The sequence below is a fragment of the Arachis hypogaea genome, chromosome 20, assembly GCF_003086295.3.
Source record: "Arachis hypogaea cultivar Tifrunner chromosome 20, arahy.Tifrunner.gnm2.J5K5, whole genome shotgun sequence".
Taxonomy (NCBI): Eukaryota; Viridiplantae; Streptophyta; class Magnoliopsida; order Fabales; family Fabaceae; genus Arachis; species Arachis hypogaea.
In genome coordinates this window covers 6,239,475-6,364,635 of record NC_092055.1, presented here as the reverse complement: position 1 = coordinate 6,364,635, position 125,161 = coordinate 6,239,475, and the positions used below count along the sequence as shown (strand labels likewise).

At 36.3% G+C, this 125,161-nt stretch overlaps 11 protein-coding genes and 1 long non-coding RNA gene across 16 annotated transcripts; 6 read left to right on the top strand and 6 right to left on the bottom strand.

The window, feature by feature from the left end:
- Positions 1-43,026: 43,026 nt before the first annotated feature.
- LOC112783340 (pathogenesis-related protein 1-like) lies at positions 43,027-43,527 on the top strand. Its single transcript, XM_025826265.2, has one exon. The coding sequence runs from the start codon at positions 43,027-43,029 to the stop codon at positions 43,525-43,527; it is 501 nt and encodes a 166-aa protein (XP_025682050.1).
- A 4,287-nt stretch (positions 43,528-47,814) lies between these two features.
- On the top strand, positions 47,815-51,665 carry LOC112783339 (neryl diphosphate diphosphatase, chloroplastic). 2 transcript variants are annotated; one of them, XM_025826263.3, is made up of 7 exons: positions 47,815-48,052; positions 48,142-48,418; positions 49,295-49,673; positions 49,864-50,082; positions 50,444-50,582; positions 50,769-51,017; positions 51,125-51,665. In XM_025826263.3, exons 1-7 carry the CDS (start codon positions 48,050-48,052, stop codon positions 51,410-51,412), a joined length of 1,554 nt encoding a protein of 517 aa, XP_025682048.1. In that variant the 5' UTR covers positions 47,815-48,049; the 3' UTR covers positions 51,413-51,665. The 2 variants fall into 2 exon arrangements, with proteins under 2 accessions (XP_025682048.1, XP_025682049.1); XM_025826264.3 differs by having other exon boundaries at positions 47,923-48,052; positions 48,142-48,400.
- Positions 51,666-55,278: 3,613 nt separating this feature from the next.
- On the top strand, positions 55,279-58,280 carry LOC112783096 (neryl diphosphate diphosphatase, chloroplastic). Of its 2 annotated transcripts, none has more exons than XM_025825864.3 (7): positions 55,279-55,452; positions 55,546-55,804; positions 56,091-56,469; positions 56,574-56,792; positions 56,891-57,029; positions 57,267-57,515; positions 57,780-58,280. In XM_025825864.3, exons 1-7 carry the CDS (start codon positions 55,450-55,452, stop codon positions 58,074-58,076), a joined length of 1,545 nt encoding a protein of 514 aa, XP_025681649.1. In that variant the 5' UTR covers positions 55,279-55,449; the 3' UTR covers positions 58,077-58,280. The 2 variants fall into 2 exon arrangements, with proteins under 2 accessions (XP_025681649.1, XP_025681648.1); XM_025825863.3 differs by having other exon boundaries at positions 55,546-55,822.
- LOC140183326 (uncharacterized) lies at positions 57,632-58,680 on the bottom strand. 2 transcript variants are annotated; one of them, XR_011879325.1, is made up of 3 exons: positions 58,360-58,680; positions 58,093-58,167; positions 57,632-58,025 (listed from the first exon to the last, which is right to left on the bottom strand). It is a non-coding gene; the product is annotated as an uncharacterized lncRNA (long non-coding RNA). The 2 variants fall into 2 exon arrangements; XR_011879324.1 differs by lacking the exon at positions 58,360-58,680 and having other exon boundaries at positions 58,093-58,226.
- A 10,160-nt stretch (positions 58,681-68,840) lies between these two features.
- LOC112783093 (neryl diphosphate diphosphatase, chloroplastic) lies at positions 68,841-73,370 on the top strand. The gene is made up of 7 exons (XM_025825861.2): positions 68,841-69,058; positions 69,155-69,434; positions 71,276-71,654; positions 71,802-72,020; positions 72,119-72,257; positions 72,475-72,723; positions 72,997-73,370. Exons 1-7 carry the CDS (start codon positions 68,993-68,995, stop codon positions 73,306-73,308), a joined length of 1,644 nt encoding a protein of 547 aa, XP_025681646.1. The 5' UTR covers positions 68,841-68,992; the 3' UTR covers positions 73,309-73,370.
- A 166-nt stretch (positions 73,371-73,536) lies between these two features.
- LOC112783095 (uncharacterized) lies at positions 73,537-74,938 on the bottom strand. The gene is made up of 2 exons (XM_029296556.1): positions 73,769-74,938; positions 73,537-73,665 (listed from the first exon to the last, which is right to left on the bottom strand). Exons 1-2 carry the CDS (start codon positions 74,936-74,938, stop codon positions 73,537-73,539), a joined length of 1,299 nt encoding a protein of 432 aa, XP_029152389.1.
- Positions 74,939-76,974: 2,036 nt separating this feature from the next.
- On the bottom strand, positions 76,975-78,842 carry LOC112783373 (uncharacterized). Its single transcript, XM_025826305.3, has one exon. The coding sequence runs from the start codon at positions 78,363-78,365 to the stop codon at positions 77,181-77,183; it is 1,185 nt and encodes a 394-aa protein (XP_025682090.1). The 5' UTR covers positions 78,366-78,842; the 3' UTR covers positions 76,975-77,180.
- Positions 78,843-79,939: 1,097 nt separating this feature from the next.
- Positions 79,940-81,254, bottom strand: LOC112783374 (uncharacterized). The gene is made up of 2 exons (XM_025826306.2): positions 80,466-81,254; positions 79,940-80,346 (listed from the first exon to the last, which is right to left on the bottom strand). Exons 1-2 carry the CDS (start codon positions 80,917-80,919, stop codon positions 80,291-80,293), a joined length of 510 nt encoding a protein of 169 aa, XP_025682091.1. The 5' UTR covers positions 80,920-81,254; the 3' UTR covers positions 79,940-80,290.
- Positions 81,255-82,244: 990 nt separating this feature from the next.
- LOC112786877 (uncharacterized) lies at positions 82,245-84,495 on the bottom strand. Its single transcript, XM_025830247.2, has one exon. The coding sequence runs from the start codon at positions 83,482-83,484 to the stop codon at positions 82,417-82,419; it is 1,068 nt and encodes a 355-aa protein (XP_025686032.1). The 5' UTR covers positions 83,485-84,495; the 3' UTR covers positions 82,245-82,416.
- Positions 84,496-84,686: 191 nt separating this feature from the next.
- LOC112786878 (multiple organellar RNA editing factor 9, chloroplastic) lies at positions 84,687-86,664 on the bottom strand. Of its 2 annotated transcripts, none has more exons than XM_025830249.3 (5): positions 86,231-86,664; positions 85,743-85,840; positions 85,573-85,638; positions 85,287-85,463; positions 84,687-85,066 (listed from the first exon to the last, which is right to left on the bottom strand). In XM_025830249.3, exons 1-4 carry the CDS (start codon positions 86,566-86,568, stop codon positions 85,288-85,290), a joined length of 678 nt encoding a protein of 225 aa, XP_025686034.1. In that variant the 5' UTR covers positions 86,569-86,664; the 3' UTR covers positions 84,687-85,066; position 85,287. The 2 variants fall into 2 exon arrangements, with proteins under 2 accessions (XP_025686034.1, XP_025686035.1); XM_025830250.3 differs by having other exon boundaries at positions 84,687-84,926; positions 86,231-86,655.
- A 20,001-nt stretch (positions 86,665-106,665) lies between these two features.
- LOC140182916 (uncharacterized) lies at positions 106,666-107,055 on the top strand. The gene has a single exon (XM_072230888.1). The coding sequence runs from the start codon at positions 106,666-106,668 to the stop codon at positions 107,053-107,055; it is 390 nt and encodes a 129-aa protein (XP_072086989.1).
- A 5,979-nt stretch (positions 107,056-113,034) lies between these two features.
- Positions 113,035-115,841, top strand: LOC112784800 (transcription factor bHLH112). The gene is made up of 7 exons (XM_025828128.3): positions 113,035-113,611; positions 113,763-114,267; positions 114,412-114,528; positions 114,630-114,695; positions 114,858-114,923; positions 115,053-115,103; positions 115,247-115,841. The coding sequence occupies exons 1-7, from the start codon at positions 113,256-113,258 to the stop codon at positions 115,418-115,420; spliced, it is 1,335 nt and encodes a 444-aa protein (XP_025683913.1). The 5' UTR covers positions 113,035-113,255; the 3' UTR covers positions 115,421-115,841.
- Positions 115,842-125,161: the final 9,320 nt, after the last annotated feature.

Below are 125,161 nucleotides of genomic sequence, written 5' to 3'. Positions count from 1 at the left end.
ATTGACTCAGCAAGTCAATATGATTTCTCAGAGTCTGAATGGAATGCAAGCTACATCCAACAGTACTCAAGAGGCTTCTTATGAAGAAGAAGCTTATGATCCTGAGAACCCTGCAATAGCAGAGGTAAATTACATGGGTGAACCATATGGAAACACCTATAATCCCTCCTGGAGAAATCATCCAAATCTCTCATGGAAGGATCAAAAGCCTCAACAAGGCTTTAATAATGGTAGAAGATACAGGTTTAACAATAGTAAACCTTTTCCATCATCCACTCAGCAACAGACAGAGAACTCTGAACAAAATACATCTAATTTAGCAAACTTAGTCTCTGATCTATCTAAGGCCACTGTAAGTTTCATGAATGAAACAAGGTCTTCCATTAGAAATTTGGAAGCACAAGTGGGCCAGCTGAGTAAAAGGATCACTAAAATCCTTCCTAGTACCCTCCCAAGCAATACAGAAGAAAATCCAAAAGGAGAGTGCAAGGCCATTGAACTAATCACCATGGCCGAACCTGTAATGGAAGGAGAGGACGTGAATCCCAAGGAGGAAGACCTCCTGGGACGTCCAGTGACCAGTAAGGAGTTTTCCTCTGAGGAACCAAAGGAATCTGAGACTCATCTAGAGACCATAGAGATTCCATTGAATCTCCTTATGCCATTCATGAGCTCTGATGAGTATTCCTCTTCTGAAGAGAATGGGGATGTTACTGAAGAGCAAGCTGCCAAGTTTCTTGGTGCAATCATGAAGCTGAATGCCAAATTATTTGGTAATGAGACTTGGGAAGATGAACCTCCCTTGTTCACCAATGAGCTGAGTGATCTGGATCAACTGACATTGCCTCAGAAGAAACAGAATCCTGGAAAGTTCTTAATATCTTGTACCATAGGCACCATGATCTTTAAGGCTCTGTGTGACCTTGGTTCAGGGATAAACCTCATGCCCCTCTCTGTAATAGAGAAACTGGGAATCTATGGGGTGCAAGTTGCTAAAATCTCATTAGAGATGGCAGACAATTCAAGAAAACAGGCTTATGGACAAGTAGAGGACGTGTTAGTAAAGGTTGAAGGCCTTTACATCCCTACTGATTTCATAGTCTTGGATACTGGAAAGGAAGAGGATGAATCCATCATCCTAGGAAGACCTTTCCTAGCCACAGCAAGAGCTGTGATTGATGTGGACAGAGGAGAATTGATCCTTCAAATAAATGAGGACAACCTTGTGTTTACAACTCAAGGATCTCTCTCTACATCCATGGAGAGGAAGCATAAAAAGCTACTCTCAAAGCAGAGTCAACCAAAGCCCCCACAGCCAAACTCTAAGTTTGGTGTTGGGAGGCCACAACCAAATTCTAAGTTTGGTGTTGAACTCCCATATCCAAACTCTAAGTTTGGTGTTGGGGAGTTTCAGCAATGCTCTGAACATCCGTGAGGCTCCATGAGAGCCCACTGTCAAGCTACTGACATTAAAGAAGCGCTTGTTGGGAGGCAACCCAATTTTTATTTATCTAACTATATTTTTCTTAGTTATATGTCTTTATAGGTTCATGATCATGTGGAGTCACAAAATAAATATAAATATTGAAAACGGAATCAAAAACAGCGGAAGAAAAATCACACCCTGGAGGAAGCACCTGTCTGGCGTTCAACGCCAGAACAGAGCATGGTTCTGGCGCTGAACGCCCAAAATGGGCAGTATCTGGGCACTGAACGCCCAAAATGGGCAGCATCTGGGCGCTGAACGCCAGAATTGCACCCTGGAGAAAAGCTGGCGCTGAACGCCCAGAACAAGCATGGTTCTGGCGTTCAACGCCAGAAATGGGCAACAAATGGGCGTTGAACGCCCAAAATGGGCACCAACCTGGCGCTGAACGCCCAGAGTTGTGTGCAAGGGCATTTTGCATGCCTAATTTGGTGCAAGGTTGTAAATCCTTGAACACCTCAGAATCTGTGGACCCCACAGGATCCCCACCTACTTCCACTCACTCTCTTCTTTCTTCTCAATCATCCTCTATTCCCAATAAATACTCTTCCCTATCAACCCTTCACCACTCACATCCACTCTCTTCTCTCTTCTCACATCCACCCACTCTTCCCCATAAACCTACCTAATAAACTCCACCTACCTTCAAAATTCAAATCAATTTCCCACCCAAACCCACCCATATGGTCGCACCTTAACCCCCCTCCCTTCCCTATATAAAGCCTTCCATTCTTCTTCATTTTCACACAACACAACCCTCTCTTTCCCTTCTTGGCCGAAACACACCTCCCCCCTCTTTTCCATATTTTCTTTTTCTTCTTCATCTAATTCTTTCTTTTCTTGCTCGAGGGCGAGCAATATTCTAAGTTTGGTGTGGTAAAAGCATAAGCTTTTTGTTTTTCCATTACCATTGATGGCACCTAAGGCCAGAGAAACCTCAAGAAAGAGGAAAGGGAAGACAATTGCTTCCACCTCTGAGCCATGGGAGATGGAAAGATTCATCTCACAAGCCCATCACTAAGAAAAGAATGGAGCAAACAAGAGAGCACTTTCATGGATCTCAACAGGCACATGAAGAAGCTCATCATCAAGAAATTCCTGAGATACCTCAAGGGATGCACCTTCCTACACAGAATTTTCGGGAGCAAATCAACACCTCCCTAGGATAATTAAGTTCCAACATGGGACAACTAAGGGTGGAACATCAAGAGCACTCCATCATCCTTCATGAAATCAGAGAAGATCAAAAAGCAATGAGGAAGGAGCAACAAAGACAAGGAAGAGACATAGAAGAGCTCAAGGACATCATTGGTTCCTCAAGAAGGAAATGCCACCATCACTAAGGTGGACTTATTCCTTGTTCTTACATTCTCTGTTTTTTCGTTTTCTATGTTAAGTGCTTATCTGTGTTTGTGTCTTCATTACATGATCATTAGTAGTTAGTAACTTTGTCTTAAAGTTATGAATGTCCTATGAATCCATCACCTCTCTTAAATGAAAAATGTTTTAATTCAAAAGAACAAGAAGTACATGAGTTTCGAATTTATCCTTGAACTTAGCTTAATTATATTGATGTGGTGACAATGCTTCTTGTTTTCTGAATGAATGCTTGAACAGTGCATATGTCTTTTGAAGTTGTTGTTTAAGAATGTTAAATATGTTGGCTCTTGAAAGAATGATGACTAGGAGACATGTTATTTGATAATCTGAAAAATCATAAAAATGATTCTTGAAGCAAGAAGAAGCAGCAAAGAACAAAGCTTGCAGAAAAAAAAATAGGCGAAAAAAAAAATAAAAATAAAAAGCAAGCAGAAAAAGCCAAAAGCTCTTAAAACCAAGAGGCAAGAGCAAAAAGCCAATAAACCTTAAAACCAAAAGGCAAGGGCAAATAAAAAGGATCCCAAGGCTTTGAGCATCAGTGGATAGGAGGGCCTAAAGGAATAAAATCCTGGTCTAAGCGGCTAAACCAAGCTGTCCCTAACCATGTGCTTGTGGCGTGTAGGTGTCAAGTGAGAACTTGAGACTGAGTGGTTAAAGTCAAGGTCCAAAGCAAAAAGAAGAGTGTGCTTAAGAACCATGGACACCTCTAACTGGGGGCTTTAGCAAAGCTGAGCCACAATCTAAAAAGGTTCGCCCAATTATGTGTCTGTGGCATTTATGTATCCGGTGGTAATACTGGAAAACAAAGTGCTTAGGGCCACGGCCAAGACTCATAAAATAGCTGTGTTCAAGAATCATCATACTGAACTAGGAGAATCAATAACACTATCTGAACTCTGAGTTCCTATAGATGCCAATCATTCTGAACCTCAATGGATAAAGTGAGATGCCAAAACTATTCACGAGGCAAAAAGCTATAAGTCCCGCTCATTTGATTGGAGCTATGTTTCATTGATAGTTTGGGATTTATAGTATATTCTCTTCTTTTTATCCTATTTGATTTTTAGTTGCTTGGGGACAAGCAACAATTTAAGTTTGGTGTTGTGATGAGCGGATAATTTATACGCTTTTTGGCATTGTTTTTAGTATGTTTCTAGTAGGATCTAGTTACTTTTAGGGATGTTTTCATTAGTTTTTATGTTAAATTCACATTTCTGGACTTTACTATGAGTTTGTGTGTTTTTCTGTGATTTCAGGTATTTTCTGGCTGAAATTGAGGGACTTGAGCAAAAATCAGATTCAGAGGTTGAAGAAGGACCGTTGATGCTGTTGGATTCTGACCTCCCTGCACTCAACATGAATCTTCTGGAGCTACAGAACTCAAAATGGCACGCTTCCAATTGCGTTAGAAAGTAGACATCCAGGGCTTTCCAGAAATATATAATAGTCCATACTTTACCCGAGTTTAAATGACGCAAACTGGCGTTCAACGCCAGTTTCCTGCCCAATTCTGGCGTCCAGCGCCAGAAACAAGCTGCAAAGTGGAGTTCAACGCCCAAACTGGCACAAAAGCTGGTGTTCAACTCCAAGAAGGACCTCTACACGTGCAACACTCAAGCTCAGCCCAAGCACACACCAAGTGGGCCCCGAAAGTGGATTTATGCATCAATTACTTACTTCTGTAAACCCTAGTGACTAGTTTATTATAAATAGGACTTTTTACTATTGTATTAGCAATCTTTGGATTATATTTTGATCTATTGATCATGTTTGGGGGCTGGCCATTCGGCCATGCCTGGACCTTCATTACTTATGTATTTTCAACGGTAGAGTTTCTACACTCCATAGATTAAGGTGTGGGGCTCTGCTGTTCCTCAAAGATTAATGCAAAGTACTACTGTTTTCTATTCAATTCAACTTGTTCCGCTTCTAAGATATTCATTCGCACTTCAACCTGAATGTGATGAATGTGACAATCATCATCATTCCCTATGAACGCTTGCCTGACAACCACCTCTGTTCTACCTTAGATTGAATGAGTGTCTCTTAGATCTCTTAATCGGAATCTTCGTGGTGTAAGCTAGAATGATGGCGGCATTCAAGAGAATCCGGAAAGTCTAAACCTTGTCTATGGTATTCCGAGTAGGATTCAATGATTGAATGACTGTGACGAGCTTCAAACTCGCGAGTGCTGGGCATAGTGACAGACGCAAAAGGAGGGTGAATCCTATTCCAGCATGATCGGGAACCTCAGATGATTAGCCGTGCCGTGACAGGGCATCTTGGACCATTTTCACAAGAGGAGGGGATGTAGCCACTGACAACGGTGATGCCCTTGCATAAAGCCAGCCATGGAAAAGAGTAAGACTGATTGGATGAAGACAGCAGGAAAGCAGAGGTTCAGAGGAACGAGTGCATCTCCATACGCTTATCTGAAATTCTCACCAATGATTTACATAAGTATTTCTATCCTTCTTTTATTACTACATTTCGAAAACTCCATAACTGTTTTATATCCGCCTGACTGAGATTTACAAGGTGACCATAGCTTGCTTCATACCAACAATCTCCGTGGGATCGACCCTTACTCACGTAAGGTATTACTTGGACGACCCAGTGCACTTGCTGGTCAGTTATGCGAAGTTGTGAAGATATGTTTAGACCATGGTTCTGTGCATCCGTTTTTGGTGCCATTGCCAGGGAATCAATTTCGAACAACAATTCACAACCTGAGTAACAATTTCGCATACCAAAGGGTCCGAACTAAACTACCAAAAAATAGAAAAATTCGCCTATGCTTACATACTAACATCTCGACGACTTCGCCCATATTTCCAAGCCCACATCATCAGAGTTCGGACCAACCAGCCCATAAAAGGTATCTTAAAGAAAACAGACTTAGCAGGAAGAATCTTGCAATGAGCAGTCGAGTTGTCCGAATTCGACCTTCAATATGAAGCTCGGACAGCCATCAAATCACAGTATCTGGCTGACTTCATTGCTGAGTTTACGGACACCCCGGAAATCCCTACAGAATGGAATCTCTACGTAGACGGTTCCTCAAACAAAATCGGAAGTGGCACAGGCGTGATAATAGAACGCGATCAGGGAACCCAAATCAAATTGTCCCTCAAATTCAGGTTCCCTGCTTCAAACAACCAGGCCGAATATGAGGCACTACTAGCTGGTTTGAAGTTGGCTAGGGAGGTTGGAGCTCAAAAGCTTATCATCTTCAGCGACTCACAAGTAGTCACCTCACAAATAGCAGGGAGCTACCAAGCCAAGGATCCCACCATGAAAAAGTACTTGGACAAAACCAGAGAACTGCTCAGACAACTCGGGGAATACGAGGTCCGCCACATACCTCAGGAACAGAATGCTTGAGCTGATACACTCTCAAAAATAGCCAGCACCAAACCAGGGGGCAACAATAGAAGCCTCATCCAGGAAATGCTACAGAACCCGTCAATATCGGAAGAAGAAAAGGTCCTAGCCATAACAGGTTTGGATCAAGGATGGATGACTCCCATAATTAACTACCTCAAAACAGAAACACTCCCTACAGATAAGAAGGAGGCAAAGAGGTTAAAACAGGAGGCACAATACTACACCATCATAAACAATACTCTATATAAGAGAGGGATCTCAATACCACTATTAAAATATGTGCCGACTTCCAACACAAAGGAAGTTTTAGAAGAAGTACACAGTGGCATCTGTGGCAACCACCTCGGAGCACAAGCTCTCACCAAAAAAGTACTCCGGGCCAAATTTTATTGGCCGACTTTACAAAAAGAAGCAACAGAATTCGTAAAGACATGTCCACCATGTCAGAAACATGCCAACTTTCACATCGCCCCACCAGAGGAGCTTATCAGCATAACCTCACCCTGGCCATTCGCAAAATGGGGACTCGATCTTCTCGGTCATTTCCCTCAAATATCCGGACAAGTCAAATTCCTCATCGTGGGAGTAGACTATTTCACAAAATGGATTGAGGCGGAACCCCTAGCTAATGCCACTGCTCAAAGAAGTAAAAAATTCCTATATAGAAACATTGTCACAAGGTTTGGGGTTCCATGCTCTATCACCACAGACAATGGCACTCAATTTACAGATGCAGGCTTCAGAAAATTGGTGGCCAATCTGAACATAAAACACCAATTCACATCCGTAGAACACCCCCAGGCCATGGACAAGCAGAAGCTGCTAACAAAGTCATATTAGCCGGGTTAAAACGGAGATTACAGGACGCAAAGGGAGCCTGGGCTGAAGAGCTCCCACAAGTCCTATGGGCATATCGGACAACTCCACACTCCACCACAAAGGAATCACCTTTCCGATTAACTTACGGAATAGAGGCAATGATCCCAGTGGAGGTCGAAGAAGAATCGCCCAGAGTAATCCACTACAGTGAAGAAGCCAACTCCCAACTTCAAAGGGAAGAACTTGACCTACTTCTAGAAATTCGAGAAAGAGCTCGGATCAGGGAAGAGGCATTAAAACGTCGAATGGCTTCAAGATACAATCAAAAGGTAGTGCCGCGAGGTTTTGCCGAGAACGACCTCATCCTAATCCGAAATGACATCGGAACAACTCGACCAGGAGAAGGAAAGCTAGCAGCAAACTGGAAGGGACCCTACCGAGTCATAGAAGTACTCGAAAGAGGCTACTACAAGCTATCCGAACTCGAAGGGCGAGAGCTCCCAAGGTCATGGCACGCCTGCAACTTAAGGAGGTACTACAGTTAGGAGATTCCCTACAAATCCTTTATCAAGACGCATTAATCTGAAACACAAAATTTCATCGCCCGATTATAAAGCTACAGATCGGCAAAAGTGAAAACCAAATTCGCTGCCTGATCATGACAAAGACCAACAAAGATGAAAATCGAATTCATCAAAGGTCGACCAAGCGAGGACCAAACCCAATTTCTACAAAATCAGCAAAGATGAAAAGCGACAAAACAGATTAAATGCAAGAAGTTATCAAAAGTGATCCATAAGAAAGGACCTGACGATGTCTTAATAAAAATGGATTGCTAGAAATAACTTAAAGACGGACCGACATAAAGAAGTCAGACCAGTCGACTATAACAAAAGTTATAAAAAGTAAATCCCTAAGAAAGAGGCCTGGCTAGCCCTGAAAAAGAGGATTACTAAAAATAACTTAGAAGGGACCGACATGATGAAGTCGTCCCAACAAAATCACACAAGTTATAAAAAGTAATCCATAGAAGAGACCTAACAAAGGTCCAAATAATATGGATTACTAGAAATAACTTAGAAGGGACCGACATGATGAAGTCGTCCCAACAAAATCACACAAGTTATAAAAAGTAATCCATAGAAGAGACCTAACAAAGGTCCAAATAATAAAGAATACTAGAAATAACTTAGAAGAGACCAGCATGATGAAGTCGGCCCGACCAAGATACCAAAAGTTATAAATAAGTAATCCACAAGTCGGCTCGACAAAGCTATAGAAAGTTATAAATAAAATAATCCATATAAAGAGACCTGACAAGGCCCAAACAAAATGAAAAAATAGTCATAAGCATAAAAGAAGGGACGTTCCCCCTGGGTCAGAGCAGGAAAGCAAACCCTTTCATCAGAATCAAGTGCTACCAATTCATAGTTCTTTTCCTGATCTCTATCCCTACAGATTCGGTGATGTTTTCTAAGCTCCGCACAGAACTCAACATTTACCACGGAGACACACATCTACACAAGGGAGTCCAGCCAGTCGAACATACCCTCAGGAACGTTAGAAGACGTCTCAACAATATTTTTGTGAGAAGACATGGCCAACTAGTCCTACAGTAAAAAAAAAATAAAATGGATTACTAACCAAAGAAGCTCGGGCGAAATCAAAATAGCTCGAACAAACATGACTCAGAGCAATACAAACAGTAAAAGGAAAACCCCAAGACACACACCAATGTCCAGGGGCATCCTTTGGAGGCAGGGATAGAATAAGGACTCAGAAAAGAGTCTACAAGGCTACACCCCAACAAAACTCTCAGCGAAGAAAAATAATCCCCTTCCAAACAAGCAACGACATGAGAAGAAAATCAAAATAAGCCACCAGAAAATCGTTATCTTCTACAAAGTTTATCAGAAAACTACCAACATGGCGAAAGTCATCAAAGGAGCAATCTTTTTGAGAAAGCAAACAGATTCGTAAGCCTCAGTAACAACATGCAGTTCATATCAAAGAACACAAACTAGAAAGCAATAAAATGGCACACAGAAACCCTAAATGCAGAAGGACCATTTCGAAATCAAAAGACACTCCCAGAGCAGTAACTAGCAGATGCACGACGATACAAAAAGGTTCAAACTTTCCAACATAAATTCAAGCAAGATCAAAACTTTACCAAGAATAGAACAATACAAGCACAATGGAAGAACGACGAAAGAAGTAAAAGAAAGATGAACCAACCTGAAAGAGGAGGAAGCGCCGAAAAAGTTGAAGATGAAGAGGCAAAAATCCGAAAATGCCTTTCGATCAAAGGAAGCTCCAGTAATCACCAATGACGCCACAAAGGGAAGCGTGGAAAAAGGCTCAGGCAAAAACAGAAGAACGAATGAAAAAGGGTAGAGTTACAGTGAGCAAAAGAGAAGAAGAAACGGAAGCCAAATCTTTGAGAAAACCAAAATTCAAAATGAAGAAAGGGGAAAAAACAGCAAAGAGAAGAATTAATGGGTTATTAAACCCTTGCACGTTCCCAAGGCAAAGAGACTCGCGTTTCAAAAGAATAAAGAAACTCCTGTTTCAAAAAATTAAAAGAGAGAAAAAATGCTCCATATTCAAAGGGAAACTCTACAAAGAAGAAGTCGACAATGCTCAAGCTCGGCTTCACCAGAGAAGGATTGAAGTCCTAAAACTAAGGACTCGACCCCAAAAGGAAGACCGTACTCGAGCAGGGGCACTGTTCGCACCCTGGGTCGAGATGTCTGACCCGGGATAATCGACGACAAAGCGACCGACCTGTTCAAAACTGGAATCCCCGGTCTCTTCTCAAAGTTGTCGGCCAAATCGACAGTAGAGGCCCAAAACAGGCCCAAATAAAGGAATGCGACCCAAATCCAAAGGCAACCCAGACCTAGAAGGATAAGGGTGGTTCCCTTAAAGATAAAGATGACTTCACTCAAAGATAAGATAAGATAACTATCTTATCTCCAGAAAGATCACTCTACAAACATTATAAATACATTGTAGCACCCAGGTATAACTCATACTCTGATTCTACTAAAAACCTGCTTAATACCCTTGCTAACTTAAGCATCGGAGTTCCTTGCAGGTACCAGCACCCTCCGGTGACCAAGGATCAGCAGCATTGCCAGTCCAACAAGTCGGACGCGACAGCTCCGGCCACCGCCCGCACGTCAGAATGTCAGACACGTCATCTCCGACCAGCACAGAAGATCTCATCCGAGATCGACCTATAGTTTCAGGTAACCCTCGGAACAGCTTCAGCTTTGTCTTGATTCATTTCATGGAATAGAATCTGAGAAGCATATTCTACTCTAAAGTGGTCCACCTCGTCCTGAAGTTTAAAAGAATTTTCTTTTTAATCAACTATGATAATTTAGTAAGGTAATATAGAGTTATATAGTTTTTAAACACAATTACCTGGGTCCAGTTGTCCCACTCATACTTCCCCCTTTTAACGTTTTCGGGCTAAATTATCTCAAGCCACTTCATTATATAAATAGCACAGTCATAGCTGAAAAACAAGAAATAAAATATCAAATTACATCTAGGAAAGTTTAATTTTCAGATTAAAAGATTTATACCTTGTCTTTTGGCCTGAGATGTTAGTGTATGGTGTATGAATTTTGTGATCGTCTTTCTTCAGAGGTGCCCCCAAGCATATACTCTCATTCTTGAAATTACATGTCCCTTAAAACACAAAACAAATCAGTAATATATGAATAAATTTAATAAAGGAATATAAACAAATGAGCACAAACCTACACCTTATACTGAACAGAAGTACACCCAAATATTCAAATATAGAACACAGAACCAACTTACAGCGAATATATTTATGTTCTTTCTTTCATCGGCTGGACAAGTCATGTGATATGGGTCGAGTACAAAAGATTTTTTTCCTTGTATCAGCCACCCATAACCACCAATGTTGTGAATGGCAAATAGGTGCAAAAATCTGAAGTATGTCCAGATTGAACAGTGTTTTAGTTTATTTGGCACATAAGTAATGAATGGTAATAAGAAGTTTTAGAAATAAAAAACTTACATAACGATGCGATGCTAATTTTTTGAGGTCCAAGAAGGGTATAAATATTGGGTAGTCTTCCACCCTGAATGGCTTATTGGTTTTAGGCTGTAAGAATACCCCTTTTGAATGATTTGCAATGGCCATGTTCTGCAAAAAAATGTGAAACACCAAATGAATATAGAAAATACACCCAAACAAATGCAGAAGATACACCCAAACGAATGCAGAAAATACACCCAAATGAATACAGAAAATACATCCAAAAAAAAAAGAAAATACACCTAAGATTTGTTGAAGTACAACTTACCAGAATATCAAGGGGGAGATAGTATATTTCTTCTTGAAACCTTTTAATCTTTTGCTGGTTAAGGATGAGGCACATGGCAGAGACAATCTAAAAATAAAAGCCCAAATCAATTTTACATAAATCGATATTGCAGTTACTTTTCATGATAAAATCATTAATGTTATTCTAATATTACCTCAGCTTCTATATGTGTGTCAGCCTGGAGAGATGCGAAGTGGAGTTTTGACAAAATGTATTTATCTTGGGAAATGAGTGTGCACACGGCGTCATACTCATTAGTACGTCCATCTGCGTATGTTTTGACACGTGTGGCCCAGATGTAGCATTTCTCTTTCATGCCAGCACTCATTTCATTTATCCTTGCAGGAGTTTCAAACTTTTCAAAACTTTGTTCACCACTTTCCTTATGAATAGGTGGAGTTCTATCTTCTGTTTTCACCCCACTCCATGCAATTTTCTCCACCAGCTCCCCTAATTGTTCTATTAGTTTTGGCGTTTCAGGTGTTTTCGCCCTCTGCCCCTCTTGTGTTGCTGCACCCTCCTGCGTTGCTGCTTCTTCTTGGCTTGAATCAGTCAAGCCAAGGCTGAATGATGGAATCGGACCTTCTTTAGGAATGTACAATGCTGTCCGTGCCATCATCATCAGTGCATCAACATCTTCTGGGGCTGGATTACTGCGTGATGAGATATAACATACTATAAGAATAAGAATAGATGAATGATATTGGAAAAAAAATTTTACTATGCTGAACTTACACTTTAGATGGAGCTGGTGGAAGCGTGGGTGTGCTTTCTTCAGTTTTTGGCGGTGGTTCTGGAGTGCTGCAGTGTTACGGAACAATTGTGAGGATATACACCCCAACAAAGACAATATACACCCAAACAATTAACAAATACACCCCAAGATTATTCCTTACCTTTGTGTAGTTTCTTCATTAGTTTTTTCCAGCACAGGGGCTGGTTCAATTTTTGGCACAGTGGTTGTTTGGGACAGTGGTAGACAAACTTGAATCGGAACTCTAAACGAGAAGAAAAATAAAAGGTTAACAAAGCCCTCGAAAATAAAATGGTTATAAGGTTGAAATTTTTTTGAAAAACTCACATTGAAAGCGCTTCGCCTTGTGACTGTGTCTCTACCCGTACAACAATCATGTTCTCTTGAGTTGGCTCACTGGCTGACTCTTCAACCAAACTCAACCTTAAATACACCCAAAGTAATCAAAAGAAACACATGCTTTGTTTTTTTTTTTTTTTTTTTGAGAACTTACGTAGCTGCAGTTTTTGCTTTTTTTTTCCTGCCTTTTTTTTCTCGAATAAAACATTAAAGGGCTTTTTTTTCTAAAAAAAATATATACAGAATTAGAAGCAGAAGGTAATAAAAGATAAAAGCAACCGGTATTAGAAAGAGAAATTACATGCTCTCTGCTGGTTTGTTTATGCTGCTTTGTTCCATGTGTCCTTGAGACAAAGGATCATCACTTCCTAAGTTTACGTCCGGTATTCTAAAGATGGATTAGATATCATTCAGTAAAAATACCATACGGTTAAATCAGGATAACAAGATTTTATCAAATAAAGGTTCTTATGTCTCAGATGAGTCATAGTGACCTTCTGTTGATTGTAAGTCAGCTCCCTTCTCCCTGGGAAACCAGAAACAGCTATTAGTTACGAAAACACCCAAAAAAAGTTTAATATACACCCCAAAAATTACAAACCCCTGTGTAGCAGATTTTTCATTGTTTTTCCTTAAGAATTCTTCTAATTCTTCAGTTCCAATTTCAGATCTGATAGTACATGCATAAAAGAACATGTTAACAAATGTAATTTTGATGATAAACGGTAATATTGCTTACAAAGTACTGTACCCATGATAGGATTGAGCCTTCTCAGGAGATGAATCCTCAACAATGACCTTTTTCTTTTTGGATTGTGTCCTGGGAGAAAAACAAGTATGAATCAGAAATACACAATTAAATTGATTAGAACATACTATCCAAAGAAGTGCTTACTTTTGTGGTGTTCTTTGAGTCCTTTTTCTTTGTTTTTTGCTTCTCTACTGGTGATGATTCTTCGATTTTAAAAGTTAATAAGAGACACTCTGTTAATACATGAAATTTTGATAATAAACCCAAAGGAAAGCAATAATAATTTCAGAACATTACTCATCATTTGATTCAGATTGTGAATCAGAATCCTCCTGAATCTTCTTCCTTTTTTGGATTCCATTCTGGAAGGTAAACAATCATTATTTAAAAATATACTAAAAGGGACATAATACACCCAAATGAAGACACAAAATACACCCAAATGAATACACAAAATACACCCAACTGAATACACAAAATACACCCAAGTATTTTACTTACTTTTTGGCTGTTCGGGTGGGTTGTTTCCTTGTTAGTTCCTCTGAGTCTTCTTCAGTCTCAGACTCAGAGGTAGAATAGACTTCACTTTCAGTTGTTTCATGCTCAGATGATGATGAACTTTCCTTCCTTTTTTGTTTTTTTTGGTTTTTTCTTTTTTCTTCATTTGTTTCATTTTCTCCTTTGTTTCTGCCATCTTTACAATTTCCTGAAACAGTAGAAACGTTAGTTAACAGCAACCATATAAATAAATTATACCCAAGATATTTTGTTCACTTACCATATGTTCATCCATTTTAGCTCTCATTCTTTCAACCAACTGCTCTCTAGTCCAGTTGGCAATCCAAGGTTCTGGGGGTCTTTCTTCTCCTTTCTTGTCTTTATTTTTTGATAGATGGAAGTAAACTATCATCAGGACAAACAGGCAGCCATCAATTGCCTTTTTCTTTTTCAGGTTGTATTCTGTTATGCCCTTGATGATGAAATTCAGAATATGTGCCCCCCAGTTTCCCTCTTTTATTATGTCCATCTTGAAAATTGGTGCCAGGTGGACAGGGGAGATTTTGTTAATTGTTGTTGGTAAGAGGAATGCCATCTGTATATAGAGGATGAAAATTCTCTTGAATATGAGGCGATCCTGTTCATTATCAACAGCAATAGTCATCATCTCATCTGTGAGACTTTTTAAGGTCTTCCCCTGGAATCTTCTAAAAATTTATTTGTTGTCTTCAGAAAGATCCTTATAATTGATTTTCTGAGGAAATAGATCTCCTACAAAAAGAAAAACAACATAGTATGAAAATCACTTGAAATACACCCAAACATCACTTGAAATACACCCCAATATGGCTCTATACACCTATGTTTGTAATGAGTTACCTGACGCGTTGAGGCCAAGTGCAGCCCCTATTGTGCTTGGTCTTACTCTAAACAAACCGTAGCCGGTTTCGAGTGTGTTTTTCCCTAATTTAAAGGAGTTAGCCAACTCTTTTAATAACCTGTGATGCACCCTTAGCGATGGGATGTGCATCAGGCCACCAAATCCCAAATTCCTAACAATTACTTTCTTCTCCTCGCTTATATTTCTGAATTTCTCACTCAACAAATGGGTTGCACATTTAAGGTCTTTGGTTTGCTGTAAACAAAGCAAAATTAGAGTTAGATATATTTCTATTATGAAAAACTGATTTGATCTAAGACATATATTTGTGCTTACATTTTTTCCAGCTTGATTTTTGCTTGCCATTTTTCTGAAATGAAAAATACACCCATATATCAGTCAGATACACCCATAGATCAGGCACATACACCTATACGGATTCTCATAAGTATTTAATTAGATCAGTTCAAAATGATGTTCAATTCACTCAAACATGCATAAATATACAAGGTCAAGCAACATTACAAGGTCAAGTAATATACACCCAAGGACAAGCAATATTAGAATAGTTGCAATAGTTGATTATATTACATTATATCAGTTTAGAAATATACACCCAAAAATCAACCATATACACCCAACAAATTACGTCATATACACCCACCAAATTACACAATATACTCCCAAAAATTCGTTAGGAGAGAAACTAAATTAAGAAGAACAGTAAAACCTAGAACAACTTAGAAAAACAGTAAAACCTAGAAGAACTTAGAAGAATAGTAAAACCTAGCACAAGAAGAACATTAAAAACAATAAAATGAGAGCTAGAACAAGAAGAACAGTAAAACCTAGAAGAACGTAGAAGAACAGTAAAACCTAGTTCTTTGATTTCGAAATGTGGAAAATCTACAAGATCAGTAAAACAGTAACTTACCTTGAATAATATTTCTTCGTTTTTTCCGGCGATTTTTGATGGAGAGTTCTATCTTTTGTTCTTGATTTGTTTTAATCTTCGCGATGAGTTCGAACGTCTCTTCAGAATTGTAATTTATTTGGAATCTTCCTTGAAACTTGACGGTTTGCGTTTTCTTTGAGGGAGAAGAGGAAGTGTGCGCCATAATCAGCGTGTTTTGGAGAGTGTAACCATTGTGTGAGGCGCGTGGGATTGACGCTCCATTCTAAGGATTCAGTGCGCATGGAGTGTTTCTGGGTTAGGCCAACTTGTAAGGTTTGTAGGCCTTAATTGCTTGTATGTGTAGCAGGCCCCATAATTATAACCCTAAACTTAAATTCAAATCCTATACTCTCAAATCTTAAACTATATAAGCTAACCCTTCCCCCTTAAATCATAAAATTTCATACTCTTAAAGTTAATTTAATTTATTTTAGAGATATAAATTAATTAGTTAATTTTATTTTTAAAATTTTTTCCCACACAAAGAAGTAACAAAACATGGGATTGAATTACAAGGAATGCCGAAAATATCTCATCCTTCTAAATGCTTTCGACCATCTTCAATATAAATTAAAAGAGAATTGGACTATAACTAAATATACTATACTTATTACACTATAATCGGAAAATAAAATGGACAATTTGATACTTTGTTGATATGTTCCATTCAATTGTCCTGGATTTAGATCCTCTAAATTTTGAATTTTATTTTAGAGGGTAAAGTGTGATTTTTTACTATTTATTTTATAGATGGGACAAAAAAAATATAAAAAAAAATATTCAAAGATAAGAGATCACACTTTATCCTCTAAAATAAAAATTCAAAATTTAGAAAATCCAAATTCAACCATCATATTTTTAACTAAATGTGTTTTTAATAAAATATTCATTTCATAGTATGACTTTTTTCTAATTTTTTTGTGATAATAAATATTTTATTCAATAAATATATTTCATTAGTTAATATTTCAATTATATTACATAATATAAATAAACTGATTATTGATTTATTACAAAACAATTATTTCAATAAACTCAAAATATATACATTAAAAAATTATTAATTATTATGTATTAAATCAGTTGTGAATAGATGTTTTTTAATATATTAGAATAAAAATTATTGATTACAAATCTCAACTTAATATGGTTATTTAAATGGTGAACAATTTTTTTACAATATTAAAATATATAAAATCGTGTATTCCTTATTAAAAGGCTTGGTTACAAGGTTTTACTATCTTACATGTGACTCCATCACAAGTATCACTAGCGATTGTTAGGACAAGTTCTGCCAAGCTTAATTAAGCTGCTCCCTACACAAGGAAAGAAGAGCTAAGTATCGAATAACCATTCCATAAATAAGAATATCTTTATCTTTTTATGAAATAACATCTGTATACTATAATCCACCATAGTCAAATACATAAGATACCTTTTAAAGAAACCGTCGTATTGGTTTGTTTGATATTTTTAAAGAAACCCTTACATTATTTGCCTCACGAAACACGTTTTTGTCATACTATTTTTGGTCAATAATTTTGTGATTTCACACCTATGTATATAATAAGAGGGCAACAACGTTTACTAATCGTACGGATAAGCATAAGGTGAACATTCATTTGCATAATAATCTAATTATTTTTTACTATCAATTTTATATAAAAATCTTTACTTAAATATAAAATAGTATAAAGAAGGACAACTAATTATAAACAGCGCTTATGATCAATAATATACATTTGACTTCTTTTATTTTTTTATTTTTTTTACAAAAGTGTGTAATTTTTGTTTTGGACCGAAAGTGTATAATTAAATTAAATAAGAAAAATATATAGTACAAAAAAGCATAACTCATCAGTACAACATATAATTAATCAGAAACGATGAGTATATAAAATAAAATAAAAAAATTATGGGGGATATTTCCATAAAGACGTAGAAAACATCTTTCTATAAAGACATTTATGTGTCGCATTATTATTGAATGTATTGATGAACCGGTTATTTTTTAATTTCTTAACAAATTAGAATAAAACTGGTTTTTTTTTATAACAATAACAATAAACCTAAAATTTTTTTAGAGATTTAATTGTATTTTTAAATTTTTAGGAATTTAAATATCCGAAAAATAAAAAGTCAGGGATATAATTGTCTTTTTATAAAAAAATTTAAAGATATTCGGTTTAGATGGTGATCCATACCTAAAAAATCGGACCGACATTACGCTTCAAAAATAACACGTTTAAACAAAACAGAATGCGATATACCAGGTCAAACTACGTCACTTATCCCAGGAGAGAAATCCGATCTTTAGTTCGGATACAAGGCCAGGAATCTCGAGCCAACCAACAGACCTCTCCAACCATAAATAGTGCTATGAAGATAGCCAAAGCCATCTCACCCAACATTGACTACACACAGTAATCACATATAGAATATCTTTCCTGTTTAGAAACTAACTTAAGCATCGGAGTCCTTTTTGCAGATACTCCGCACTGCTCGGACAAGGCTTACACAGTTGGCGCGATCCTCAGCAAGAACAACAAATCTCTTGAAGCCACTACCGACCTAAACCTCGGCTCGGGCTCTTGGCAGGAACATTTGGCGCCCATCCTGGGGTCGAAGAGTTCAGCTTCACCCCACCCCGTATTCCTAATTTTTAACCATCTCTATTCACCTTGTGCACTCTCTTTTCTCTTTGCAGGAAGAGCAGCATGACTAATCATTCGGAAATTCAGCATCACTCTCAAACTAACGCTGACCTCATAACCGCTAATGCCGCCCTCCTAGCAGAAAATCAGCGGATGGCCGAGCTATTGGCAGCATTGCAAAACAACGGAGATCGAAAGGTCGACAGTAAGAAAACAAACGCTGATCAGCACGAAGAACATCAATCAGAATCCAACGCAAAGACAGGGGAAACACCCCCAAAAAATGGAAGGCGACGGACCAACCCGTTTTCCGAAGAAATAATGAACTTCAAAATGCCTAAGAATTTTACGCTCCCTATGACCCTAACACCGTATAAGGGGATCGGAGATCCTAAAGTCCATGTCACAAAATTTGAATCCATGATGTTCCTCAACAGTGACTCCGATCCCATCTTATGCCGATCTTTCCCAACCTTTTTAGACGGAGCTGCCTTATTATGGTTTTTTAATTTGCCTGCAGGGTCCATAACTAACTTTGATGAGTTCGCCAAGATGTTCATCAATCATGTTGCAGCGTCTAAGATTTATATAAGAGACTCAAACTACCTCAGCACAATCAAGCAAGGGCAACACGAAAGCTTGAAGGACTACATGACACACTTCACGACAGGAGCCATGGAGATCCCCGATCTTAACCCGGAAGTGCAGTTACATGCCATCAAGAGCGGCCTCCGACCTGGGAAGTTCCAGGAAGCCATTGCCGCGGCAAAATCGAAGACATTGGAGAAATTCCAAGATAAAGCAACCAGTCAAATCGAGATAGAGGAGTTGCGTGAGACTCAGAGAAGTGAAAGACCATCGTTCAGGAAGGAAGAGGACAGGCCCTACAGGTCCTAAAATAGAGATCTTAAAAAACCCTTCAACTGGCACCGAAGTATGACTCATACACCAAGTTCAATACCAAGAGGGAGGACATAATCAAAGAAATCCTCCATAACAAGCTAATAAAGCCGCCAAGCAGAGCAGGTACATACCAAGATCAAAGGTATGTCGACAAAACAAAAGTTTGACCACACCACAGATGAATGTGTGGTGGCTAAAGACACGCTGGAAAGGCTAGCAAGACAAGGATTACTGGACAAATATATCGGCAGACAAGTTCACAAAGAACCATCAACCTCGGGCGAGGTAGAACACCCGAAGACAAACGGCGAAAAATCTCAATGGTAGAATAGTCAACCACCAAAGAAAGTCATCAATTATATTTCAGGAGGTTTCGCATGTGGTTGAGAAACAAGCTCGGCCAGAAAAAGAAGTTACCGAACTATGTTAGCAGTACAAGATGAGACGTTCTCTGACATACCTACACCAAGAATCCCTGACATAACGTTCACAAACAAGTACTTTGACACTAAAGCTCCTAACCTCGACGACCCCGTCGTCATCTCGATAACAACAGGGGACCTCCTAATTCGGAAAGTCTTGTTAGACTAAGGAAGCAGCGCCGACGTTATGTTTCTATCAACCTTCAAGAAAATGCAACTAAACGAAAAAGTATTACAATCATCCTCCGGCGAGCTAGTCGAATTCTCAGGGGAAAGAATCCTCGTGACAGGTTATGTATGGGTGAGGACGACCCTAGGGGAACCTCCTCACTCAAAAACTATAGACATTCAATATTTAATTGTTGACTGTTTTAGTCATTATAATATCATTCTAGGGAGACCATATTTAAATGCTTTTGGGGCCATAGTCTCCACTATTCACTTGTGTGTTAAGTTTTATTCAGAAAAAGGAGCCATAGCAATAGTCCACTCAGACAGAAAAGAAGCAAGACAGTGCTACAACGCAGGTCTCAAAATACAGCAGGCACCGACGAGGAAGATAAACTCAGTATACAACGCCAGCGATATACCAGACCTCGCTGAGTTGGATCCTCGGACCCATCATGAACAAAGACCAACACCAGCCGATGATCTGCATAAGGTAAGCCTGATAGAAGACAAGAATCAATACACTAACATCGGTTCTACTCTACTTGCAGGATACAAATAGCAGATGACAGATCTACTCCAAACCAATGCCGATCTGTTCGCTTGGACCCCGGCCGACATGCTAGGGATAGACCCGGAAGTCATATGCCATAAACTGGCCCTCGACCCTAAAGCCTGACCAAGAAAACAGAAGAGAAGGCAGCTTGGAAAGGAAAGGACAGAGGCAGCAACAAAAAAAACACAAAAACTGATAAGTCCAAGGTTTATCCGGGAAATACAATTCACGTCATGGCTGGCAAATTTGGTTATGGTAAAAAAGAACTCGGGGAAATGGCGAATGTGCGTGGACTTCACTGACTTGAACCGAGCATGTCCAAAAGACTCCTACCCCTTGCCGAACATTGACAAGCTCATAGACAACACCTCCGGCTATCAAATACTAAGCTTCATCGACGCGTATTCAGGCTACAATCAAATACTCATGCACCCTGCCGACGAAAAAAAGAGAGCCTTCATAACTGACCAGGGGAACTTTTGTTACAAGGTCATGCCATTTGGCCTAAAAAACGCAGGCGCTACCTACTAGCGTTTAATGGACAAAGTTTTCCAAAAACAAATTGGAAGGAACATGGAGGTATACGTGGATGACATGGTGGTCAAGTCAAACACCGAAGAAGAACACCTAGGCGACCTAAAAGAAGTGTTCGATCAACTAAGGAAATACAATATGCGACTCAATCCAGAAAAATGTGCATTTGGGGTTCAAGGAGGTAAATTCCTAGGGTTTATGTTAACACACAGGGGCATAGAAGCAAACCCCAACAAATGTAAGGCAATCTTGGAGATGAAATTGCCATCAACAAACAAAGAGGTACAACAACTTACAGGAAGACTAGCCGCCCTCTCAAGATTCTTACCAACGATGGCAACAAGATCGGACAATTTCTTCAACATACTACGAAAATCAAAGAAGTTCGAATGGACAGACAAATGCGAAAACGCATTTGCCGAATTCAAACAAAAACTTTCATCTCCTCCCATACTGGCAAAACCAAAACCTAGTAACCCTTTATATCTATATCTTTCAATATCTGCTAATTCAATTTCATCTGTGATTGTAACAGAAACAGGTCGGCAACAGAATCCAGTATACTTCGTTAGCAAGATTCTACAAAACACAGAAACAAGATATCCGACCATTGAAAAGCTGGCATACGCCCTAGTAATCACAGCGAGACGACTCAGGCACTATTTTCAAAACCACAAGATCATAGTACAGACAAACCAACCACTAAGGCAGGTACTGACAAAACCTGACCTCGCAGGAAGAATAACCAACTGGTTCATCGAGCTGTCAGAATACGATGTGGAATATCAAGCTCGGAGCTCATTAAAATCACAAGCATTGGCTGATTTCGTAGCAGAACTAACATCAGACGAAGACATACACACAGAATGGGAGCTGTATGTAGACGGTGCAGCCAACAAGGACGGCGGAGGAGCAGGTATAGTTCTCAGAGATAAAGATGGGATCTCCACCGAACAGTCAATAAAGTACATGTTTCCGATTAGCAACAACCAATCCGAGTACAAAGTACTCCTAGCTGGTATGCACTAGCGAAAGAGTACGGAATACCAAACATAAAGGTCTACTGCGACTCCCTTTTAGTAGTTCAACAGGTAAACGACGTGTTCCAAGTACGAGAACCTTCCTTAGAACAATATTATGCACAGGTAAAATATTTAGCACAGCATTTCAAACACTTTAAAATAATGCATATAAATAGAAATGACAATAATCGAGCAGATGTGTTATCTAAACTAGCAACATCTAGGAAAGTAGGAACATCGCCGAACTTGTCACACATAACATTGGAACAACCTAGCATATGCAACAATATTGTTATGAGCATGTCACAGGAACAGGATTGGAGAACACCCTACGTCGAATTCTTGAAACACAGAAAAATGCCAGAGAAGGAAAAAAGCACGAGGCTCTTTCAGAGGAGAGCAAGTTTCTTCACCATCATAGGAGACGACCTTTATAGAAGAGATTTCTCCCGACCTTTGCTCAAATGTCTAGGAGAGAAAGAAGCCAACCTCGCAATGGAAGAAACACGAAGGAATCTGTGGTACACAAATTGGAGGCCGAAGCCTCGCAACAAAAATATTAAGAGCAGGGTACTATTGGCCGACGTTGAGAAAGGACTACCTCGAGAAGGTCCAAAAATGTGATAACTGCCAAAGATGCTCACCAATTATACACAACCCAGCCGAGACTTTACACACCACAGAGATCGGATGGCCATTCCATAGATGGGGGCTCGATATACTCGGCCCTTTCCCAATTTCCAAAGGACAGGTGAAATTTTTGTTGGTGGCAATCGACTATTTCACAAAATGGATAGAGGCCCAACCCCTAGCCAAAATAACATCGAAAAAGGTAAAAGGTTTCATTTTGAAATTTATCATATGTCGGTACGGACTTCCCATGGATATTATCACTGACAACGGTAGACAATTCACTGATAAAAGAATAGCATCTTTTCTGCAAAATTTAAATATAAAACACCATTTTTCCTCGGTTGAGCACCCACAATCCAATGGGCTCGCCGAAGCTGCTAATAAAGTCATTTTGCAGGCTTTGAGAAAAAAAGTGACACTCGCGAAAGGATAGTGGGCAGAACTGATACCGGAAATTCTCTGGGGTTACAACACCACCCCCCAAAGTTCAACTAAGGAAATACCTTTCAGGTTAATGTTCGGATCTGATGCAATGATCCCAGTCGAGATATCACAAAGATCAATCAGAACAAACCATCTTGACGAAGACACAAACAACCAAACCAGGAAAGTCGAGTTGGACACACTGGATGAAGTACGAGAAGAATCAAAGATAAGACACGAAGCGATCCAGCTCATGATCCAGCGCAAATACAACACAAGGGTCAAACCTTGGACATTACAGCAAGGAGACCTCGTTCTCTGATGCCTAGAAGATGTCCAAAAACCACCAGGAGAATGTAAGCTCACCGCCAACTGGGAGGGCCCTTTCCGAGTTATACGGGTTCATGGCCAAGAAGCATATTCATTACAAACCCTAGAAGGAGAAAATCTGTAACACCCTACTACACAGTGTTTTATGCTTAAGTCATAGAACAAAGGTAGTGTGGTATTACAGACCTTTAAATAGTAAAGATATAAATATAATACTAAAAGAAATAATATACTAGGAGCCTTGAAATAAAACGGGTAAACAAAAATTGTAAAATAAAAAGCGCAACGCTCAAGGAATAGGATTACTTGTGTGCTAAGAAACCTAATAGGAACATGATAAAGATAAGCAGAAGAATAAAGGAAAGCCAAGGTAACAGCATAACTAGCCCCTGACTCAGCCTGCGAAGCTAAGGCTGGCCGGAGGATATATATATACATATAAACATACAAAGTATTCCCAAAACACACCAAAATACCAAAGTAAACTCCTATCTCTCCCTCAACCTCTAAGAGGAGCAGCATACACAAGTTACTTGGAGAGTAAGCTAAATAAATATATGCATATATACAAACAGAAAACCAAAATACACCCAAGGACTACTTCGCTTTCCAGGATCCAGACGCCTAATGAGGAGCCTCTCGACTTGCATCTGAAAACAACAATACAATATGGAATGAGAACCGGAGGTTCTCAGTATGGTAAAAGTGCCACGCGTATAATAAATAAGGTCTTGAGAATGCCATAGGCAATCCTAGAACTCCATTATTCAGTTATCCAACTTAAGGAATAAACAGAAGCTATAAGCAGGGGTAGGTATTCTAAATCTACCTAACTCATTCAAGTTCAATCTTAACCTAACACCAAACCATTTCTCCGTTTCCTCCATCCCTCTATCATTCATAATGCAACAGAAACAAGCAACCAAACAAGTTCACACACAAGTAATGAGAAGATAGTACAAATAGCAAGTATAACAGATAGCAGGTGATATACATCAATTAGGCATACCCAGGAAATGCATAGCAATCAAAACAAACAAATGCATATGATGCATGCCTGTCCTATGGCTGATGGGGCCCATCTGTCGGTTATCCAGCCAACCCGACAAGTCCAAAAACCTTAGACTGTCCCCCGTCGCGCATCTCCAAGAGTCTATGCATAGAGTTCACATTCAATCATCATATAATCACTCAATGGGGGCTATCCATACCCAGGAATTTATACGTGTCCGGTCACCCTTACAACGTAGGGTCAACAGAGTATCGAGATTCAACCTGAAACACGTGGTGGTGAGCCATGGTTCTTACCCAAGAAAACTCGTATCTCAAATATCATTATTCATAAGCCATGGCAATTATCATCAATACATCATCAAGTATCAAACGTTAACATTAAACTTCATTAACATCCTTATTTTCTTCATAAAAGCCACTATTTACAACTTTCTTCACCTTCAAGTTATCTTGTTTTCCTAGCTTCTTTTATCTACTGGACCTAGAACCATACTTTAAGCCTTAAAGGGAAAAAAATGGAGGTTTAGAAGTGGAAAATTGATTTAAAAACAGTCAAAACCGGTTTGGTCACCCTGAACTCAGATTTAAACACTAAACTTGCAACGTCCATAACTTTCTCCACAAAATTCCGTTTTCCACAAAGTTGATATCAATCAAAAGCTCCTGAAACTATCTTTTATTTGCAATAAACCACAACCCAATCCAAAATTTGAGGAGAATATTATGGACGTCCAAAGTTCATCAAAATTTGGTTTTAACCACTTTCAACAAAACCTCTTTTTCTCCAACTTAAGTTTCTTACCATTTAAAACTTGCATTGTAAAAACCATATCAACTCAATTCATCAACAACCATTACCAATATAAGCTTTAATCAACTCAACCAACCTAGAACATAAAAAATTATCCACTTTTACCTCATACATCAATAACCTTTCCTTTGTTCACATCAATTCTTCACCTATACCAATTTTCATCATATATTTATCAACCTTCCATCAACATAAATCAACTCTTCATACATGTTAATCCATCAACTTGACATAACAACCATTTATTAACAATCACCAACCATAATTCATCAATATCAACGTCAATACAACCCATTATAAGCAAGTCCAAAAGCATGAAATTAATAACCTCATTACCTCATAATTCCAATCTATGTTCATCAAAAATTTACTCTAACAACATTACAAACTACTCATTAAATGCAATTAATAATTTAACTTATCCTATGGTTCCTCTAACCTAAGTTTTCACCACACCGTAAATATTAAACGTGCGAAACTTAAACCATACCTTGGCCGATCATTTAGTTCACCCAAGGCAGCCTCACAACTCAAAATTACAGCCCCTCCAAGCTCAATCAAACAGCCCCAAACCAAGCTTGATCACCAACAAGCCTCCAACAAGCATCAACATTCACATACACACTACCTAAACCACAATAACACATCCAAACATAACAACTCAATACCCAAATGCCTAAATTCAGAAATTTCATTAGGGTTTGAGATCTCTTACCTTTATCCACTAATCCTTGGGCAATACCCATAAGAAATCAAGTCTAGTGGACCCCTAAAACATGAAAATCATCAAGGAATTGAGTTTCTCAAACCTTAAACCCGAAATTCATATACCAGCAGAAATGGAGCTAGAAAAATGCGATTTACTTACTGTTTTGTTTGGATAGAATTGAAGAGCTCAACAAGCCTGACGCATGGCCACAAACGGCTTGTCAATCGGAGCTCTGGATCAAAAGTTATCAAGGTTTGAAGATGAGGTTAGGGTTTGCTTCTTCTTCTCCTCTCCCATGGCTGCATTCAGCGTATTTGATGATTAAGAGAGGAGAGGGGGGGTTCTTTTAAGTGTTTTTATGCTGAGTTGGGTTGGGCCTTGAGCCCATTTTGGGTCCGGTTGAACCGATTCAGCCCGTTTAGCCTAATCTCGAGCCAAATTCTTTAAAATTAGTGTCAAAATTCTCGTTTTGAAGAGCTCTATCCTATTTTGGTATTAGTTCTGCATTTTTAGCTTTCCTAATTAAAATTTAATTTATTAACTAATAATTTACCGATTTTAGCGGGGTTTACATCCTACCCACCTAATCAGGAATTTCGTCCTCAAAATTCAGAGTGAGTTACCTGAAAAGAGGTGTGGGTAGTCCTTCCGCATCTCTGACTCAAGCTCCCAGGTATGTTCTTCAATACCAGCCTGACTCCAAGCTACTTTCACCAAAGAAACTTCCTTTGCGCGTAGACGCTTGATGCTGGTATCATCAATCCTAACCGGAGTTACTGGAAGCGTCAGGTCTTCTCTCACTTGGACTGATTCCGACTCTAGGACATGGCTAGGATCAAAAGTGTATTTACGAAGCTGCGATACGTGGAATACATCATGCAGATTCGAAAGATGTGGTGGTAACGCGATCCTATACGCCACTGGTCCAATTCTCTTCAGGATTTCAAACGGCCCAATGTAACGGGGATTTAACTTCTTGGTTTTGATGGACCTCCCTATTCCAGTGGTCGAAGTAACCTTCAAGAAGACGTGTTCTCCTTCCCCGAATTCTAAGGGCTTCCGTCTTTGGTCAGCATAGCTCTTCTGACGACTTTGAGCTTCAAGCATTTGACTTTGGATTCTTTTTATTTGCTCAGTGGTTTTACTTACCATTTCCGGTCCTATCAAGCTCTTTTCTCCTGCTTTGTACCAACATAATGGAGACTGGCATTTTCTTCCATACAAAGCCTCATATGGAGCCATTCCAATACTTGCATGATAGCTATTGTTATAAGCAAATTCTACCAAAGGCATATATCGATCCCAGCTCACCGGTTGATCCAAAACACAAGCTCTTAACATGTCTTCTAAGGTGTGTATTGTTCTTTCTGATTGGCCATCCGTCTGAGGATGATAGGCAGTGCTTAGGCTTAATTGAGTGCCAAAAGCTCGCTAAAAAGTACCCCAGAACCGTGATGTAAAGCGAGGATCTCTATCCGATACAATGGTAGAAGGTACGCCATGTAACCTCACAATCTTTATGTATAAGCGCGCCAACTCCTCCATAGTGCAGCTTATCCGAATAGGCAGAAAATGAGCTGACTTGGTCAGTCGGTCTATAACTACCCAAATGGCATCACAACCTGTCCGAGTTCTTGGTAAGCCCAACACAAAATCCATTGCAATGCTCTCCCATTTCCACTATGGAATTTCCAAAGGTTGAAGGGTTCCTGCTGGCCTTTGGTGTTCAATCTTGACTTTCTGACAAGTTAGGCATTTGGAAACATGTAACGCCACATCATTTTTCATTCCTGGCCACCAGAACATCGTCTTTAAGTCTTGGTACATCTTGGTGCTTCCAGGATGAATGGAGAACCCGCTCTTGTGAGCTTCCTCCAATATGCTCTGTCGTAAATCCCCGATATCTGGCACAATTATCCGGCCCTTAAACCTCCACAACCCATCTTTATCTTCTGACACTCTCCATTGCTTGCCTTTCTCAATTTCCGGCAAAATCTTATACAATTATTGGTCATTCTAATGAGCCTTTATCAATTCAGCCTTTATCTCTTACCTTTACCCACTGATCCTTGGGCAATACCCATAAGAAATCAAGTCTAGTGGACCCCTAAAACATGAAAATCATCAAGGAATTGAGTTTCTCAAACCTTAAACCCAAAATTCATATACCAACAGAAATGGAGCTAGAAAAACGCAATTCACTTACTGTTTTGTTTGGATAGAATTGAAGGGCTCGACAAGCTCGACACGTGGCTACAAACAGCTTGTCAATCGGAGCTCTGGATCAAAAGTTATCAAGGTTTGAAGATGAGGTTAGGGTTTGCTTCTTCTTCTCCCCTCCCATGGCTGCATTCAGCGTGTTTGATGATTAAGAGAGGAGAGAGGGGGTTCTTTTAAGTGTTTTATGCTGAGTTGGGTTGGGCCTTGGGCCCATTTTGGGTCCGGTTCAACCGATTCGGCCCGTTTGGCCCAATCTCGGGCCAAATTCTTTAAAATTAGTGTCGAAATTCTCGTTTTGAAGAGCTCTATCTTATTTTGGTATTAGTTTTACATTTTTAGCTTTCCTAATTAAGATTCAATTTATTAACTAATAATTTATCAATTTTAGCGGGGTTTACAAGATCTACTGAATACGTGGAATATTACTTCATTACGATTGTATCATACTTAAACATTTGTAATCCTTTTGAAGAATGGGAGGTACTCTTTTTCCTACCGCCGAGGTTTTTTCCCATACCAAGGGTTTTGCTTGGGGAGGTTTTAACGAGGCCGACCACTTCAAAAAATCAAACAAACAAGTCTACCAGACGTCATTCAAACATACTATCTAGACAAAACAAACACACATTCATATCAAATAGAAAGATGTGTTGCATACATAGTCTTACACATTTCCATAGTCAAAATACAAAACGAGCAATTCAAAAGCTCTAACAAAGTCTAAAACGATAAACTAACAATCACTTATCATTTACATGATACACCCTAGGCTTCATCCCCAGGTTCATCATCGACTAAAATCCCACCAAAAACTATCTTTGTAACATCAAAGCGACTGACATCAAAGTCAGGAGCAAAGACAGACGCCTGACTCACAGCACGGTTGAATCCGGCAGCAAACATTTCAATGCCTCCATCTTCCAACTCCTGAACCCGAGCAGTCAACCTGCCTTTCTGCAAGGATCAGATCTGCCCTGCAAACTCCCAATACCATTTTCCAAGTCTTTCATCCTCTTAGTCAAATCAAGTATCTCTTCATCTCTCTTAGAAAGCGATTTTTCAAGATGCGTAATTTTCTCAGGATCCTTCATTTCCTGAGCACCCAAGAGCTCAGCAATATGACCAACACAAAGCATCCTAGTAGCAATAACCTGCCACAAAACATTATTATTAAAACACTAAAAGGCTATAAGAAAAATAAACAAACAAAAACTTACCATAAACGGACCTGCATGTACTGTCTGACAACTTCTTTACCAACATCTTTCAGCAGCTGAATGTCATGAGCATTCTAGCCGACCTGACAGAGCAGAAAAGGGGAACCGATCACTAAAAACAGACTCTGAGGAACCCCCGGGTGCAAAGCCGTGCAGTGGCATTTGCAGGGTATCACCGCCTCCTTGGTCTTTCTCTGCTATCTTCTCGGTTTTCCCCCTCGGTATGTCTCGCTGGAGGTCGGGTGTAGATTATAGGGTCTTGCCGTCTCCTCAGCACCTCCCTGCTTTCCCCTTGGCTCTCTGGCTCGGACCGGGGGGTCCGTGTGCACCTGGAGCGGTCTCTTCGGGGGCTTCTCCCTCTGGTTTTCCCCCTCCTTTGAGGAGATCGGGAACGATATTGTCTCGGGGCGGGCTGGTAGCGCTCCCTGCTCGCTAGCTCCCGCTCTAGGTTATGCACCCTGTGGCGCAGCTCCTGCATTATTCTAGCGCTGTGTCGCTCCTCGTCCCTCCGAAGGGACGCCTTTCCTGGGAACGGGAGGGAAGCTCATCTTGCCGAGGGGGGATCTCGTGCGTTCACGGGAGGAAGCCAAGGAGGCTACCCTACTGGTTCGGTGAACCAATTCCTCCCCACGTGGCTCGCCTCCATCTTTTCCTTCCACAAGACCCAAAAGAAAATCCATTCAGGCCAGTCCCCACAGACGGCCCCAATGTTCGGTTAGCTGCGTACCAAACGGGTCGGATGAATGGGATGGTTATGAGGGATGAAGGGGATTTGGTCCTAGGTTTCCGGGAAACGGATCTACCTCCTGGGTTCGCATCTAAGGGCGGATTGTTGGAGCCTCGCGACCTCCCGAGCTGTCATGGTGTGAAAGGGGGAGCCACCTATAAAAAGGACTCCGACACTCAAGTCAAAATCCGTACAGATGGCAGTAAAAGTGAGAGTGTAATGACGTACTTGGGGGAGGGGTAGGACCCTCCCCCTATATACTCTGTACCTAGGGCGGGTCCCACAGGAACAGACCCGCCTTCCAGAAAGTTTTCTTTTCCCCCAGCTGTCAGGTGCTTTGCTGGTGGGGTGGAGGTGTCGGGTTGGACTCCTGATTCGGGTCCGACGTGCCTGTCGAGTCGGCCGCCCAGATCGGGACATAATGCCAGTTGGGCCAGGTCAAAACATAACTGTTAGAAGTAAAATATTTTAAAAATAATATAAAAAATTAAGATGTTAAATATTAAAAAATTTGAGCTACACATTTATTTATTGAATAACTTGTGAATCTATTATTACATTTGGTGGGAATGATTGTTTATTCATAATTTGTTAAAAGAATAAAAGATTATAAAATATTATATATCCATTCATTAATTTTTCTTAAAAATCACAAAATTATAGTTTGTTAACATTAGTTTATTTTTTATTATTGTCTTCAATATTTTTACTTCTATTGAGTAGTATTTTTGCATTGGCTAAAATTATTACAACAATAACAACAAAAATGAATCCTACAAGAAGATTAATTTTAAATTATCTTCAATATTTGTATGGGATAAATTTTGAAGAAGAATCAAAACCTGAAAAAGAAAAAATAAATATTAGAATTAAAGTGAAAAGAAATATACATATAATTGTATTTAAAAAAAAAAAAAAAAGCTGCTGTCATTGGGTTACAAAAATATTAATAACGAAGTTATAACTGATTAGTTTAGGTTGGTGGCCCAATTAAAAAAATTAATTCTATAATTAAAATTTAATTACAAAACAAATGATTAATATTTTTTAATTCATGTCAGTCATCTTATTTCATTCAAGAATTACACAAATTTTATAGTGCCAAGTGTTACAAAAATGATGCCACTTAGTTATAGATAAGGACACTCTATTTTACAGATTAAAATTACATAAAGAGAAAATATAAATTTTTTTTATAATTATTTTTTATTATTTTATTGTTATTCAAAATGTATATTCTAGCTTTTTCAATCTCTCTTTCATCCTATAAAAAAAATCTATAAATTTATATTTTTACCATATAATTTACTTTATAGATATTTTTTACAATCTAGGCGTGTTCATGGATCGGATCCGATTCGCATATCCACGGTGTTTATCCGAATCCGATCCGCAAGGCTTTCGAATCGGATCGGATCCGCACACTAATCGGATCGGATTGCGGATTTTGTGTTGGTATCCACATATTCGATCCGCATATCCGCGTATCCGCAAAAATAAATAAATAAATAAGTAAATATTCTTTTTATGTTTTATTTCAACTAATAATTATCATATATGTTGTATTATTTTGATTTATTATTTTAAAAAAATATGTTTAATATTATTTTAAGAGTAAACATATTTAAAAAAAGAGTAATTACCCAAATTAGTCCCCGAGGAATTTAAAAGCGGACATTTTAGTCCCCAAAAAAATTAATACACATATTAATCCCCAATGTTTATCTCCGTCACCCAAATTAGTCCCCAATCCGGTTTCCGGCGTGACTCATCAACGGAGACTGCTGAGTTGGCCATTTTAGTATCCAACGTGGCCAGTAACCTGCACAGTTGTTCGTCACATACATATTGGTCCCTATCCTAATAAGTAAAACGGGGTCGTTTGAGTATGTAGAAACACAGCATTGCAAGAGGAGAATAAAAGTCATGTTTCTTCTCTTCCCTTTCAATCCTTTTCACTGCAAAAAGACTTCAAACCCCAAACATTTTTCAATTTTTACAGAGAGCCCTACCTCATCACCACCTGTCTCATCTCCCACCTCATCTCCAACATCACGATCGTGACGGACATTGTCAATTTCATCATAGAGGTTAGCATTCCGTTACCCAGACGTCTCTCCTAGATGCGTCAGCACCAATTCGCAAGGAGGAGGCATTGAAGTGGATTTGATCACCATTGAAGAAGCACATTGAAGAAGGTGAGACCATGTTTGAATATGTTTATAGTTGTTAGAGTCGATATATTATTTTCTGGTGTATTTTGCATTACAGAGCACAATGTTATGTCTTCAGAGTCTCTTTAATTTTGTATGCATGTTTCTTGACAGTTACTAAATGTGTTGAATGAACATTTTTTAGTTTGTTTTTTAGGAAAATTGTCACAGTAGAGCTAGGTTTATATGAGTATGTTTGTTGATTATAAGTATTTATTCATACAGGTAGATGGAGGAATTTGGGATTCCTGTTTTCCACCATGGTGGACATTTTGTAAGGGATAACAATACAGTTCTTCGATATATTGATGGAAGAGTTGACAAATTCCCTAAGATGGATATTGATCTGATATGTTTCTTTGACCTGCAAACTCTATTCAAAGGTTTGGGTTATTTGGATTACAAAACTATGTACTGGTTTGATCCTACGGCACCTGACTTAGAGAGTGGGCTGCATCCTATAAAAGGAGACCTGGAAATTAATCAGATGCATGAGAATAAACTAAAGAACAAGGACTTGAAGGAGTTTTATTTGTATTTTGATCACCTGATAATGATTACTCCTCCTGAGAGACTCGACATAGACTTTGACATTGATGCAGATGTTGAAGAAGAGTCCAGTGATGATGGGGTGGGAAATAAAAACTCAAAGATGGTTAATTTGAAAAAGAAGGCTTCAATAGTTGATAACAAATGTACTGCTATGTCAAGTTCTAGGCAAACTGAGGGTGCCAAAAAATCTGCCAATGCAAAGTCAGATGGAGCAATTGGTGCTGAAAGCCCAAAATCTTCTAGGCCTATTAGTGCTACAGGGCCAAAATCTACTGGGCCTACTAGTGCTGGAGTCCTAAAATTTCGTGGGCCTATTGGTGCTAAGGCCAATTCCAAGAACCCAAAAAATACTACACAAAAGGGTTCTGGGTCAACTTTATTTGGGACAAATTTTGGTGGAAAAGGAGCTGCTATTCCAAGATCAGAGGATGTAAATTCTGGTGAAGATGATGAACAAAGTGCAGAAAATGTGGAGGAAGAAGATCCAATCTTTGAATATGAATCAGAGTCATTATTGACACCGGAAAGTTCTGAAGATGAAAGAGAGAGGTATGAATTTCCACAATTTAATGATGCTGCTGGATTTGGAGAGGTGTATTTTGAATTGGGAATGGAATTTGTCACAATTGAATCTTTCAAAACTGCTCTGAAGGATCATGTTATTTATGAGGGAAGGAAGATTAGGTATATAAAAAACGATCAAAGGAGAGTTAGATGTGATTGTGAGCATGGGGTGGAGAGGATAAAAAAGCCAAGAAAGGCAAAGGGGGCCAAGGAGGCATCTACTAATGAGAATACAGAGGCTACAAATGAAGAGGCTATGAATGAAGAGGCTGCAAATGTGACTTTTGGAACTGACTCTGTTGAAACTGTTACTGCTAAGACCGCAGAAGTGGATGCTGGTACTACTGATGTGGTTGCTGTGGGTGGTGGTGCTATCAAACTTAATCCTTGTCCATGGCTAATTTATTGTGCATGGGATAATCAGCTGAAGAGTTACCAAATCAAGACTTATATACCTCAACACACCTGTGCCAGAGAATTTGGCAGCAATATGGCTGATCAGAAGTGGGTAGCCAATAAGTTGGAGAAGAGGCTCCGAACTCAACCTCATATTACTCTAAGTGAGGCTTATGAGAACATCAAAATCGACTACAATGTTATCATTAATGGGAAGATGGTTTATAGGGCCCTCAAAGAAGCAAGAGAGCGTGTGATCGGGAATGAGAGAGCACAGTATAGTAAGTTGAGGGATTATTTGAGTGAGATCCTTAGGAGTAACCCAGGAAGCTCCACCATATTAGATGTGACACCGATGCCTCAGTCCCCTCCATTGTTCAATAAGCTATACATTTCTCTAGATGCTTGTAAAAGGGGGTTCAAAGCTGGGTGTAGAAAACTAATCGGACTTGATGGTTGCTTCTTGAAGGGCTACTTTGCGGACAACTTCTATCGGCTGTAAGTCAGGATGCGAACAATCATTTCTATGTGATTGCATTTGCTGTTGTTGATAGTGAAACTAAAGAAAGCTGGAAATGGTTCCTCACGTTGTTGCAAGAAGATCTTGGGGATCAATATATCCATGGATGGAATTTTATTTCAGACCAACAAAAGGTAAAATTATATTTAGCTTAATATTACCAAAGCCAAATGTGTTTTATTATGCTAGTATTAATACTCAAATTATATGAGCTGTTAGTTAATTTGTAGTTAGTTTTAATATTCTGATAAGTATTTGACATATCGGTTAAACTGCTTATTTCTTGGTTAGTTGATGATTAGTTTTAACACTCTTAAATTACTAATTTCTTAGTTATTTGATAGTTAGTTTTAATATATTGATTTTTGTCCTTCTTGTTTCGTTTTCTAGCTCTTTAGTTTTGTGGATAACCTACCTCTACTTTGTAGCATATCTTGAAGTGTTGTCATATATGATCTTCCTTTTTCTGTTAATGGTGCCAAAACCTTTTTCTTGTTTTTGTTAAGATTGGTTAAATGCACTTAAAGATTGTGTCTCATGACAGGGTCTTATGATATTTCATCCTGGTGTTGTTATCATAGGTGTATTTGTTCATGCTTTATTTTATCTTATGCATATTTCTACATATAGGACAAAAAAGCTAACTATAGTACATATATTTTTTTTCTCGTTGCTAGAAAAAAGAAAGGGATAGATACTTTGAATGAGAAAAGGAAATGAGACAAACATAATAAAAAATCCCCAAAACTGTGTCAGGAAAGGGGTAGATACTTTGTGTGAGTTGTTATTAGTTGTTAATGATTTATATGAGTTGTTATTAATTGTGTGTGTCTTCTTTTGATGGTATGAGATAGGGTCTGTTGCCTGCGTTAAAAGAGGTGATGCCTCACGCACATCATCGGAACTGTGTCAGGCATATCTGGAAAAACTTCACAAACCGATACAAGGACAAGAAAGTTAAAAATATTGTATGGGAATGTGCTAAATGCACCACTGATGCCGAGTTCCAGGCAAGTATGAAGAAGTTGAAAAGGATAAATGAGGATGCATTGAGCTACCTTGCAAAGTTTGACCCAGCTTGCTGGACCAAAGCTCACTTTAGTCACGGGCCAAAGTGTGACAACCTCACCAACAATATGTGCGAGGTTTGGAATGCAAAAATAGTTAACTATCGGTCCAAACCCATTTTGACTATGTGTGAGGAGCTTCGGTGCTATATTATGAGGAGGATGACGAAATACAAACAAGTATTGGAGACCCACATTGGCTCCGAAGTGGCTCCTACTCAACAAAAAAGGCTTGACGACATTATGAAGGATGTTAGATATTGGCAGCCAGTTTGGGTTGGTGACGATGAGAGGAGAATATTTGAGGTCCAACAGGGATCAAAGAAGCTTTCTGTCAATCTGTCTCAGAACAAATGTACCTGTAATGCTTGGTAATTAACAGGTACTACATTGTCAATTAATTTTTGTTTATGAAATTGTTGTGTTTTAGTTCCTAAAAGTATGTCTTTTATGTAGGCCTTCCGTGCGCCCATGCACTTGCTGCCATAGCTAGAAGGGGTGATAGACCTGAAACATATGTGCATCCACTTTTGAAGATTGGAGCAGCTTTAGCGACATATCAACACTGCATCCAGCCTGTTAACTCCGAGGAGTATTGGGATAAAACAAATTACTTGAATCCAGTTCCTCCAAAGCTAAAGAGGCCAGTAGGTAGACCAGTAAAGAGGAGAAGAAAAGATCCATCAGAAAAAGAAGCTAGCAGAATTGAAGGCAACAAAGTTAAAAAAACATTTCGGGTTACGTGCAGCAAGTGCGACGAGACTGGTCACAATTTCAAGAGTTGCAAGGGTCCTCCAACAGCAACAACTAGAAGACCAACTAATCCTACCAAAAGAACAACAAAGGTTGGAGCAAATTTTGAAACCTCAACCTAACCGGCAAAGGAGATCCATGTATCCCAATCAGCACCCCAAGTGCAGGTAATAACCACAATCAAACATATTGTTGCATCACTATGGGGCTGTATTGTCATTTTTAAAATAGCTCAAGGACATTTTGTGGATATATTTTTGTCTGTTTTAAAATGTGGTTGAGCATTCCCATCCGACTCAGGCAGCAACAAACTCATCTGGTTTCATGACTAATGTTGTGAGTAAAATTACTACTAAGTATTCACATTGTGCTGCTAGGCTGATAGTTATGCTAACATGGCTTTGTTTAATCATTGCAGCACAGTGTCCCAACTACATTGTGTCAAGTTGCAGGTAACTATGGAGCATCTAATCCACCAAGTGCAAGGGCCAAGCAACCTATCATTAGGCCTCATCATTCTGCACCAATTCATTCTAGCACACCACCTCTTATTCCGCCACCTAGAACCATTCACGGGATCTCAGCAGAAACTGTTGCAGGTACAAGTAAGGGGACTGCATCGAGGATGTTCCATTTTATCCCAAATCCTGGTTTCGAGCATCCGAAGAAGAAGTGATGAAGAGAGTGATGAAAATGTGGAGCAAGAAGAATAATTGCAAACTAAGGACAAATGATTAGGATATTTTGATGTCTTAATTTAATTTTTTTTTTATGGAGAAAACTTAAAATACTGATAATGCTCCTCGGGATGAGAGATTGTTCTGGACAAAACTCTCTTTTGTTTTTGAATCACAATTAGACTGGTATTTGCATGAATTTTGTCTTTGTTTTAAGTAGTTACTATATTTTAAAGTTGCTAGAGCAACGTATTTGATATTGCAACTATTGGTGCTGTTTTTATTAATTTCTTTGCTAGTATCTTTAGAGTTTGTTATATTAGATCCAATGTGTATATGAATTTATTAACTAACATCCAGGGAACAAATCCATTCATACACTATTGTTTTTTTATTAATTGCTTTGGTACTAAGCCAATAATTTGCTAGATTACATACAAATATAATTGTGTAATTATCTTATAATGAACATCCAAGAAAATCTTTTGTAAAACTTATAAACACTTATATGTTGCAAATATTTTGTTTAATGTAACTTTGATTCAATTCACAAAGAAAATAGAATGCAAATATCATTCAAACCTTGAACTGAATCATTGCTTATATATATCAGTTACAAAGAAGCAGTTGCAACCTATGACCAAAATCAACAATGCAAATACGATATAACAAAAAATACATTGAAAATCTCGTGTTGCACTCAATTTCTGGAACTACATTTGGATGAATTTCTAACATGTCAGTTCTACTCTACAACTCCATGACTTTATGCTCCAAACTAGCAGTGCCAGCAGCAAATATGTGTGAAACATTACCAACAATCTCACCACCATCCATTGCAACATCCTAGAACAAGATTGCCTTTTAATTGCAACTCTAACATACAATTAACAATGTTGTTATCATGAAACCTACACCAATAAGATCATGTCAAGTTAACTGGTGCTGAAAATCAACTTGGAGTTAGAACAACAAAAAAGAATACTTATAGATACACAGAAAATCTTTTCTTTTTCCAAGACATGATAAACTATCAGTTATTTCAAAATAAACTTTGATAAACTGAAAAAAGAATAAATTTAGGCAAGATTAGTATGTTACCTACGATATAGATTGGATGAATTAGGATTCAATAGCAAAATATCAGAACAACCAGCATAGTAATCATTAGAAGGCCAATAGTGGCGAGCGAGGTAATCAAGATTGTTACTGCAAAAGAAGTGATGTAGAATCTTGATTCCAAGACATAACTGCTCCTCAACTCTGTTATCATGAAATAAAAAATTTAGATAATTATCAATATTGTGCCAAAATAACCAAAAGGATAATTTAAAGGAGAAAGATAAAGCATTTTTGTATATGTTTATATATATGATTAGTAATTTGATAACCTTTTTTTGTATATTTTTATATTTTTTTTACTAATTTGATGTATGTATACGGTGCACTATTGTTATATTAATCCAAGTTATGATCTTGTATGTATATGGTAAATACACCATACCTAGCTAGGTACAGATCATGCATACTCATTCTTTTGTTAACTTTAATAAAGGAAAGGAGTCATGTTCTTAGATACAATAGTGTCGATCTAACAAAAAATCATATTTAAAAAAGAAGTGTTGAAAATTGAAAGTGTGCGGAGCTACAGTGCCGTTCTCTTGTGCCAAAATATTAGTAATGAAGAAGAGGGATAAAGCTACATACCAGAATCACCAAAGAGACTCCTTGCAGAATAGTTTTCCTCCATTTGATGGCCATAAGCAGACATAACTCCAAGCTGCAAGATCTATCCTTGAATCTGATTCGAATAAGTCCTATTTCGTGTCGCCATAAATCAAAGCTATATCCTGTAATTTTGGAAAAATTGGATCTTCTTCCATAAATAAGTGAGATTGATATTTCTAGTTATGGACAAAAATCAGAAACTTTCGAAGAACTAGGGTTTTCAAGAGATGAAGAATTTCACACTTATTTGCAATGAGATGTTTGGGAGAAGACACTAAAACGACATCACTTTTCGCTACTTGTGCAGGGACTATTTTGTCTTTTTAGCATACGTGGACACTTAAGTGCCACGTGTGCGAGTGAACGTGCCAACTCAGCAGTTTTCGTTGATGAGTCATGCCGAAAATTGGATTGGGGACTGATTTGGGTGATGGAGATAAATATTGGGGATTAATGTGTGTATTAATTTTTTTGGGGACTAAAATGTCCGCTTTTAAAATCCTCGGGGACTAATTTGGGTAATTACTCTTAAAAAAATAGAAAAATGAATTTTATTGATTTTTTTTTTAATAAAAATAAGCTTTAAAAAATATTTTTGTGTTTTGCGGATATATCCGATATCCGATTCGATTCGATCTGCAAGTGTGCAGATCGGATTCAACCTTAAAAACTGTGAATATTAAATCCGATCCGATAATTTTACTACGGATTAGATTAAAATTTTGACCATACTCAATTCGATCCGATTCGCGTGCACCCCTGTTATAATCTATTCCCTAGAATCTCCTTGTAAATAAACCATTTACCATATCAACCTGCATAAAAGTATGAGATGAGCACATAGATTATATGATGGGACGTAGAGTGGACCCATTCCATGTGGGTGTAACATGAGCTAAGGCCATCGTTTTTTTTTTTTTTTTTTGAATTCCTTACCGTTCATTTCTGGAATAATGCATGGGACCTCTGTATGATGTACCGTACCATTATCATAACAATAGGGCTTGTTTGCTCCCCAATCACCAGACTAGAGGGGTGTGCATGGTATGGGTGAAATCGGATTTGATGTAATTTAGATTTAATCTGAAATATATACTGATCTATTTATTAAATCTGAATTCGGTCTTAAACATGATGAAATCTATACACTTTTGTGCCACGATTATACCAGATAAAAATTGTACCGTTAACATTACATTACCTTGATACTTTCTTATAAGCTAGCATGTGAAAATATCCAAATTTTCAAGACTCCAACCATTATTTAACATGGTAAAATTCATTTAGAAAAATATAACAAGAACCAACTCTTCTCTAAAATTAAAGCATAACCATAATCAATACTAATATTGTCTAATAACTCCAAATATTTAAATCAATATAAATAACACAATATTATGCATTAGTCTAAAATCTTATGCATTTTAAACATAAAACATTAACTTGTAGTCTTATAATAACTAATAATACAAAATATTAAGATTTACAATACTTAAATTTCACATAAAAATAACCATCATCCATCACTAATAACACAAAATATTAATTGTGTATGATGACCGGACTACCGAGTCGATTTCAGGTGACACGAGCCGTGGTCCGAACTCGACCTGAAATAATGACCGAGTCTATTTTTAAGACCCTTATCCGACTCTAGATCCGGTGAAATCACACCAAAATAACCCCTAAAGTATTTGGAACCGAGCCAGATCTTCGGATCGGATCGAACCATGCACACCCCTACACCAGATGCTACATGATAATGATGATGATGATCGATCGATCATAAAGGAGTGATTAACGGATGTTTAGGTGAAGAAGCGATAAAGCATTTAACACGCACCATTTTCAAACTCATGGAGACATCTGAATGAAGAATGTCTCGCACAAAAGCATTTTTCAACATTATTTAAGGAGGTTTATCTATAATTTTAACTACATAAGCATGGTTAAAATTAAAATAATATTTTTTAATATTTTTAATATTATTTTTTTAAATAATATTTTTTATAAAACGTTATTTAATAATAAAAAATATTATTTTTATTTTAATAACACATTTTAAAATATTATAATTATCATAATCACTGTAATATACTCATAATAAAAGGTATATATAGGTATGTATTTTAGTTAATACCACACACACAAAAGTTATATATATATTTTGAGTTTGAAAAAGTATAGATAGACAATGAAAATACTAAATAATGTGAATAATGGATATATTAGATGTTCAATTCAATATGTATAAAGATAATTATATTTATTATTTTTAATTAAATAGCTATTTCTTTTGATTCGATTTATTCATGCACAATTAACAATGACTGAATATTTATAATTCACTAAGTGCAGATTATTATTCTAATATTAAATTTAAGAGATAATTTGGAGGTAAAATATTTTTTTATTTTATTAGATCAATTTTAAAATTTATTGTTCACATTATTTACAAAAATCATTGTTTAATGTTTGAGTTTTGATGGGTCAAAGTCCCATCACATTAACTCCTCCACGAGTCAACAAATCTCTATATTTTTAGCTACTCTAAAATTGCACAAAATGCAGTATTAGAAGATGCATGTGAAGGATTACTATGTTGTTCATAACACGCAGCGGAAGTAATAAAGTAATTCTAAAGATCTATTTTGTGTTTAAATTTTATTTTAATAATATAATATAGATCATATCTAAATACCTTTAGACGCTTTAGTAAAAACTTTATTCTTCGATTGTATAAAGACTCTATGCGTATTCACACCGAGACCAACCTTTGCTGTCAACTATTTGACCAATGAAAATTTGATCTAAATTGAGAAACCTCTCTTGCAACTTTTTGCACGCCATAAAATTCTTCTCCAAGAATCAGGCTCACATACGTTTATTCGTGTAGAGATAAATGAATAAAACCCTTGTGTTTTATTCTCGTCTCATTCTCATCTTTTCTCTATTCTTGGCATACATATATATAGTATGAGATTTATTACTGACTTTAAATTTGATTCTCAATTCAAATTTAAATCATATATTGTTATTTTAAACTTGAATCTTTCAAATTTATGAATCATATCATAACTCAATTTGAAACAAAATCAGTTAGGATCTCATCTAAATTTAGAATTCAAGTTTAGAAATAGAATAACTAATTATTCTCAAATCACATATAATATTCTCAATTATCATACTATTATTATATTCTTGGTGCTAGCAAAGAATATAATAATATTCCATTTGAATTAATATAATTATTTATTTGATCAAATCAAAATAATAATTAAATAATTCTATAGCAAAGATTAGAACACTCGTTAGTGTGTGACCCCATAGGTTCAATACTAAGCGGGTAGTAAATTAGTCATACTAAATTTACTAATCAAGGTTGGCGTCTAGCAACACTCCTCAACGACCCGATAGTATGAAGTAATATATTTTACTAAGAACCTTAGAAGAACAAAGTATAATTCCTTCCATCTTCTAGCTCTTGGTTAACCCTTAGAGTATGGTTTAATTGTCAAACTCTAACTTGTTACCATTATTATAATGAATTGTGAATGACTTAAGAAACTCATTTCTTCATTCATTCGATCCCCTTGACCAATGTTTTATTCATTTCAGTCATTATAATCATAGAGCTCAAACTCTTTACCGAGAGTTGACGGATTCCTTATTAACTAATCATTAATTCTACAAGTATTTAAATTATACCCAATATCCATTCAACTAGCAACCTATGGTATTAAGTGTCCAAAATCAAAGTATAATAAATACATTGTTAATTACTATGACAGTCGCAGGTCAAAGAAAACTCTATTACCATGTTCATCTTAAGAATATCCTATTGACAAATATACGGTAATTATAACCATTAGAAATTCTCAAAGTGAGTCAGTTCAATGGTCATATCTTTATATGCACCATCTATATATATAATTTAATAAATGAGATCTATTAATCTTCATCCAATGAAGACCATTATATATATATATATATATATTGATCTTTCCGGATTATTAATGTCCTTTTTAATAATCATATGATCAAGAACAATTTAGATTAAATTATAAACGATTTATCTCTCAATATTATGATCACTATCACAATGATAAATCTCTAAATTTAATCAAGGACCTTATTACATTAACATTTGAATATAATAACAATAACAAATTATTTAACACATGATTGATTGGATTGTGATCATACTCCTTATTCCCAACAGCATGTTAGTTATGCACTTATGCTATAATCCATTCTATGCTAGATTGATTTGGAATTTCATACAACTAAGGATATGTTTTGTCATCCGGATAGAATCTTTTTTAGTTTCAAAGATATGATTTGCTGAGTTGTAGTTTCAAATAACTCAACCTTATGCATATATTTATGGAATGTACGGACTACAAAGTAACAAAATTCTGAAAGCAGTAACAAATTCTTCCATTTTTATTATTATAGATAATCTTTTAAAACGGTGTTTGTTAATTACTCTTCCACATATTAAAATTAATTCTTATTATAAATACCTTTCTATAACTCGAATAGTTTCCATCAAACACCTTCCTACATTACACTACAAAAAGAAAACAAGAATATGAAAACATGCAAGATTTCATTTTCTCTTTTTTGCATCTTATTCGGCTTATTATGCATTATGAATGATTATGTCTATGCTCATGATTCACCAAAAGACTATCTTGATGCACACAACATAGCAAGATCAGAGTTGGGTGAACCGAATTTGGTTTGGGACGAAACGCTTGAAAAATATGCACAAAATTATGCCAATCAACGTAAACAAGATTGCCAACTAATCCATTCACATGGTCCCTATGGAGAGAACCTTGCATGGAGCAGCAGCAATGATCTTTCTGGCGTTGATGCTGTGAAAATGTGGGTAGATGAGAAACCATACTTTAATTACTTGTTAAACATCTGTGCTGATAATCAAATGTGTGGCCACTACACTCAAGTGATTTGGGGCAACACATTGCGTGTTGGTTGTGCCAAAGTCATTTGTGACAATAATGGAGGCAGTTTCATTACTTGCAACTATGATCCTCCTGGCAATTACATTGGAGAGAGACCTTATTGATTACAAAAATTTTACTATTTGTTATCATTATGTTATTATGGCTACTTGATTATGTAATAAGAAATATAAGAATTACGTAAAGAGGAATAATACATATATACTTTTTTATTTATAGGGGCCAGGAGTATTATATATGAAAGAAATTAGGCATACGAAAATTTTGATATCAGACTAATTAGTCTCTCAAATAAAAAAAATAGTATTAATTTAGTCTTTTATGATAATAAATAGTGAATATATTATATTTTTCTATTAATTTAGGGAGCCACTTAAATAAAGACGTCTAAAACGTATTTTTTAAAGATGTTTTCTAGTAATTGAAATTTAACACATATAATCGATTAAACTATATTATTTTTGTCAAAATTAGGTTAGACAAATTAATTTAACTAAAAAAATGGTGAATTAAATTTTAAACCGGTCTAAATTAATATTATTTTTATAAAAAATAACTAAAATACTCCTTTTATATATATATATATATATATATATATATATATATATATATATATATATATATATATAATCTAACTCTATGATAGCAGAGAGAAATAGTTAGAATTTAGGATTCTCAAAATTAATATATATATATATATATATATATATATATATATATAGTATTTTAGTCATTTTTTATAATAAAGATATTATAGTCATTTTTTATAAAAAAAATAATATTAATTTAAACCAATTCAAAATTTGATTCGCTATTTTTTCAGTCAAATTAATTTGTCTGGCCTAATTTTGACAAAAATAACACGATTTAATCGATTATATGTATTAAATTTTAATTACTAGAAAACAGCTTTAAAAAAAGACATTTTAGACATCTTTAATGGTTAAGTATGATTTTGGTCCCCAACGTAGAGGTCAAAAATCGATTTTGTTTTCGGCCTTTTTTTTCGCTACAAAATGGTCCCCAAATTTTCAATTTGTTTTAAAATCGTCCTTTTTACAAATTTTATTTTTTCATTACCAAATTATCCTTCATTAAAAAAATTATAAAATAAAATAAATAAATAAAAAGAAAGAAAGGGATACAGAAATGGGGGGAGAGAAAGAAGGGGGAGGGAAGGGAAGAAGGGGGAATCACCACCGCACCGCCACACCATCACACAGTCGTATACGGCCGTCCTGCCGCCTGTAATCCGCCACTACTCCCTACACTAATGGCAAGAGAGGAGAGAGCAGAGGGAGAGAGAAAGAGAAGAGAGGAACGAAGCCCTCCACAGCACCGCAACCCCTCCTCGTCCACCACCGCCGCAACCCTTTCCCTCTATTTCAATTTTTATTCTTTTTTCTTTAATATTTCAGATTTAAAGGATTCTATTATTATTGTTGTTGTTGATGCTTCTGGTAGCTTCTATTTATTCTTTTTATTCTATTGTTGTTGTTGATGCTTTGGTTGCTTCTGTTTCTGCTGCTTCTGTTTCTGTTTTTACTTCTGGTTTTGTTTTTGTTATCGCTCTAATTCCATTATCCATTGTTACTGTTGTTGTTATTTTGCTGATTGTTATCCATTGTTGCATGCTTTTGTTTTTGCGTTTGAGCATCTGCTTCTACTTCTGGTTAATGTTGAGGAAGAAGAGGGGTGTTGATCTGAGGAAGAAAAGGGGAGGGAGGGGTATTTTCGTCCGAAGGACGATTTTAAAACTAAGTTAAACCTTGGGGACCGTTTTGTAGCGAAAAAAGGGCCGAGAATAGGGGTGTGCATGGGCAGGGTGAAACCGGGTTTGATGTGACCCAGACTCGACCCGAAATATATACCGGGCCTATTTATTAGACCCAAACCCGGCCCTAGACCCGATGAAACCTATACACTTTCGGGCCACGATTATACCGGGTAAAAACTGGGTGAAAACCGGGCCATTAACATTACATTACCTTGATACCTTCTTATAAGCTAACATGTGAAAATATCAAAATTTCCAAAACTCCAACCATTATTTGATATGATAACATTCACTTAGAAAAATATAACAAGAACCAACTCTTCTCTGAAATTAAAGCATAACCATAATCAATACTAATATTGTCTAATAACACCAAATATTTAAATCAATACAAATAACACAATATTATGTATTAGTCTAAAATATTATGCATTTTAAACATAAAACATTAACTTATAGTCTTATAATAACTAATAACACAAAATATTAAGATTTACAATACTTAAATTCCACATAGGAATAGCCATCATCCATCACTAATAACACAAAATATTAATGTGTATGATGACCGGGCCACCAGGCCGAGTTCGGGTGACCCGAGCTATGGCTCGGATCCGACCCGAAATAATGATCGGGTCTATTTTTGAGATCCTTATCCGGCCCTAAACCCGGTGAAATCACACCAAATTAGCCCCTAAAGTGTTTGGGGTCAGAGCGGGTCTTTGGGCCGAGCCGGGCCATGCACACCCCTAGCCGGGGACGAAATCGATTTTCGACCTCTACATTGGGGACCAAAATCATACTTAACCCTTAATTTATCTGAATAGCTCCCATTAATTTATCATGTAAATTTTAACAATGATACTTATTATATATACCGTATTACGGTTAACTACTATATATGATGCGCTTGTTATGAAAGATCGTCACGTAGATAATAACTTTTGGAGCGAAACTTTACCTATTTTGGTAGGATTTCTGATAAAAAAAAAAAAACCAGTTGATAAAAGTTATATAAAAAGTCAAATAATAATAAATGCTTCACTGTCTAAAATTACATTGTTTCTATACTCATGTGTCAGCAACAGGACACATACACACCACTATAAATAACAAAATATGTGGACAACTATCTTTGGAAGGATATACATGTCCATGTTTGCTATCATAAATGACTTAATTGGTATTTTTTCCTTTAAGCGTTAATTAGCTCAAGGTCAAAATTTTCGAGAATCTAATTATCACTTTACTCGATATGAAATAATCAAATTATCAAAAACGATAATGCTAAAAAACAAAACAAAAAAAAATCTAAAATTATCTTATTTTACTTTCATTAATTTTAGTAACAATTAATGAATGATAAATAAAATAATTTTTGACTATTTTTTGTTAAATTTTTTTGCTAATAAATATTTTTATAATTAAAAATATTATTTACACACTAAAATTAATTACTATATATTTATATCTAAATATATATAATTTAAATTATTTTTAATATATATTTTATATTTTAATATGTATTTTATTCTTATACATGTAACATGATTGATGAAATAATAAATAGTTTTGGTATAATTAATTAGAGGCATTTAATGACAACAGATAGTTGTAAATATAATTTTTGTCTTTCTTTTCTTAAATAAAGATCTAATTCGATCTTTGTCTATTTTTACGAAAAATAACGCGATCTTTGTCTAGAAAAAATAACATTTCGGTCCTCAATTTTTTTATTTTGGAACAATACGATCTTTCTGTAAAAAAAATTGTTAAATAATAATAAAATTTAATTATGTAGGAATTTATTTATATTTTGTGGGGGGATTTTAAACCTCTACAAAATTCTTTCTAACAATATAACCAATTACTACCATTACTACCATTACCTTCTTCATCCTCATTATTATCACTCCTACTTCTATTATTTTTATTACTTTATCATCATCATTATTTCTTCTACCGTCATCATCACCAATACCAATATTATCAATATTAAAGTTTTCTTCTTTCATTTTTTATTTGATGTTATTTTTTTCCTTTAAAAGGTATTTGTACTACAATTTTTTTTTATGGTATCATTTTTATCATTGATTTTTCTTCACTTAACTACCATTGGTGAAGAAATTTTTTAAAAACAAACATATTAATAATTTGTGAAAGTTTAAAACACTCACAAAATATAAATAAAATCCCTCACAAAACTAATTTTTTATTATTATTTAATAAATTTTTTAACAAAAAAATTGTATTATCCTAAAATAAAAAAAATTGAGAGTCAAAGTGTCTATTTTTTTTAACCGGAATCATTTGTCCTTCGAAAAAATAGACAAACCCAGATTGAGTGTTTACTCTTCTTTTCTTAATACAACCTTTCTATGGTACAGGTAGGGTTACATTACTCTAACAAAATCTCTCCCTTTCCATTATTGTTGAAGTTTGAGGACATTAACATACATCAGCGAGCTCGAGCCACATAATTGTATCAAACTTTTCCTCATACGTTCATATTCTTGTTTTGTGGGTGACATTGAGGACAATAATAATATCAAGAAACGCAATTCAATTCGAGCCAAATATTAGTATCTATATCAACAACAACCCTTCCCTCTCTATACACACATCACGTTCCAGCCACACAAATTGTACCTCACCTAACAAAAATATGGCTGTATATGCTCACCTAGATATTTAATTAATTTCCATACCTACCTCGTATTAATTAAGGAATAATCTCGGCATTGCTTGTTTGTGACTGGTGACTGTTGTCTTTGTACCATCTTGTGAGTTGTGTTTGCTGCCTTGCTTTGTACAATAATTGTTGTTTTACTCAAAGCACAAACTACATCATGGTAAGAGCTCTCAACAAATTAATCCAACTCAACATGTTTTTCCATCAATATTATTCTTCAAAATTCCTTAAACTGTTTTCCATTTTCAGGATATTTTGTACGCAAAACAAACTGTGATCCTGAAGGAGGCTAAGCAAGTAATGAAGAAACTTATTAGCGAGGATCCAATGGAGAGTTTGTACATGGTTGACTTAATCCAAAGGCTTGGCATTGAACACCACTTTCAAGAGGACATTGAAGCTGCACTTGAGAAGCAACATTTCATAGTGAGCACAGATCCCATTGATTTTTTCCAAAGCCATCAACTTGACAATGTTGCACTCTCATTCCGTTTACTCAGACAAGGAGGTTATTTCCTTAATGCAGGTTGTTATATAATATAAAATATATTTAAAAAAAAATAATTTTATAGTGAATGTTATCCTAACTTCTCTAAAATAACATATAAATCACCCTCTTTGATATGTTACATTCTAATTTGATGTTTATTTTAATACATTTGTTATATATTTATTAAAATATTAATTTAAAAATTTTCTTATATTAACTAAATTCTAAACTAGCTAAAATATTAATGTGATAAATTAAAAATAAAAATATAAATTAGTATCACCGTGAAAATTTTCAATTTGAAAAGTTTATCGTGTCAATAGATTTTTAAATTTGGAAATTTATTCTATATAATTTGGTTTCGAAATATATAAAAAAAAAGAAATTAAAACACTTTATATCTTGTTTTTTAAAAATTAATATAGCTAGTTTGTAATTATTATTTATGAAGGTCTAAATTTTTATTTAATTTTTGTTAGAAATCAAAGATTTTGTGTGAAAAATAAAAGAGTAATATATAACATTATTTTTCAAATATTTTGTTAAATTTTCAACAAATTTTAATGACCCAAAATCAATTTTTTATTTTTTATTTTATTAGATAAATTAATCATCCAATAAATTTACTAAAAATTTAAAATAAATAAACACCCATTAAAATATGATACATCAGAAAAAATAATTTACGTGTTATTTTAGAGAGAATAGGGTAACATTTACCTAATTTTATACATCTAAATGTTTTTGTTAATCAAATTTAAACTAAACTATTTTAACATAACAAAAATTAATTAAAACTAACAATATTCTAAATCTTAATTTATAAAAAGATTTTGAATAACAAAAATTAATTATGACTAATATTATTTACAGAAAGAGCTTATAATATCAACTACGACAATGGTTGTGCAGATATATTTGAGAGGTTGAAAAATAACAAAGTGCAGTTCAGAGAAGAATATGGTGAAGATGTGAAGAGTCTCGTAGCGGTACATGAAGCAGCGCAGCTAAGCATTGGAGAAGAAGATACTTCTCTTGAGGATGTGGGGCGCCTCTGCCGCGATCTTCTTCATTCATGGCTGTCAAGGCATCATCATCATCATGAAGCTCAATATGTTGCAATCTCTCTCCAGCAACCACTTCATCACAACTTGCCTAGATTCATGGACAAAACCATCTTGCTTAGGAATTTCAAGCCCGACAAGGAATCTGTGTGTTTTATGGAACTTGCAGAAATCAATTCCAGCATAGTTAGGCTCATGAACCAGCATGAAGCCCTTCAAGTGTCAAAGTAAGTTCTACGAGTAAATCATTTATCCATCAACTCAATATTTTTAGTCTAGTTTATTTAATTTAGTAATCCAACAACAGACTTTATCTTACACTTTTAAATAATAAGTTTTGATGACTCTCTAACATTTTTCGTAATAATAACCGCTATAAGATCTAACTGGCCAATTACAAATATGTTCCCTTGATAGATGGTGGAAAGGGGAAGCTATGTCGAAGGAGCCGACATTTGGAGGATATGAAGCTTTAAAATGGTACATGTGGCCCATGGCGTGCTTCACAGATCCGAGCTTTTCAGAGCAGAGGATTGAGCTCACGAAATGCATCTCGCTAGTATACCTAATTGATGACCTTTTTGATGTTTATGGCACGTTGGATCAGCTTATTCTATTTACTGATGCGGTCAAGAGGTACACATCATTAATTCATTATCATCATATTCATTTTCTACAATTAATTTAGATTCTGTGGAGGATGGTTGCAGTGTTATTGTAGAGTAGTGAGGAAGTAATTAATGATTGTTTGCGTTTTTTAAGAAAAGAAAATCTTACGTGAAAGTGACTAGAATTGTCTCCACGTGAAAAAATAAACTACATGTTATTTGGCATTTCAACTAACAAAATCAGTTTATTTTTAAGAAATGATTATTTAAATCGTGCAAGATTAACTTATTTTTTAATTTGTTGAACTATGAACACACAAATTAAAAAATTGAAAGTCCATGTCAATGCTTAATTACAAACGATAACAAATTGATCTCTTATAATTCAGATGGGAATTGGTGGGAACAGAGCAGCTTCCAGAATTCATGAAAATTTGTCTGCGTGCTCTTTATGAAATCACCAACGATTTCGCTGAAAAAGTCTACAAAATGCAAGGATTGAATCCCATAGATACTGTTAAAACTTCGGTAATAAAGAGTTATTTATTTCATGATGTGTTTCTTGCGACCAGTTATCATTAAACATATATGAATAATTACTAATAAAAAGAGATAAATTTTATTTGATTGATTAAAATAAGAATAAAATAAAATATAGATAACTTGATAAAGAAATAATATTTCCAGCGTTTTGATATTATGTATTAATAACAGTGGATACGACTAACGAATGCGTTCTTGGAAGAGAGACATTGGTTGAATTTTGGTGAACTGCCAAAGACAGAGGAATACCTGAAGCATGCAGTTGTAAGCACAGGAGTGCACGTGGTGCTTGTCCATGCATTTTTCCTTTTCCATCAAAATATAACACACAAATCTCTAGCAATTTTAGACGACTTTCCAAACATTATATACTCCGTGGCCAAAATCCTTCGTCTTAGTGATGATTTAGAAGGATACAAGGTAAAATCAAATTAACTCTATCTATAATAATATCTAGTCCTCATCCTATCGTATTTTATATTCTCTTTGCATTGTAACACATGCATACATTTCAATGATGAATGTAGAACAAAAATGAAACGGGGTTTGATGGGTCATACATTGAGTGCTACATGAGAGAACATCAAGAGGTTTCAGCTGAAGACGCACAAAAGCATGTTGAGGAGCTGATTTCAATGGAATGGAAACGTCTCAATAGACAAGTAATGTTGAGCACAGATCACCAATTTTCATCTTCATATACCAAATTCTGCTTGAATGCTGCTAGAATGGTCCCTCTAATGTACCATTACCGCACCAATCCAAGCCTTTCCAACCTGCATCAATATGTCAAGTCTATTGCCAAATGCCAATAATGTTGCTGTCGTCAAACAAATCTAGTATGTTAGGTGGTTGTTATTGTAATAAAATAATTTAAGTGTTTTCTTGTTTGTGTAGCTAGGACCTTTAGTTTCTTATCCAAAAAGGACTCAATAATAGCGCTATAGCACTGTAGTGCACCACCAGTGTCAAATAAAAGAAGTAATAATACAGAGTGCGCGTCTATCTATTCACTTGTACTATATATAAAAGAGGCTGACTACTCATACAAGAATTTTTTGCTTACAAGCTATACAAGTTGACCTAAATCCAAGAAAAAAATACTCGTACTATTCCTTTAAATTGAGCGTCCTTACAACACGTTCATTATGGCGCACTCTTCCTCAATCAAAACACAAATTGTCAAGATTCAAGCGACATTCGAAACAAACTACGATTCTACGAAGAGTAGAAGAAATCAAGAAGAAAAGATACAAACTACTGTTTTACAGTTCTTCTAGGTTTTTTTTAGATTGTCTCTGTCATGTGCCTCATCCTTAACCAGCAAAACATTAAAAGATTTCAAGAAGAAATATACTGTCTCCTCTCTGATATTGGGTGTATTTCTTAAATTCTTTGGGTGTATTTCTTAAATCCTTTGGGTGTATTTCTGTAATCGTTTGGTTTATTTCTGTAACCATTTGGGTGTATTTCTGTAATCCTTTGGGTTTAATCCTATATGAAAAGACTTTTAGTATGATTATGTTAGGGCAATTTACCTAAATAAAATGGTTGGGAGAAATGTTTACTCAAATGCAACAATTGTAATTCCTTTACTTGCGTGTCCTAATTCATTATTATGTAAACCGTGGTAAGTTACCACGTTTTACTTTTTTTTACATATAAACCGTGGCAGGTAAGCACGGTTTACGAATGAGACAAAATGAGTATAAATCGCGGGAAGTAAGCACGGATTATGCATGAATAACGTGGGTGGAAACGTGCTAGGTTCTCACGGTTTATGAGTAGTTTGTGTGATTGTAAAACCCCTAAGTTATCACGGTTTATGGTGGAGTAATATAAATACAAAATTCACCTATCACATTGACTAAATTTATTTATTTACGTAAAATTTGTTTATAAACTCAGCAAACTTGTTTACATTTTAATACGATTTGAATTGTATTAGTATATTTTTATAAATTTTAATCAATTTAATTTTATTTAAATAATTAAATTTTTAAATTATAAAATTTGTATTAGTTTGTAATTTAAAATTTAAATAGATATAATTTAAATTAATGATTTATAAAATTGTATGTATTCGTATTATTGTACTCATATGATTAATTATATTTATTCAATTTAAAAAAATAATAGCGGTTAATTTTTTTATTTAAATATATTTATATTATTTTCAAATTAAAAAAATATACGTATTTAAAATAATACGAGTACGTTTATTTAAATTTAAAAAATTTTAAAATAATAAGAGTATGTTTATTTAAAATATTAAAATTTAAAATTTTAAATAAATTTACTTATATTAATTTTAAATTTTATTTAAAATAATACAAATATGTTTATTTAAATTAAAAATTAAAATAATACGAGTAAATTTATTTAAAAAATTTTAATTTAAAAATAATATAAGTGTATTTATTTGTTAGTTAAAAATTAACAACCGTTATTTTTTTTTAAATTGAATAAATATAATTAATCATATGAGTACAATAATACGAATACATACAATTTTATAAATCATTAATTTAAATTATATCTATTTAAATTTTAAATTACAAACTAATACAAATTTTATAATTTAAAAATATAATTATTTAAATAAAATTAAATTGATTAAAAATAAAAATATACTAATACAATTTAAATCGTATTAAAACGTAAATAAGTTTGCTGAGTCCATAAACAAACTTTATGTAAATAAATAAGTTTAGTTAATGTGATAGGTGAATTTTGTGCAAACTTTATGAAAATACAATAAAAAAAATTAAATCCTAAAAAATAACATGATTTTTTTATAATTAATTTTTTTTTATTTTATAATAGAAATAAAAAATCTTATTAACATTGAGCTAGTCCAATATTCTAGATAATTTTATTTTTTTAGTGTAATTCGAATTGCATCCCTTATCATTCGAATGAGTGTAATTCAAACTGGGTCAACCTGCATGCATAATTCGAATAAGGTAGGTTCGAATTACGTACGAATTTTGGTTACATATTTCCAATTGATCAACTTCGAATTACTGTTGGTTTATAATTCGAATTAGTTTGATTCAAATTACATAAAAACACGCTTCTAGTTGATCCATGTTACATTTTTTGAGTTGCTTGAATCATGTAATTTCTCCTCCATTCTGGTTTAATAGTGTCATTTGCCCTTGTTTAGAAAACTCTCTTCCTCACTTGCCATTGTAAAATACTTCTCTTCAACAACTTGAATCTCACTCGTATATATAGAATTTTTCTCTTCATAAACCGTGGCAAGTAACAAAGGTTTTTGCATTTACATATCCTTTCATAAACCGTGAGAAGTAACAAGGTTTTATGATTAAAATTCTCTCTTCATAAACCGTGTTTAATTTGGTCACTTCATAAACCGTGCTTACCTGCCATGGTTTATGTGTAAAAAGTAAAACGTAGTAACTTACCACGGTTTACATAATAATGAATCAGGATACGCAATACAAATAAAGAAATTGCAATTGTTGTATTTGAGTAAAGATTTCTCCCAACCATTTTATTTAGATAAATTGCCCATTATGTTACGATAATTACTATTATTATAATATTTTAAAAAATGTAATTAAAATTAAAATAATATTTTTTAAAAATTATTATATAAAAAAATATAACTTTAATTATAATAATACTTATAATCATCTTAATTATTATACTATAGTCATACTAAAATTCACAATACGATAATATAGATATGGTTATGATTTAGTTACTTTCTTGAAGGTATAGTCAAATACATAAGATACCTTTTAAGGAAACCGTGTATTGGTTCGTTTGATATTTTTAAAGAAACTCTTACATTATTTGCCTCACGAAACACGTTTTTGTCATACTATTTTTTTAATATATATATTCTTTTTGAATAAAAATAAGTATAAAAATAATTTTGTGATTTCACACCTATGTATATAATAAGAGGGCAATAACGTTTACTAATCGTACGGATAAGTACATTCATTTGCATGGTAATTTAATTATTTTCTACTATTAACTACATACAAATCTTTACTTAAATATAAAATGGTCTAAAGAGGGATAACTAATTATAAACAGCGCTTATGATCAATAATATACATTTGACTTCTTTTATTTTTTTATTTTTTTACAAAAGTGTGTAATTTTTGTTTTGGACCGAAAGTGTATATTAAATTAAATAAAAAAAATATATAGTACAAAAAAGTATAACTCATCAGTACAACATATAATTAACCAGAAATGATGAGTATATAAAATAAAATATAAAATTCTTTTGTCTCATATTTTTATAATAATATTAAAATAGACATTTTAAAAAAATAAATATTCACATAAAGACATCTTTATAAAAAAAATATTATGAACGGTTAAATATATGTAAAACGATCTAATAATTTATAATATTATTTTCATATGAATGATACTGTAACATAGAATTCTGATACTATATTATGATACTATTTTTTCTAAAAACTTAAACTAATAAGAAGAACTATCATAAATAATTATATCTCTACAAAAATTATTCATAAATTATATGTTCATACTATGATATATCCATGATAAAAACATGCATGTTTAAAATACACGCATTGATCAGTTTCACACACCCGGTGTCTCAAGATTGTTGGAAAATCAGCAGACTTTGCTTCCCATAAATATGGGGACCCTCATATGAATACACATTCCCAAATTCACCCAGCAAATTGCAATGCAAGTAGTCTAGCTACAATAAGGTCTTGACTAATTGTCTTTACTACTCTCATTGTAAGCCATCACTATTCAACTTAATAACTGCCAAGCTTCAATTCTAATTTGTAACATACACCAAGCTACTCAAAGCACAAACTGCATCATGGTAAGAGCTCTCAACAAATTAATCCAACTCAACATGTTTCTCCATCAAAATTATTCTACAAAATAAAACCCTTAAACTGTTTTGCATTTTCAGGATATTTTATATGCAAATCAAACTGTAATGCTGAAGGAGGCTAAGCAAGTAATGAAGAAAGTTATTAGCGAGGATCCGATGGAGAGTTTGTACATGGTTGACTTAATCCAAAGGCTTGGCATTGAACACCACTTTCAAGAGGACATTGAAGCTGCACTTGAGAAGCAACATTTCATAGTGAGCACAGATCCCATTGATTTTTTCCAAAGCCACCAACTTGACAATGTTGCACTCTCATTCCGTTTACTCAGACAAGGAGGTTATTCCCTTAACGCAGGTTGTTATATAATATAAAATATTTTTTAAAAATAAGAATAATTTTATACATCTAAATGTTTTTGTTAATCAAATTTAAATTAAATTGCTTTAACATAACAAAAATTAATTATGACTAACATTATTCTAAATCTTATTGTTTAACTTGGTTGGACTTAGTTTATAAAAAGATTTCATAAAAAGACTTTGATGTATAATTTTACTCTAAAAATAAGTTAAATTATTTATAGAGAGAGCTTATAATGTCAACTACGACAATGGTTGTGCAGATATATTTGAGAGGTTGAAAAATAACAAAGTGCAGTTCAGAGAAGAATATGGTGAAGATGTGAAGAGTCTCATAGCGGTACATGAAGCAGCGCAGCTAAGCATTGGAGAAGAAGATACTTCTCTTGAGGTTGTGGGGCGCCTCTGCCACGAGCTTCTTCATTCATGGCTGTCAAGGCATCATCATCATCATGAAGCTCAATACGTTGCAATCTCTCTTCAGCAACCGCTTCATCACAACTTGCCTAGATTCATGGACAAAACCATCTTGCTTAGGAATTTCAAGCCCGACAAAGAATCTGTGTGCTTTGTGGAACTTGCAGAAATCAATTCCTGCATAGTTAGGCTCATGAACCAGCATGAAGCCGTTCAAGTTTCAAAGTAAGTCCTATGGTAAATAACAATAATAACAATAACCAATAGAATAGTGTGGGACACAAATCATCTGTGCAACATGCCACTGATCAGTTATATTCCCTTGATAGATGGTGGAAAGGGGAGGCTATGTCGAAGGAGCCGAAATTTGCAGAGTATGAAGCTCTAAAATGGTACATGTGGTCCATGGCATGCTTCACAGATCCGAGCTTTTCAGACCAAAGGCTTGAGCTCACCAAACCTATCTCTCTGGTCTACATCATTGATGACATTTTCGATGTTTATGGCACGTTGGATCAGCTTATTCTATTTACTGATGCGGTTAAGAGGTGCCTATTCTATATCATATGTATATTGACATTTAAATTTTCTTATTATTCCATTCTAATGCTTACAAGTTACAACAAATTTTTACCTCTCAATTCAGATGGGAATTCACCGGAACAGAGCACCTTCCCGAATTCATGAAAAATTGTTTAAGTGCTCTATATGAAATTACAAATGCTTTCGCCGAAAAGATCTACAAAAAGCATGGATTGAATCCTATAAATACCCTTAAAAAATCGGTAAATGGTCCATTTATTTCATTATTTTTTATTTTATTTTTGCACAATGAGGTCATGAGGTTTCTTTAGACCAACTATTCAATTTCTTTTAAATGTATGTATAATTATCAAATAGATATAAAATTATTTAATAGATTAAATTAAAAATGAACTATTCGAATTTGCTTGGAATTGCACCAACTTGTAGCAACAATAACGCTACGTATTTCTAATGAAGTGTTTGCATGAAATTAACAGTGGGTGCAATTGTTGAATGCTTCCTTGGAAGGGGCACATTGGTCTGATTCTGGTGAATTGCCAAATTCAGAGGAGTACTTGAATCATGCAACTGTAAGCACTGGAGTGCACGTGGTGCTTGTCCATTCATTTTTCCTTTTCCATCAAAATATAACAAAGGAAACTCTTGCAATTTTAGACGACTTTTCAGACATTATATATTCCGTCGCAAAAATCCTTCGTCTTTGTGATGACTTAGAAGGACACAAGGTAAAATCCAAGTCTATTTCATTATTCTTTAAGATGGACCACAAGAAAGTTATATTTAATTCCATTATAGTATACCTTATATAGCACTATATTAAACAACGAACTGAACACAGTAGTATAAAAAGGATTACGTATTCAAGCATAGCGTGTATCTCTCTACCCTTTGCATATTGACGTATTAATTTAGTTGGTAGCTTTATTGACTAGTGTAATATGGTTTTTTTTTTTTTTTATATAACACATATATTTCAATCATGAATGCAGAATAAAAATCAAAGTGGGTTTGATGGGTCATACATTGAGTGCTACATGAGACAACACCAAGAGACATCAGCAGAAGATGCAGAAAGGCATGTTGAGGAGCTGATTTCAATGGAATGGAAGCGTCTCAATCGACAAGTGTTGGGCAGAGATCAGCAATTTCCATCGTCATTTACCAAATTCTGCCTGAGTGCTGCTAGAATGGTCCCTCTAATGTACCATTACCGCACCAATCCAAGCCTTTCCAACCTAAATCAACATGTCAAGTCTATTGCTAATACTGGTGTTGCACACATGTGAATTCACTTGTACTAACCTTATGAACATGGTCATGATTTAATTTCTTTTCAAAGAATGATCAGAAGTTGTCGTTTGCATATTAACCTTTGTTCTTTGACAGAAGGCATCGCCATAAAGGATCAGATGATTTTTCATTTTAATATATGCACATGTACCAGAAATCATATGTTAGTTGATTTAATAAGAATAATGAATTTCAAAGAATACAGGAAATCACATGTATCAGTTGAAGCATAATGAATAGAATAAGCTGTGTAGGCAAGTGGTTGAAAAGGGTAGGTACCATGTCAAACACGTTGGAATGCAAATAAGAAGCCAAAAGGGCATTAAGAGAGAGCACGGTACGGGGACAGTTCCTTTGAGGCATTTCATCGAACACTTTGTGCGCGTTCTGAAACATGCCGGATTTGCCGTAGAGTGTTATAAGGCGGGCGGAGAAACCTTCCTTGGAGATGTCTTGGAAAGTCTTCTGGTGTTCGAGGATGTCCTCGATGGATTGGAAGCGCTTAGCGAGAGCGAGGCGGCGAACGGTGCGCTCGTAAATACGGTGTTTAATATAACTAGCCTTAATTAAACCCTGCACCAATTATTTGAAGTTTATGGCACCTCATCATAACAAAGATTCTGATAAGCTTAACTAAAAATAAACTCGAGACGTGCAAGCGTCGACTATGAAATGATAACATGAACGCGTTTTGTAAAAGGCGTAAAAAAATAGACGATTTTGTTCTTGATTTCAATATTTTATCTTCAATTAGCCATTTGCCATTGCCAAAAAAAAGTATCGAAAATCATCGCTATTATTCTTGCAGTGGTAGCTAGGAAGACTTGGTATTTTTCATGAATAAATAGATTGTTGGTGGATACAAATACCTAATTAATTTATTAAATTTGTGCATGGTTTCTAACTTTCTATTTTTGGCGTAGTTGGACTAAACTACTAATGTAATAAGGAAGATGATAGACATGATTAGGAGTAGATATTTAAAGTCAAAATATTCAACTGCATTATTAGTTTCTTCTGCAAAGCAAACAATTTAGTCAACCATTCAAAGGGTCAAAATATATTTTTCTGTTTCGTTTAGTTGCACGTGCGGCCTTTGCAAAAGGTCCCAGCCATAACCGGGATACAATTCCCATTTTGCCCCGCATCCCGCGAGAGCTCCTGCCTGCTATTAGCTTATTAGGTTGCGTTTGTTTACATATACAAGATACTGAAATAAGAATACTGAGACACAAAATCGTATTTGACAAGAGAGATATGTTCGGTAGGTCGGTTACCGGACGGTTCGGGTCAGGACCCAGGGTGAAGGAAATGGCTCGTCTGGTCACGGTCTTCCAGTCCGGACTGGGGAGGTCCCGAGCACGTCGTGCGAGAAAAGAGAAAGGGGGGTGCCACCTGCAAAGACACTCCGACGCTCTTGTCAGAATATGTGCAGGCGAAATGAGGGTGGTGTAGGGATGTGACGTACCTCGGGGGAAGAGCCATTCTTCCCCTTATATACATGTCAGCCCTGGGCCCCTCTGGAGGTCAGGCCCATATTTTCAGGGACGCTGTCCCATAGCTGTGTGTGAGCTGTATGGGACGCGTGTCCGGGTCGGTTGAAGGGCGCGTAGCCGGGCCGGGTGGAACTCGGGTCGGGTTGGCCCGCATGAGTCCTGGGCTGGGCCGTAACAGTGCCCCCGACGCGCCAGTGATGGTCGCGAGGACGATCGGTGGCGCGTGATTTCCTTACTCGTGCGTTGTCGTCGAGTCGGCTGACTGTGGGAGAGACGCGTCTCTGGTGCGCGTGTCTCTTGGTCTGCTGAGGCGTTCGTTCGTCGCTTCGTTCTTCGCGCTGAGCATTAAATGCTCGTAATGATTTGAAAAAACCCTGCGCGCAAAGACCATTTTGCCATTGCCTTCTTTCGCGCTTATCATGGTGGTTTTTAAACAGTTTTCTTTTCTCTTCCTCCCACTTTGCTATTTTCATCTTCTTTTCTCCCTGATATCCAAAGATTCTCTATTCGAGCTAACTTGTGCCTCTCTTTTACACTCCAGTTTCGTACTCCATTTCAGGTAATTTCTTGATCCTTCTCCCCCCATGTTTATATTATGCCTCACTGTTGTGGTAGTTACTGTTTGTATGTTTTGGTTTATTTTTGCTGAATGGCCTTCCATCGGTGGGGTAGATGAACTAGGGGAGGGGTACCATTCCTGGGTAGGTTTTAGGTGATTTGCATGATAGGTGTAGTTTTTAACTGTTCTTGGCCATGATCTAAGTTTGAAAAGGCGTAGTTTTTGGGTTTCTGTGGACTCCCGACCTCATAGTCTAACAGAGTGGTACCCCGATGTAGGTATGCCTCGCATCGTTTCCCGGTCTTCAGGAACTGGCGCGGCCTACGACCCGTACGCCTGGGTGACCGACGATATAAGGAGCTCACCCAACCAGATGGACTTGGAGGAGTTGACCGAGTTCCGACAAGCCGGCTACTTGTGTGGGGGGACTGACGAAGAGGCCAACTACGAGGCCATTGTCCCTGCCCCCCATGAGCGTATTTATGAGCTCAACTTTCACTCCCCTCGTGTCCCCGATTGGATCTGGTTTTACAAGTCCATGTTCACACAAGTTGGCGTTCGGATACCGTTCTCCGAGTTTCAAATGGCGCTGTTGAACCGGATATCCGTCCCCCCGTCTCAGCTTCATCCGAACAGCTGGGCTTCGATCCGCTGCTTCGAAATGGTCTGCGAGTACTTGGAGCTGCCGGTGTCGGTGGACGTTTTCCTCTTTTATTTCAACCTTACCAACCCCTCCAAACAGGGGAAGGCAAGAAAAGGGTTTCTTTCTTTCCGTTTTGTCCAGGGTAGGAGAATTTTTGGCCTTTTTGAGGACTCCTACCATGGTTTTAAAGATAAGTACTTCAAGGTTCGTCCCGTCAAAGGTCGTCACCCCTTTTGGTTGTCGTTAGAGGGGGGAGCGCCTTATCCAGACTTATTGGAGTTTTGGTGCGGGGTCGAATCCTTTCATCAAGGTGACGTACAAGAGGTTGTCGGCTGTAGATAAGCAAATAGCCGACGTCCTTTTTGCTATTTTTGAAAAGAACCCCGTGAACCCACATCTTCTTATGGGTGAACGGGAGGCCGCCAGGAGCTATATTCGTGAGTTGTCTTCTTTGTTTGCCTATGTTTCTTTATCGTTGTTTTTCTTTTTCCGATCTAACGACTAACGTGCCTGTTGTTCGTTGCAGTGGAAATGTCTGCCACCGTGACCGGTCTTGAGAATCTGATGAAGACCTCTTTTGAAGCAAGTGACGACGAGAATGCCGAAGAGAAGGACGTCGGCAAGTCGGGGGGTCCTTCAGGGGAGAAGGAGAATCAGGCTGTGCCTTCTCCCCAGGATACCGACGTGTCGGGGAAACAGGCTGCAGGGGGCCAGGCTTCCCCTACCCGTGAGGAAGGGTCCGCTGATGGGCACGCGACTCTCACCCCCCAGCCGGATAGTGACGTGGAGCTTATCCATACTCCCAAGAAGCGAAAGATGTCTTCCAGCCCGGAAGGGGCCCTTACCATAATGGAAAGGAACTTTGATGCTACCAAATTTATTGACTCCCAACTGATACCTGGGACAGAGGAGCATTTTCAGGAGACCGAACTGTCCGGACAGGCGAGGTGGATGTATCGCACCTTGCTTCGTGGGGCCGTGATAGCTCGGAAGGCTGAATTTGAGTTATCGGGAATGGAGGCGCTCCGGAGGAAGCTTGAGTCCTCTGTTAAGGCGAACAACGACTTTAAGGCTCAAGTTGAACTCCTCCAGGGTCAGCTGTCCGAGATGGGGGGGAAAGCTTAGCGCTGCTGAGGAGAAGTCGTCGTTTGTTGCGGAGAGGTTGAAGGCGTCTGATGAGACCGTGGCCCGGCTTCTTGAGCGCGAGATGACATTGAAGGGTCAGCTGAACGCCGCTCAGGGTCGGGTTGTCGCCTTAGAAAAAGAGCGGGAGCAGGCCGCCTCGGAGGTGAAGGCCGCTAAAGCTGAAGCCGGTGAGCTTAGGAAGAAGCTTAAGGTGACCAAGGAGCAAGGGAAGAATGCCATCTCGATGACCGAAGATGCCCTAAAGGCTCAGCTGAGGATCGCAGCTCCTGATTTCGACACGTCGTCAATTGGCGTTTTCAAGACTATCCAGGACGGAAAGATTGTTGACATGCCGAGGAAGTGAGGTCTTGTAACTTAGGATATTTTGTAATGCGTTTGCTGAACAACTTATTGTTCGTTCTTTGTTTTGACTCTTTATAAGTTATACTTATTTGGTCGTTTGGCCGGGTTGCCGTTTATTGTATTTGTTGTTATTTCTCTTGGGGGGCTCGCGCCCGTTTTCCCGTTTTATGATAGTTGTGGCTTGGATTGTCGTGGTCGTGTTGTCGTCGCAGTTGGCTTTGGCCGTGACGAAGATGGCCCCCGGGGTGATCAGTCCCGATCTGCCGTTTTAAGATGTGCTCGTGTGCGGCGCACGTAGGGAAGAAGTAGACAAGTACGAAAATTTTTTTGACAAGTATGAGTTAATCGTTAGCTAAGCAAATTAATCAATATGGTGAATATTTGACAAGATAAAAAGGTAGATTGTCATGCAAACAAAGCAGGTATTTACTATTTCTTTAGGTTCTCAGGTCGGCGAATCGTCTGGTCATGGGTAGAACCTTCTTAGGCTACCCGCATTCCATGTTCTGGGCACTTCCTTGCCGTCGAGTCTTTCGAGCTTGTAAGCACCTTTGCCGAGTACCTCCCTTACCCTGTAGGGACCTTCCCAATTTACCGCCAGCTTGCCTTCCCCTGGGGTCGGGACGCCGATGTCGTTGCGTCGCAGGACGAGGTCCCTTTCCTCGAAATCTCGTTTGAGGACTTTTGCGTTGTAACGCAGGGCTATTCTTTGTTTCAGCGCCGTTTCTGTTAGGTGAGCCATCTCCCTTGTTTCCTCAATCAGGTCCTTTTCGACCGCTTCGCTCATGCCCGCGAGTAGTAGTCGGGGGCTCGGTTCGCCAATTTCGACTGGTATCACCGCATCGACCCCGTATGTTAGGCGAAAGGGAGTTTCCCCCGTGGCGCTTTGCTCGGTTGTCCGGTAAGACCATAGGACGGAGGGGAGTTCGTCAGCCCAGCTTCCTTTCTTGTTGTCTAGGCGCTTCTTTAGACCAAGAAGGACGACTTTGTTTGCGGCCTCTACCTGCCCGTTTGTTTGGGGATGTTCTACCGAGGAGAACTTTTGCTTTATCCCTAGGCCAGAGAGGAACTCCATGAACTTCTTGTCTGTGAACTGGGTCCCGTTGTCTGAGATAACAACTTCCGGGATACCGAAACGGGTTATCACCTACTTCCACATGAACTTCCGACAGTTGGAGGACGATATCGTAGCCAGCGGTTCAGCCTCCACCCATTTGGTGTAGTAGTCGATGGCGACAATGAGGTATTTGACTTGTCCTGGGCTGACCGGGAAAGGCCCCAGGAGGTCGACTCCCCATTGTGCGAAAGGTCGAGTAGTCGTCAGAGAATTTAGCTCGGAGGCCGGTGCCTTGTGGAAGTTGGCGTTTTGTTGACACTTTGTGCATCTTTTGACAAATTCCTTTGAGTCTTTCATCATTGTTGGCCAATAGTATCCTGCTCGGATGAGCTTCCTTGCTAGGGCTTTGCCCCCGATGTGGTGTCCACAACACCCCTCATGGACTTTCCTAAGCACGTAGTCCATCTGGTTGGGGTGCAGACACTTCAACAGGAGCTGGCTGAGTCCCTTTTTGAATAGTTGTCCCTGTATAATTGCGTATCTGGCCGCCTCCCTTCTTAAGGCTTTGGCTGCCTTCTCATCCTCGGGCAACTTGCCGAGTTCTAGGAAGTTGGTGATGGGGTCTAGCCATGAGGGGCTTGACTTTGTCAAATGGAGGGTGACCGTTGGTTCCTTCACCATGCCTTGGATGAGGGACCGGTTACCCGACCCTGGCTTTGTGCTCGCCAGTTTAGACAGGAGGTCCGCCCGTGTGTTCCTTTCTCTTGGGACGTGTTGGATGATGACCTCCTGGAACTGACTCGTTATTTCTCTAACCTTTTCCAAGTATTTTTGCAGGAGGGGGTCCCGGGCTTGGTAGCTTCCGTTTACCTGCGAGATGAGAACTTGCGAGTCGCTGCATACTTCGACCTTTGTCGCTCCGACTTCCCGGGCTAATGTTAGTCCGCCCAAGAGAGCTTCATATTCTGCTTGGTTGTTCGACACTGGAAACTCGAACTTAGTCGATTGTTCATAGATGACCCCTGCTAGGCTTTCTAGGATGACCCCTGCTCCCCCGGACGTTTGGTTGGAGGCCCCGTCAACGTGGAGCCTCCACCGTGTGCCCGTTTCCTCGGGAGGGTCCCCCGTCACTTCAACCAGAAAGTCTGCCATTGCCTGAGCTTTGATCGCGTGCCGGGGTTCATATTGTAGGTCGTATTGGGAGAACTCGATGGCCCAGGTCATCATCCTACCGGCCAAGTCAGGCTTTTGCAGTACTTGGCGAATCGCCTGGTCCGTCCTTACGACTATACGATGGCTCTGGAAGTATTGTCTTAACCTTCGGGAGGAGACTAGGAGCGCCAGCGCTAGTTTTTCCAGCTTGCTGTATTTCAGTTCTGGTCCCTGGAGGACCCTGCTAACAAAATAAACGGGTTGTTGGGTCTTTTCCCCTTCTCTGACGAGCACCGTGGCCATTGCTTCCTCGGTTACCGATAGGTAGAGATAAAGCGGTTCTCCGGCCCTGGGTTTTCCGAGAACTGGTGGTGCCGCTAAAATCTGCTTGAAGTGGTTGAATGCCTCCTCGCATGCTGGGGTCCATTCGAACGTCATTCCTTTTTTCATTAGATTGAAGAAAGGTAGGGCTCTTGCTGCTGACGCGCCGAGGAATCGGGATAAAGCCGTTAACCTCCCGGCAAGTCGTTGGACGTCCTTGATACAGCCCGGGCTCTTCATCTGGAGAACTGCCTGACACTTCTCGGGGTTAGCTTCCACCCCTCTTTGCGTAATCATGAATCCCAAGAACTTACCGGCCTCCATGGCAAACGCGCACTTGAGCGGATTAAGCCTCATGCCGTGTTGTCGGAGGGACGAAAAAACGCCATCAAGGTCGCTAAGGAGGTCGTTGGGTCGTGTAGTCTTCGCGAGTATGTCATCCACGTAGACTTCTACTGTTTTGCCTATGAGTTCACTGAATATCTTATTCATCAGCCTTTGGTACGTGGCCCCAGCGTTTTTCAAACCGAAGGGCATCACCCTGTAACAATAGATTCCTCCCGGTGTTATGAACGCCGTTTTTTCTTCGTCAGGTCGGTGCATCGGTATCTGATTGTATCCTGAGTAGGCATCCATGAAGCTCAGATACCGGTACCCCGCCGCCGCGTCAACGAGTGCGTCAATGTTAGGTAGGGGGTAGCAATCCTTGGGACACGCCTTGTTGAGGTCAGAGTAGTCTACGCACATTCTCCACCTCCTATTGTGCTTTTTGACCAGGACCACGTTTGACAACCAAGTCGAGTAGTCCAGTTCTCGGATGAATCCTGCTTCTAGGAGGCTGGCCGTTTGCTTGGCTACCTCTTCTGCTCTTTCTTGCGACATTTTTCTCCTCCTCTGGGCCACTGGCTTGGTTCCCGCTTTGACGGCCAGATGATGCGATATGAGCTGGGGATCTATCCCGGGCATATCGGCAGGCGTCCAGGCAAAGAGGTCGGCATTAGCCCTGATCATTTCCATCAATGGCTCCTTCATTTCGTGGGGGAGGTTCCTGTTTATGAATGTGAATTTATCGTCCTCCTCGCCGACCCTGAACTTTTCCAAGTCCCCTTCTGGCTCTGGTCTAGGTTTGTCGTCTATTCTGGCGTCTAGGTCAGCCAGGAAGACCCCAGACGCTTCTTTGGATTTTTTCCTGAGGGAGAGGTTGGCGTGGTCGCAAGCGACTGCCGTTTCCAAGTCGCCTTTGATGGATCCTACGGATCCGTCATCAGTGACAAACTTCATCACCAGCAGCTTTGTGCTAATGGCGGCCCCCAGGTCGTTAATGGTTTTTCTCCCCAGGATGATGTTATAAGCCGTGGAGTCTCGTAATATTACGAAGTCCGCCATGACTGTTCGTCGCTTTTGCCCCTGTCCCACAGAGGTCGGGAGTGAGATGATTCCGTCCGGCTTGATGAAGTGGTCCCCCAACCCTATCACACCGTGCTGGTGGGTCGTCAGGTCGGCGTCCCTTAGTCCCAGGGCATCGAAAACGTTTCGAAACATGATGTTTGAGTCTGCCCCCGTATCTACCAGGATTCGTTTGACGAGGCCCGTCCCGACCCTAGCCGTGATGACCATGGGCGGACTTTCCGGTGCCTCGTCAAACCATTGGTCCTCTGGGCCGAAGGAGATGGGTGGGATACCTCGGAAACTTCTACCTGTCGAGGTGGAGACCGCTAGGACCTTGGCGTCTTTTTTCTGTGCTGACTTTGACCTTGGGGCGGTATTTCTGGCCGTTACCACGTTTACCACCGTAAGGCCGTGGTCGTCACCCTCTGGTTCCTGCCGTTGCCTTGTTGGCCGGGATCTATCTTCGCTATCGTGGTCCCGGTTACGTCTCCTTGGTTCCCGTATAAGGTGGGAGAAGTCGGCAAGTTTCCCATCCCTAATAGCTTGCTCCAGGGCGTCTTTTAGGTCGAAGCAGTCTTGGGTCTTGTGTCCGTAACCCTTGTGGTACTCGCAGTAGAGGTTCTTGTTTCCTCCCGTTCTGTCCTTCAGAGGTCGGGGCTTTGACAGTATCCCCTTTCCCGCTATTTGTTGGTAAACTTTGGTGATTGGTGCTGTGAGGGGGTATAATTGGTGAACTTCCCAACTTGGGGGAACGGTTTGGGTGTTTTACCCGGACCGCCGTTCCTGGCGTGTTCCTTTGGTCTTTCTCTGCCTTCATAGTGCCGGGCTTGGTTGTAGGTGGGCTGCCGCTTATTGGCAGCCACGACCCGGCTGACTTCTTCGTCATTGATGTATTCTTTGGCCACGCACTGGATCTCTTGCATTGTCCAAACGGGCTTTGTGGTAAGGTGTTTCCTGAAGTCCTCATTCGAGAGCCGTTCGTCAAGCATAGACTTGCCACCGAGTCCGTTAGACCGTCAATTTCCAGGCACTCGTCATTGAAACGGTCCAGGTATTTCCTGGTCGGCTCTCCGGGTCTCTGTGTCACCCCTAGCAAATTGATTGGGTGTTTGACTTTGACAATCCTGGTCGTGAATTGAGCCAAGAAGGCGTGGCTGATGTCGGAGAATTGAGTCACCGAGCCCTGCGGGAGGTTGTTGAACCACCGTATCGCCGGGCCCGCCAAGGTGACCGGGAAGGCGCGACATCTGACCTCGTCTCCTACCCCTTCCAGATTCATTCTGGCCTCAAAGGCCGTCAAGTGTTCCAGGGGATCTTGTGTTCCATCATATTTCATGTCTGTTGGCTTGTCGAAGTGTTTCGGCAGCCGGACCTCGAGTACGGAGCGGTGGAAAGGGGTCGCTCCTATTATTACTGGTCCCCGGGTAGTTCTCCCTGGCTCGTCATTCTCCCGACGGCCGTCCTCTTCGCCTCTGTTCGACGCACGCCGTCTCTCATGTCGGGCATAAATGATGGGGTCTCGACTTCTTCTTCTGGCTCGTCCCCATCCCCCCGTGCTCTCCGACTCGTATTGGGGGCTAGGTGAGCGCCTCGAGCGGCTCCTTGAACGGGAACGGGTGGGGCTTCGCTCCGGGGTGCGTTGGTCGCGTTCTCTTTCGGCTAGCCGGCGTTCTAAGTCTTGCATCCTATGGCCCAACTCTTGCATTATCCTGGCGTGATTGTCGCCAGTTCCTCCGAAGGGGCGTCTTTCGTGAGTCTGCGTCACATCCCTCGGAGGCGACCTCTGCTGTTGTCGGGTTTCTATCGAAACGGCGCCTCCCCCAAGCACGGGAGGCGCGGCCTCGCTGCCGGTCCCCGTCTGGACTAGTACGAAGTCCATGGACGATCCCCACAGACGGCGCCAATGTTCGGTAGGTCGGTTACCGGACGGTTCGGGTCAGGACCCAGGGTGAAGGAAAGGGCTCGTCTGGTCACGGTCTTCCAGTCCGGACTGGGGAGGTCCCGAGCACGTCGTGCGAGAAAAGAGAGAGAGGGGGTGCCACCTGCAAAGACACTCCGACGCTCTTGTCAGAATATGTGCAGGCGAAATGAGGGTGGTGTAGGGATGTGACGTACCTCGGGGGAAGAGCCATTCTTCCCCTTATATACATGTCAGCCCTGGGCCCCTCTGGAGGTCAGGCCCATATTTTCAGGGACGCTGTCCCATAGCTGTGTGTGAGCTGTATGGGACGCGTGTCCGGGTCGGTTGAAGGGCGCGTAGCCGGGCCGGGTGGAGCTCGGGTCGGGTTGGCCCGCAGGAGTCCTGGGCTGGGCTGTAACAAGATATAAACAGAGACAATGTGTCCGGAGACATTAAATTACTGTATTTTGTATCAATTTTAACAGGAAAGATACAGAAACACTAACAAGAGACAATTTATTTTTTATTTTTTCTTTCATTATTCTTGTTATTTTTTTATAATTATGTTTTTTATTGTTATATTTTTCATCTCAAATTTTTTGAATAAAAAAAATGAGAATAAATTGAATTTTTATAATTTGTTCTAATTTATTATCAAACAAAATACAAAAACATAAAATTTTGTGTTTATATCCTGTCCTGTTTTTAGTGTCTTGTTCTGTGTTGTTATTAGAAACAAACCCAGCCTTACAACTAACGGCACGAAGCAACCTTATCAATAGCGTCACATGTGGATGTCGTCCCACGAATTAGACGTTGTTGGTGGTTGCTTGCTCCATGATTTGTTATTTAATGATTGCCTTTGCCAACTCTATCCACCATTCATTCAACTTGATATCTTCTAATTATGTATACCAACTTTGTTTTTCCAAGGTGTGCAGGCACAGCCATAGGCATAAGCTCCACCTTCATGGTGAGACTTCTCAACAAAATCCAACGTTCCAACATAAATATTTCTCCATCAATATTATTCATCAAAATTCCTTAAACTAATTCTTTACACTTTCAGGATGTTTTACATGCAAAACAAACTGTGATGCTGAAGGAGGCTAAGCATGTAATGAAGAAACTTATTAGCGAGGATCCAATAATGGAGAGTTTGTGCATGGTTGACTTAATCCAAAGGCTTGGCATTGAGCACCACTTTCAAGAGCACATTGAAGCCGCACTTGAGAAGCAACATTTCATAGTGACCAGAGATCCCATTGATTTTGTCCAAAGCCATCAACTTGACAAAGTTGCACTCACGTTCCGTTTACTCAGACAAGGAGGTTATTCAGTTAATGCAGGTTGTTATAAATTATAATAATGAGAAGATCTTTGAAGTAATAAAATAGATCATATATCAATTATGGTTAAATTTATAACTTCTATTAGGGAAACTAGTTAGTTTTCCTAATAAATTCTATCATATATAAGGTCCACAATTTTTATTTAAAAGTGATTACACGTTGATCTTGTATATTTGTATTCTTTTTATTAGTTATAAACTAATATTTTTATCCGTAATTATATTACGGGAATATAAATTTTTTAAAATTATGTCGATTTTGTTATGACATTATAGATTATGGCACAAAAGATTTATAGAATCAAACTACTTTTACAAAAATTAAAGATAGTAGAAAACAAAAGTTCCCGTTGGCTAAGAAGATCATGATCTCTGTAGATAAAAAATCAAATGATAAGATTTTTAGTTATTATTTCATGTGAAAGAGTTTAATTTATTACTAATAATTAATTTTAATATTCATTATCTAAAATTTGAAACGATTTAACTTGTATACTTTTGATTAGGTATTAAGTCTGTTACACAAATAGAAATAATTAATTTTTATACTTGCTATTTAAAAATAATATTTTTTTTCTCTTTATGTATATAAAAATATAATTAGATATTATCATAAAAAAGATTATATTGATAATTATAAAATTAACTCAAAATAAATTTTTTTAAACAATTGAATCTTGATTTTAACTTTTAATCATAATATTAGTATTATCTCTAAATTATATTTAATAAATATTTAAAAAAATAAAAATATAGATTAAAAAGATAAACAATAAAATTTTAAAATTAAATAAAAAAATTAAAAAATATATATATAATAATAATATTTATTTTTAAATTATATTATTTTGTTGATTTTATTTTTATAAAACAAAAAAATAGAGAATGAGAGAAAAGAAAGAAAAAGAAAAAGAATAAAACTGAAAGAGAGTGTTTGTTAATTTAAAAAAAATAATTATAATAAAAAATATCGATGACACATTTTAATTTCTCAAATTACTAATATAAAATATAAATTATAAATTATATATAGAGTGGGAAGGGTAGAGAGAAATAGAGAAAGGGAGAGAGATAGACGAGAGAAATTAGAAATGGAGTTTATTAATTTTGGATAAAAATATTTCCTCTCAATTTTAATGAGAGAATGTCATGTGAGAAATTTGGTCATTAAATTAGATAATAACATATAATATATAAATATATAATAAATTATATATAGAATGAGTAGGATAGAGAAAAATAGAAAAAAGGGAGAGAGGTAGATAAGAGAATTTAGAAAAAAAGTTTATTAATTTTAGAGAAAAATATTTTCTCTAAGTTTAATAAGAGTGTCATGTGACACATTTTGTTATTAAATTAGATAGTAATATATAATATAATATAGTTATATTTTAATTTCAATTTTAATATTTTAATTTTAATTTTAATACAATTAAAAAATATCATATTGTACATTTTGATTATCAAATTTATAATTAGTCATTGATAATGATATACAAAAAAGATAGAGTGCTTGAAGAAGAGAGAAAAGAGAAAAAAACACTTTTTAATTTTGGAGAAAAAAGATTTGATTTCAATTGTAACATGTGACATATTTTTATTTTAAAATTAATAGAAAAATAAAAGAACTCTTTAATTTAAAAAAATTGATTTTAATTGTAATAAAGAGTAATATGTAATACATTTTAGTTATAAAATTAATAAAAAAAAGTAAAATTCTTTAATTTAAAAAAAAATAATTTTAATTACAAATAAAAAATAATATATAACACATTTTAATTATAAAATTAGTAATATATATTCATTAACTAATAATCAACTACCATAATCGTTGTGCAGATATATTTGAGAGGTTGAAAAATAACAGAGTGCAGTTCGGAGAAGCATATGGCGAAGATTTGACGAGTCTCATAGCGGTACATGAAGCAGCGCAGCTAAGCATTGGAGAAGAAGATACTTCTCTTGAGGATGTGGGGCGCCTCTGCCGCGAGCTTCTTCATTCATGGCTGTCAAGGCATCATCATCATCATGAAGCTCAATATGTTGCAATCTCTCTCCAGCAACCACTTCATCACAACTTGCCTAGATTCATGGACAAAACCATCTTGCTTAGGAATTTCAAGCCCGACAAAAAATCTGTGTGCTTTGTGGAACTTGCAGAAATCAATTCCTGTATAGTTAGGCTCATGAACCAGCATGAAGCCCTTCAAGTTTCAAAGTAAGTTCTATGAGTAAATCATTTATTCATCAACTCAATTTTTTTAGTCTAGTTTATTTAGTTTAATAATCCAACAGCATACTTTATCTCACACTTTTAATCATTAATGACCAAGTGATGACGAAAAACAAAATAATCCCTTGATAGATGGTGGAAAGGGGAAGCTATGTCGAAGGAGCCGAAATTTGCAGAGTATGAAGCTCTAAAATGGTACATGTGGTCCATGGCATGCTTCACAGATCCGAGCTTTTCAGACCAAAGGCTTGAGCTTACCAAACCTATCTCTCTGGTCTACATCATTGATGACATTTTCGATGTTTATGGCACGTTGGATCAGCTTATTCTATTTACTGATGCGGTTAAGAGGTGCCTATTCTATATCATATGTATATTGACATTTAAATTTTCTTATTATTCCATTCTAATGCTTACAAGTTACAACAAATTTTTACCTCTCAATTCAGATGGGAATTGACCGGAACAGAGCACCTTCCCGAATTCATGAAAAAGTGTTTAAGTGCTCTATATGAAATTACAAATGCTTTCTCCGAAAAGATCTACAAAAAGCATGGATTGAATCCTATAAATACCCTTAAAAAATCGGTAAATGGTCCATTTATTTCATTATTTTTTATTTTATTTTTGCACAATGAGGTCATGAGGTTTCTTTAGACCAACTATTCAATTTCTTTTAAATGTATGTATAATTATCAAATAGATATAAAATTATTTAACAGATTAAATTAAAAATGAACTATCCGAATTTGCTTGGAATTGCACCAACTTGTAGCAACATTAACGCTACGTATTTCTAATGAAGTTTTTGCAATTGTTGAATGCCTCCTTGGAAGGGGCACATTGGTCTGATTCTGGTGAATTGCCAAATTCAGAGGAGTACTTGAAGCATGCAACTGTAAGCACAGGACTGCACGTGATGCTTGTCCATTCATTTTTCCTTTTCCATCAAAATATAACAAAGGAAACTCTTGCAATTTTAGACGACTTTCCAGACATTATATATTCCGTCGCAAAAATCCTTCGTCTTTGTGATGACTTAGAAGGACACAAGGTAAAATCCAAGTCTGTTCCATTATTCTTTAAGATGCACCACAAGAAAGTTATATTTAATTCCATTACAGTATACCTTATATAGCACTATATTAAACAACGAACTGAACACAGTAGTATAAAAAGGATTATGTATTCAAGTATAGCGTATAACTCTCTACCCTTTGCATATTGACGTATTAATTTAGTTGGTAGCTTTATTGACTAGTGTAATATGGTATTTTGTTTTTTTTTTTTTTTTTTGACAACACATATATTTCAATCATGAATGCAGAATAAAAATCAAAGTGGATTTGATGGGTCATACATTGAGTGCTACATGAGAGAACACCAAGAGACTTCAGCAGAAGATGCAGAAAGGCATGTTGAGGAGCTGATTTCAATGGAATGGAAGCGTCTCAATCGACAAGTGTTGGGCAGAGATCAGCAATTTCCATCGTCATTTACCAAATTCTGCCTGAGTGCTGCTAGAATGGTCCCTCTAATGTATCATTACCGCACCAATCCAAGCCTTTCCAACCTACATCAACATGTCAAGTCTATTGCTAATGCTGGTGTTGCACACGTAAATTCACTTGTACTATAAGCTTATGAACATGGACATGATTTAATTTCTTTTCAAAGAATGATCAGAAGTTGTTGTTTGCATATTAACCTTTGTTCTTTGACAGAAGACATCGCCATAAAGGATCAGATGATTTTTCATTTTAATATATGCACATGTACCAGAAATCATATGTTAGTTGATCTAATAAGAATAATGAATTTCAAAGAATACAGGAAATCACATGTATCAGTTGAAGCATAATGAATTTCAAATAATGCAGGAAATAGCATATTTAATAGGAACGAGTATAAGCATCAAAATTCGCTTCATAAGCAAAAATCCAACATCGCCTTCATTCCTGACAGATACATGTCCTACATAGTAGTAGGCTACTAGCTGAAAGGAGAAGAATTATCTCACACTGTAAGTTATAAAGACTATTAAAACCGCTTCCTTAACCAATGTGGGTTTTTAATCCCTGTTAAAGGCCAAATCAAACTTCCAACTTCTTCTTCCCCGCAAGATCGACAAGCTCAGTAGCTTCTTCAATCATCCCATTGGCAACAAACCCCTCAACCACCTGCTTCAATGCCTCTGCATCAATAGCCAATCTACCACCTTTCATAGCCTCTTTGCACAGCTGAAAAGCCAAATCAAATTCACCCTTCTCTGTAAAAAATGGCGCAAGAGTCACATAAGTAGATCGAACAGGTTCGCATTCACTCTTCACCAACTCATCATACCAAACCTTGGCTTCTTCAACATTGTCATCACCAAAAAACCCTTGAATCAACACATTGAAACAATGCACATCAGGGTTAACCCCGCTCAACTTCATCACATGAAACAACTCTACGGCATCCTTTAATCTGCCATCACCAACCATCCCACCCATCCTCAGCCTGTAACTCACAGCATCAGGCTCAACATTCCTCGTCTTCATCATTGTCCAAATCTTCTCACCCTCATCAAACCCACGCTTCTTATAAAACTGACCAAGCAGAGTATTAAAAGTGATCAAATTAGGCTCCAAGTCCAGCTCATCCATCTCATCAAGAACCCCAACAGCAGAGTCCAAATAATCCATCTTACACAATGCGTGAATGAAAACATTAAACGACACCACATCGGGTTGAATCGAATATTTGGCGCTGATTTCACGGAAAAGGCCCACGGCAACGTCGTATTGCCCAGCAGCGACGTAAGCGTTGAGGAGGGAAGAGAAAGCCAAGTTATTGCGAGAGCAATTGTGGTTTGGCATTTCGTCGAACAGTTTGCGGGCGTGGTCAGGCATGCCAGCTTTGGCGTAGAGATTGATGAGGCGAACAATGAAGCCCTCGGTGGTAATCTCCTTGTACTGCTTTTGGGCTTCAATGATCTCTTCGATCAAAGGGAAGGCCTTGGCCTTCGCAAGCTTGCGTACAACGTCGGTGTAGATGCCAACACTTCGCCGGAAGTACTTGTTTTTGCAAAGCCTCTTGAACTTGTCTACCACGTTTCGCATTGCTTCCGGCGTTTCGTAGTCGCTGGGGAGCGTGCGGAAAGATGGCGTCACGCGTCCACGTTTGCGCTTGTACTTGGATTCGGATTCGATAGCTGTGGTTGTGGCGGCGGTGATGGAGGAGGGTTTTGCGGTGAAGAGTCGACGCAGAGTACTGAGGCCAGACATGGTGTCTTCTAGTGTGTACGAATGAAATCTAAGCCTAACTGCCTAACTACCTCAACATCAGAGGAGAACACAAGTTGTTGGAAATGGAATCACACTGTTTCAATGGAATAATGCAACATCTAATTCAGGATTGGAAAATTAATTTTGATATTCTGTATATAAATAATTTTTATGTCGAATAAACTACTAATTCTTATCATGAAATATTTAAATGTTTATTATTTTTATATTTTGTATTTAGATAATAAAAAAAAGGGCAATTTACGCATCTAAATTGTTTGACCCTCAATATTACGCAAATACATTGTTTCCAAATTTAATACGCAAATGCATTGTTTCACTATTTTATGTAAACCGCTAGTAGCGGTTTACAGGTGTGCATAAACCGCTACAACCAGCCGCGGTTTATGTGTGTGAGTGTAAACCGCTACTGGCAGTAGCGGTTTACGTGCATGTGTGTGTGAGTGTATGTATGTGTATACAGCTACTGCCAGTAGCGGTTTAAGTGTATGTATGTGTATACTATTTAAATAATATTATAAATAAAAAATTTAATTTATCATTTCACAATATAATTTAAAAAATATAAATATGCATGTAATAAATTTTTTATTTGTATTTATTATTAAAATGAGATTAAATAGCAAATCAAAGAGTGAGTACTCACAGAGTACTAAAATATATAAACTAAAACTAAATTTTTTTTTTATCTTCATTCCTTCTAAAACTCATAAATGATAAAATAATTTATTTTTAGTAAAAAATTCACTAAAGCATACACTTTTTCTTTAAAAATTACTTCATTTTTTATCCATATAAATCATATGATTGCAAAAAATATATACTCCGTTTTCTTTCTCTTAATTTTTGTGTAACTTAATTTAGCGGTTTCTGTGTTCCTCTAGCGGTTTACGTTGATTAGAAAAATGTTTGTTTATGCTAAATTAAGTTACAAAAAAATTGAGAGAAAGAAAACGGAGTATATATTTTTTGCAATCATATGATTTATATGGATAAAAAATGAAATAATTTTTAAAGAAAAAGTGTATGATTTAGTGAATTTTTTACTAAAAATAAATTATTTTATCATTCATGAGTTTTAGAAGGGATGAAGATAAAAAAAAATTAGTCTTAGTTTATATATTTTAGTACTCTGTGAGTACTCACTCTTTGATTTGCTATTTAATCTCATTTTAATAATAAATACAAATAAAAAATTATTACATGCATATTTATATTTTTTATTTTATTCATCAAAATTATGATGCTATCACTATTATTTATCTAATTAATCAACTGTAAAATACAAATAATTTTTATTTTTTGGTATAAGACAACAAAGTTGCACAAATAAAAAAAAATCATTTAGCTAGAACCTCAAATGCAAATCAACAGCAAAGAACACAACCCATTTTCCAAACTCTCCAATCTCCTTTGTATGGTTGATATAAATAAAAGAGAATGAAGTGATTTTTAAAGAGTAAAATATATAATTTAGTAAACTTTTGGCTAAAAATAAATTATTTTATTATTTATAAATTTTAAAAGAGATGAGAATAAAAAAAATTAGTCTTGCTTTATATAATTCAATACTTTGAAGACTGTATTTTTTTATTTGTAATTTGGTCTCACTTCTAATAATAAATACAAATAAAAAATTTATTACATGCATATTTATATTTTTTAAATTATATTGTGAAATGATAAATTAAATTTTTTATTTATAATATTATTTAAATAGTATATACACATACACGTAAACCGATACTGCCAGTAGCGGTTTACACTCACATACACACGCACGTAAACCGCTGCTGGCAGCAGCGGTTTACACTCACACACTCACACACATAAACCGCGGCTGGTTGTAGCGGTTTATGCACATCTGTAAACCGCTACTGCCAGTAGCGGTTTACATAAAATAGTGAAACAATGCATTTGCGTATTAAATTTGGAAACAATGTATTTGCGTAACATTGGGGTCAAACAATTTAGATGCGTAAATTGCCCTAAAAAAAATAAAAAATATTAGAGAGTCACAAAAATTTAGTATTTTTAGTCATTATTTAATATAATTTTTTAGTTTAAAAATCAACAACATACTTTCATTCATATTGTTAAATATTGACGGATGGCATGAATAAATTGTCGGTATGTTTCGATAAATTTCTCTCAATGAAAGCTACAGAAATAGGCTATGTAGCAACCTTTGCATAACATGACCAAATATAGTAGTGCTAATCTACAAATCCTGTGGTAAATTTAGCTCGTAGCGTGGCTTGGAACTGGTATAAGCAAGTTTGGCAATCTCCTCTGCCTCTAAAGTCATGGAATTGTTCAACAGTGTATCCACCACAAGCTGCAACAGCGATCTGGGTGGACCAACAAAGCACCTGCCATTGAAGATCTCCTTGGACACCTCAAAAGCAGCCTTCAAATCACCTTTGTCACACAGGAATGGAAGAAGGATGTTAAAAGTGTGCCTATCAGGGGCAAACTCAGTGGTTGCTATTTCACTGTACCACTTCTTAGCTTCATCCAAATTATCCTCATTGACAAAACCTCTAATCAGAGCATTGATGCTGAACAAATTAGGCTTCACACCCTCTTCACTCCTCATCTTCTGGTACCACATAACAGCATCACCACTTCTTTTCTCAACACACATTCCCATTAACTTAGCATTGTAGCTCTGAACATCAGGAGCAACATGTTCATCCTCCATTCGTTTCCAAATTTTCTCACCATCCTCAAAACGACCATTTGAATACAATCCATCCAGGAGGGTATTGAAGGTTATCACATCAGGCTTCACACCCTTAAGTTCCATGTCATCAAGCATGGAACTTGCAGAATCAAAAGAACCCATTTCGCAAAAAGCCTTGATGACAGTATTGTAAGTCACCAAATTGGGCTCCACGGAAAGCTGTGTAGGCAAGTGGTTGAAAAGGGTAGGTACCATGTCAAACACGTTGGAATGCAAATAAGAAGCCAAAAGGGCATTAAGAGAGAGCACGGTACGGGGACAGTTCCTTTGAGGCATTTCATCGAACACTTTGTGCGCATTCTGCACCATGCCGGATTTGCCGTAGAGTGTGATAAGGCGGGCAGAGAAACCTTCCTTGGAGATGTCTTTGAAGGTCTTCTGGTGTTCGAGGATGTCCTCGATGGATTGGAACCGCTTAGCGAGAGCGAGGCGGCGAACGGTGCGCTCGTAAATACGGTGTTTGCTTCGGAAACGATCCGATTGGGAAGCTTGCTTGAAGGAATGAACGAGGCGGTCGAGGTCGCGCTCATTGGAGAGATCTCTTAGAAAAGACGTGATGATGGCAGAGGCAGAGGCAGAGGCAGAGGCCGAGGCAGAGGCAGAGGCCGATGATGTCGTGAACATGCGGCGAAGATTGCCATGCAACTGCCACGGCGACATGCTGCTAAGGATAAAGTAAAAGTGTAAAACTCACTCACAGAGACCGGTGTTTGTTCTGTTCTTTTTTTTTGTGTTTTTTATTCTGGTCATTTCTTTCTTTTAAAATTGAGTTTGTTGCCAAGAATTCATTTTTAAACCTATTTTAATTAAAAAATATTATTTTGCAACTCTATTTTTGTTTATATTATTGTTATTATAAAAATACTATTTACATATCAAAATACTAAAATCAACTACGTTATATTTGTGTACAAATATGTGTAGCAACCTCTTAATTGAGTATGGGAAGACTATGTCATTTGAGCTATACCTCATTAGCACAAATATGTGTAGTTTAACTCATTCTTAATATGTATTTTATATTCTAATGTATGTATATTCTATTCTGGTGGCTAATTTTAGTGAACCTCTATGATTTATTATTAATATTGGCACTTATGCCATTCGTACTAAAATATATGTTATCATTCTTCAAAAAAAAAATATATATGTATATCAGCATATGCGCCTTTATGATTTTATGTCAATTTTCAGGGCATGAACGGTGGAAATCTCTAAGAATGTCGAATGAAAAAGTTCTTCAAGATATTATCAGTGGCATTTAGAGCAAATTAAAATAGACATTTACAGTTATTATGGCCTTCAACATTCAGCAGTTTCATTTCCAATATATTGTAAAACAAAAATCATTTCACCTCCTGCATTCCTCTAAATATGTGAAATAGATAAATCCAAAACTAGATCGTTTTCCCTCTAGTGTTGATGTTAAATTTTAGTTAGTAAATCTTCCTGCAGGCATAGTGTCATATTTTGTATGCAGCTGAAATGGAAATCACTGACATAACCGCATAGGCAATAAAGTTTAAGTTTCGTTTAACCTTGGATTGGACCTGTCTGAAAATTAAGCAAAGCTTACAAGAAACGAATTTAGAATTTCTGATTAACATAATTGCAACAACATAGATTCTGTTTGTACTGTTACTAGAATACCAATAATAGAATCAATGCTGTCTGTCTGTTTACAGCTCAAGTTCCGAAGGTGCATTGCTTCAATAACACTGAAGCTATGCACCCTGGAATACGGCGCCAGATTCCAGAATATGTGTCCAACATAGTTGTCTTACACCAAAGAAAAAGGTCTTGTCTCCAATCAATGAATTTTATATTGACTATTTGAACTGGACAAACAAGATAGTGAGTTATTTCTTTCATAGTTTCGAAAACAGAACTGAAAATTTGCATCTAAGAAATAAATTGGCAGCTGAATGACATTATTGACCGCATGATATCCAAGTCAAGTTAGTCTAATTAATAATGACCATGTAAACATCCCCATGGACCATAGTCTTCAACTTGAACTTAAAGCAATGGAGCCTTTTCTATTCAAATTTGGGAGTAAAATTTGGTTTCACCAATCAGCCAATAACAGTCATGTTAGCAGATGCAGATCCACGGAATAATTTTTGTATAGGACCACCTACTATCAAGTAGCCTTTTCTTTCAATGAATAACTTCCTTCTTAAGAATAAAAAGAAAAGGGAAAGGAAAAGGAAAAGGAAGAAAACGTGATGACATGATATGAAACAGCTTGAACATTAGAATTTAGAAATGGTATCTTCTATGATGCCTAGATTTCACTCAGAGAATTCAAACATAAAAGACTGGGTTCCACCTTACTTTATCTTTACCTTTAGCCAAATTAGGCACAACTTCCATAGACACCAAAGAATTTCCCCTTAGAAATAAAGCGGCACACAAAATTGCAGAAAGATTCTTTTTTACAATAGTAAACACCGCCATCAATTTATGAGTATGACATTCATCACAACCCTTGCTGGATCTATGCATATTGCACCATGTAACTCTTTCTAAGGAACAAAATTGAAAATAGAAAAGAAACCAACTTTTCTGAGAAACCAACTCTTTCATCTCTGATCTTGAAATCCAATAATCTTCCTTCCTGCTGTGTATAGTGAAGAACCTGCACCCCACATTGAAATTTGAAATCAACTCAGCACATAGAGAATAACCGAAATGCATCCACCAAATTCAGAAAAGGTCATCAACATTAAGAAAGAGAAAAAGAAAAAGAGAGAGGACCTTGAGATCTACAAACAGGGGGGTCTTCAAAGAGAGAGAGTGAGAGCTGTTTATGAGCAAGACCAATATCAATAAGGATGAGACCAGATGAAGGATCATTGACAATGATATCCTTCACAGGAAGCCATAGAAAAAGCTCTTCTTGAGAGAGACCTTCCAACCCTTTAAGCTGTCCAAAACTGAGGTTAGCACTGACCACAGTCTCAAACAAGACCCTGTTCTCATACTTGGCCAGACATGGACGATCTAACTGCACCTCCAAACGACCCTTCTGGTCCAATTTGTATGACTTCACACTCTCAGGGAATAGCCCTGCAGGTAAGCCATTGCTGCGAAGTAGCTCATGAATTGAAGAATATGAAGCTGTCACAACAACATCAGAAGCAGCAACAGCAAGGAGAACAAGAAGAAGAAGATGAAAGTTGGCTTCAGAAGATGTGTGTGAGATAGACATGTTGAAATAGCACCTATCTTCTGAGTGTGGACATAACACAAACACAAGAAAGGCGTTTTGGTGCTGTGAGGTTTTAAGAGGGTTTTTAAGGTATTTTATTGAAACACTATGATTGGAAGTGGGAGCCAGTTAGGACATTTGACAGAATTTCTAAGTTCTTGGTTGGATTGTATCATGTGAAATCTACAATCTGCCCTTGCGTTACAACCTAGGACATGACTCACAAAATGTGACAAGCAAGGAACCCCTATGTAATGTAGCAAATAGCACAATAAAAAACGTTACCATATAACTAATGAAAATTTAGTAGGTGGTGTGATACTGATGATAGCTTCAAAACTATATGATAAAGAATAAAATAATGATGATTCTGGTTGAAAACAACTTTGCCTTTACGATTTATGATGCTTTTTTTTTTAATTATTTTTAATTTAGGTAGTGATGTGTCTTTGTACGTAAGTTGTATGAATATCTAGCAATTGTGTCTTTTGGCGCTTTGGCCATGATTTGCGCTTGCATTTGGGGCCATGCATGCCTCTCTTTTCCTAATTATTCATGTGTTTTCTTCTTCTCTTCATCTTTTCACCATAGTAATTAAGTAATAGTGTCAACTATTATATTATAATAACCAAAGAAAGCCATGCTCCGTGGAATGTTCGAGACAACAATTATTTTGGTCTTTTGTTAATTTCGTTGATAAAACTTTAAGCAAAGAATACTAATGGTCCATGTTGTTCTTCTTTTACCTATAATTACTAATGGACTATGTTATCCATTATATCACACATTATTATTATTATTGTACATTCCTAAATCATATTCATGCGGCGTGTGGGAAGGAACTGACACACAGGCATTGATCAAAATTTATGGTAGGAGGAAAATTCGCTATGGGGGATTTGTAGGTACGATGATTTTGCCCAGACATTATTACTATTAATTTCTTCCTTCAATTCTGATCACATTTAATAGTTGTTTATGATTTTTGCTTTTTCCTTAGGTTGATTCATCTCATCAAAAACATATATAGTTGCCAGCTTGAATTACTGATATGAAAAACCTGTTGGGAAATTATCTGAGACCACCATTATTCCTTATAATTATGATTCATCTCATTCTGGTGAAACAATGTTTTCAAGGCTGTGAAACAAGTCTCTTTTTCTCCTTTTACAAGAACATCTTTCATAGAATGAGACCAACTCTTCCAACGCCATAATGCCATGAGATTTTCATAATCTCGTAACAATTATCTATGTAGAGTTTTGACAAACAGAAGAAAAGGGAGATATTTTCAACAGACATCTTAACCGGCATTGGCTTGTACATAATGAAAGCATGAAATTTTCTTTATTTTCAAAATGTTTCACTGCAAATTTTCACAATTATTAAAATTACAGAGAGACAGTACACAATACACATACAGAATACAATATTATTTGTTTACACCTTCAACTTATATATATTTCGTTACATATCTCAACAAATTGTTTTGTTGTGTCACCATGATGATCCATCAGTATATTCACTTTGCCTGTAGTGTGCTTGAGTTGGATAATGCCTTTCATATGAATGCACAAGTTCTCCTCCTCCTCCTACATGACCATAGCCACTCCCTTCTTCTTCCCCTCTGCCACCATATGGATATGGATTCCCAAAGAGATAATCTGCAGTCCCTTTCCAAATATTCTCCTGGCAATAATAGTTTCCTCTATGAGGAGCTGCTTCACAACGATGTTCTCTCTTCATACGTGACAAACAAGGCCAATACCCAAACAAAGTCTCACAGAGATCCATAGCTTCCAAGCCATATCCACTAGGAGGATACTGTGCTGGCACTTTCTTCTCATACTCATCACCCTTTTCCCCACTGTATCCATTCCCATAACCAGACCCAGAATAGTTATTTCTATCATCTTCATCATCACTTTCACTTTCCTCACTGGTATCATAGTCTTTATCTTCAATTACCTCTTCTTGATCTTTGCTACTATCTTGTGACTGAGGCATTTCTTGAGTCACTTCACGTTCAGCTTCTTTCTGGGGAATGATTGCTTTCTCATCAATTGCCTCATCAACAGTAGGCAATGGTAATGGTACTATTGGCCCAGCAGGAACAGCATCAGCGGGTGGAGCAATTGAACTTGATCCGGTGGAAGGAGGGTAGCAGATTTCATCTGAGGGTGGTAGAGGTTTTCCATAGGTCTCAGCAATATCATAACCACCACCATAAGGTGTTGGATCATATTCATCAAATTCAGGGATATTAGATTCCACGGTATTGTATGAGATCACAAGCTGAGTCATTCCATGATTGGGATCATACTCAAATGATTTTGGGTCAGTAAAATTGGTGGCAGAGTATGATATACTAGTTTGGTAACTCTGATAAGGGTAATTTGCAGAAAGATACAAACTTTGATCATACCCATAATATGGTTTATTATATTCATAGCTATTGTAAGAATTAAAGGTTGGAACTTGAGCATAATTATAAGTGGAAGCATAAGAATTGAAATTGTACTCACCATAATCAGAATCAGAATAGGGATAGCTGTAATAGGCCATGCTTTTATCTGAGTTTAGAGACTGTAGATGGAATTCAAGCTTCCTATGTTCTTCTTCAAAACCTTGTATTGTGTGGAGAAGGAAAAAGCTTTTTCCTTGACACTTAAAGTGCTTCACTTTTTTATTAGTATGAAAAAGGAAAAGTGTGTTTCCGTTGATTCTAAGTTATCTTCAGCAACCGCAGAAATCTTATCTATGCTAAAATGTGCACATGCAAGTGTAAAGTGTCAACACTCTCACCAACCCACCAAAACGGGAAGCTAAGGGGGGTGGAATCGTGCCAAAGTTTTATGAGGGATATAAATGAATTTTATGAAGAAGAAACAAATAAAAGAAAAGCATTAAGCATGCAATAGTGCCAAATTATTAATTGTGAATAGTAATACTAGGCCATAACTCATAACGATTTTTTTGAGCATCCCCAATTGAAATAATAAAATATGAAGCAAACATATTTCTAATCATTCACTGCCCGCCATATTTGTAATAAAGTATGTTTACAGCATCATAAAAATGTGTTGAGTAGGACTGTATGATGAGTAAAAATGTGCCGGATGATGTCAAACCAATTCAATCCAGCAAAGAAGTGGCCTTTGGCCCCTCCATTTGTTTCCCTATTGGAAATGAAGACAAAACTTTCAAAGCTGTATGATTTGCGATGTTAATCTTCTTTCAAGATCAAGATAAGGAGTGGTGTGGACAACCAATTAGCCCCAGCGGTGTCTGAGTGTGACATGAGAATAATAATAAATTTACATACGTAGAGGCTATAGGATTTCAGCAAGATCCACGTACTGAATAGTTTCAATATAATATTAATTATTTAACTATTAAAAAATACATTTTAATTCATAGAAGTATTATTATTAGTTATACAACACTATATTAACTGTCTACTCTTTCCCAAGTTTGCTGCTTCAGCTTGAGAAAGATTAGCAAGAGCAAAGAGCCATTCAAATCTAAACAAAGCAAGTTTAATGTGCACCATTCTATAGGCTTGAGAGGAATATCAATTTACTTGCAAAGTGTTCTATTTTGGTCGAGCAACCGAGAAATTTAAGAAATCAATATATAAACTGGTGTGTCTATGCCGTTTGTTTCTGTTAGGAAAATAGAGTTATTAGTTATTACTGCCTTTTGCTTTAGGCATTAACAAAGCTTTGCGCAAGATAAACTGCGGCAAAACTGTGACCAAGGCACCGTAGCAAAATTAAAACATCATTGATCGGCCATTTAATGTCAAGAAGCTAAATATGCACACTAAATAGTACAGTTCCTATTTGTCACTTGCCATGAATCTATAAAAGACTTGTCATAGCACCAAAAACGGGTCGATATAACGAATACCAGATTACAAACAATTACACAAATATACCCAACACCCATCTTACATGTCACCTCATAGTCCAAGAACACATATTCCTCGAGATGGGCTGCGTAACCTGGCAAGACCAATTGTATATATCTCATGAAAATCCAACAAAAGCTTAATGCCTTAATCTTCTAGTTGGTTAAATCAAGTGGCATATGATAAGGAGCTGCTTTCGTTTGGCATTACTCGGCAAAAAAACTGAAAAATTACCTGAAATAATAGTAATATAACAACTGATATCAGAGCTTGCAAGGGTATAATGAATAAAAATGCCTACAAAAAGGATCTTGCAGCAGCTGGCCTAAGACCAATAAAATGAAGTAAGCTGTAAAATTCTGTGATACATGATTTTTTAGATATAACTTGTACACACCAGATTATGGGAAATGAAAAACATGCAGAGAGTAGAACAGAATACTGAATACATTACCTCATGTAGAGGCTGAATCTGAGGCAGCTGCCTCTTGTCTTGGCCTTCTGCGCTCAGGAGGAGGGCCATCTCTCCTTCTCTCATACCTTCTGCTCTCATTCTTTGGTCCGCTACTACGTTTTGGTTGATAGGTGGGATACTTGCAAGGAATGATCTCCCCATTTATGTATTTGTCACCTAAGTTGAAGAACAATAACCAATTAACCACCCAGTTATCAGATTGTCAAGACTCATAGGGTAGAATATAACCACACAACTAATCAGTGTCTAAACTAAAGAATTTAACCTCCATAGTCTTTGTTTTTAACATCTATATACGAGTCTGGCAGCACCCAAAGAACACCAGGCAACCCTACAAGAGGAAAAATCCTAAATTAGACCAAGAAGATCCAAAAATGTTTTACCAAGTAACCACACAAGGCCACAAAGACAACTGCACGAATTATAAAACATTACCCTTGAATTTCTCAGATGTTGCTTCGTCAACAGTGCACTGGAATCCTGTGTAGGTGGTGGTGCTAAAGGCATACATGTTCTTCTTTGCCTCTTCCATGCTGACAATACACAAAGCAAAATTTGCATCAGAAGCAAAACACCAGAAGAACAAAGTTCCTCCCATATCACACACACAATACACCACTACCAATGTACCATAATCCACCAATTAGAGCCTCTTATTCATATTATGAGGTGCACAAGCAAAAGCCACACAATTTATAAGTACCCTACCCTAGACTACAAGAAACAAAGGAAGTATTGAGTGAAATGAAGCTGAACTAGTTAAGTTACAGTTTACAAGGTACAACAACGATTTCAGTAACCAGTGTCAGTGAAGAACAGAATCAACAGAAACTTTAACTAACTATAGCCAAATCTAATACATCAAAGACCCTAGTTCTATTGAAAATAATAAAATTTGAAACAAAATGGGGAAAAGGAAGAACCTTCCAAGGACGGAGGCGAGGGTATTAAGGTAAGTGTCAATCATCTGCTCGCGGGTGGGAGCAGGATCCTTGGGGAACTCCATGACAATGAGCCAGTGGTTGTAGTCGCAACCGGGAAGCATAATGGTCTCTCTTTGTTCGCTGCTGCTACTCCTCTTCGACGAGTATTCTCCATCCAAAGCCCCGAGAATCACGCTCTTCCGCCTCCCAACCACGCTGCCACTACTGGGGACCCTCCTCAAGAACCCAACGTTCTTTACTTGGTTGAAGATTGGAGTTTTAGGGTGGGATGGTAGGGTTAGGGTTTTAGCGGATAGGGAGAACGTGACCGTCGCCATTGCAGGGATTGAAGACACTTCTGTAGTTCAATCGGCAATTGCAATGTAAATATGGTTCTTCAAGATAAGGTCCTTGCTAGAGAACAATTGATATTTTTCTTGATACGGCGTCGTTTTCTTCTTTCTTTCTTCTTTTTTTTTTTTTTTTTTGTCTTGGGCTATCCCAGAAAATCCTACCCGAACCCCACCCCAACCCGCCCGACCCAAAGCCCCTTTCTGATCTTCGATCCTTGCTTGGTCCATCACGCGCTGCTTTAGCTCCAAGCACGGTATCACTGGGTTAGAACATGGGTCCTCTTTTTGGGCTTGGACCTGAATATCGGCCCAAGTTAGATCTCCAGAATGATTTGGGTCGAAAGTAAGGGAAAAAAATGGACCATATATTGGGCTTTCAACTTTTTCAGTTTTTAAGTTCAGCTTTTCCAAAATCTTCAATGAGAAAAGAGCATAATCTCGCGACCAAAAAAAAAAAAAAACTGCATAATCATGAGTTCATGACTCTGAATATATATTAATAAAATAATTATTATATATTTATATATAAATATATATATTTTTCATTTATTTATAATATTTATTTAATATTTTAATATATATTTTATACTAATGATTAATTTTGATGGTTAATTTTAGTATATAGCTGAAATAGTTGAAATAAGGTTTACATCCTAGCTAGACCTATTGGAGTAGAGTTTACATCAAACACTAAAATAAAATGTAAACAATTTGGACAAACTCGACTTATTTTCATACGAGTTTCGTAGTGGAAGTAAGAATAACACGGTTTCTTTTTGTCTCGTCTCATTCATGTTGTCACTTTCAATCTATGAAGGACTTGAATAATATCTGCAAGGCAGGTTTAAGTATCTTACATTCCTATTAGTTTGCCATCCATAAGCATAAGGTTTATATATGTGTAGTTGACCGAACAAGAGGCAAATAAATGAGTCCAAACTTGATGAGACCAAAATAACTTGATTCAACCGGAGATATCCATTCATGACGAGAGTCTTGAGATTAGGTGAAAGTCAAATCAAACTTTAATTATGTTTATAATTAAGCAGTTCAACTGAACTTGGTTATGTAGAGGTTAGAGGCCAATAGCGATTATATATACTTTATAAATACTTAAATAGCAACACATACAAAACAGTCAACGCTGTAGGTTACGTTCTATTAACCCTTTAATAATCAATATAGCGTTACGTTTAAACATTTTGTAGAGTTTGACTTAAAGATGATCCATGAAATTAATTTGAAGGTGTGTGTCTTACGGCACCAGTGAAGCTGGTTCAGCTAATATATATATATAACAACAGCAAGCAAACAAACAAAGAAAACACACCAAACTCTCTTTTATTGTCGTAGAAAATAGTTTATTATTATTATAATACTTTTGTCACAACATATTGAATTGAAGGATTGAACATAATGTTGTTTTTGTTTTAAACAATTTAATTATCGTATCATTTTTCATATTTTTCCGTTCTAAACATTTGATTTCTATGCTGTGAATTTCATATTATCCATGGTTTCTAAATAATAAGCATGACAATGTAAATTCTTTATTTCTTCAGCAATGATGGTAGGCAAGAATTTAAAGAAGTTGATGAATGCGTAAGATCAACACATCGCTCAAATCCATTTCACTACTCTTGCTTTTATTTCAAAGTTCTTTCATCCATTATAGCATAATTGACCCTATTCTAAAAAGTAAAAAGTGAAAAGGTAAAAAATTAAATAGAAAACAAAGTCACCTTTCTCTGATATTGTAATGATCTTATAAACTAATAAAATTGGGCAAAAGCCATTTAAAAAACATTTGAATTTTAGGTTCTTCATAATTTTCGGTAAAATAATGTTTGTTCAATGGATTAATTGTGTGGTGGGAATCATAGATTAGAAAAGAATGGCTTGAGATGGTTCAATCCATACATAAGACAATGGTTCAATGTATTAGTTTGAAAATTTTGAAAAAGAATAAAGAATAAGATTTATTGCGGCAGCTAGTTAGCAATTCATATGCTAAAAACAAAATTTCATTTCATTTCACATTTTTTTAAAACAAAAAGAATAGAGATTATTTTAGATAAGAGGCTGAGACAATTATGAAGTTGGAAGAATTAAACTCTGAGAAATTTATTTAAATGTGGATGTGGGACCAAAATATGTTGAAAAAAAGAATGTTTAATTTTGAATTGATCAACAAGGGTCAATCATCCATGTCAACCCCACCAAAATGAGATTAGTTTGGTGAGGTTTCGTTTTGTCCACAAATCCAATAATTAACAAAAGGACTTGTCTATTCTTTAGAATTTAATTAATATCACCGTGTGGAATGTGAACACATGACCGACTTCCATATCAAACAAGTCAATTCTGATAGTGATTGCTATATGTGAGTGGAAAACAAACCCTAAATTTTGTGTATATATTAAAATTTCACTTTTGAAAAACAAGGGAAATAAAAGTCTCTGTGCATAACCGACAGTTTTTTAAAAAATTAATTTGTTAATACTTTGATTTAGATAATTAACTATATCTCTTTAGCTCTATATGGTTTTTTCCCCGGCCAGAATAAGATTAATCCACATTAATTTAAGTTGACCTAAAAAAATGTAGTAACAAGATTAATGCATGATAAGACTTTTAAGCTCTACGCGTTATGTACGGAATGTATCACTTTCACTCTATATTATGTCCAATTAAATTTGAAAACTATAATACCATCGGAGATGCAGCCAAGTCTAAATTCATAATGATTTTATTTGTTGTAAACTCAAATCCAATCTTTAAAATCAAATGAATGTTGATAACAACATTATTGGAGCTGTATAACTCAAATATGTAAAGTATAATAACTGGTACTAAAAAAGTTAGACTACTCTGAAGATCATATCATATATTCAGATAATGATGATGTCCAGGTTAAATTAAATATGTCTCGAATTTATCAAATCCAATCCTGTCCACCTACTCTCACATTTTTCACGCATACACACGCACAAAAATATATATATAGCTAGTACAAAATGCATTGATCTTGCAAAATTCATGTATATTAAAAACTCCCTTTTATTTGAGCAGTAGTGGCTAGCTACCTAGACAAATTAAATTAAAGTAAGATTATTATTGGATAACTCTCTAGTTTTAGTATTTATTTATTTATTTATTTATTTATTTATTAATTAGTATTAATATTAGTGGGCGGCTCTCTTCTAATAATAAGAACGTTCCGGGTTGACTCCCTAGCCATACCAACAACCCAATGCGCTCACTTTTATTTTTAGGGTAAAGTATACTTTTTATCCCTGAAGTTTGGCAAAAGTTTCAAAAATACCCCTAAGTTTTATTTTGTTTCAATTTTGTCCCAAAAGTTTTCGATTTGCATCAAATATACTCTCGACGGGTAAATTTTCAAAAAATTTAAGACTAATCTAACAATAATGCATGAAAATTATGCTTGATTTGCTTATGTTGAGGGTTGTTCTTATGAAATTATTGTTGAATTAATCTTAAATTTTTTAAAAAATTAGCCGTCAAGGGTATATTTGATGCAAATCGAAAACTTTTAGGACAAAATTGAAACAAAATAAAACTTAGAGATATTTTTGAAATTTTTGTCAAACTTCAGGGACAAAAAATATACTTTACCCTATTTTTATTAATTAATATATCAATCAACAAATTAAAGGTGTTAAACACACGTGCTTACGTAAAACCATTAGTGTAGAGTTTTAAGAATCTTACTAATTCTACTTAATTAGTAGTTTATAGTTTATACCCAGTGGGGACGACAAATTAAAACCGTCTACTACTGTATTCATTTTGGGAATGCATGTCTTGGCTTTCTCTTTTCTTCTCCATGCCATTGTTGTCACTTTTTAATAATTAGTTTCTGCCTTAGCGGTTGGTTATCATGAATTGGCAGTGGATCTTTCATGATATATACAGTGAATACGTGTCTTTTAATTGGTAACAATGCCATCTTCATAGCACGTTATCTGATCCCTTCTAGCTACTAGCTAGTATAATAAGGATGAATTGAAATTTGCTTTTGTTTTTACTAATAAACTCTCTTTCGTGTATCTTCTCAACCTCATTTTGTCACATCCATTCCCCCCTTACCTCATTATTACCTAAGCATGACATCATCGTATATACTCCCAGCAAGAACTACACACTTTTTTAAAGATCAAGATTGTGATTATTCGTGTTAATGGTAAGAAAAAGTAGGAGTAGACAATATATGTTTTATACCAGTATGCAATGGAGTTAATTTGAAAATAAAATTAAATTATAGGTAACTAATTAATTTTATTTTTAATTTAAATTTTAAATCAAATATTAGAGTTATTGTAGATTTTGGAAATAAATAAATTATCTTTCTTTTTCACCTTTTTTTCTCAATACGGTTTGTCAGTATTTTATGTTTTTTTATGGAGTCTCGTCAGTACACTAATGTCACAGTCACCAGCCGCCATCGGAAATCGCTGACACTGTTTCGACTGGCGTCATTGCCGCACAGGCCACCGCCAAGAGAGGACGCGCATATTGTGTGGATCGAACTAACGACACCGCAACAATCCGGATGTCCAGCGTCTCCGTCGCAGCCGGTGTGTGTGCCTTCTTCCCGACACCGTCCTCACCTCCTCTGATGCGCTTTCGCTTTCTCTCATTTCTTCAAGTCTCCGATGATACTACCATGTTCTTCTTCTTTTTCAGATCCAAGCATGATTAGCTTCTTTCATGATTTGAGCCATATGCTTCACAACAGTGCCGTTTTTGTCATGACTAATCCTTTAAAATTATGTTTCACCACAATAATAGTTTTTTCTATTTATTCATCTTCTTCTATTCATCCTAAATTGACCATTAAAATAGAAGAAGAAGATGAATAAATAGAACAAACTATTATTGTGGTGAAACATAATTTTGAAAGACTAGTCATGACAAAAGCGGCACTGTTGTGAAGCATAGGGCTCAAATCATGAAAGAATCTAACCATGCTTGGATCTGAAGAAGAAGAAGAGCATGCTGGTATCATCGGTGAGAAGAAGTTTGAAGGAATGGGAGAAAGCGAAGCCGGTTTGGAAGAGAGGCACGAAAACAGCGGCATCAACGTTAGGCTGAGAGTCGAACGGCGATGTGCATCATGCTGACCGGCGGAGGTGAGGGCGGTGTCGGTAGGAGGATGCGGCGGCCTCGGTATGGCCGGAGAAATTCAGTGACGCTAGATGAGAACTGGAGATGATGACGGTAAGTTTTGGACGTGAATTAGAAATAACCGTATATAATGTGAATGAATTTAAATACTAATCTTAATTTTCAAATTTTAAAATTTAAAATTAAATAATTAATTAATGATCTAATTTTTAATTTTAATTTTATATTTTTTTTTAATTCATTATACACATTATACGCAATTAATATTTATTTCCATACTTTCCCTTAATAAAATACATACCTATCTTTTATTTATAGATGATAATTTATTGTTGTAAACTGTTGGTGGGTTACTGATCTTTAGAATAAACGATTTTAGTTATAAATTGATTTTTATATAACTGATATAAACATGTGAAAATCAATATATTCCAATTTATAAGTAAGTTATAACGGTTAGATCACTATTATTGTTAATAACGAATTTTTAATTAAAGTACTAATTATGTTATGTATTAGGTTGAGCAGCTATACAAATATACACGAGGGATGACATTTGGGCCTGGGGTGTAGAATTAATGTAGATTCTAGAATGGTCGTTTTCGCTTGCCTTATTAGCTTGGGTATGAAAAAGAGGGATGAAGAGAACATTTTGAGAACATAAGAAGACGAGAAAGAAGCAACAAAAATAGGTTGGACGGTCATGACTAAAACCAAAGAAAGCGATCGTCGAATAATCCATGTAAATCAATTTCTTCATCTTAATTACGGCCTTAGATTGCTTATGTGTATATATCTCTCTCAAGAGTCAACACGTTTTTCCCAACAAAACTCTGAATGCCACCTCATCATCTTTACATTTTTTTATGAGTAATTTACGCAAATAAAATAATTAAAAAAAACGTTTACGCAAATAAAACATTAGCAATTTCCAGACGCAAATGCAACAAACGCAACTATATATAATCCGCTACACCCTGCAGCGGAATTTAATTGCACGTAATTCGCTACAGGGTCTCGCGGATTACGTGGAGAGCGAGGTAACTCATAAACCGCTACACCCTGTAGCGGTTTATGACCAAATTGCGTTTATGCATAATCCGCTACACCCTGTAGCGGATTATGTGTATAGTGGTGTGTCTATATATACCGCGTGAGGCTGTAGCGGAAATTATTTGAGTTTTTTTGGAAAAAAGTTAGAGAGAGAAAGTAGAGAGAAGGGAGAGAAATTTTAAAATATTTGAGTGGTTTGGAAGAATGGAGGATGAACGGCGGTTGTACCGGCTCGACGGCGTTGCTCACGTAGCCAGAACCATCGATGCAGAGGTAAGTGTCTGTATTTCTAAAGAATATTTTAATAAATGTATATTTTATTCAATCTTAAGGAAGTAATTCATTAATTAGATAGATAGAGACTTAGTTTAGGTTTTGGTATGTAAATAAGAATTTGAAATATAAACTTTGACATGTAACAATTAATAGTCAAGGTAGAGAGGTAAATTAGTAATTTCAAAATCCAAGTAGGTTAAGACTAGAGATACAAGCTATAGTTTGGTTGTTGATGTTATTGTTAGAAATTATTTAAGGTGTTCTTTATTTCTGAAAATGCAGCCAACCCAATGTGTGTATAGCGTCCGTAGGCAACAGAATATGCCGTTACATGATAGGATCATACCTTACCTAGAGAGGGCTGGGTTGTACCACCTGGCTAGGCTGAACGCGCATTGATTCTGGTTGGATGAACCTCTGGTCAGCGCATTTATTGAGAGGTGGCGGCCTGAGACCCACACTTTCCATATGCCATTCGGAGAGTGTACTATCACGCTCCAGGACGTGGCATACCAGCTCGGGCTGCCCGTGGACGGCCAGGCTATTTCCGGGTGCATGACAGACTTCCACATCCACATCGAGGGGGCCAGACCGGCATGGGAGTGGTTCGAGGAGTTATTTGGTGAGCTTCCGCCACCTGATAAGAGAAAGTTATACACAGTCCACTTCACATGGTTTCATGATCGGTTCAGGGTGTTACCAGCGGATGCTTCGGAGGAGACTGTGTGCATATATGCACGCGCGTATATTATGATGCTTCTGTCGACACAGCTATTTATGGACAAGAGTGCTAACCGAGTCCACCTTCGCTGGTTGCCTTTTGTGGCGAGACTTGACGATATGGGCAGCTATAGCTGGGGCGCCGCTGCATTGGCGTGGCTGTACCGATGCATGTGCAGGGTGGCGAACAGAAACGTCACCAACTTGGCTGGACCCCTACAGTTGCTATAGTCATGGATCTTTTGGCGGTTCCCCACGTTGAGGCCGCCGGATTTTGATGCTTTCTCTTTTCCGTTGGCATCCAGGTACACTTTAATTCATTCTTTCTTTCAAGTTCATTACGTTCTATATTTGAAATTACATACTTACGTGCTATTTCTGCTACTCAGATGGGCCACATATTTACCCTCTTCTGATGGAAAGAAACGGCGTATTATACAGTATCGTCTGGCATTGGATCGACTGACTCATCGAGATGTAAGTATTCTGTTTTTCTTTGTTGTTATTTTTTTTTTTACACTTATATGTATACATTGGTATAATTCTAAACTTGCCTCATGTCTATCAGATTGTCTGGGAGCCTTACGGTTCGTTGGACGTACTGGCAGTCATCCATCCGGAGATACTGACGGAGGAGCACAGCCGGTTATGGCGGGCTGTCACCAGCCTGATCTACTTTGCAGTTATTGAGTGGCATCAGGTAGACAGGGTCTTCCCACAGCTAGGGGGCGTACAGCATTTGCCTGAGCCAGCGCTCAACATAGAGTATCTTCATAGTAAGGACGGCAGGGGTGGAGATAGATGGTTCCCCACTTACTATAGGACATGGCATCAGCATTGGGACGAGCGAGTCCATTCTGTGTTGAGTGTCCATAGAGTTCCTGATCCTGGTCCATCCCCTGAGTACCTGGACTGGTGGCACCATGTTGCACATAGGATTCTTTCACCAGGAGTTGCTTTCGCCGACCCCAGGCCGACCCAGGTTCCGGACGATGCTATACTCAGAGGATCTTCCCAGGCGCCGACTAGAGTTCCAGCGTCCGATATGCCGGATAACAGACGTTTGGAGCGGAGACGACGCATCGGCACACGTGCCACTGATCGCGACTGGCGCTGGCTAAACGACATGATGCAGGAGGAGCACATTGGTGGTGATGATGGAGGCCAGGCAGATCATCGCCTTCGTCGATCTTCTGCTAGACGACGAGCTGCTCGTGGTGGAGGAGCACCTCCCGTCCACTACGATGATGAGGCAGGATCGTCCCGTCAGCACCCTACAGACACTCATGCTGGTGGCACCGCGGAGGCTAGTATGGGTGGTACACCTTTTACCCACGTCTCTAGCTCTCAGGTACTACATGGGTGTAGCACACAGTTGTTAGCCGATCTTGCTACCACTTCTTTCACCATGGATCTGGACGATCAGTTGGGTGGACCCCAGTTCTATGCGGATTTTGCTGAGATCATACGGGGTGACGACATTTATCAGTACCAGAGCCCGATCCCAGGCGGTCCTTCAGACCATACGGAGTATAGGCCACAGCTAGTGGATATGCCTGAGACCCAGGTTCCTGAGACGCAGCTCCCGGTCGACTTGAATGAGCCCGCAGGCAACCTGTACGACACTTGGTTTGGGATGGGGGGGACGCCACCATCTGCATTTGGAGTTGCGGCACAGGAGGCTCCGTCGGGAGATCGACGAGCGGCTAGGGTTAGGCGTCCGACTCGATGTAGCACAGGCTCGCACCTACTTGGTCCATTCGGAAGCGACCATGATGTTGACGGTGACCAGCAGTAGCGTCCGACTCTCTTAATTTCTCACCGTTATCCATGTATGAATTGTGACTTATTTATTTTCTGTTAGGGTTAACGACTTGTGACAGTTATATCTGTATTAGTTATGTATAATTATACTTGTGACAGTTACGATCGTATTTTGTATCAATTCGTGCTAAATGCACCATGGGTTTAAAACCCTAACACAAAAAACACCACTATACACATAATCCGCTACAGGGTGTAGCGGATTATGCATAAACGCAATTTGGTCATAAACCGCTACAGGGTGTAGCGGTTTATGAGTTACCTCGCTCTCCACGTAATCCGCGAGACCCTGTAGCGGATTACGTGCAATTAAATTCCGCTGCAGGGTGTAGCGGATTATATATAGTTACGTTTGTTGCATTTGTGTCTGGAAATTGCCAATATTATATTTGCCTAAACGTTTTCCTCAATCATTTTATTTGCGTAAATTGCCCTTTTTTTTTTATTTTCTCAAACAACTATATATAATTTCTCACTCACGGTATAAATTTTTTTCAAAAATAAAATAAATTAGTGTATTGGTTCAAGATTTAATTTAAAAAATAAATAATAATATTTTAGATTGGTCTCTACATTTTAAATATTAAATTAGTCTCTAATTTTTAGGAATTGATTTGAGATATTACTAAAAATTATATTGGAACTATATTAAAAAGTATAATTTTGATTTTATAAAATATAAATCTTATTTCTTTATTTTCCTTATTAGTCAGTACTGAAAAACCTGAAAATTTTGGCTACTAAATCCGTTATCAAAACCCTAAAACCTTAATGCAAAGAAAAATATGAGGGTTAAGTGGTAAGATAAAGAGTCAACACGTAAGGGCTTGACTCATGGGAGCTAGCGGAAGTAAGAGGCCCCACGTGCCGGTGCACGCGCGCGTGCTTGTGGGTCCCATTTTGACTATTGTCCGTTAACACCCCCCATAAAGCCCATAAGTCATAAGTCATAAGCATGACGTCAACTTTTCCTCCCCCTTGTGAAATATTTGGACTAGTTATACTTGCTTTGCTAACCACATATAATATCGTATGAATAATAATTGCTTTGGAGCCAAATAGAAACTCCTCAATGCGAATTATTTATAACTCAAATAGCATAATTTTTCTATATTCAATTAAAAAGTTGTGGGTTCAAATTTTTTATTTTTGATAAAAAAAATAGAACTGGTCAATCAGGTATTTAATTCCTTAATCAAAACTATACTAATATGAATGAAGAAGAGAAATTTTTTTTTCATAAATATGAAAAAAAATATTATATATAGTGATAGATTCAAAAAATTTTATCAGTAAAAATAATGTATATATAATATGACAATAATTTTTATAATTATATTTTATTATTATAAAATATAATTAATTTTTAAATTATCTAACGAATAAATTTAAATACTAAAATAGTAAATTAAATAGATTTTATATTTTCTTTTAATTGTCAATACAATCAAATATTTTTTTATATATATATTATTAAATAATTATTTAAAAATTCATCTCTCATATAATTACAAAATCGATTTTTTATAATATTTATAGTTGAAGAAGCTTTTTCAACTAATGCTGTGCCAATGAGTAATAGCTCAAATGGCATAGACTCCTCATACTCAATTAAGAGGTTACGGGTTCGAGTCTCCTATCTTTCCAAATTTTATAGTCACCAAAAAACTAATGCTGTTATTACTAACAAACCTAAAACTAATTTAAAAAAAGAACCAATAAAAATATAATATTCTTTCAAATTTTAATCAATTTCTGTAAAATTTTTTTTTTTTTTTTAGAAACTAAGTCATTTGATTTCAGACAACATTTTTTTTTGTTTTAATTTCAATCTATCCTTTTTTTGGTCTTTTTTCAACAATTGATTAGATTTTAAAATTTTGCTACAAATTTTGATATAGATAATTTATAAAAAAATTCTTTAGTAATATTTATTTACATAAACATACCAAAAATCTAAAATTATATTTAAATATTCAAGTAATTTAGATATTAATTTTTTATTAATATTAAGCGAACTAAATATATATTTCATAGATAAATTTTTAACCTTTTATAGTAAAAAAATATTTAATAGAGTCAAATTTTGACTCTTCATTATATTTATTTAATTTTTTTAATTTGTTAAACACCAATTTAACAAATAAAAAATAATTTTATTTTAATATTATTCGTAGTATTTTTACTATCCACTTTTAATGATAGTAAATTTATCTTTTAAAATAAAATTGATGTGCTTTATATTAGTGTTTTTATATATTCATTATTGATTAATGTTTATATTTTGAGTCTTTTTTTCATTTATATACACTGGAAAGTGGAAACCAAAAAAAAAAATTTAATGGGTCAAATTTATTTATTGAATAGAAATAAATATTTATTTTTAATGTATTTTAGAAGAAACTTAATAAAAATTTAATGGAGACACTTTCCCCCACGTAATTAAATGTAGATCCGTCTTTGTACATAAAAAACTAGCCATTTCAGCAATTATATTTGACGGAAACTCCTTTCTTCAATGATGTATGCAATTTTTTAGTTCACTCACTCATCAACTTTAATTATGTAAAAATAATGATAATTCAAAATTTAAATAAATTTGTTACAACAGACTATTAAAAAAGCCAAGTAATTACAGATTAATTATTTTATAAATTACAACTATTAAATAAATTTAAAATTTTAAAAAATCTGTTCATAAACTTGGTTAATATCACTACTGTGTCATGTGTATATGGTATTATTTGCTTAATAATATGTTTTAAAAAATTATTCTCTTTTATAAATTATCGAGCTAATATTCAATTGAATTTTTAAAGTTTTAATTTAGTTTTAAAATTTCACTTGATTTTATTTAGTTCTCAAATTTTATAAATGTGATTTACATTAATTTTTAAAATAACTTTTGGCACACAAATAATACTAACATAAACAACTAAATATCATATTGAAACTTATAAAATAATATTATTTTGATTTTAGCGCTCAAACAATTCAAAAATAATGTTAGATCATTTATTTTGAGAAAAAAAATTTAATAAACACCATTTATGATATTATTTTTAAAAATTTAAATGTCAAAAAAAATAATAATATCTTTTTACAAAATTGAACATGGCATCTAACTGTTTATATTAGCATTTTATTAACGTCTGTGCATTAAAAATTATTTCAAAAACTAATATAAATTATATTCGTAAAATTTAGAAATTAAATAAAAATAATTAAAATTTTAAAAATAAATTAAAATTTATGTATAAATTTAAAGATTAAATTAAATATTATTTCTAAATTACTGTATATGTTCAGACTTTTTGTTTAATTTACACCACCCTTTTATAATAGAAAGGAATGTACTATATTGGATACTACTTTAATTTTTGGATGTATATTACATATTTTTCTAATGGAAACTAAATGATATTTAATATGTACAAAGATTCACAAAGATAGTGTCACATATGTATCTATTCACACGACTCCACATGAATTAATTAAGTTTTGCTTTGCCAGTTTGTTTGAAGCTTCCAGCTGCTCCATGAATCATGATAAACATGTACATATGTAAATATAATAGGGTGTGGCCCATATATTAATACATATGTAAGTATATTTTTTATCTTTAAATTTTAATAAAATTTTTAAAATATTTTAAAATTTTATTTTATTTTAATTTTATTATAAAAATTTTTTATTTGCATTAACTATATTTTTAGACACTAATTTTTTAAAAAAACTAAAACTGATTTAAAAATAATTTTATAAAAATAACTTTTAATATAAACAAATTAAAGTATCATTTTCGCACATTTTTTATGAATTGATCTTAATTTTTTTTTAAATTTAGCTATTAAAATTTTATTTGATACAACAAAACATTTTTGAGTCAAAATTAAAATAAAATAAAATTTAAAAATATTTTTAAAATTTTTATTAAATTTTAAAAATATTTTTAAAATTTTTATTAAATTTTAAAAATAAAAAATATATTTTATCCATATATATATAGCACAAAGAATATATTATATACATATTATATTATGAAGACGAAAATGTTTGCATGATTAATACGGAAACCAATAAATTGGACACGCGAATTGAATCGCTGAAAAATTGGTAACGTTGAATACTTGCACTGCGGGGAATCAGGGATTGACCAACCCATCTTAAGCAAATTATAATTTGTTTTCTTTTTTCAAAGTAAACTTCACCACCGTATTTGAATAATAATCACAACGTAGATGTGTTAGGAGTCAATAATTTTTGTGATTTGTAATAATTAAGTAGTTATTAATAATATTTTTAATAGTGTAAAATTTTATTTAATAATATAAAATTACTCATTTTTTTTACTAGTTATATACTGACTAAAATTTAATAAAAATACTATTCTTAAATTTTTTCGTTTCTTCACAAGTCAATTCCTTTGCAACTTCACATACAGAAAGTATATATATATATATATATATATATACTTATGGATCTGGCCTAACTTCTGATATTGGATCCAAATCAATCCCAACTTTCTTTCTTTCTTTTATTTATTTATTTATTTATTTTCCCGTCCTTTTCAAAATATATATACTCCTAAATTTATTTAATTAGTACCAAATGCATTGATTGGCTTGTATTAATTAAAAATTGTAATTATTTCTAATAGTTAATACAACTATATAAATATATATGCTATGGATTGAGTAGTATCCATTAGTAGTTTAAGAGAATAAAGTATATAAGCTTTGCATAAATAAGTAATATTATTGCATGTTATATGTTCATGCATTATATTGTTAATTCTTTAGTTGGACAAAAAAAAATTAGGGCCCAAATATCTAATATTCTACCTAATTATCAGCTGATTGAACTTTGGAAAACGACCAACAGAATGTTAGGACATAATTATGTCAACTTATTAGAGACCCTCGTCAAAATGATGACATTCATTCATGGATCACTATATTATCTTGGAAAACGTATAACAAAAGCTCAATGCCAAAGATTATTGGGGTTGACCTTGATTGAATTACATATATGGGTTTATTTAGTTTGTCTTTATTTTTTCTCCAAAAAATTTCTTCGACATTAAATAAGTATTTGACATTATCAAACACGATTGAATTATATATGCAGCAGTTGTTGAAAATGGTCAACTGTTCTATACTTCTGTTCGGTAGTCCGTTGAACAGGTGGTGGAAAAATTGTTGGAAGTGAGGGTCGGAATCTGAGTGTGAGGGTTGAGATGGTGTGGAACCAGCGGTCGTCAGTGGGTCGGCGGGTGAAACCACCTGCAAGACACTTTAATACTGAAATAAGTGTTCGTATGAAGAGGCGACTAATTAGGATAAAAATGACGTATTTAAAGAGAGTAGTAGGTTCATTTTGTTTGGGTCTAACTTTTTAGAAACTTTCACCAATTGTTCAGATCTTCTCTTGTGAAGATCGGATTACGTCGACGACATTTCATCGGACAAACGAAGCGCGGATCCGCTTAATAGATCTCTAATTTTTATTGGGTCGATTCAGAACAACTTTTATCATATATATTAGTATTAGTAGATTAATATAGAGTAATATATGAGATTAATCAATATATTAAGTATTTTTATTTTTTTTAATAAATGATTGTAAAAATAAATTAAAAAATATATATATATATATATATAAATATTCACTAAGATTTTTAAAACTCTTTTAGTTATTGTTTGTTTGGACTGAAAATCAAGGAAAAGAAAATAAAAGGAAGGAAGTGAGAGGGAAAACGTTTATTTTCCCTTGTTTGTTTGGAATGAAATTTTGAATGGAAAACTAAAACAGTTTAAAATTAAGAGTGGGTTCCACTCAATTTTTTCTTCCAACTATGGAGGGAAAACTTAGAGGAAAATAAAACTCAAAAACATTATTCCATATTTGTCCTTTCATAAATCATATACATAAAATACCATTTTTATAAATACAAGGATAAAAATGTCATTTATTACTAATTCATTTTTCTTTCTCCTTAATTTTCTTTCTAATCAAACAAAGAAAATTATTCTTTCTTTTCTTTTTTTTCTTTTTATTTTCCTTTCATCCAAACAACTCAAGAGAAAATAAAAATACATTCAAATTCTTTCTTTTTTTTTCTTTCTTTTCTATTTCTTTCCTTTCTATTTCTATCTTTTCATCCAAACAAACCCTTAGTAGTAGATATAGTAGATATCATTAATCAATTAATTAGTAACTATATATACAGCCAAGAATTTGTAGTTTAGCATTGATTGCGTAATGTTATGTTTCTTGGCAATGGAATAAGAAACAATTCCCAGGGAAACATAATAGTCGTTGACATGGGGCTGACATTGTATTTGAATAATTTGGTCACCGCTACAGTTATGTTAGGTCGAGTGTTAGTTATATACATATTCGTTATGTATTAGTTTCACTAACTCAATGCGATTTGGCTACCATGATTTCGGGTAAAAAATTTTGAAATAGGAAAAGTATACGGAATCAAGAGGTGATCAGTCAAAAAATAAACAACTTAATTAATTTATAATTATATTTAATTAATTTTATTTGTTGTTAATTTATAATATTTGATATTAATTACTTCTCACTCCAAATTAAAATTCTGAATGATACATTGGAAAAATAGGGGGCGGAGATCATGAAACTTCCAACAATTTCGATTCTTAGTATATAAAAAAAATTTATAAAATATATAAAGAACATCCATTTAATATGAAAAAAAAAACATTCTGATACTTAGTAGAAGAAACATCCTAATGTCTAGTATAAGCATCATTAGGGATGGCAATACCACCCGAACCCGCGGGTACCCACCCCACCCCTACCCGCTCGGGGCGGGTTTTTAGCGGGGCGAATTTTTGGGAGGGGCGGGACGGGGTCGGGTTTAGGTAATACCCGCCCCTACCCGTCCTGCTATATATATAATATATATAATTTTAATATATAATATGTATAATATATGTAAAATAATAAGTAAATGATTAATAATATCGTATTATATTTAAATTTTTACTTTAATTTATGTTATGTATGTGATGATGGTTGTATAAATTTTGAAATTTAATTTTATTTATTGGATTTTAATAATTATAGAAGCGGGGCGGGTACCCGCAGGAGCGGGTTAGGGTTCAACGTTTTACTACCCGCGGGTAGAAGCGGGGCGGGTTCTATGCAGGTTGTTGTACGGCGGGGCGGGGTCGGGTAGAGCAAAAACCCGCCCCTACCCGTCCCGTTGCCACCCCTAAGCATCATCCACGTAGAAGTTTTGGATTCACCCAAAGACATTTGGCTAGTTTTTAGCTGGTATCCTCTTGGTTCCCTAGCATTGTTGTTTAAAATAATATGGGATAAAGATTATCTAACCCTTCGGATTATTTAATTTATTAATTCCACTAGGTAAATAACGAAAATTATGAATAACCTGAAGAATAGACTACACTCCTGACTTGTACAAGGTGAAAAAAAAATAGTCCATCCCAAATTATCCTTCCAAAAATCATATTTTCACTTTTTATACGTTAATCATCCACCTTATAATTCTTTTACCGTCGCACTCCAACTCCCCAAATCCTGATTGCGCCGTCGTTCCCTCCTTCACCAGCCAGTTTTAGCGCCGCCATTCCCTCCCTCACCAACCAGCTTCACCGCCGCCGAACTTCTTTCCCATCAAACCATCGGTGCTGTGCCAACTTGCCTACTGGAGGATCCGTGTCGCACCCCTGCTCCGACGCACGTTGCCGCACCCCTGCTCGAAGTTGCGCTGCCTCCTTCCACCGGTGCCATAGACCGAGTAGCAGCACCATCATCAAGAAGACCCTGGTCATGAAAAATAAACATCCACAAAATGAACATTCTATTTACATAAAAAATAAACATCCGCAAAAATATAAAATTTTCACTGTATACCTTGTCATGAAGTTGACCCTCATCAATGCTCAAATTTTTAATGTTGCCCTCTGATTGATTAAAATGATCGCTGATGTCGGAAGTTGGGGCATTCGAACCATATTCACCAATTGAAGAATCCATTTTCGGTCCTATTCACTCGCGTTCAACAACAACGTTAATTTTATGGTTATAGCAGCAGCAGTAACGCACTCCTTGATCACTAGCCAACAACAACGATGGTGGCCCTGGAGGCGTGAACAGCAGCGAAGGCGGGAGAACGGGATCGTGAATCAAGTATGGCTGCGGCTGCACGATTTTTGCGGGACAGCGGCACTCTCGAAAAGACAAGCACTGTTGGTGATGGCTGCCTCTGACGATGACTGTGAGATGTGGAAATGGAGCGCTGGAACACTGTGTAGGCTACGTGATAAATGTGGAAAAGGAATGGAAGAAACCGCACGTAGTGTGAATGTGTTTAGAAATGTTAATCCTAATTTTTTAAATTTTAAAATCAGATAATAATTAATTAAAAATTTAAAATTAAAATTAAGTTAGCCTTCTTTTTTTAATCCATTATTTACGTGGTTTACTATATACGTTGTTTTCTATATTTTTTTAATTTAATTTATATATGTCAAGTTAGTTGTAGTCACACATTATACTGTATAAAAAATTTGGACAATTTAAATGAACTTCAAGTTTATACTCAGCTTTATGAATTACAATGATACAATAAATTGAGGAGTTCAATCGTTGAAGGGTTAATAATAAAATTAGTTCCTAAAAAATTATTCGTTTTTTAAATGTGTTTTTAAAAAATTTTATTGATCAAATTGGTCTTTTAAATATTATAAATTAATTATTTTTGTCCTTCAATCACTCAGTTAATAATTTTTATAAACGATTGATGATATGAAATGATAACTCACATCATACATGACACCTAACATATCTAATTAAATATTGAACAAATTTATTTATAAAAATTTATCAATTTAGTGTCGTTAGGTTATATTAGGAATAGAGTTTATATAATTGGAAAAATAGATTAAATTGATATATTTTCATAAACTTATTCATTCAGCGTCCAATTATACATGCTAAGTGTCATGCATGACTCATTTTGAGGGTCATATAGATAAACTAGAGGGAATCGTAGCTATTGCGCAACAATATTTTGAGAATCTGTTTTCTTTAAACAATCTAAGAGACCCTGAAGAGGAGTTACAAGGGATCCCTAAGAAAATCAATGCAGCAACAAATAGGAATTTGACTCAACCAGTTACAGAAAAAAGAGATTAAAACGACTGTCTTTTTAATAAATCCATTCTCAGTCTTGGGAGACGATGGTTTCACAGCAAAATTTTTTCAATTCCTTTGGGAGACAATTAAAGGAGATGTGATACGGGCAGTCAGAAGTTTCTTTCAGGGAGGTAAATTGTTAAAGGCTTTTAACCATACGCACATATGTCTTATTCCTAAAATTTCTAATGTTAGCTCTATGAAGCAAATTCGGCCTATTAATCTTAGTAGTGTATTTTATAAAATCATCTCTAAGATTTTAGTACACAGAATGCAGTTTGTTATGAACAGACTAATTAGTGACAATCAAAGCGCTTTTGTTAAAGGGAGGTTAATAAGTGACAATGTTCTTATAGCTCATGAGTTCATGCACTCTCTGAAAAATAAGAGGTATGGAGAGTGGGATTTAGCTCTGAAGCTGGACATGAACAAAGCATATGACAGGGTGGAATGGTCTTTCGTTGGGAATGTCATGAAGAAGTTGGGTTTCTGTAAAAAATGGTTAGATTGGATTCAGGAATGTGTGATGACGGTTTCTTATTCTATTACTGTGGATGGTCAACCTCATGGCTATTTTAAGCCATGTAGAGGGCTGCGACAAGGCGACTCTCTCTCTCCCTATCTATTTCTATTTTGTGCAGAGGGACTCTCCCATCTGCTCCACAGAGGAGAACAAAGACAAGATATTTTTGGATTGAGACTCAATCACAGATGCGCTAGAATCAGTCATTTATTTTTTGCAGATGACTCTATCCTATTCAGTTGGGGCTCAGAAGGAGATTGTCAGAACTTACTGAGTATTCTACAAGTATATGAACAAGTCAGTGGACAGGTTGTTAACTTAGATAAATCTTCAGTCTTTTTCAGCAACAACACTCCAATTCAGACTCGGGATCGGTTAGCAGAGATATTACAAGTTCCTCATGTCGGTAATCAGAACAAATACCTTGGCTTGCCTTCGGTTGTTCAGAGATCGAAAAGAGTAACATTTAATTACATAAGAAATAAGGTAAATAAAAAACTACAACACTGGAAGAGAGCTCTCTTGTTTTCGAGTGGCAGAGAGGTTTTGATCAAGGCAGTAGCCACAGCGGTTCCATTGTACACTTTGAGTTGTTTCAAGCTACCAGACACTCTAATGGAAGATATACAATGTTTCATGCTCAATTTTTGGTGGGGCCAGAAAAGGGACAAAAGAAGAATACATTGGATTGGCTGGAAAATTACATGTAGACCGCGGGCTCAAGGAGGACTGAATTTCAAAAATTTAAAGGCCTTCATCCTTGCAATGTTAGCAAAGCAAGGGTGGAGACTTTTAAAGCAGCCAAACTCCCTAATATCAAAGGTGTATAAAAGTAAATACTATAAATACACTGATTTCCTAAGAGCAGAAGCAGGGAACAACCCATCATGGGGATGGAAAAGTGTATTAGAAGGAAGAAAAGTCTTAGAAAAAGGCCTACTGTGGAAAATTGGAAGAGGTATCTCAGTAAGGATCAGAGAAGATTCTTGGGTCAAGGAATTCACTACAATTACTCTTAATTCTAATGTCAGACCATATCGATACCAATTTGGGTTTCATACCTCATATTACCAAACAGACAATGGAATCAGAGTAAAATCAGAGAATGGTTCAATCCAAAAATTTTTCAAGCAATTATATAGACCAATATACACAATGGGGAAGATACTGTTACCTGGATGAAGGAAAAGAATGGCTGCTACTCTATGTCCTCAAGTTACCATATAGCCTTTCAATTCAATCATCCCCCAATTGATTTTCTACCTGAACAGTGTAAAACCAAGAAGTTATGGTAAGGAATCTAGAATTTAAAGAGTCAACTGAAGACAAAAACTTTTATGTGGAAAGCCCTCCATGAAGGATTACCTGTGAAAGTGAAGCTCCACTCAAGAATCCCTTCAATCAGTCCAATTTGTCCTCGGTGCAACGAGCAAGAAGAAACAGTGGTACATTGTTTATGGATGTGCCCGGACTCGAAGGAAGCATGGAGACTAGCTGGACTTCCATCACTGACTCGCGAAGTAGAAACCTGGAAATGGTGGCTCGAATTTCAAAACAGCATCGCAGGAGGCAGTAACACGGTGGAGAAGCAGGAATTGGCAGTGAATCTTACCTGGCAGAACTGGAAAGCTAGGAATGAGTTGATATTCGAGCAGCGAAGGAAGACTCCATGGATATGTCTTGAAGAAGCTCGAAGGACAGCAAGTGAGAGACCAAGAAAATGTTAAATCCCTAAAATTGAGTAACCTGTAATAGCACAGGTTTTGTCTTTTGGTGAAACTTTTCCTTTTCTCTCCTTTTGTGTGTAGTCCAATTAGACATTTCTCTTTCTTAATGAAAATTAACTACCGTTGAGAAAAAAAAAAGTGTCATGCATGCTATCAGTAAATGTTTCATATCATCAATTGTTGACGGAAACTATTAATTGAGTGACAGAAGGACAAAAATGATTAATTTGTGATCTTTAAATGACTAATTTGATTTAATAAAATTTGTTAGAGACGTATTTGAAAAATGATCCATCTTTCGAGAACTAATTTGACCATTAACCTTAAGTTGAGTGACCAAAACGTCAAATAAGGAGGAATGAACAAATAATTGTATGAAAAAAGAATGGCAAATAAACTTTAGTTATTAGGCGAATTCAATTATTTTATTGATTTTTTGTTTTTATTCTTTTTTAAAAAATGATGATAATTAATTTATAATTAGATTATTTTATAGTTTTACCAAATTTATAACTGAGTTTTTATAATTTAAAAGTTTTTAATTAAAACTCTACACCAATTTTAAATTTATAATCACATTTTTATCCTTTTAAAAACAAATAACTTAACGGAATATACTTCTGTTGTAAGATAGTTGGAGACAAATTTAAAAAATAATCCATCTTTCAAGAACTAATTTGACCATTTACCTTAAGTTGAGTGACCAAAATGTCAAATAAGGAGGAATAAAAAAATAATTGCATGAAAAAGAATGGGCAATTCACTGAATTAAATAAATTGGCCATCAATATTACCAAAATACACATTTTGCAAAGTGGATACCGAAATGTATTTTTTCCATAAACTATGTAAACCGCGACAGGGGTATCACGGTTTACAAATGCACGTAATCCGCTACAGAGGTGTCGCGGATTATGTTGGAAGAAAAACATCACATAATCCGCGGTAGAGGTGTCACGGTTTATGCTTTGTCAACTTTGCCTATAAATACCAAGCAAGATAGGGAGTAGGTCATTTGAGGAGAGTCATTTTCACTCTTTCACAAATGGATAGTGAGGAGAGCTTGTTGGTTCTAGTCCACTGCTCTGGTAAAATAAAAAAAAGTAATAGGCATGGTGTTAAGTTCACTGATAAAGAACCGCCAAGCATTTTTATCCGTTCGACTGATAATTTGTTAGATCTGAAGAGGAACATACTGCAGACGGCAGGGTTGTGTGGGGGCCAAGTTGGTGAAGAAGGTGTTCTACAAGATTCCGATGGCGGTTGTGTCAAGTGGTGTGCAGTATGAAACATTTGTCATAGGGTCGGATGAAGACATGGGGGTGTCATTTCATTGTCGGCGGAATTTTCCGAAGGTGAGAATACACGAGTTGTTTGCCAAGTTGGAAGACCGTGTGGACAGTTCCGGGGCTTCAGCGCCAAATCCTCAGTCGACGACGGTGGGGGTGCTTCTACTTCGATGCCTGTCATTGCATATGGTTGTCTCCTAGCTGCACCTTTACTTGTTCTAGCGTCAGCAGCTAGGTCACCTGGTTTGATTACTGGTCTTGTTGGTGGTGGTGAGCCGGATCACGTTGAGGACGCGATGTGGGAAGATGATTCAGATGATGAGCCCGATCACCTCAGGGACCATCCAGTTCTGGGTCCCACCAACAACCGCCGCATTTCTTGACGTTGAACCTGGAAGCAGTGAGTCAACAATCGGATAATGCACATAGCTTCGGATACCAAGGATTACACGAGGGCAATACTTGTGGCAAATTTCAGATTGGCCAATCTTTCCAGACTAAGGAGGAAGCTGTGATGAGTGTTAAGGATTATAGCATTCGTCGTGGAGTTCAGTATCGGGTTATGGAATCTGATCATCTGAAGTATGTTGGGAGATGCAAGGAGTTTGGAAACAGCTGCACCTGGATGATCCGCGTGGCACTTCGGTAGCGCAAGGGTAACTGAGAGGTTAGAAGGTATAACGGAGCCCATACTTGCCTGACCACTTTGATTTCGAGCGACCACCGACAGCTCGATTACCACATAATTTGTGTGAGGATCTATCCGTTGGTTAGGGCGGATGCAGCAGTTACCGTAAAGGTGTTGCAAGAAGCTACTGAGTCAACCTACGGATTCAGGCCTAGTTACAGGAAGGTGTGGAAGGCAAAGTAGAAGGCAGTTGCCCAGATTTACGGGGATTGGGAAGAGTCGTATGCGGAGTTGCCCCGGTGGATCCTTGGGATGCAAGCAACGATGGACGAAATCGTAGCTTTGTTGAAGACTTCTCCAATGCATGTAGGTGGTGAGGTTGATGAGTCTACAGAGTACTTTCATTGACTTTTCTGGACATTCCCTCCATGCGTTGAGGCTTTTAAACATTGCAAGCCACTAATCAGCATTGACGAAATGCATCTGTATGGGAAGTATGGCGGGACTTTGCTTTTGGCTATTGCGCAAGATGAAAACTCCAATATGTTGCCAGTTGCTTTTGCACTTGTTGAGGGGGAGAATGCTGAGTCGTGAATTTTTTTTATCCCACTTGTGTCAACATGTGACCCCACAGGAAGGGATTCTGATGATCTCTGACAGACACAACGGCATTAAGGCTGCACTGGAGGCACCAGACAGTGGTTAGAAACTGCCTCATGCATATCGAGTGTATTGCATTCGACACGTTGCAGCTAATTTTGCTCTCAACTTCAAGGGTCAAGATGCTCGTGAATGTAGCGTATGCCAGGACTGAGGCCGAGTTTGACTACTGGTTTGATATTATGAGGACTGAGAATCCAACCATGTGTGATTGGGCCAACCGATTGGAGTACGATAAGTGGACCCAACACTAGGATGGAGGCAGACGGTTCGGCCACATGACGAAGAACATATCCAAGTGTGTTAACTCTGTACTGAAGGGGACACGGAATCTACTGGTTACTGCACTTGTCAAGTCCATATATGGGAGGTTAGCAGAGCTTTTTGTCGTCTGAGGGCAGACAGTAGAGGCACAGTTGGGATCAGGCCAATGATTTTGCCAGGCGCTGGTCAAGGCAATTGAGCGCAACCTGAAAGATGCAAGGTGCTTCACGGTTACTCTATTTGACAGACATCAGTCTGAGTATACCGTGGCTGAGATGACTCCTACTGGTAACTTCTCCCTTGGGACGTATCGGGTTTCCCTCAGAGATCGCACTTGTGACTGCGGGTACTTTCAAGCTCTCCATTACCCGTGCTTCCATGCGATTGCATGCTGTGCTCAGTCCCGGTTAGATTGGGCTACGTACGTCCATGAGGTTTATACCATGAGTAAGGTGTTCAGCGTATACCAGATGAGATTTTTGCCCCCTATTCCAGAGGGTTTGTGGCCACCATACGCCAGTCCTACTATCGTTCCTGATCCTAACATGAGACGTGCAAGAGAAGGGCGACCGAGGTCAACAAGAATTCGTAACACCATGGATGAGGCCGATACTAGTCGGCCAAAGCAATGTGGGCTATGCAGACAGACAGGACACACTTGCAGGACTTGCCCTCAGCGAGGATCTGCCCCCAGTGCCGAGGCATATGTGTCATTAGGTCGTCATGATTAGCTTACATTTTTCTTTCCTTATTTGTGTTCTTGTTCTGTTTTAGTTGTACTTACTATTAAGTAAAGTTGTACATGCTGTTAGTTTTACGGTGACGTTGTTATTGTTAGGATTCTCTATGTAGTTGTGATTCTCTTGAGTTAAGGTGTTCTAATTTTGTTGGTAATTCTATGAGTACAAGAGACTAATTTCAATTAAACCAAAGCAGAACCTATATTGCGCCATACATAAAAATTGCAAACCAAACTTTCATCCAAAAACTCATCCTCCATGAAAAATGAACTAAGTCCACACTAAAGCATACGTCTGCAAAACACACATAAACCACGACACCCCTACCGCGGATTATCTTATGTTTTTCTTCCAACGTAATCCGCGACATCTCTGTAGCAGATTACGTGCATTTGTAAGCCGCGATACCCTTGTCGCAGTTTCGTTAGTTTATAGAAAAAATGTATTTTGGTATCCACTTTGTAAAATGTGTATTATGGTATTATTGATGGCCAGTTTATTTAATTAAGTAAATTGCCCAAAAAGAATGGCAAATAAACTTTAGTTATTAGGCGAATTCAATTATTTTATTGATTTTTTGCTTTTATTCTTTTTAAAAAATGATGATAATTAATTTATAATTAGATTATTTTATAGTTTTACCATATTTATAACTAAGTTTTTATAATTTAAAAGTTTTTAATTAAAACTCTACACCAATTTTAAATTTATAATCACATTTTTATCCTTTTAAAAACAAATAACTTAACGAAATATACTTCTGTTGTAAGATAGTTGGAGACAAATTTAAAAAAAAAATCCATCTTTCAAGAACTAATTTGACCATTAACCTTTAAGTTGAGTGACTAAAATGTCAAATAAGGAGGAATGAACAAATAATTGTATGAAAAAAGAATGACAAATAAACTTTAGTTATTAGGCGAATTCAATTATTTTATTGATTTTTTGCTTTTATTCTTTTTAAATGATGATAATTAATTTATAATTAGATTATTTTATAGTTTTATCAAATTTATAACTGACTACACTAATTTTAAATTTATAATCATATTTTTATCTTTTTAAAAACAAATAACTTAACGGAATATACTTCTGTTGTAAGATAAATGTAAACATTTACCATTAAAAAGATCTAATTATAAATTTAAAATTAATATAAAAATCAATTGAAAATTTTTAAAATATAAGAATCTAACTAATTATAAATTAAAAAAACTATAAAAATTACCAAACTAATTTAACCTTAATTTATCAATTTAGATACAAAGACATGCCAACTTTATATATAATATATAACAAGTATTGGAAATATTGGATATGATATAACATGTTAGGGTGTCCGCAATATCTTAGATGAGTATGGAGAAAATTAGATTATATCATTTGAGTTATAATTTATTGGCTTCTTAGTATTATTAATCAATTATTAAGAGTTTATTCTTTATTAATTTAGATTAGGACTTTTCAAATTCGATGTATTTTGTGTTTAATTTGGTATGACGACTGGACGAAAAATATAAAATCGAATATGTTATCATATTTTAATTTTCGAAACATTTTTTTATTTGCTATGGTTAATTTTTTTGTTTGTCTTCTCTTTTTTAAATAAGAATTTATTATTATTTCACTTTTAATTTTTTGTACTACATGTACTCCATTTTTATCTAATAAAAATATATTTTAGTAAAAATAAAAATTATTGTATACAATATGGCATGTGTAAACCTCATTTCTAGTTGTCAAGATGATGAGATGTCATTATTGCTGCTAATAAAATTTTTTTGTTTACTGAATTGTTTTTTATATATAAACATTGTCATAAAATTAATGTTTAAATTGATTATATAAAAAATTTTCTAAAGAAATAATAATTAGTTGATTATAAAATCTCAACACCTTTTACATTATGTTAAATACATCCAATTCGTATTGCTATTATAGTTGTCTGCAAATTATTATCGTCAATCCTCAAAAATTTAAGCATAAAGGATGCAAATTGTCCACAATTAATGTATTCATCATTTATATAATTATATTCTACTAAAAATAAACGAAGGAGGGAAATTGATAAATACACAAGTATATTAAATTAACTACTATAATTATTTTAGGAAAATATATACATGTCTGTTTTTTTATTTTCTTTTTTTATTGATTTATTTTAATAGATAAAAATTTTAAAATATTAATTAAATTTAAAAATAAGATTTTAATTTTGGTAAACTCATATGAAACAAATTTAATAAATTTTAATTTAGTTAAATATTCATATTTAGTTATCTGTAATTGATAATTAAGTATTATTTTATCTGATTTGATAAGTTTAATTAAATTCTCATTTAACTATATGTGAATTTTCACTTTTAATTTATATAGAAAAAATTAGAATTGGAGAATTAGAATTAGATTCAAAATTCTTTTTGATTTGATTAATCTAATCATTCTGTAATTGTGATTGTAATAACAAGGAGATTTTGGTAGTTGCCTCCAACCATTCCATATATAAAATCAATTGACTCTAACCATGCTAGCTAGCGCGCACATATATATATGTGGTCATCAGGTAAGTAAATATACAAGATAAACGCATATACTTAGAGCGATAAAGAGCACGTAGAAATGGCCGAGGAGTTTCAAGCTACAATTTGTGGTGATAACTATTGGTGGAACTCAAATAGAAGTTTGTTCTCTTTGATGGGGGGATCAATGACGTGTTCTGTAGCAGCTGCTAATGATTCAGCAAACAATTATGGCTCTTTCTGGCAAGGTTCTGATTTCATGGATTTCAAGGGAGCAACAACAAAATCTTCTTTTAAAGAAGAAGATACAGACAAGTGTAGTAATAATGAATCATCAATATCAGCAGCAGTAGCAGGTGGAACCGTTGGGAGTATCTTCATCAATTCCACCTCACAAATGATGAGTTATGGCCTCTCATCTTCACCATCATCCCCTTGGAATAATCCTTCTCTATTGTAAGTACTCTTAATTTGATCTTCAAGTCACCACTCTATCTTATTATGAGTGCTGTTGTGAAGAAAGAAAACTTTTCTTTTGTTATACTCTTTTGAAAAAGAATCATCCATCACTGTAATAAATTAATTTTTCTGATCGATTTGTACGCAGTGGTTGTAATGAAAGGTCAGAAAACAATTTCCAATCTGTTGTGCTTCAAGAAGAAACGGGATTAGATCCTTCTAGTAATAACTCACAACAGATCCAACAACAGCAAGAATTTTCGAGTTCCATGGGTGGTGGATTTACAGTTGAATCATCATTATCTGCATCTCATGATTACCCCTTGATGCAAGCAGGACTATTTGGTTCGACTGACTCATCATCATCACTCTTCACAACTAACCAACCAACCCTTCCTGAACTGTCACCAATATGGTCTACGGTGTCTTCCTTTACGAAGCCTTCATCATTTATGGAGCCAAAGCAACTTAATGGATTGCAATTCTCAAACAATACTCCTTTCTGTAATGCTTCAACTGAAGAGACACTTTATAATATAAGATCTGATATCTTTTCTTCGTCTTCTTCTCAACCACAGCTATATCAAACATCACCAACAACTTTTGATAATAGCAAACCCAATAATGCTCTAACTAGTACTCCACTCAACAAGGTAATTATTAATTAATATATTTTTGTATGTTAACTACTAAATGTAATAATATATTTAATAATCATAGAAAATTTATCAATTTTTTATGTCTTCATTAGCAATAAATCAAAGTGAAATAAAAATTGATTTATTAATTATATGCAGTTGAAGAGAGAAGAATCTCCAGAAAAAGCATCATCATCAGTCTGTAGCAAAAATGTTTCTGGGCGCGTCTTCAAAAAAGCAAGAATTGAAACGCCATCTCCTTTGCCTACTTTTAAGGTTTTAATCTTTAAATAACAAACTCCCTCAAGCTAGCTCTATATACTACTTCGTATAATTTAAATATAAAACTAATCTTACATGTTGATATGTATGAAAAGGTTCGAAAAGAAAAGTTAGGGGACCGAATTACTGCTCTTCAGCAATTGGTATCACCTTTTGGAAAGGTGAATTTTCTTCTCGTTTTGGATTTTTTTTCTTCCACGGCTGTCATAATGAACAGCTATCTATGCCATTGTTTGAAAATTTATTTACCTTTTTAAAAGTTATAATGCTACGAATTAATCACATATACTTTGTTTTTAATCTTATTTTTTATCTGTATATAGACGGACACTGCATCGGTTCTACATGAAGCCATTGAGTACATCAAATTTCTTCATGATCAAGTCAATGTATGCTTTCTTTTTTAAATAAATAAACAAAAATATTGTTGTGATATATATAATAATCTTACAAAATAATAGTGAAAATTATGTTTCTTGATTAATTAAATATGGCCTTTTTTTTTTCTTTAACACCAGGTTTTAACTGCTCCATATATGAAAAATGGGTCTTCCATTCAAGATCAACAGGTAATATAAAATAAAATGCTTTTATAATACGTGGTTATATACATACACAACAAAATACTATTTGTATACTTTTAGTGTACATGTAAATTTTGAGATATTAAATTTGCATATCTGTTTATTTAGTTTTTCTTTTCTATTTTAAGGGATGTGATTATGAAAAGGATTCAAAATGTTTAACGCAAGATTTGAGTAGTCGAGGGCTTTGTTTGGTACCAGTTGCAAGCACATTTCCGATGGCTACTGAGACCACCGCTGATTTTTGGACGCCTACATTTGGAGACTCACTCATCGGCAATGTGGCAGGTAGTCATCAATGAGCCAATAATAAATATATGTAATAGATTCTTTCCAGTGGAGAACTACTCATCTACGAAAGTGATAACTATATATAGTTATTTGTTTAAGAAGAATAATAGAGAAAAAGAAGCAAATATAATGACATCAATTGTGAATTGAGGAAAAAAAAAGTAGAGATGGAAAAGAAAAACAGAAGAAAAAAAAATCAAAAGTAAAGGCAAGATGATGTACACTAGTAGTTAATGATTAGTGACCACTGGAAGAGAATATACATTCCTATCTTAGCCTAAATATTTAGTAGTTAAGAATGAATTCATATAGTCCCCATGTTTTAATATACTAGTAGTAATCTGGAAGCTCCATATAAAGGAGGAATATAAACAAGTTGTAACTTTGGCAGCATTATTTTATATTAGATTACAGGAATTTTACTGTGGTTTATGTTGTTAGAAATACATATATTATGTGCCTTGAATTTAGCATGTGGAATTGTCTAGTTTAAGAGTCTTTTCCTGTATGTTAAATTGTTAATCAATATATTATATGATTTATATTTTGCAATTAAAGTGTCGTCCTTATATTTAATATTATTATTCAAAAGGAAAGCAAAGAGGATATAATGTGAATTATGTGATATTCTATTTTAAAATAAATCTTTTTTTAATTTTTAAGGTCATTAAATAAGTAATGTGTTTAGACAATTCATGGTCTATATATATTAATTTTGTTATGATGCATTAATTTTTAATAAATTTAAAAAATAAAATATATTTATTTTAATAATTATGCTACACATACAAGTTTTTTTGCCTTATAAGTCTTACAAGTTGGGCCAAACCTAAACAGAAGCTACACTCACCCACAAAAATGTGTTAACATGCGTGTTTTCTTCGCGTTTCTCCTCCTCCTCCTCTTCTTCCTTCTTCTTCTCCTTCTTCTTTGTGTTTATCCTCCTTTTTCTTCGCGTGTTTCATCTTCATCATCGTATTTTTCCTCCTTCTTCTTTTGATGTTGCAACATTATGTATTTTTTTTTCTTTGTTTGATTTTTTCCTCCCAAAAATAATTATGAGAATATGAAATAAGAAAATGAAGAAGAAGAAAGAGCAGAAGATGAAGAGGTGGAAGAAGAAGAGTTTTGAATTATGCAGAACTTATCAGAATAATAATACACCCAAATATCTTCATTTTACACCCAAATTTGCTACAAATACATAAATGAGTTATGCTACGTGTACACTAAAATCAACCACCAAAGTCAGCCACCAGTATAAAATACATACTAAAATATAAATATACATTGAAAATAAATTAAACCACACATGTATTTATACACAAATACATTAGTGGATAATTCTAGTGATGGATTTTAGTGTACAAATAGCATTTTTGTACAGAAAAATATTTCCTCTAAAACTGCATTTTTTTTCTTCTTCTTCTTTTCCTTATTTCATTCTTTCTTTTAGTTAAATGAATGTAAGTTCATCCTCTTTCAAGTAATTTTGTAGCATTATGTGTTTTTTCTTCTTCTTTGTTTAATTTTTTTATTTTTATTCTTGTTAAGAGTGTAAAACAAGAAGAAACTTGAGAAGGTAAAACAAAAAGAAAAAGATGAATAAGAAAAAAAAGAAGAAGAATATGGTGATGATGATGGAAAAAAAAGAACCAGCAGAAGATGAGGAGGAGGAAGAAGAAGAGTTTTGAATTATGCAGAACTTATCAGAATAAAAATACACCCAAATATCTTCGTGTTACACCCAAATATCTTCGTGTTACACCCAAATTTACTGCAAATACAGAAATGAGTTATGCTACGTGTATACTAAACTCAGCCACCAAAGTCAGCCACCAGTATAAAATACATACTGGAATACAAATATACATTGAAAAAAATTAAATCACACATGTATTTATACACAAATATATTGGTGGATGATTTTAGTGGCTGATTTTAGTATACAAATAGCATTTTTGTACAGAAAAATATTTCCTCTAAAGCTGCATTTTTTTCTTCTTCTTCTTTTCCTTATTTATTTCTTTCTTTTAGTTAAATGAATGTAATTTCATCATCTTCCAAGTAATTTTACAGCATTATATATTTCTTCTTCTTCTTTGTTTAATTTTTTTTATTTTTATTCTTGTTAAGAGTGTAAAACAAGAAGAAACTTGAGAAGGTAAAAAAAAAAGATGAATAAGAAAAAAAAGAAGAAGAAGATGGTGATGTTGATGAAAAAAAAAAGAACCAGCAGAAGATTAGGAGGAGGAAGAAGAAGAGTTTTGAATTATGCAGAACTTATCAGAATAAAAATACACCCAAAATTTCTTAAAATACACCCAAATAACTTCGTGTTACACCCAAATATCTTCGTGTTACACCCAAATTTACTACAAATACAGAAATGAGTTATGCTATGTGTACACTAAAATCAGCCACCAAAGTCAGCTACCAATATAAAATACATACTGGAATACAAATATACATTAAAAATAAATTAAATCACACATGTATTTATACACAAATACATTGGTGGACGATTTTAGTGCACAAATAGCATTTTTGTACAGAAAAATATTTCCTCTAAAGCTGCATTTCTTCTTCTTCTTCTTCTTCTTCTTCTTCTTCTTCTTCTTCTTCTTAGTTAAATGAATGTAAGTTCATCATCTTTCAAGTAATTTTGCAGCATTATGTGTTTCTTCTTCTTTGTTTAATTTTTTTTATTCTTTTTAAGAGTGTAAAACAAGAAGAAACTTGAGAAGGTAAAACAAAAAGAAAAAGATGAATAAGAAAAAAGAAGAAGAAGAAGATGGTGATGATGATGAAAAAAAGAACCAGCAGAAGATGAGGAGGAGGAAGAAGAAGAGTTCTGAATTATGCAGAACTTATCAGAATAAAAATACACCCAAAATTTCTTAAAATACACCCAAATATCTTCGTGTTACACCCAAATATTTTCGTTTTACTCCCAAATTTGCTGCAAATATAGAAATGAGTTATGCTACGTGTACACTAAAATCAGCCACCAAAGTCAGCCACCAGTATAAAATACATACTGGAATACAAATGTACATTAAAAATAAATTAAATCACACATGTATTTATACACAAATACATTGGTGGCTAATTTTAGTGGCTAATTTTAGTGTACAAATAGCATTTTTGTACAGAAAATATTTCCTCTAATGTTGTATTTTTCTTCTTCTTCTTCTTTTTCTTATTTCTTTCTCTCTTTTAGTTAAATGAATGTAAGTTCATCATTTTTCAAGTATTTTGCAGCATTATGTGTTTCTTCTTCTTCTTTGTTTGATTTTTTTTGTTTTTATTCTTGTTAAGAGAGTTAAATAAGAAGAAACTTGAGAAGGTAAAACAAAAAGGAAAAGATGAATAAGAAAAGAAGAAGAAGATAAAGATGGTGATGATGATGAAAAAAAAGCAGCAGAAGATGAGGATGAGGAAGAGAAAGAGTTCTAAATTATGCAGAACTTATCAGAATAAAAATACACCTAAAATTTCTTAAAATACACACAAATATCTTCGTGTTACACCCAAATATTTTCGTTTTACACCCAAATTTGTTGCAAATACAGAAATGAGTTATGTTACGTGTACATTAAAATTAGCCACCAAAGTCAGCCGCCAGTATAAAATACATACTGAAATACAAATATGCATTGAAAATAAATTAAACCACACATGTATTTATACACAAATACATTGGTGGCTGATTTTAGTGTACAAATAGCATTTTTGTATAGAAAAATGTTTCCTCTAATGCTACATTTTTTTCTGAATTGAACCACACCTCAACCACTTGATTGGATTCAAAACAATAAAAGGAGGAGAAGACTTGTAAAGACTTGTATGAGAAAAATACTTGTATGTAGAGAACAAACTGCTCATCAATACCATAGAGGGGCTGCAAAATACACCAAAGATACACCATATAAAAACAAGCATAAACTATAGAATGCAAATATAACTATAAAACCATCATAAAAAAATAACAAAAATCATATTCATAAATTATCGTTAAACAGAAACTAAAATAATTCAACTAAAAGAATAAGACAATTCACCCTCAATAAGATGAAAAGTCATAAACTATAAATACACCCAAACTTTCCTAAAATACACTCAAATATTCCTGATTTACACCCGAACGTCTGATATAAAATGCAGAAAATTCATCAAAACTAGTACATTAGATTCAATTCAAACAAAGAACAATGAACAATACATTTCACAGGCAAAGTCTACGCATTATTCAGCTACACAATCATAAACTACTAACTGGATTCAAATTCAGATTTAATTATTAACTGGAATTAAATCACACCTCAGAAACTTCATTGGATTCAAATTCAAAATCCACTTCGCTCTAGTTCAGCTGACAATTTGAAGTTGAATCATCCATTATTTTCAAAACGATTTCAAAGCTTGATTTTAGAAACAATGAAAAACAAAAAATTAAAATTGAAGAAAGAGAACAGAGAGAGAAACTTACGTAAATGGTGAAGGAGAAGACAGAGAGAAATGCACGAAAGAAATCGAAGAGAGAAGGCAAGAAAACGTAGAAAAAATTCAAAAAAGAAAATGAAATCCTTTAAAAAAAAGAAGTTGTATATTTGCGCGTTGATTGATTAAAAATCTGTTAAGAAGGCGCATGACGTGCCATAAAAAGCGCGTTTTAGGGATAAGGGATATTGAGGACTTGTAAGACTGTATCTGGAGATTAATTGTTATTTTAAAATGAAAAGAGTATACAATAAACAATTATGCATTAATGACAAAGTTGGTAGAATAATGAGCCAATAGAATAAATTAACACTCAATAAAAATTTCAATAGTACGTGTTATATTTAAATTTGACTATAAACGTCAACTTATCAGTTGAAATATAAAATAAAAATGGGTTTGTTACGATTCAAATAAAGTGTAGTTTAAAAACAAATTATACGCAGATATTGTTGAGAATAATACACCATTCCCCCTTGAGAAAAGACCTTTGACAGAGAAATAAAATAGACACAATCACAACACAAGAATTTAACGTAGAAACTCCAATTACCGGAGAAAAAAACCACGGCCGTTGTCAAATGACAACCAGAGAATATCACTATGTGAAAATTGTTACAACACATAGACTTCTTTCTCTCACCGGCACCCCAATACACCCACACTCTCTCAAAGCAAATATCTAACTACACCTCACAACACTCTCTAATAAAGAGTACAGAGGAAAAGAAAAATCAGATACAAGCTTAAAGTGTTTCTGACTGGTGCAAAAACAAATGGAGAACTTAGCCTCATATTTATAGCCTAGGCCACCCACTCCATTTGCTATCCTGAGCAATGTGGGACTAATTCAACCAAATCCTAACAATCTCCACCTTGATTGAAATAGTCACACATCTTCATCTTCCATTGTCAACACCGACAATTCTTTGCTGCCATTGTCTATACCGACAATCATAGTTCAGAGAACTATCATACTCCACCATGAAAGTATACTCACTTGGAATTAGACCACTCCAAGCATTTCACCTTGGTACAGATCGAAACCTTGCTGAAAATTCATGGTGCAACTTCCAAATTGGCTTTTTCTGGAAGTTCTTCAGCCATCGACCTAACTCCGCCACACACCTTGCATCTCAACGCCAACCAATGCCCGTGTGCAATTGTGGACCCAATTGCCACAACTTATCCTTATCCATGGCAGTGCGGTAATACCATGAGGATACTTCTTGTCTTCTAGAGAACATCATCTTCTCTCATAGAGAGAGCAACCAGAGATCTTCTCCTTCAACGCCTTGTGCAAACCTGATTGTGTCAACACATCCTTGACTTGTATTTGCCATAAGCCAAAATTGATTCTTCCATCAAATTTCTCCATTTCAAGCTTCACAGCACTTGAATATCCTGACATTGTTGCAACCGTATACTGGAATAGTATAACTCAACTGTAGACCGTGCACTAGGAAGGGTCCCCAGGAAAGAGAGGTGGGTCACAATGGACACACTTAAATACCAAGTCTTTCCTTAGCCAGAATCTTTCCAAACTGTACTCTCACAGTGTCACACTGCCTTCCAGCAACAACAACAGCAACCAAAGATCAACCTCAAGCCACAGAACAAAATTCTTTTCTGATGTGGAAGGTCAGACTAGGCTGCAACCACAGAGCATACTAAGAATAAATCCCACCGAACCGAAGCTCTGATACCACTTGTTGGGAATAATACACCATTCTCCCTTGAGAAAACACCTTTGACAGAGAAATAAAATAGACAATCACAACACAAGAATTTAACGTGGAAACTCCAATTACCGGAGAAAAAAACGACGGCCGTTGTCAAATGACAACCAGAGAATATCACTATGTGAAAATTGTTACAACACATAGACTTCTTTCTCTCACCGGCACCCTAGTACACCCACACTCTCTCAAAGCAAGTATCTAACTATACCTCACAACACTCTCTAATAAAGAGTACAGAGGAAAAGAAAAATCAGATACAAGCTTAAAGTGTTTCTGACTGGTGCAAAAATAAATGGAGAACTTAGCCTCATATTTATAGCCTAGGCCACCCACTCCATTTGCTATCCTGAGCAATGTGGGACTAATTCAACCAAATCCTAACAGATATATGGGCTCAATTTTCTAGTTATGGAACCTGTTAGTGTGCTTTCTCCGGATATAGAAATAGGGAGTGATAGACGAGAAAGTGGGACAGCTTTATGTCATTCTTAGGTGAAAGAACTTGGAGGGTCCGAGTTCTTTGTTAAGAAAAAATAAACAAACAAGTCGGAGGGTACAACTTATTGATGGCTGGAATTTGAATTTTAACCATGCAAAACAGACCGTGCGTTATATATATATATATTGTTCATATCCTGACCCAACACTAAGTCCCAGGTCCAAACGAAAGACCCAATCCAAAGGATTGAGCCTCACCTCACGCCGACCTTCCCCTAAAGAAGTCGGTTCCAGCCACGTCTTACTCTAAAAGAAGTCGGGGACGAGAGTTAGTTGGCAGATAAACACTCATTCAAATGGGTAACTGCCCCTAAAATCTCTCAACCCACTTCCAGGAGCCATATCCCAACTCCCCTAAGATAAAGGGACGGTTATCCACCTTAAAAGGTGGAACTACTTTAACGGTGGTTATTGGTTCACCACTATAAGTACACTGACACCCCTCAGGTATCTCTAAGTCCCAATACTCTCTAGACCTGCTCACACCCTTGCTGACTTAGGCATCAGAGTGTCTTTGCAGGTACCATCCCCATTCGTTCATACTCACAAGTCGGACGGAGGCCCCCCAAGACGCGAACCCGCTCGAAGGCTTCCTTCCTCAGACGATTGGGCTAACCCAGCGAGTCTAGCCCAATAATCTCTGGTTACCCAACGTAACATTGGCGCCGTTGCCGGGGATCTGAGAGATCAACCAGTGATGGCGGACGAATCACCGGAAGATGGCCACACGGCGTCTGATTCTGAACAGGAAAACCTGGATACTGGAAACAACGACGCGAACCCAACTCCCCACCAGGAAGCCAGCGATCAACATCGGGAAGGCACCTCCGGGCTTAAAAATCCGAAGGTGAACTCCTCGGATGGACGAGAGTCAGGAAAGGAAGGGCCACCCCACGCAACCGAGCTAATGGGGTTGGTCCACGGCCACCAAAACCATTTGGAACAGTTGGAACATGAGTTAGAATGACAACGAGAGGCGGAGCGAAATCTCAGGGAAGAGATAGAGCGATGAAAAGAGTTAGAAGAAAAACTCTTAAAACTAGAATCCTCCCTTAGAAGTCGGAACTCCCGTGGCGACCGAGAAGAGTCGCCCCTGGGAGGAGAAGATCCGTTCAGTGAGGACATCATGAGGGAAAAAGTTCCAAGAAACTTCAAAAGCCCTGATATGAACCTCTATGACGGAACCACATATCCGAAGCATCATTTAAGCAATTTCAAAAGTCGGATGTATCTGGCTGATGCTTCTGATGCGACTCGCTGCAAAGCTTTTCCGACCACCTTATCAAAAGCAGCGATGAAGTGGTTCGACAGCCTCCCACCAAGATCGGTCACCAGCTTTGAGGACCTCTCGAGAAAGTTCTTGATGAGGTTCTCCATCCAGAAGGATAAAGTAAAATACGCACTGAGCCTCCTGGGAATAAAGCAGGAGGTCGGAGAACCTTTGTGGAACTATATGGAAAGGTTCAATAAAGCGTGTTTGGAAATTCAAGACCTGCCCACCGAGGCAGTCATCATGGGGTTAGTAAATGGACTCAAAGAAGGTCCCTTCTCACAGTCCATATCAAAAAGGCACCCCACCTCCCTGAGCGATGTACAAGAAAGAGCAGAGAAGTACCTCAATATGGAGGAGAATGCCAGACTACGAGAGCCGAGTTGGCGGTCCGGGCACGCCCACTCGACAAAAGAGAAAGAGAGAGAGCCCAAGAAGAAAGAAGAACTTGGTCTCGACAGACCGAGGAAATATCACTCTTATACTCCTATAAAGGTTTCCATGGTGGATGTATACAGAGAAATCTGCAACACTGAAAGGCTGCCGCCTCCCAGACCCATTAAAAATAAAAAGGGAGGAAGCCGCAGTGATTACTGTGAGTACCATAAGATCTATGGTCATTCAACAAATGATTGCTACGACCTTAAAAATGTGATAGAAAAGTTGTCTAGAGAAGGTCGGCTTGATAGATATCTCATGGAAAGGTCGGACAATCATGGGAAGAGAAAGCGAGAGGATGGCGACAGAAGAGACCCACCGCCACAAACCCCCGAGAGACACATACATATGATCTCGGGAGGATTTGCGGGAAGGGACTCACCAAGTCCTCTCGCAAGAGACACCTCAAGTGAGTTTACCAGGTCGGGAGTGAATCACCCGACCTTCCCACAATCTCATTCACAAAGGAGGATGGGTAAGGAGTAATCCCTGGACATGATGATCCAGTGGTGATAACTATGATCCTCGCCAATGCCCATCTCCACAGAACCCTAGTAGACCAAGGGAGTTCGGCAGATATCCTTTTCAAGCCCGCATTCGACAAATTAGGGTTGGATGAAAAGGAGTTAAGAGCCTACCCCGATACTTTATATGGATTAGGCGACACGCCGATAAAACCACTGGGATTTCTACCCCTCCACACGACCTTCGGGAAGGGGGAAAAATCTAAAACTCTGAGCATAGACTTCATAGTCATCGACGTGGGGTCAGCATATAATGCCTTGATTGGCAGAGCTACCCTAAATCGACTCGAAGCGGTGGTGTCTACCCCTCATCTTTGCATGAAATTCCTGACATTTGCGGGGATAGCAAGGATACGGGGAGACCAGAAGTTGGCGAGAAAATGCTACAATGAAAGCCTGAACCTGAGAGAAAAAGGCAAGGAAGTCCACACCATAGAGCTCGGTGGCACAAGAACCAAAGAAGAGATGCGCCCACAACCAGGAGGAAAAACTGAAGAAATACAGGTCGGCGAATAGGAAGGAAAAAATACCAACATAGGAGCTAACCTAGAAGAAAACTTAAAACAAAGGTTGACAAAGCTCCTAAAAGAAAATTCTGACCTCTTCACCTGGAAAGCTTCCGACATGCCAGGAATAGACCCCGAGCTCATGTCCCACCGGCTCTCGGTCCACCCAGGGTCTCGACCTGTACAGCAGCGAAGGCGTAAGCTCGGCCCAGAACTAGCTCAAGCGGTAGAAGAGCAGATACAAGTACTCCTAGAAGTCGGCTTCATCAGA

What these genes read in the sequence shown, in the direction of transcription:
- LOC112783340 (XM_025826265.2), top strand. Translation starts at nt 43,027, where the DNA reads ATGAAAACATGCAAGATTTCATTTTCTCTTTTTTGCATCTTATTCGGC.
- LOC112783339 (XM_025826263.3), top strand. An exon ending in AGGTTATTTCCTTAATGCAG is followed by an intron (nt 48,419 to 49,294) that starts GTTGTTATATAA and finishes ATGGTTGTGCAG; the next exon opens with ATATATTTGAGAGGTTGAAA. An exon ending in GAAGCCCTTCAAGTGTCAAA is followed by an intron (nt 49,674 to 49,863) that starts GTAAGTTCTACG and finishes TTCCCTTGATAG; the next exon opens with ATGGTGGAAAGGGGAAGCTA.
- LOC112783096 (XM_025825863.3), top strand. An exon ending in GAAGCCGTTCAAGTTTCAAA is followed by an intron (nt 56,470 to 56,573) that starts GTAAGTCCTATG and finishes TTCCCTTGATAG; the next exon opens with ATGGTGGAAAGGGGAGGCTA. An exon ending in TAAATACCCTTAAAAAATCG is followed by an intron (nt 57,030 to 57,266) that starts GTAAATGGTCCA and finishes TGAAATTAACAG; the next exon opens with TGGGTGCAATTGTTGAATGC.
- LOC112783093 (XM_025825861.2), top strand. Translation starts at nt 68,993, where the DNA reads ATGTATACCAACTTTGTTTTTCCAAGGTGTGCAGGCACAGCCATAGGC. An exon ending in GCATAAGCTCCACCTTCATG is followed by an intron (nt 69,059 to 69,154) that starts GTGAGACTTCTC and finishes TTACACTTTCAG; the next exon opens with GATGTTTTACATGCAAAACA. An exon ending in GAAGCCCTTCAAGTTTCAAA is followed by an intron (nt 71,655 to 71,801) that starts GTAAGTTCTATG and finishes ATCCCTTGATAG; the next exon opens with ATGGTGGAAAGGGGAAGCTA.
- LOC112783095 (XM_029296556.1), bottom strand. Translation starts at nt 74,938, where the DNA reads ATGTCTGGCCTCAGTACTCTGCGTCGACTCTTCACCGCAAAACCCTCC. An exon ending in CGGGGAAGAAGAAGTTGGAA is followed by an intron (nt 73,666 to 73,768) that starts GTTTGATTTGGC and finishes TTCTCCTTTCAG; the next exon opens with CTAGTAGCCTACTACTATGT.
- LOC112783373 (XM_025826305.3), bottom strand. Translation starts at nt 78,365, where the DNA reads ATGTCGCCGTGGCAGTTGCATGGCAATCTTCGCCGCATGTTCACGACA.
- LOC112783374 (XM_025826306.2), bottom strand. Translation starts at nt 80,919, where the DNA reads ATGTCTATCTCACACACATCTTCTGAAGCCAACTTTCATCTTCTTCTT. An exon ending in CCCTGTTTGTAGATCTCAAG is followed by an intron (nt 80,347 to 80,465) that starts GTCCTCTCTCTT and finishes TGTGGGGTGCAG; the next exon opens with GTTCTTCACTATACACAGCA.
- LOC112786877 (XM_025830247.2), bottom strand. Translation starts at nt 83,484, where the DNA reads ATGGCCTATTACAGCTATCCCTATTCTGATTCTGATTATGGTGAGTAC.
- LOC112786878 (XM_025830249.3), bottom strand. Translation starts at nt 86,568, where the DNA reads ATGGCGACGGTCACGTTCTCCCTATCCGCTAAAACCCTAACCCTACCA. An exon ending in AACATCTGAGAAATTCAAGG is followed by an intron (nt 85,639 to 85,742) that starts GTAATGTTTTAT and finishes TTCCTCTTGTAG; the next exon opens with GGTTGCCTGGTGTTCTTTGG. An exon ending in TAAAAACAAAGACTATGGAG is followed by an intron (nt 85,464 to 85,572) that starts GTTAAATTCTTT and finishes TCTTCAACTTAG; the next exon opens with GTGACAAATACATAAATGGG.
- LOC140182916 (XM_072230888.1), top strand. Translation starts at nt 106,666, where the DNA reads ATGTGGAAAGCCCTCCATGAAGGATTACCTGTGAAAGTGAAGCTCCAC.
- LOC112784800 (XM_025828128.3), top strand. Translation starts at nt 113,256, where the DNA reads ATGGCCGAGGAGTTTCAAGCTACAATTTGTGGTGATAACTATTGGTGG. An exon ending in TGGAATAATCCTTCTCTATT is followed by an intron (nt 113,612 to 113,762) that starts GTAAGTACTCTT and finishes ATTTGTACGCAG; the next exon opens with TGGTTGTAATGAAAGGTCAG. An exon ending in TGGTATCACCTTTTGGAAAG is followed by an intron (nt 114,696 to 114,857) that starts GTGAATTTTCTT and finishes ATCTGTATATAG; the next exon opens with ACGGACACTGCATCGGTTCT.